This window comes from Diabrotica undecimpunctata, chromosome 5 (genome assembly GCF_040954645.1).
Source record: "Diabrotica undecimpunctata isolate CICGRU chromosome 5, icDiaUnde3, whole genome shotgun sequence".
Lineage (NCBI taxonomy): Eukaryota > Metazoa > Arthropoda > Insecta > Coleoptera > Chrysomelidae > Diabrotica > Diabrotica undecimpunctata.
The window spans coordinates 4,621,756-4,765,934 of NC_092807.1; the positions used below are offsets into that span (position 1 = coordinate 4,621,756).

General features: G+C 33.9%; 6 protein-coding genes across 9 annotated transcripts in view; 4 read left to right on the plus strand and 2 right to left on the minus strand.

The window, feature by feature from the left end:
• Positions 1-650: 650 nt before the first annotated feature.
• On the plus strand, positions 651-1,199 carry LOC140440943 (uncharacterized). The gene has a single exon (XM_072531293.1). It carries the CDS (start codon positions 651-653, stop codon positions 1,197-1,199), a length of 549 nt encoding a protein of 182 aa, XP_072387394.1.
• A 4,978-nt stretch (positions 1,200-6,177) lies between these two features.
• Positions 6,178-115,386, minus strand: LOC140441012 (cationic amino acid transporter 2-like). Of its 2 annotated transcripts, none has more exons than XM_072531403.1 (12): positions 115,229-115,386; positions 73,055-73,283; positions 59,654-59,782; positions 51,469-51,624; positions 34,543-34,647; positions 32,848-33,134; positions 24,910-25,147; positions 18,029-18,131; positions 15,267-15,436; positions 12,495-12,658; positions 10,689-10,797; positions 6,178-6,906 (listed from the first exon to the last, which is right to left on the minus strand). In XM_072531403.1, the coding sequence occupies exons 2-12, from the start codon at positions 73,281-73,283 to the stop codon at positions 6,800-6,802; spliced, it is 1,797 nt and encodes a 598-aa protein (XP_072387504.1). In that variant the 5' UTR covers positions 115,229-115,386; the 3' UTR covers positions 6,178-6,799. The 2 variants fall into 2 exon arrangements, with proteins under 2 accessions (XP_072387504.1, XP_072387503.1); XM_072531402.1 differs by lacking the exon at positions 115,229-115,386 and adding an exon at positions 79,410-79,569.
• Positions 115,387-125,629: 10,243 nt separating this feature from the next.
• Positions 125,630-127,031, plus strand: RpL27 (ribosomal protein L27). Its single transcript, XM_072531404.1, has 3 exons — positions 125,630-125,779; positions 125,989-126,213; positions 126,780-127,031. The coding sequence occupies exons 2-3, from the start codon at positions 125,995-125,997 to the stop codon at positions 126,966-126,968; spliced, it is 408 nt and encodes a 135-aa protein (XP_072387505.1). The 5' UTR covers positions 125,630-125,779; positions 125,989-125,994; the 3' UTR covers positions 126,969-127,031.
• Positions 127,032-133,736: 6,705 nt separating this feature from the next.
• On the plus strand, positions 133,737-134,601 carry ND-B17 (NADH dehydrogenase (ubiquinone) B17 subunit). Its single transcript, XM_072531405.1, has 3 exons — positions 133,737-133,872; positions 133,926-134,162; positions 134,220-134,601. Exons 2-3 carry the CDS (start codon positions 133,934-133,936, stop codon positions 134,489-134,491), a joined length of 501 nt encoding a protein of 166 aa, XP_072387506.1. The 5' UTR covers positions 133,737-133,872; positions 133,926-133,933; the 3' UTR covers positions 134,492-134,601.
• A 3,198-nt stretch (positions 134,602-137,799) lies between these two features.
• Positions 137,800-138,681, minus strand: Bet1 (blocked early in transport 1). Its single transcript, XM_072530891.1, has one exon. It carries the CDS (start codon positions 138,547-138,549, stop codon positions 138,217-138,219), a length of 333 nt encoding a protein of 110 aa, XP_072386992.1. The 5' UTR covers positions 138,550-138,681; the 3' UTR covers positions 137,800-138,216.
• Positions 138,682-139,186: 505 nt separating this feature from the next.
• Positions 139,187-144,179, plus strand: part of LOC140441015 (high affinity cationic amino acid transporter 1-like) — a 57,993-nt gene continuing 53,000 nt past the window's right edge. For 2 of the 3 annotated variants that reach the window (XM_072531406.1, XM_072531408.1), the window contains exons 1-2: positions 139,187-139,406; positions 139,590-139,872. In XM_072531406.1, coding sequence (XP_072387507.1) covers positions 139,647-139,872 — 226 coding nt within the window. In that variant the 5' untranslated portion in view covers positions 139,187-139,406; positions 139,590-139,646. Of the gene's footprint in view, positions 139,407-139,481; positions 139,873-144,179 lie in introns of all 3 variants that reach the window. The other variant, XM_072531407.1, reaches the window with a different exon arrangement.

Consider the following 144,179-nt stretch of genomic DNA (forward strand, 5'->3'; position numbering starts at 1 on the left):
ATAATAAATAAAAATAAAAATAAAAAAAAAGAAAAATTGAAATTAAAACTTACATTTAGTACTAACTCGAACTCTGATTGTTGTTCTGTGCAGGCCCGACCAGTGGGGGGGGGGGCAGGGGGGGCAAAATTCCCGGGGCCCGGGGCCCAAGGGGGCCCGGGCCCGGCCGTTAGCAAATTTAAAAAAATTCCTTTTATTAAAATATTTTACAACAGATTGAATTTGCTTGCGGTTTTAATTATGAAATTATTATAAGGAATATTATGCATTTGGAAAAGGCAATATGCAAGAAATTATTTCTTTGTATAAGTTACAATTAATAAAAATATATCGGGAATACATTGCGCGTGGGAGCCCCTGATCGGAAGCTCGCTCTATCGGCCACTGCTACACGATTCGCAGAAGCGCTGACAATTTTTTGACAATTTTTTGGGCGTGCTAGAACTTTTAGGTCATTATGACCCTATTTTATCGAAGCATCTAGATCAGGTTAAGCAATCTCAAGAATCGAATAAGAGAATGCAAGTGCATTATTTGTCTTGGAGAACTCAAAACGAGTTCATAGCAAGTTGTGCTGATTATGTAAGGAAAGTTATTGTGGACGAACTCAAGCGATCTAAATACTATTCTATTATGGTTGACGCTACCTCATGGCGTCAATTTGGGTGAAAGTGTTGGTACCCATCAACTACAGAAGTCAACTACTTCAAACTATGGACGCTACTTTGGATGTTGAGAGTAGTAATATAGAGAGCCTAATTGATGATTTAAGTGCCTTAAGAAATAACTGGGACAAGATATTGTCTGACTGCAAACATGTTGCAAATGCTTATGGTATCGAACCGGAACTCTCCACTTGCCGTGCGAGAAAGAGGAAGACTTTTCACGATGAAACAGCTACAGAAGATGTAATGTTAAATTTATCCCCGGAAGAACGCTTCAAAACAGAAGTTTTTTACACAATAATTGATGTTTTGGTGGCCAACCTGAAAACGAGGTTCACAGCACTGAGAGAAATCGAAATGAAATTTTCATTTTTATGGAAGTATAACGAAATGGACGAGAATACGATCTCAGAAAGTTGTGTAAGATTCGCCGAAGAGTACAATTCAGATATACGCAGGGATCTAGTTAATGAAATGATTTACTTGAAAACTTTTGAAACCAGCAAAACTTTTGAACAAGCTCGTGTCCCTTAATGTGACAAATCTTTTCCCCAATGTGTGCATTGCTCTTCGCATATTCTGTTGCCTACCAGTATCCGTTGCTCAGGCCGAGAGATCATTTAGTGCTTTGAGCCGAATTAAGAATTGTTTAAGATCTACTATGGGTCAACAACGATTATCTGATTTGGGACTGTTAAGCATAGAGTCGAAACTTGCAAAAACTCTTGATTTCGACCACGTGATCCAAAACTTTGCGGATATGAAAGCAAGAAAAGTTATGTTGTAACTAACAGTTCTATTGTAAATAATTAAAAACAAAGTTTAATTGTTAAAACTGTTTTAATTTTTTTCCTTCCTGTGTCAATAGCATGAGTGTTCACTATTACATATCCCAGTTTATGAGTATCAGATACTGGGTTTGGGGGGGGGCGGCCGGGTCTCATCCCCGGGGCCCGGCCTGGCTCTGGGCGGCCCTGGTTCTGTGAATACAAATTACAAAATAGTCTGGTCAATTGGCTATGCCAAGGCCATTAAAAAAAAAGTATGATGTTAAATTTTTCATATCAGTTCCGTCACTTAATATTGCCTGTAAGGTATTTTGTAATTTATATTGAAGTCTCTCCATGCAATATAAAGGACACTCCAGTAAAATATGGCGAACACTGAGCACAATATCACATACGTAGCACTGTGGTTTTAATTCACTCTCCAGTAGATTTTTTTAGTTTTAGTTTTTCCAAAACAATTTTTATTTTTGTTACAGCAAAATTTGTTTTTTTTTTTATTTAGAAACCTACAATCCACATCAACCACGTAGAGTTTTAGTGTAGTAAGTACACAAGAATTCGATTTATTTATATTAAATATATGTATAGAAACTTAAATCTTTTAAATAATCTAGCACTTGTCGATGTTTTTAGTCAAGTTAGTTTTTTTTTATTTAGTTTATTAGTCTCAACTACTAGTTTTTTGACACTGGGTCAATTTTGTTACTATACATTCATAACTATAGAAATCATCATAGCTATTTTAATTTTTGAGGCAGTAGCTCTAAAAAGTTGTTTTGAGCTGCATCCAAACCATTCTCTCAGGTTCTTGAGCCATGAAATTCGTCTTCTTCCGATGCTTCTTCTACCATCTATCTTTCCTTGCATTATGAGTCGCAGGATGCCATACTTCTCGCCCCGCATCACATGTCCGAGATACTGTAGTTTTCTTTCTTTAATTGTTAGTTCAACTTCCTTCTCTTTACCTATTCTTCTCAGTACTTCATTGTTCGTAACTCTATCTACTCAGGAAACCCTCATAATTCGTCTATAGGTCCACATTTCAAAGGCGTTAAGTCGTCTCATTGTGTCTAGATTTAACGTCCATGATTCCACTCCATAGTATAGTACACTGTATACGTAACATTTTGTTAGGCGTACTTTCAGAGCTAATGTTAAATCTTTGCCACATAGGAACTTTTTCATTTTCATAAAATTAGAACGAGCTTTTTCGATTCTGACTTTGATTTCTGCAGTGTAGTCATTATTTTCTGTTATAAGTGTTCCTAGGTAAATGTACTTTAAGTATAATTTACAATAAAGGGAATATGTGAAAGAGAAAGTAATAAAAAAAAATACACTAAATTTTGTAATACAAGTTTGTTTCTCGAAGCAAATCTAGTACATTCTAAACAAGTTCTAATTGGCTGTTGATAACATTTGTAAGGCCTTGTATAGAGTTTTTTATTTGTTCTTGCTCGTATTTGACACACTGTGTAAGAATAGGTTGAACGATTAATGATTCACTACCTTTTTCACAAACAGGTGATCTCTCAGAAGCCATCAGGTGTCCATGTGTCAGCCGTGTGTTGCCGATTTTTAGCCTGAGATCTATTGTCTCTTCTACTTAAGTTAGGTAGCTGAAAGGTTTCGATGACAGGTTGTATTTTGTGTAATTTCGAGGTTAAATTCTTCCATTGGTCTTGCAGAACTTTTTGACTTGAGACTTGAAAAATGTTATGTTTGTGTTAAAGAAGTGAGAAAGTTTGTTGCTTCATGTATGGCATTAACTAATGGATTTTCGGAATATGTATTTTTAATTTAGTCGATGGAGGACATCGAATATATACATATTGCAGTGTTCTTGGCTTAAGTTTGGTTACATAAGCCTTTTAATGCTTCTAGGATGGCGTAAAGCTCTCCTGTATGGATAGAGGTGGTTATCAATAAAAACCATGGTTATCAGTAAAAGGGGAAAAGTCATTACAGGGATCCAGATAAAAAATTAAGATATTGAGCAAGTAGACAAAATGAAATACTTAGGACTCTGGATTACGGAAGATCGGAATCCGAAATCAGAAATGCGCTCAAGAATAGAGCAATCAAGAGCAGCCTTTTTGAAAATGAGGAAATTTCTAAGTAACCAAAGAATCAATCTGCAAATCCGATATCGGATGGTAAAATGTTATATCCACTCTATTCTTCTTTATGGTGTCGAAAAGCCTGGACTGTTAATGTTGACTTAATGAGAACACTGGAAGCTTTTGAGATGTGACTTTTTAGGAGAATTTTAAAGATACCATGGACCAATCATATTACGAACGAAATGGTGTTGCACATAATAGGAAGAAACAGAGAACTTTTCTTCTTCTTTAAGTGCCATCTCCGCGGCGGAGGTCGGCAATCATCATAGCTATTCGGATTTTTGAGACGGCTGCTCTGAAAAGGTCATTTGATGTACATCCGTACCACTCACTCAGGTTGCGCAGCCATGACATTCTACTCCTCCCTATGCTTCTGCTTCCTTGGATATTTTGCTTCATAATCAGTTGGTACAAGATGTATTTCTCTCCACGTGCCCGAGATATTCCAATTTTCTTGTTTTAATTATATTTAAAATTTCGATTTCTTTATTCACCCTTCTCAGAATCTCTTTGTTTGTGACGTGTTCTGCTCACGATATTTTCAGAATTCTTCTATACACCAACAGCTCGAATGATTCTAGTTTTTTCATTGATGTCGCATTCAAGGTCCAAGATTCCATTCCATAAAATAAAGTCGAAAAAACATAGCATCTCGCCAACCTAACTCTTAGTTCCAATTTTAAATCCCTTTTACGTAGCACTCTTCTCATTTTGTTGAAATTTGCTCTAGCCTTTTCTATTCTGATTTTGATCTCTTGAATGTAATCGTTTGTGGAGTTAATCATTGTTCCCAGATATGCATATTTGTCCACTTGTTCGATGTTGGTTTCGTTTATTAGAAGATTCTCGTTATTTCTTTGAGTTTTGAAACATTCATTGACATTTATTGTTAGACCATACTCTTTTCCATACTCTCTGAAGATCTTCAATATTTTCGGCTAAGAGAACTTTTGACCACCATAAAAGGCAAAAGACAGCATATTTAGGGCACATACTTAGAAATGATAAGATAAGAGTTATTGTAGCTCATTATGAAGGGCAAAATCGAAGTAAAAAGGGGTAGACGACAAATATCCTGGCTGAAAAACATTCGCGACTGGACTGAGTTAAACACACAGACGCTATTAAGAAAAGCAGAAAATAGAGACGAATTTGCAATGGTTATAGCAAACCTTTATTAGTGGAGACTGCACTAGAAGAAGAAGTAGAAGCAGAGGTCTCTCAAATAATAAAGTCTCTTAGTAATTGTAGGGACGTTCACAAAATTAATAGCAAAATTTAACCAGACACTTAGGTACCAAATAGTTTTAACACCCTTCACTCATTCTATTAACTTAATTTATCAACTGCAGTATTTCCAGAAGTACTAAAATACTGAAAAGTTCTACCAATTTACAGAAAAGGTGATTCCTCAAAAACTGACAATTACAGACCCATAAGCATTGTTTCTACTTTTGGGAAAGTGATTGAAATGGTTATCAAACAACAATTTTATTCCTATTTTGAGTCAAATAATTACTTTAGCAACTTGCAATATCCATTCAAAAGTGCTCGTTCTACTACGAATGCGGTATTTAATGTTGTGAGCGAGGTGATTGAGGGGTTTGAACGCGGCAATCGCATAGCAATTTCTCTTTGCGACTTGTCGAAGGCTTTTGATTGCGTTTCACACGACATTTTGCTCCACAAATTAAATTACTATGGAATCAGAGGTATCCCTCCTAAACGTCTTATCTATGTGCCGATAGTGTCTAAAGGTCATCTCTCCAATTTTCTATCCGTAAAACATGGAGTCCTACAAGGTTCGGTCTTGGGACCTCCTTTGTTTATTATTTATGTCAACGATTTGCCTAATTTCATATTTAGTACAAACCATACAATTCGCAGATAATACGACATACGTTATATCAGGAAAAATAATGATGATTTAAAAATGTCTCATGAGGAAGTTTCTACTAAATCTAGCTCATGGTTTGCTGCAAACAAACTAAAACTTAACTCTGATAAAATGTAAAATTTGGTTATATCTGCAAGTAATTTACACAATGATCCAGTTAACAAAGAGACTGTTAAACTATTGGGAATAACCATACATAATCGACTCAACTGGTCGGCTAATATCTCACAACTTAATAAAAAGCTATTTGTTATAGCAGTCCGATGTCCATGTTCACAATACGCGAAACTGTCTCCACCTATGAACAAATCGTTGTAGATTAAGTCGTTCAGAAAAAAAATGTCTTATAATAATATAATATAACTATTATAATATTTTACCAAAAAATATTAAACAGCTAAGCTGTAATAGTTGCGATAAACTTATAAAAAAATATCTTCTAAAACATTGTTTTTACTGCTCAGTACAATATATGACTCATTGCAGAACATCCACTGAACTGCTTACCGTATCTTTGCCATAAATATTTTTCTGTTTAATATGTGTTCGTGTTTATATATATTTAAGTTAAGTTTTACATTCCTTTTTTTATATACTATGTATTGTTTTTTTGACTTGCTACAAATAATATTTGTATCTGTTATGTAGTTAAATAAATAGTCTACTCTACTCTACAGAGAGGGGATATTAAATAAAGAAAACAATTTATATTTAAATATTTTCTTTATCTTTTATTGTCATTACTTAAAAAAACTTTTATATACACAATAATTGTTTAATAAATAATATATATTGCTATACGGTACAATGCTACCAGAAAATAGCGCTGAAGACATAGATTTTTTCTTTATTGTCTTATTTTAAGTCACAGTGAGATTATCAAGATATATTTTTTGGATTTATTGCAGTGCTATTATAAATGTCGGGTTTTATTCTAGAATATCATTTTTTCTTAATATCAACAATAGTAAGTATAATGCGAGGATTGATTTAAAAGTTATTTACTAGTATTTGACAAAAATATTGACATAAATCAATCAAACGTACTTAAAAGAATATATCAAACATTTGACAATTTTTTAACTAATTTGTATTAAAAATGTTTCCAAACATTCAAGATTTTTGTCAAACCTAGAAACCTTTACTCTTCTATCTTCTATCTTCTAGCACAGGTAACTCATTTTTTACAACCTAAAAGTCAAAAAATACTAACTGTTGGAATACTAAAATGCTAGGCACTCTTTATCACAGATTCTAGAGTAGCACGAATAAAACAACAACTTTTATTTCGCTGAGTTTTCTTCTAATTTCTGACAGTAGACGTTCTCAGAACGAGGTGACTTCTTTTGCTGGCTCTGCAATTTCTCGTAGCTTTTTGTCTTTTGCTCCTTCTGCGCTATGTCGTATTCCGTAGGAGAAGTAGATAACGAAGCCTGAAAATAGAAATAAAAACATGTTAATTAATGGATCTAACATTATAACTAAAAATGAGAACTATCTTACTAAGATTAGAACTAAAATGCAACAATCAGATATTAAATTTTATTAGTCTATACGTTTAGTAGTCGATGATTTTTGCCCAACAATAAAGTATCATCATTCGTTTTGCTTTTATCTTCTTGCGGAGTCTCTATTTACTTTGATTGGAATCTTTCTGTCACACAACACAACAAACGTTTTCTTCTAGTTATTATCTCTTACACAAAAAACTCCCTCTCATATTTTCATGGTGTGACCAAGTCATTTTATTGACCCTGTAGTTTGTGCATTGTTGTATATCTCTCTTGTTTTGGCAAATAGGTACTAATACACTATTGCTTCATTCGTCTGGTATTTCCCCCACTTCCATAATTCTATTAAATAAACCTGTTAGCCAACTTATCCAACTTTCTGTCTCTCTTAAATCTGTTCACACTTCCACAGTAATATTATCTGGCTCAACGTCATTAACTTTCTTTCTATTTTAATGAGCATAAACAATTTTCTATCTATCTATCTATATAAAGATTTTTACAGCTGTCGCCGCTTTTCTTCTTTTGGCCAACGTCTCCAGTCCTTTCTGTTCTGCTGTTCTCCATCTCTAAGGTCTCGTCTTTCCATAGCCTCGTCCACTCCATCCCTCCATGATCTTCGGGGTCTACCTGTTTTCCTCCTTCCTATTGGGCTCCAATCCGAAATCTTTGCTATCCACCTTGTATGATCTGTTCTTCTCACACGTCCATACCAAATTAAACGTTTTTCTTCGATGTAGCTGAGTATGTCTTGTTCTACTGCCATTCTTCGTTTTATCTCCTCATTTCTGATGCGATCCATTTTTGTCACTCTGCACCCTTTTCTCATGAACTCCATTTCAGTTGCTGTGATTTTGGACCTGTTTCGTTTATTTATTACCCAATTCTCTGCTCCATAGGACATTATACTGCGTACCAAGGTGTTATAAATTCTCTTCTTTGTATTTCTGGTAATCTGTCTATCACACAGTACCCCGTTCATTTGTTTAATACATGTTCTTGTCTGTACTAATCTGCTGGTTATCTCTTGCTCGGTGGTTCCATGTTTTGAGAGTATGAATCCTAAATATTTGAATTTGTCAGTGCCGTTAATTTCCCTATTATCGTCCATTTCCAAGTTTCTCACTGGTTTTTGCTCTGTTGTTAAATATTCGGTCTTTTCTAGATTTATTTCCAGTCCATTTTTTGTGTATTCCTTTTCTAATTTTCGGAGCATATAGCACAGATCTTCTTCATCTTGAGCCGTTACCACTTGGTCATCTGCAAAGCTTAATGTGTACAAGAAGTTGTCCCGGATTGGTATTCCCATCCCTTCACATTTCCTTTTCCATGGTTTTAATATTTGTTAGAGGAATATCTTGAACAGTGTCAGAGATGTAGAGCATCCCTGCAATAAGCCTTTTGTAGTCTTAAATTCGTTGGAGTATTTATTGCCGGTTTTAACTCTTACCTTGTTGTTGTTGTAAAGTTCTATTAACCTCTGAGTTATTCCGATTTCCTTCATCGTGTTCCATAGTTGTTTTCTGGGGACCGTGTCATATGCCTTTTTTAAATCTATGAATGCCATGTGTACTGGTCTATTTTTTGCCATTTTTTTCAATTAATTGTTGGAGTGTATATATGTGGTCTATGCAAGATCTTCCTGTCGTGAACCCCGCCTAATCTTCTCCGATTTTATTTGAGATAGATTTTTCCAGTTTTTCTTTCAGTATTTTTCCATATAACCTGCTTATATATGCTATCACACTGATGCCTCTGTAGTTCCCGCATTTCTTCTTATCTCAACAATTTTCTCGTTTGTTATTTTGGTGAACATTGCTGTTATTTGTTAGATCAACTAGTTTTCTGTCAAATTTTTCATTCAATGAATGTCAAAGTACTATTTCCATTTGGTTTGACGATGATGAAAGATGAATGATGACGATGATGAGTAAGTTGCCTTTATTTTGGACATAATTACTATTTTAATGGGAATAAGCCACAATTGAAAGTTGAAATATTCAATTGTCGCTTATCCCCATTAAAATAGTAATTACTTTAAAATGCCACAACAAAATAGCTTCAGAACAATATTATTTTTGACAATATTGAAAATTACTCTAAAGAAAAGATGTTTAGAAATAAAAATTACTTTCAAATACTCAATATCGTTTATTTATAAAAAAAAATATTTTGTTTAAATTTTTTTTCCGATAACGTTAAAAATTTAAGTTTGGTCATCATGAGCAAACGTGTAGGGTGTGAACTATATTTTTTTTCTATTATTCAAAGTGCCAACTAGTGATCTAACGATTTCAAAGAAGCTTCAATAAAATAATTTTTATTTATATTAATAAAAAGGTTTATTTCTTTATTTATATAATATTCTTCCAAAGATATTAATAGTTTTTCCTTCTTCTTTAAGTTCAATCTTATATTGAAGGTTGGAAATCATCATGGCATACTGCATTCAAACCACTCCCTAAACTTCTTAGGCCACGATATTCTTGGTCTTCAAAATTTCGCTTTCCTCGAATTTTGCCTTGCATAATAAGTTGAATAATGAGTATTTTGGTCCTCTCATGACATGCCCTGAGTACTTAAGTTTTCTTCTTCTGATAATCAACAAAATTTCAGCTTCATTTTCTATTCTTCTAGTAACTTCTGCGTTAACATTCTTTGAGTCCATGATATTCGTAGGATTTTCCTGTAACACCAAAATTTAAAGGCGGCCAACTTATTCAGTTGGACTTGTTTTAGTGTCCACGCTTCCAAGCCATAAAGAAGAGTAGTGAATACGTAACACCAAAACATTCTTAGGCGTAGTCCTAATGTTATATCCCGACAACTTTTTAAGGTTAACGAAAGATGCACGTGCTATTTCAATAGGCGTCTTAATTTCTTTGGTTTGGTTTCCATTTAATGTTATTCATGTTCCTAAGTATTTTTAGGTATCCACACTCTCACTTACAGTATCTTCTACAATCAATTGGATGTTTGCATCTGCTGATTTAATCCTACTTTTTTTTAGACTTTTTGGGTATTGCCACAAAGGTTGATTTCAGCCATTGTCTGGGGATTTTGGTAGCCTGAGATATTGTTTCACCAATTGTTTCTTTTTTTTTTATATATTTTTGGTTTTTCTCTCTTCGTGTGTATTTATTTTCTCTTCGTCCGTCCGTAATTTCTATTATATCCTGTGTGTTATTCCTGTCTTTTCCTACTTTTGATTTTTTTGTCTCAATGCATTCTTACACTTTTCATTAACTCAATTTTGTTTATTGTTGTTTATTTGCTTGTATTCTTTCTTTGCCTGATTGTTTTGCTTTTGTCATAGTTGCCTCTATATTATTCCATTCTTCACTTTTATCTTTCATAATTGGGATCTCTAGTGTTTTTTATCTTTTCCTTATGTCTGTTTATTACCTCTTTCTCTTGAAGGTGCTTTATGTAGAATGTTTGTCTCTTTTTTGACGTACTTATAATTTATTATCGCCGTTAACATATGCCCTTCAGTAGCTTTTGGAATCGGTAATTTCCTAGGCATATTTATTTTCTATTAGTCTGGGTTTTTTGTTTTTTTTTTCTTTTCCTTTTGAACAGTTTTCTGTTACTTTGTGGTGAAAACTTTTGCCAGCGATTTTTATTTTGTTTTCTGTACAAATTCAACTTGTTTTTTTAGTTTTATTTGACTCTACAATATAATTTGTTTAATTAATACTCACCAACGGCCAGCCATACTAGAAATCTGATCCATGTGTGTAGATCTAGCTCAAACATCAAATATAAATTGAAGACAACACTGATACATGGTATATAGGGAACCAAAGGTACCTAAAACAAATATAAATTATGCACTGGAGTATACTAAATTTTTATAAACTCTATTAGTAAATTCACGCTTAAAATAGGTTCCCAGGGTTTGGTTGTGTACCATACTAGTTAAAAAAAACTTACAATGAAGTAAAAACTTTCAGTGTGATAACTTACGATAACAAGTAATAAAACAATAAAACTAAATATCTAAATGAGGAAAGATTTACTTTCCGGCAACACTATGGCCCCTCATCATTCAATCTTCGCTTATCCACTGCTGGACATAGATCTCCCTCATAATTTTCCATCTATTTCGATCTTGTGCCTATTGCATCCAATTCCTATGACAACGTTTTAGATCGTCAGTCCAACGTGTTGGTGGACGACCTCTGCTTCGGTAGGCATAATCTCTTGGTCTCCATTCCAGTATCCGCTTTGTCCATCTATTATCTATCATTCGAGCCACGTGACCTACCCAGTTTCATTTTAGTGTTACTACTCTCTCTACTGCATCAGCCACTCCTGTTCTTTGTCGTAGCTGGCGATTTGGGATCTTATCTCGTAGTGAAACACCCAACATAGCACGCTCCATCGCCCTTTGACACACACGGATCTTTTGAACTGTTCTCCTTGTCATGGTCAACGTTTCCTCACCGCAAGTTAACACTATGGCCCCTACTCGAAACTAAACCCGCATGTGGGTTGTTCAGAAGACACCAGCCAAAAACTTGTTTAGTTAGTTGGTATTGTATTAACTTATAAATGGTGGTATATTCTTATTGCTGACTTCTTCGTTCAGTATTAATAATCCAGAATATAGAAGACTCTGGCAAGCATTACCGCTAGAATAAACCAGGAGAAATCAAAAGAAAATTGTATAGGGGTGTTTACAATCAATGCCCAATGTAATGTGTTAGGTATTGCCCTACAGAGGTGTTTTCTAATGCAACGTTTGACCAGTGGCCATATTTTTCAATTGCTACATAGACTCTCAAAAAATTCGATAGGAGTAAGATCGACTATGGAAATATGGATAGTAAAAGGAAAGGTAGAAGTCAGAAGACCAAAAGAAAGATCTCCAACACGTTGGGCAGACCAAATAAAGACTCTAATGGGAAACTCCCTACATGAAACCGTCTATATGGAACATAATCGCAGCCAATGGAGACAGCAACCTAATTATATTTAGAGTATCATCACACCCCGACAAGGGCTCAAGGAATGAGGAAGAGGTTTCCAATATAAATGGGTCACACTGTATAAAGTACGTTACTACAGTTATAGAAATTTTTGTTTACAACAGTTACATTTTTTAACTCAATTAAACAGCAGAGTTAAACAGGAGAATAGGACTAACATGGGCAGCTTACGGAAAACCTAGGGAAGTCTTTAGATCAGATATTCCCATGTGCTTGAAAAGAAAGAAATGGAACTGGACAGAACATGTTGCCAGAGTCAGAGATGGAAGATCGACCAAGAAAATTTTAGAATGGAGACCTAGACACGAGGCTTATCGTAATCGAAGACGTCCTCTAATAAGGTGATCAGACGACATCAAACGCATCCAGCACAACTGGATTCAGGGTGCTCAAAATCGGATGGAATGGAATTAATTATGGAAGGCCTATGTTCAGCAGTGGACGCAAAACCGCTAATGATGATAACATTTTTATTGAACACACCGATGACATTTTCTAAAAATTAAACATACACACCTTAAATGATAGTTTTTCGTCAGTCGTTGGTTGTCGTACCATAATAACCATCAATACCGCCATGCCAATTATTGTAACGATAAATGCTAGTATGTAGAATGGTTGAGTAAATACAAGATTCCTTCCATTGGCTACAGTTGCACAGAATAGAGCACAAAAGATACCTGAAAATAATAATTATTAAAAAAAAATTAAAGCAAAAATTATTAAAGAAAATAATTTAAAAAAAAATTATTTACGGAAATGATCGAGAGCTCCTAGCGCATCCGCCAAAATTTTCAATTGTTTCGTAATTTTAACACATATTTTATAGATTACTAAAATTCTTTTTATTCTGTCAACAAACGATATCTTTCTCTCATTTTTTTCTCTTTTGCTGTTTATTTTAAATACTGAAAGAAAATTACCCTACCTAGACCAATAACGGAATGGACTCGGTTAATTTTAGACAGGAATTAGTGATGATAAATTTATATAAAAATCAGTACAAAATAATACTAAATAAATTATAAGAAAAACCAAAGGCCTAAATTATTCAAAAAAAAAACAGAAAAACCAGGAAAACATGGCAAAATAAACAAAACTGCAGAAAATAGAAATGAATTAAACAACTTCACCCAAGAGTTGAAAGGAAAAATAGATATATAATCAAAAATGAATCCATAAAACAATACCTAAACGATCTGACAGATGATGAGATTTCTCACTCCTTAATGTACGCTCTACAATTATTAATCCACGACTATCTGATCATGAAGCAGTATAATACCAAGTTTAACACTCTTAAGAAACCATCTTCTAAAATCCAATGTTTAGGTAAGATTTGTTCCGCTCAGAACTTTCGTAAATTCCAAAATTTGTGCTTCTGGGTGGCACTTTCTATGGACGTGGACTATAATTTTAGTGACTTTTAGATAGGCTTATCTGTATTTTCAATAAGACATTTTCTTTAATAACAATTAAGTCAAAACATCACAAACCCTGGACTACCAAAGGATCCGCATATCAGCCAAGAATATGCGTTCACTACTGTACATCAAGAAATTTACTACCAACGTCTTTGTCACTGAATATATCTCCAAGTACAGAGAAACCTATCTAAAACTTATCAAATCAGTTAATCAAAATCATCTGGGAAGTTCTAAAAAAGTTGCAAAAGGGACTTGGTCCATAATAAACGATCTTCGAAATAAAACTAACACAGCTCAAACATTTTCTCTTCAAAACTCTGAAAATCTAAATAAATACTTCGTTAATGTGAGTAAAAGATAACATCAACTATTTTGCCACAACAAGATCCTATTTCTTATCTTCCCAATTCAAAGAAGGCCTCGAATTCATTCTTTATAAGACCAGTTGATAAATCTGAACTGATCCAAACAATCAGTAGTATTAAAAGAAAATCTTCCTGTAGTACTGATGGACTATCAGACACATATATAAGGGGGTGAAAGAAAATATGGCATATGACGCATGACTATGGTTCGTGCCCCTCCAATTATAAAATTGGCAGGTCCTTGGTCTACCTGGCCTTTCGGCATACGACCGCAAGCGCCTCCACTACCCCTATAAGTCCGTCACCAAAATGAGGGTGGCGCGATGCATAAAGCACCGCGGAGCTCCACCCTCCCGTTCCTCCCACGGACGGCGGCGCAGGCAGAGGAATTTCCACCTCGCACGTAGACAGGTCGCCGCCGAGGATCTCTCTTCTACTACTCTTAAATCTCCAGGTGGGTACGTGCCGAGACATGGTGGTGTAAGGCCAAAAGAGGTGCGTTCGGGCTCAGCTCGTTCAACCCCATCTGGTTCTTTTAGAATGAGAGTAGAGTGATCCCACGAGAGTCTCGTCTCGGATACGAGGAGTGTAGACCGGTGACCGTGACGCCTAAGCGCCTCGAGTGCGTTTCTACAGACCCGACACCTCAAGCGACGGCTCTCCCGATTCCTACCCATTAGTCGCCTCTTACGACAGGCAGGGCTTTTTGACCTCGGCCGTATTCTTATCTCCGCAAGCACATGGCGCAGAAGATATAATTTTGGCAGCATACAATGAACCCGAGGTCATAACATCCATAAAGATCGGACGTCTGCGCTGGATGGGCCATGTTGAACAGATGTTGGAGACTGAAACACCAAAACATATAATGAGGCAAACACCAGTAGGAAGAAGGTCAAAGGCAAGACCCAAACTTAGATACATGGAACAAGTGGTACAAGATCTGAAAACACTTAAGATTACCAACTGGAAAAACAAAGCAAGGAACAGACCAGAATGGCGGAAAATCCTAGAACAACCCAGTACCCAGAAAGGGTTTCGAGCTACTAATGATGATGATGATAATCATGACTACTCCACCAGAAATTCAACATTTGATGTGTATTTACTGATCCCGTCCACTGAGTTAGTAAGGAAATCTGTATTATATTCGGTAAAAAAATTATACAATCATCTCCTTTTGCAACTTAAATCTGCAATAACCAAAGTAATCAAAAATAATATCAATCCTGAATCAGGTTCAGGGATTTGACTTAATAACAAGAGAAATACTACAACTCGAACCCGAGAACCCCAGCTTGCCGCCTTGTCTAATTAGTTACGTTTGTAAAATGTTCATTTTTTAAACCATAAGTGAAACCAGAGAAAATATACATTGTTTATTATATGTTTTAAGATTTTTTATATTTTTTATTTATGAAAAATATTGCAGGAAAAATAAATGGCTCGACCATATGCTATAATTTCATCTATAAATATAATTAAGCCATACTTACTGAATAAAACAATACACCAGTTAACAATAACGGATGATTCTTTGGAGGGTTCTTTAATATTATGAAGATTAAATAGATTTTTTAAACTGTTGAGCATGTGGTTTTCAACCGATGCCTGTTTTTCACTTTTCATTGCTAGTCCTGGATATTCCGATGTCTTGGGTTCATATCTGCAAAAATAAAATATCTATCTTTATAAAAGGCTAGAACCACAAGTCACACTGTTTGTCCGGTAGGGTAACTACGCCACCTAGGAAAGAAATCTGAACTACTAACATCTGACATTTAAATCATATTTTTGTTTTTGAAACGATATGTTTAATTAATAATACTAATAATATTAATTACATACCAATAATATAAGAGAATACATACCATCGTTAGAAGAAAGATAAGAAAAGCTAAAGAGAAACAAAAAACAAAACAATGTCAAGAAATAGAGGAGTATCAGAGTCCATATGATAATTACAATGTCCATCGAAAGGTGAAGGAAGGAAAGTTCCGAAAATACAACAGCCAAAAAATAACAGATGATGAAGGCAATCTTGCCATAACCAAAGCAGATAAAAAGAAAGTATGGGAAAAATACTTGAAAAAACTTTTTCACGACCTTAGAACAATATAAAAACCCATCATTGAAGAAAATTCAGGTCCCTAAATCCTGCCAGAAGAAATAACGGCAGACGTTAGACAAATAAAGGATGGAAAAGCACCGGGACTTGATAAAATTCCTGCAGAACTGCTGAAGTTATTAGATGCAGAACAAATAAAAAAAAATAACTGAAATATTTAATGAAATATACCGGAATATACCGAAACAGGCAGGAAAACTACCAGTAGGTTGGCTGAAATCGGAGTTCGTACCATTGCCCAAAAAAGCAAAAGCAAAAGTTTGTGAAGACTATAGGACCATAAGCCTAATGAGCCATCTGCTGAAGCTATTTTTAAAAGTCATCCACAAAAGAATTTACCGTAAATGCGAGGAACAAATTGAGCCCAATCAGTTTGGATTTGTGAACGTCGTTGATACGTGCAGGTACCTGAAGAGTGCAGGTATTGTTTCAGAAATGTAGAGATGTCAGCTGTGATGTTTTTGCGTGCCTGATTGACTAGAAGAAGGCTTTCGATAAAGTCAGGCACGAACAATTGATGGATATGCTGAAGAGGATAGGGATTGATGGAAGAGAGCTAAAAATAATAGCTAACCTGTATTGGAATCAATCATCGGTGCTCCGAATAGATGGATAATATACAGATCAGGTCAAAATCTTAATAGGAATGAGATAGGGGTGCATAATTTCACCACTGATACTGATCTGTACTTAGAGCACAATTTTGAAGTGCCTCTAAAAGATATTGATGAAGGCATCCCAAAAACTGGAGTCAAGCTTAATAACTTGCGGTATGCAGATGATACAATAGTGTTTTACAATACCATAGAAGGGATGCAAAACTTAATGAACAAAATAACGGACACAAGTAAAAGATATGGATTGGATATAAACACCAGCAAACAAAGCTAACCATCATTAGCATGAAAAACATACCTGGAGCAAATCTGTATGTAAACCAAATCAGAATTTAACGTGTCTCACAGTACAACTGCTTGGGAACTATAATTAATGAGTCGTGGGACAATACCCAAGAGATTAAATGTCGCATCGGAAAGGCGACATGAGCCATGACCTCACCTTAGAGTCAAAAATAAGGCTCCTTAAATGTTTCGTGTACTCAGTGCTTCTGTACGAAGTAGAAACGTGGACATTGAAGGCGGAAACTATTAAAACTTCAGGCGTTTGAGCTATGGTTATACAGAAGGATCCTGAAGATACCATGGACAGACAAAGTCACAAATGAAGAAGTACTACGGGAGACGAACGCAACCACGGATTTAGTGAACATCGTAAAGGGCCGTAAGCTGTAGTACTTGCGATATATAATGGGAAATCAAGGCATATATGAGCTATTCCAATGCAATTTATAAGGTAAAATTGAACGAAAAAGGGCCCCAGGACGATAAAGAATATCATGGCTTACTAACCTAAGAGCATAGTATAGAAAGACCTCAACACAGCTATTCCGTATAGCAACCAACAAAGTCATCATAGCCAGAATGATCGCCAACGTTCGGAACGGACAGGCACCCTAAGAAGAAGTACATATAAACGTAAAATCCACAAGGAAACTAAGTTCCTGTAGCTGGCTGTATACCATGTATCACAAAATTTTTTTGTTAAAATCCTTTATAAAAGGTATATAAATTAAAAAACCTTCTTCATAACATAGCCCGTTTGGGTTTTTTAATTTATATATCTTTTATAAAGGATTTTCACAAAAATATTAATGTAAATTATAATACGATTAATTTTTTCGTAAAATTGCCAAAAATATTGGTTGCTGAAATTTCAAGATAAGATTTAATAAACAAAAAAAATTAAAGCTTTATGTTAGTTTAGATGCAAAAGAGAAAATATTTAAGGTAAGATATAAAATAGAGAAATGGTTTTGCAGATAAATGGGATATGGATATGGATATAGAATACGGGATAATTATATATATATATACATACATATATATATATATATACATAAATATATATATATACATATATATATATATATATACATATATATATATATATATATATACATATATATATATATATATATATATATATATATATATATATATATATATATATATATATATTATCCTACACTGAAGTGTAGTTGTCAATATTTTTACTTATACTGTCACTTACCTCAAAATTAGTACAGACACTGCTACAATCGTATATGCCATTAAAGTTCCAATGGACATCATATCAATCAATTGATCCAAGTCAAACAATATTGACATAATACCTACAAAAATAACGTAGGTAAATATTGACACAATTTAGTGTGTAATATTTGAATACCACTTAATATTTTCACTGTCAATTTAATGAATGTATTGAAATTAATTCAAAATTGTAAAATTTTTTGCACGCTGTGTTCTATTTTGCAAAGTTCTTAAAAAAATTTAAAAGAATCTTAATCTTAATCTATGAATCCTACACATGACATCCTGCAACAAGCAAAACTTACACTTTACCTTCTACAACGCAGAAAAACAAACTTAAAGTTGGTCTGGTACTATTAAATGCACGAACCACTCGAAACGAAAACGTATGAACTAGCGAACAAAATAATAAATGGTGGACCAACTGAGATGATTAACAGAATTCCATTCCAAAAAGGGGTCTTCAATAACCTATGATCCCATAGCAATTAATAACTATAATCAAAGCTCTAGTGAAAATGAATTTCTCAGGAAAAGGAAAGGCATTACAAGACTTGATAGACAGGGAATGAAGACTAAAGGGAAGACCTGAATGTCTACTAGAAAATATCAAAAAGAAAATAATAGAATATAAAATAAAATGGATGAAAAAATTGTAGGATGCCGCTTGTAGAGAATGTAGAGATTCTAAATCCTGTAATGAAGATATTCGTTCTTTGGTATACTGCGAGTATTTTATTTCTTTCCAAGAATGAACCTGACTCCAATAATTTGTTGGCAACTAAAATAGATGAGAATAATAACAACATGTAATCGTAAAAGAGGCTGGCCTAAAAATCGTGGGTGAAAGTGATTATTTGAACGATAACTACTTTCTTGATGATGATATCAAGTATGGTACTTTCTTGACGTGCTTTTTATATGGGTATCTGATACTAAAATATATCTTATAAATAAAGCTCGGATTATAGGCAAAATGCCTTTTTTGCCTATTTTGTCTATTATAATTGTTTTTTGCACTTTTTGCCTTTTTTCGTAAATTCCGCTTATTTGTGCCTTTTTTAAAATTTCATGGTACTACCCATGATATTATTCTATTACTAAATCATTCTATAATAAAATTTTGGGTCAATAATAAAATATCAATGGTTTGTTTATATAACAGATTTCTAGGAAAATGTACCTGATCGAGACTTGAGGGTTAACTATTTGGAAATCCCAAAGCTTTATTAGTTTATTATCAGTTGTACAGTCGGTTACTGTATCAGAGTTTAGTTACAAATTGCTATATCATATAATAGTTTAGTTTTGTTGCGTATACCGAGAACACGTTTTAAAACGTTTTAGACATTTGTGTCAAAAGATGACATCTAAGTTAAGGCTATGGATTGCACCTTATTCGGAACTTTCTCTAGAAGGAGATGGGGCATTTTGTAAACCATGCGGCAAATCGGTAAGTTTTATTATTTTTCTTTTTTCTCGTCTCACAACATAACTAAATTGTAAAGCGGTTTTAGAATTCTAATTATTTTTTTTTTAATTCTCAGATTTCAAGTAGAAAAAAGTACTTTATTTACCAGCATTGTGGAACCCCACTTCATAAACGTAATTTGGAAAAATTAAATTCCTCTAAGTTAGCCCAAATATCTCTGCGGGATAGTTTAAGCAGTTCAAAAAAAAAAGGAGGAAGACGCATTTAAATTTGATTTATGCTAGATGATGATTGCATCCAACATTCGTTGTATATAATACAATATAAAGTTAATAACCCTAGTTTTAAATGCTTTTTCGAAAAATATCTTAATAAATCCTTACAGGACGAGAGTACATTGAGAAAACATACTGTGGAAAAATGTTATGTGGAATGTATTTCAAAAATTAAGCGGGAGTAAGAGGGCAATTTTTTGTATATTATCGTGGATGAAACGACAGATGTATGCGGCAGGTATATAGCTAATTTAATGATTGGAATTTTGAACGAAAACTTTGCGAGAAAACCTTATTTAGTTGCCGTTAAAGAATTGGAAAAAACAAACAATTTAACAATAAGTCGACTTATACAAGATAGTTTAACAAACCTCTTTTTACCCAACGCTATACCAGTGAATAAAATAGTTTTAATGCTTTCAGATGCTGCGGAATATATGTTAAAAGCTGCTGTTAATTTAAAGATTTTTTATCCTAATTTAATTCATTGCACTTGTGTAGCCCACGGGGTAAATAGAATTGCTGAAGAAATAAGAAATCTGTTTCCGTTGGTAAATAATTTTATAAATTTTATGAAAAAAGTTTTTGTAAAGGCTCTGTTGAGGGTGCAAATATATAAAGAAAGACATCCCGGTGTCCCTTTGCCACCTAAACCAGTAATTACAAGGTGGGGAACCTAGCTCGAAGCAGTTTTTTTTTACTTTGAACACTGCAATGAAATAGAATTAGTTATGTCAGAATTTGATGATGATATTTCCGAAGCCATTCGAGAAGCAAAAAAAATATTAAAAAATCCCAAATTGAAACAAGAACTCGCTTATATCAATGACAATTATAAATTAATAGTTACCACAATTACCTTATTAGAAAAACAAGAGATAAATTTATGTCAGTCGGTAAAATTAATAGATAATTTAAAGACGAAAATTAAATCGGCACCTGGAAGTAACGGTCAATTAATTTAAAAAAAAAATGAAATATGTTTTCGACAAGAATGAAGGTTTTTCGTTTTTATCTAATGTTGCTAAAGTTTTGAATGGGACATTTTCCGAGGAATTTCAAATTATTCCAGATTTATTATCCGCTCTGAAATATGCTCCAATTACATCTGTCGATGTCGAACGTTCGTTTTCAATGTACAAATTAATTTTAAGTGATCGAAGACATAGTTTTAAGACCGAAAATATTGAAAAACATTTAGTTGTTTCTATTAATGATAAAATTTTAAGTGGTTACAATGTTTAATTATTAATTTACAGTTATTTAGTTACTAGTTTATTTATACTAATGTTATGATTATGATGTGTAAATATATCTGCCTTAAGTTAATATTACGTTAATTCACTTTGTACAATAAATAATAAGTTATATTCCTTTATTGCTATATTTTGCCTAAATGTTAATATTCCTGCCTTTTTTAATAAAAATCTTTGCCTATATAGGCGCCTTTTTCTTCAATTTTTGTTGCCTATAAATCCGAGCTTTACTTATAAAGAATAATTAAAAATTGGGAAGCTAAGATGAATTCAAAGAATTTTACTACAGTCAAGTCTTACATGACTGATTTTCCTAGTTATTTTGATTATAATTCTCAAGTAGTTATAATATTTTGTGGTTATTCTACATGCATCCATAGTATATACGGATTGAGTTGTTTTTATATACCTATTTACATTTTAATTTAGTAACAAATAAATATTTGAATATGAATGCTGAATATAAAATTAACCACGAATGGGGATTCCATCGCTGCAGCATCCCCAATGGTAAAATGGAAAATACTTTTTTTAAGTAAAATTTTAACCGAATAATAAGTATTTTTTATATCGAGAAAACTAGTTTTTTCTAGTTTGTTCTGCGGTAAAACTTGTCCCAAAATTTTGTACGAGTCAAGGCTATTTTTAAAGTGGTTCCAAACATATTTAATTTATGGTGTAACGGTTCATGAATACATAAATAATATGTAATTAATTTTTAACACATTAACTGACAAATTGTTCTTTTTATTTAACTGTATAGCTACATTTTTACTTTTTAGAGTTTCTCCATCAAGTTAATTATCAAAGAGAATGGTATTTTATCAACGACAAAAATCTACGTGACACTGTCCAACATTTAACTCCATACTATTCACATTATATCTATCACTGAGTGCAATCAGCCGATTTTGTAGGTACAAACCCTAGTAAAACACGACGTCCAATATGTGTCCACTTTTGGTCCGGGCGTCCCTGGACGTAAAATGGACGTACTTGGGACGTGCGAAGTGGGACGTACTGTGGGTGGACTAAATATGGACGTTCTCTGGACCGTACTCGGACGTTCCCTGGACGTTCGAATTCGGACGTTTTCTGGACGTCCGACATTTACCAATTATGGGATCAAATAGCAAATATTTCAATAAAATAAAAAATTATTTACATTAATAAAATAATTAAAAGCGGAAAGGTTAAATCATGAATTAAAAATTGTTTAGTGTAATATATCCAAAACATGTTTTTTTTTTAGGTAAATTGTAAAAATCTTTTATTTCTGGATAATTCGTTACAATTGTTTTATTATTCTAGTTATCACGATGATATATGTTTGCTAATTCTAATAAGTAAAAATATGATTTTTATTAACAAGATGAATCTTGAAGATATCTTTTCAAAGATGAACAAGTAAGCATCAGACACTGAAATGAATTCTAGAAAATATCTTAAAATTATCTGCAATATAAATGCGAGGTACCGCAGTCATTCGAATATAATAAGGCAATCGTATAATAAGGTCTTTGTAAAGACAATGAAGCCGACTTTACCGAGTAATAAGGCAATTACTCAACACATACAGTACACATACACAATGTCATATATATATATATATATATATATATATATATATATATATATATATATATATATATATATATATATATATATATATATTCAGGGATTCTACAGTATTCACTGCCTTCCCTCGCTCAACCGTTTCCATCTCTCTCTGTTGTTCCATTCTCCATCGTTTAGGCCTCTCTTACTTATGGCGTCATCTACTTCGTTTCTCCAGGATCTTCGGGTTCGTCCTCTTTTCCTGCTTCCTATGGGGCTCCATTCGGTTATTCTTTTTATCCATCTACTGTCGCTAGTTCTTCTTACATGTTCATACCACTTTAGTCTTTTTTGTTCTATATATGTTAGTATGTCTGTTTGTATTGATGTTCTTTGCTTTATTTCGTCATTACTTCTTCTATCCATTCTTGTTACTCTGCAGCATCTTCGCAGGCATTCCATCTCTATTGCTACTATCTTACTGCTGTTTTTCTTGTCTATGATCCAATTTTCATTCCCATATGTTATAATACTTCGCACTAATGTTTTATAAATATGTGTTTTTGTCTTCATATTTAGGTGTCTATCCCACCATACTGAATTAAGTTGTCGGATTGCTGTTCTTGTTTGTCCTAATCTTTGTGTAATTTGTTCCTCTGTTGTTGCCTTTTTCGTGATTATAAACCCCAAGTATTTGAATTTATCCGTTCCTTTGATTGTTACGTTGTCATCAATCTGTAGATCTTGTATGTCTTCTTCACTTGTAGATATATACTCTGTTGTCGCGAGGTTAATATCTAGGCCAGCCTTGGTATATTCTTCTTGTAATTTTATCATCATGTAGCTGAGGTCGTCTTGGTCTTGTGCAATCACTACTTGATCGTCTGCAAAGCTTAACGTATATAGGTATTCGTTCCGTACCGGTACTCTCATGCCTTCGCATTTTCTTTTCCATGTAGTCAAGGCTTTCTCTAAGTATATTTTGAATAGGGTTGGAGATGTGGAACAACCCTGCAGGAGCCCTTTTGTTGTGGTGAAGTCTCCTATGATGCTTGTTCCCAATTTAATGGACACTTTATTATCTTTAGACAGAGCTTTTGTAGCTTCTATGAGTTCCGTCTGTATTTCTAATTTGTACATTGCCTCCCATAGTTCTGACCTTGGTACAGAGTCATACGCCTTTCTTAGGTCCACAAATGCTAAATGTATATCTCTATTTTTTGCTTTTTTTTAAGAGTTGTTCCAGTGTGTATAGGTGGTCTATGCATGATCTTCCTTCCGTGTAGCCTGCCTGATCCTCCCCGATCTTGCCTTTTATCGCTTGCTTTATCTTTTCTCGCAGTATCTTCCCATATAATCTTTCTATTGATGATATTACGTTTATTACTCTGTAGTTTTCGCATTGTTTTCTATCTCCTTTCTTAAATATAGATGTCATATATGCCTCCGTCCATTCTTTTGGGAGCTGTTCTTCATTTATGGCTTTCTGAAATATCCATTGTATCATTCGGTGTAATTTGTTTGATCCGTATTTTATAAGCTCAGATGAAATGCCTCCAGGTCCCGGTGCTTTCTTATTTTTGATTGCTTTTATGGCCGTTCTCATTTCCCTATCTGTTATTTCTATTTCTTGTTGTGGGAATCTGCCTCGTCTTCGCCTGTTATCTTTTCCAATGAATTGTGGTCTTTGTTCTGTGTACATACACAATGTCAAATAATCCAATTAGCTGTATTATGACCACTTTTTACTAAAACATATTACATAACCTAAAAAAAATCATCTACAAATAGACCATGACAATAAATTGAAGTCATAATATCTATATTCTTATTTAACTTCTATCAGCAATCGGATTAGACATTGAAATTTTAAAGTTATTTTTTATTTTAACTATTCGGTGTCGGTCTTTCAGATAGGATCTGAACCAACTATGGGCTCTAGAATATTTATTGAATAAAATATCAATCGTTTTGCTTAATACTGTATAGACTTCAAATTGGAATGTTGAAGGGATCTAGACTGGTCCATGTACATTTTTTTTTACTAGAATGTACTAATACAAATAATTGTTTGATGTTTTGTGTACGCTCAATAGTTCACTAGTTCTTGAGATCTGCAATAAGAATCCCACCACCACGTTTATCCATAGGAACTGGTTTCAAGAAAATGATCTTTTTGAATATGTTATAATTTGAGCAGCTCAATTTAGCTGTCATTATTTCTTTATCGTTTCATTCTTTTGCTATACCATGGTTTATTTTTTGAAAAACTAGTTTTTTAAATAAAGGTTGAGTCAATTAATTGACTGCAAAATACTTCAACTATATTTATATTTACCTGATAACAATCCCGACAGCAACGTGGCAAAAATCGGTGTTTTCGTCTTTTTACTAACTTTGGATAGTGATTTGTAGACAATACCATCATTGGCCATGGCATAAATAACCCTAGGTAACGGAAACATCGCACCCAAGAGACTCGTGCAGAGAGCAAAGACCGCACCGATCGTAACTATCCATTTTATCGATTCCCAACCGTAGTAATGGAATAGGTAAGGAAATGGGGCGTCTTTGTCCTAAAATATAAAATAGCAGCTTCTTAATGTATAAATATAGATTCATCAATACTATTGGAAAACATTGTACTCGTACATTGTATCTGGACCAATTTTCCTTTCTGCTGAAAAATTCTGCTACTTTAACACTTTCGCTGCCAATTAAACATATACGTCCACAAATAAAGTCAACTCCCGTTTATCCGCGATCGGAATATAGCGAAATATTAATGAAAATCTATTATTTTATAAATTAGATCTATGTATTAGATCTATCTATCAATACTAATATAAATATAATATAAAATATATGATTTTAAAGAAAATTGTAGTTTGTTATCAACAGTGCCGGATTTAGTTCATGGACCGCCGGGGGCTAAGTCATACTATACCGCCACTCTCTAGTAGATATAGATGCGCCTTAGGTTAACAATTCATTAAAACTATTTTATTATTATTAGGTAATTTATTATAAATACAAAAAAGCCACAAAGACACAAACTGTGTCTTTGTGGTTAGACATGTTATTCGCATTGTCATACGATGGTCCCCTGCAGTCATCGATATTATTATTCAGGTTGGACAAAATTTTTACAATGCAGGCTTCCATATCTTCGGCTATGCGACCAGTGTTGTCTAAAAACTGTATAAACCTCTCGACAGGTGTTCCAGTGTCCGAGCAATAACTAATAATGAATTTCAGTTGATCTGTACGTGTTATATCAGGCGTAGAGCCAACACTTATTGAATAGTATTTACCACAATGAATTTATTTTACAATTTCTTGTAATATGTGGTCCGAAAGCACTTGCAAAAATTCAAAACAAATCGTTTTTGATAAATAAGATACTGAACCACAGCCTTTTGAAGCATATTTTTCAATATGTTCTTTAAAAAAAGGGGATCATATTCCGCCAACAACTCTAGTAATCCAAGATAGTTGCCATTGCTAGTAGAACCAAATTTTTTCGTCGGTTCCTCTAAAAGGTAGTCCTCTACTAGCAGAGAATCATCAATGTTTCTCATACTCAATGAATTTCTTGAAATAAAATTTTTAAGCTGTTCTAAATGAACGACTGACCTTTCATGACTGTCACATTTTTCTTTAGCCTTTTTCCAGTTGTCAAATCCAGTAAAAAAGGAAAAAGTGCAATTTTCACTTAAAAAGAGTCGACAATATAAGCAAAATAAAGAGCCTGTGCTTTTGGAATAAACTAACCAGTCACGCCGATTTTTTCACCATTCTTTGAAACTTTATAGAATAGTGGTTTAGTGCAGTACCTGTTTTGTTTTCCTATTTTTCTTTTTAAAGATTCAAAGTCTAAATAATTAAGATCCTGTGTTTTGAATTCTTTCAGCACTTCATCTACACAATTCCTTGGCCAGAATTGTGGATCTTGTAAATCAACTCGATTAACACCTCCTTCGACTAGAATTTGACGTTCAGGAGAACTCTTTTCGGGATGTAACTCCATATCACAAAGTGGGTCTGAATTTGCTGTGGATGAATTATCTCGACGTGATGAAGACCCTGCTGCAAATTTTATTTTATTAAAAAAGTAACTAAAACAGTCAAATAAACCTACCTTCTAAAACATCTGAAACTGTTGCAATTGGATCGTCTTGAAAAGAAGTGCTCGTTGGTATACTATCTTGCCTCATTGTACTCAAGTACTCATTGAAAATTATAAATTAAAGTTTTGGGTGAAACTAAATTTTTCAGTTACGGCTTATCCGCGATTTTCGTTATCCGCGATAGAAATTGCTAGTGAGAAAATAACCTAAAATAACTGTTTGAAATCAGCACAATATCGCCAGCAAAGCGATAAGTTATTTAATTTTTTACCATCGATGTTAATTTCCATTCAAATTTTTTTAAAAATATATTCCAGCAACAGTGAAAAAAGTTTGGGTGACATATTATCACCTTGTCGTACTCCGCGGTGTATTTTAACTAAATGTTAATGTATAAGTGTGAAGTTTCACGCTTTTTATTGCGCTATTATATATATTCTTAATTTTTCTAGTCCACAACAAACAGGGTTCAGACCCGGAAAGGCCTGCTCTAGTCAAACCCTTAACCTCATTCAATACATTGAAGACGGTTTTAAGTAGAAAGAAATGACAGGTGTAGCGTTCATGCACCTAACTGCCGTCTATGAAACAATTATTCATCCACAGCTGCTGGTAAAACTCTAAGAAACTACAATGGCTAGAACAGACTCTTCTACGTAACACTCCAGCCCAAGAACAATCGATGGAAGGACCAATAAAATGTTTTCCTAAAGGAAACTGTCCTTGAGCCGATTGTATACAACATATACACCAACGACCAACCTATAAAACAACAATCAATATTATTTGTTTACACTGATGCTACAGCGGTGTCAGCTCAGGAAATATCCTTCAATGAAGTCGAAGAAAAACTGGCAAATGCTCTAGAACACTTAGCAATATACTCGAGCATGCTCGAAGGACTCTAGAGCTGGCCAGACACTGGAACACAACGAGACGCCAAAATACCTTGGCATACGTCTAAATAAAACTCTGTCTTACATATACGATTGTCAAGATGTCAAGAAAAAAGTAAGGGCAAGAAATAACATCATCCGCAATCTAACTAATACAAAAATGGGGAGCACAAATACACACCCTCTATTTCGGGTATATTTCAGAGCACTCATTGCAAAATATTGCAAATCGCTACTCGTTTATATTATGCAGTGTATGCTGTATTCATCTATATTTTATTTTGTTTACTACAAGATCTTTTCACAGCGTCTCTTGGAGCACTTTTTATTTGATGAGTTATTTCCTTCAAGTCTATGCTCTCTATACTTTAAAGGCCGTTTTCCACATATTCTACACATTAAAAGAGTTTTTTGATGACGTCCATTAAGTTATTACAATTTTGTTTGTTACCATCTCTACTATTAATGATTTATCACTACTTTTCCTCTCACAGCTTGGCCTATTGAAAATTTATTCAAAAACACTCACGACTTGTACCGTTTTTTTGATCATATAATATGTAAGTATTTCATTTCTAGTGACACTAGTGACTAGTATCCATTGTGTGAAAGTTATGTTCCAATGCGAACTGCAGCAGTCGTGTGCCTCTTTCGTTTCTTCTACCTATTCCGTGGCAATCTAATGATAATTCTTCTTCATCTACTTTTAGTTCTACTTTTGTGTTGGAATCACCGATTATTATTGCATAGATAGCTTTTAAATTATTAATTTACATTGCAATATCTTGGTAGGTGCTTCAAAAGTCATAAAAATTATTCTTTAGTATAAGTCTTTCAAAAGTAAGTATCCTATTTTTTTCGGAAAAACCTTGTATGTCACTCTCATACTTTTATAAGAACGTATAACCTTCAATTTTTAATAAAACACCAATTTTTGTTTGTAAAATTATTTAGGGAATCACTAATGATACCAAAAATACGGACACTTCTATTTCGTTCCAACTAAGTGACGTATACACTAGTCAAAATACCTAATTAATACACTGGATTGCAAAATTATCAAAACACTTAAATTTTTATATATTTTTCGTTTTTAAATAAAAACTTATTAATTTTTTTTTGACTATTATTTTATGCCTTATTAACGATAATGTTTTTTCTTGTTTGAACCTGTTTAGATGATTTTTGCCAACAAGAGTCTCCACAAACTTTTTGTTCTTAATGTGAAATCGTGTCTTAAATTAAACAGTAATATTTTAAGTTTATTTTGGTATTTTAAGTTTTTACAAGTTTGGCTTTAGTTTTTTTTTTGTTTTATCCATTTCAAAAATTGTTATAAAAAATTATGATACCAGAAGAAGTAGCCCAAGCTGTTGCTTTACAGAATAATGGGAGGAGCATTCGTTACATCGCAAATGCATTAGGAAATACAGTATTCGATGTAGTACAAAGAACTATAAGTCAAATTAAAGATCGCCTTATTAAAGTAAAGCTTTGAGCGATCGCACATTATCAGCACCAGTACTTGTTCAACGATTAAATATGATGTACTTACAAACACAGTTTCCATTTATGAACACGCTTAAATGAATATGGATTAAGGTCCAGAATAACTGTCACCTTTAATAATAAACTTTAATAGTAAACTTTTACTAATAGAAGATCATCTGAGGCAACATTTACACTTCGCTCTTGGGGTGCTGAAGAATGAAGTAGCGTACTCTTAAAGGATGACTCAAGATTTAACAGATTCTCATCAGATGGGTGGCCTAGGATTGGGAAAAGAGCTGGTGGACATTATTATCAATGTTGTTTTACTCCCAGAGTTTAATTTGGTATAATGGTGTGGGCAGATATTCACTTAGAGGCTTATTCAGAACTGTTACAATTCGAGGGGGCAATTTCAATGTTGAAAGGTATATTGAGCGATGTTTGGTAGATTACGTAGTGCTATTTGGCCCATTTGTTGGAAAAAACTTTCGATTGACGCAAGATAATGATCATCCGCACATTACAAGAGGACATCCAAGAAGTCCAGACTTAAATCCAATAGAGCATGAATTGAGTTTCAATCAAAATGACACTTCGTGACGAATGGGAGCAAATGCCGCCCAGAAGGAATTTGCTGCCTTTATCCAAAGTATGACTGATCGAATGGATGCTGTAATTAGGGCTCATGGAGTGTCCTCCGGAGGCGTGACAGCCGTGCCGGAGGCATCAAGGAATTTGGATATCGGTCAAAATACTTGGGAATTCCAAGGTTGGCCAAATCCAAATTTCTAATTGATTCGATGCAGGGAAATTCCACTTTCGCTACGTAAAACAAAGGATTTGTTTTACATAAAAGCAGGTAGATTTTCTCTTATCGATCAGTCGAGCTTGCCTCTTCTACTGTAGACCTAGTCGGTGCTATTATTGTTCCAACTAAGTTATTGTTTTATTTCTGATTTTCTGTATACCTTTTTATTTTAGCATTATTGTATATTCAGACCTTTTCAGGTTAGGATATTACATTGATCTATATTTGTTCATGTACTGATTGTTTATTTTTCTTGTATTTTATGTCTAAGTTGTTCTTCCGTAAGTTTAGAACACTTAGAAATATTTATCTTGCTTTTTTTCTATTTTATATTTTGATTTGTACTTTGTCTAAGTAGTTCTTTCCGGTAAGTCAAAGAACTCTTAGAAATATTTTCATAATCATTGTTGCATTATTATTTCCGATATTTTATCTAAGATATTTTCTGTCTTAAGTTAAGAAAATACTTAATACATTTGTTTCTTTCATTTTCTATTTTATGCTAAGTTGTTTCTTCCGTAAGTCAAGAAACACTTATAAATATTTGTGCATTTATTTTACTATATTTGATTCTCTTGTTTATTTTCTGTTGTAAGTTGTTTCTTCCGTAAGTCAAGAAACACTTAGACATATTTCTATAATCAGTTTCATTTTTGCATTTCTCGTTTTATATTTTGAGTATTTTATTTTTCCACTCTAAGTCGTTTTTTCCGTAAGTCAAGAAACACTTAGAAATATTTCCATATTTTACTCTCACATTTACATATTTCATTTATCTATATTTCTGTCCTAAGTTGTTTCTTCCGTAAGTCAAGGAACACTTAGAAACATTTTTCTTTGCATTATATTTTTATACCATTTAATTTACTCGTTTACTAAGTTATTCCTTCCGTAAGTCAAGGAATACTTAGATCATTTTTACCTATCTGTTTTCCATTTTTGCTCTGTTACTTTGTAACTGTTCCTTGGAACCGTTACCTATAACAGGTATTTGTCACTGGAACTGTTATTTATAACAGCGGTGGTATTTAACCTTTCTACCAGCGACAAACCAAAGATGGTGAATACCCGATCCAATTCCGGGGATAGGAAGAAGCCCGAAGAGCCGGCGATGGGTCCTACAGGCCCAAATGCCCCCTCTCGGCAACAGGAGATAATACACCCTACTAAATCTCGCTTTTCAATAAAAAATGTTTTAAATTAAAAAAATTAATTTTTGTTTCTTTGCAGATTTTAAATTTTTTATTTTTTTGTTAAATTTTTGATAAGTAAATAATTTTACTTTTAAATTTTGTTTGTGTATGGTTAATTTTGCAATGCAGTATATGTGATTCGATATTTAGCCGTTTCAGTTTATATTCTCTTTGTATGTAGCTCTGATTTACCATCAAATTATTTCTTTATTGTCCTAAATCAATGCAGAAAGCCAAATTCTTCAGCTATCATTGAATGACCTTGTTAAGTATCTCAGTAAAACTGCTAATAAATTCTTATTTACAAAAAAAAATACTCATTAACGCCAAGCAGCAAAGAACAAGAAGATTTTTAGAATTTGTATAAAATATCACATGCAATGCATTATACATTCATGGACAAAAATCTCGAATATTTTGGAATTTTCTAATTTTTTTTTGAAAATAAAAAAGTCTATTTAATCAAGTTGTTTATTGTAAATAAGAGTTTATTTTAACAATGTTTAATGAACACTTTTTAGTTTTTATGCAGAGAAAATGCCAAAATTAATGTTAGGTAAATAAGTTTATTTAACTATAAACTTAAATGTTAAATTAAATTGCTTAAACAAGTCGTTTTAACTGAAATAAGTGCATGATCAGTAACGAGTATTCCCCCTCTAGCTCTTACTGTTTGCATCCTTCTCGGCATGCTTGCAAGTAAATTTTTGACATATCTTTGAAAAATTGCATTCCATTCATCTGGTGTACCAAGCCAAAGCTGATCTATCGTATTTCAAACGGATTTTCTTTGTTCTATGCATTTTAGCTGATCCACATGTGCTCTATTGTATTTAAATCTGGACTAAATGGTGGCCAATCCAGTCTGCGAATTTGGACCTCTTTCTTTCTCCCCTTCCTTTTACCCTAACAGGGTGTCGGATTTGGGCTAGCTATTTTAATTTCCTTTTACCCACCTCTTCCATTCTTTTCTGTTTCCTGCCATTATTTTCAATTCCTCGAGTGATTTTTGTTTAAGTTTTCCCGCCTCTACTACTTGCTGTATCCATTTTTTTATTGGTCTGCCTCTTTTTCTTTTTCCGATGTTTTCTGCTTCATAAATTTTTCTTGTTATTCTATTGGATTGCATCCTCATCAGATGCCCATACCAGTTCATTTGTCTCTTTGCTATTTTGTTCATTATCGGTTTCTGGTTGGCCATTCTCCTAATAGTCTCGTTGCTTAATCTATTTCATTTTGTCTTTCCAACTATCCTTCTTAGATGTCTCATCTCCATTGCGTTTATCCTGCTCTTATGTTTTTCCAGAATTGTCCAGTTTTCACTTGCATAGAGCATAGAATTTGGACCTCATCGAGATAATTACTCGCTGAGGCAGCGGCATCTGCTCGAGAATTATCGTACATTAACATGAATCTCATATCGAATGTAACCAACATTTCGCAAAACATGATCATGCAAGATGTTTTGAACGTAGGAGTAATTTATTATTAGTATTCGCATTTATATTGTCTCTAGCATCCTTTTTGATTTGAATGTATCAGATCTCGTTTCCTCCGTATATATCACTATTCATCTTATAGCCGCTTTGTAAATTTTTATCTTAGTTTCCATCCTAATATGTTTGTTCCTCCATATTGTATTGTTTAGACATCCTGCGGCTCTATTTACTTTTTATATTTGATTTTTAATCTATTATCGATGACCTCTATTTAATATTACTTATTTAATAATCTTAATAATTTACGAAAAATACTAACCTGTTGATAGTAAGGCAAAGCCATCGTCAAAACAGTAGAAATAGAAAAGTAGGCGGCAAAAATAATGAACAACGATATGACGATAGCCAGAGGAATGTCTTTTTGAGGATTTTTGGCTTCTTCCCCTGTGGTTGCGACAGCGTCAAAACCTACGAAACCGTAGAAACATTTTGCTGCACCTGCCATAATACCAGCTACACCAAATGGCATGAATCCGCCTTCTCCTGCAACTGCTCTTTCTGTCTCGTTTAACTTTGCTGGATCAATTTTCCAGTTTCCAACGTCGGCTGTAATAGAAATTGATATGTAAATAAATATACAGACAAGGATATTACATATTGATATAAATTCTTTAATTTATTATTATACTAATTCAGATTTGTCAGCCTTCCATTTCTCTAAAGGGAAAATTTACCCATCACAGATACTTACGGAGACGCCCGGGATGTTTGATGAGTGGATGGATGGATGACTATTCAGAGATGCTGTAGACTAACGTCCAATGAAGCTATGGTATTATAAGAATAAGAACTAAGGAAAAAAGTGGGATATTTTTTGACATATACATGGTATACAGTAAACTACATAAATTTAGTTTCCTTGTGGATTTATACAATAACCCATTAAGATTGACTTTATTACCTAGTTGGTAAACAATGCATAAAAGTATTATATGTTTAGAGAAAGTACCCAGATCCAACTATCTGAGACGTGAGCTAAGTGAACAATGGGGCAGGGCATCGAGATGACCAGAAACGCTTTTAATAAGATGAAAGCAGTAGGTTGTAATGGAAACTAGAAAGTAGAACTAGAGTATTGAGATGCTACATAAATTCTGCCTTGCTGTGTGGAGTTGAAGCCTGGATAATTAAGGATGCAACTGAAATAGGACTTGCTAGCTTTAAGATATGGTGTTATCGAAGAATGTGAAAAATATTATAGTCAGAACACATAACAAATACTTTAAGAAAGACTAAAAAAGGAAAATAAATACTCTTCTTCTTCTTTAGGTGCCGTCTTCTTAGCGAAGATTGGCGATGACCTCAGCAAAGTCTTCCCTATTTTGGGCTTTCCTTATTAAACTTTGAAAATCTAATCCTGTCCAATCGTTGATGTCGCGCAGCCAGGTCATTTGTCGTCTACCCGGGCCGCGTCTGCCTTCTATTTTCCCTTCTATAATAAGCTGAAGGAAGTTATACCTATCGTGTCTAAATATGTGTCCAAGATAAGACGTTTTACGCTTCTTGACAATTTCTGTGAGTTCACGTTCTCTATTCACACGCCTTAAAACTTCTTCATTTCTAACGCGGTCGGTCCATGGAATTTTCAGCATACGACGAAATACCCACATCTCAAAGCTCTCTAAACGTCAACAAACTAAAAGAAATACTCAACACAAGGAAAATGAGACATTTTTGACACATACCAAGAAATGATTAATATGAGTTGATGCGATTGGTTGGATGCGAGTTGGCAAGGGAAGGTGAAAGGAAAAAGAAAACCAGGAAGACGAAGCATATCCTGGTTGAAAAATTTAAAGCAATAGACTGGAAAAACAACAATAGAACTTTCCACAATTGCTGAAGACAGAGTGAAATGAGCGAAATTAAAGATGAATGCACAACAAAAAAAACGGATGGTGTAATATTTAAACGCTGAAGAAGCAGAATTATAAATGCAGAAACCTGTACTTACCCTTTATGGATCCTGCAACGATCGCAATAAAAATGGTAACCATATTTACTGCGGTAAAAACGTTGTTGAGCTTTGAGGATTCTTTTACTCCAAAGGCAAGAAGAACTGAAAATAAGTTAAGTAATCATGGTAATTGGTTTTGTATAATGTTTTAATAAAAAAAAGTTATTTGCTAGTCAGTATCAGTCAATTCCTAATAAAATCCTACATTATTTGCATATAAAATTATTTGAAAAACATAAAATTATGAAAAATAAATTAAATTCTTTGGCTCTTGTATTAAATTGGTGGAATAGCCTTTGTATACCATCTTCAAGTTATGTTATATTGTATCCTTTGCGTAATAATAACAATTTAGACATTATTATATATTTTAAAGGGGAGCACTTTAAAATGATATTGCTAATATTTTTGAGGTGCGTTCCTGAGACGACTTTTTGAAGGGACACACTTTAGCCTTTTTCGCTTCACATTATTAACCCTAATAAATCTGAACACACAAAATATGCCCTTTTCTGTTGGAAGCATAATAGTTAGACCAATAAGAATTGAATATTTACGCGGTTTAATTGATTTACGACCAACATAACAAAGATAGTCCATAACCTAAATAACAACAATGTAACCAAAGTTAGAGCAGGAGACCAATTCACTGAAAGTATTCCAACACCGGTAGCAATTAGACTAGGCGACAGTTTAAGCCCCTTCTTGGTTAACCTACTCATGGGCAAAAGTATAACCAAAGTAACATCTCTTAACCTCGGACACAGAATGGGCAACAAAAGAATTGGTATGGTGTGTTACGCAGATCATGCAGCAATTATTGCCGAATCAGATGATCTTCAGATACAGCTCTTTCAGTTCTTTCAAATAAGCCGCCAACTAAATATGACCATTTCTACCAACAAAACTAAATGTCTAATAGCAAAAGATCCGCTCAGATGTAAGGTAGTGGTTGAGAACAACCCCATAGAACAGGTGATGCAATTCAGATATCTGGGCATAGATATATCAAGCACACACGACTCAGTAAAGGACCTAAGGAGTCAGATAAACAAAGCATCCGTATATGCGCACAGATAGTAAAATCAGAATCTATAAGACTTGCATACGATCAAGACATATGACATAGAAGTGCGCGAAGATACCAACAAAACGAAACAGATGCTAAGGGTTGCCGAAATGAAAACCCTAAGAACAATAGTGGGCAAAACAAGAAGAGACAGGGTGAGAAATACATACGTCAGAGAGCAGTGCAAAATTCAAGATATTGTAAGATGGGGAAGGCAGCGTAAGAGGATGTGGTACAATCATGTAAGACGAATGGATGAGAATAGACTCCCAAAAATTGCCCTAGAAAACAACCCGCCCGGTTCAAGACCTCCCGGAAGACCACCTAAAAGATGGAGGGATAGTTGGCAATCTATCTCCCAGGAAATTAACCCGACGCAGCTTCAGAATTAAACAGATCGAAAGATCTCCAAGAAGTAGTAGAAGAAGAAGAAGAATTTATTTACCATAAACAAGCAACCATAGACATAATATGGCAACCATAGACATAATATGCAATATTTTATGTCGTACTTTTAGTTGAAGAATAGATTCAATTATTTCAAATTTACTAAATTATTAAAATCCACAAGGAAACTAAGTTCCTGTATAAAGGATTTTATTAAAAACTTTTAAATTATTAAACTCTTAAAATTAAAATTACGGTTCTGTCGTAGCTTGTCACAAATTTCTCAATCCGATCCTGTGGTTTCTGTTTTAAATATGGCGATCGCGTGATGACACACTTCAAAGGCGGCATCTGAGAGTGGGCATTCTGATTGTTATTTATTATGTGCCTGTCTCATAGATATTATTGAAGATTTTACATAGTATTTTGAAAGATTCATCATCAAGAAGTTTAAGAAAATTCAAACTGTACCCCGTCTGGTCCTGGAGCTTGATTCTATTTAAGCGATATTATCGCTGCTTATATTTCTCCCACTAGTACAGGTGGTCCGGTTTTCGTAGGAATTGAGGACTGGTTGTCCCTCTCATCAAAAAATAAATTTCGTATATAATTTTTTCAGATATTATCACTATTCACTTTGTCCATGATTACCTCTCCATTATAATAAATAACAACTTTACTTACTCTTTTTACATTTGCCTCTTATTTCTCTTATGTACCACATATGCACATTGGAACAACTGTTGGAAAAGAAAAAAGCAAAAAAAAAGGGATATAAATTTGGCATTTGTGGACCTGAGAAAGGCGTATGACTCTGTACCAAGGTCAGACTATGTAAAAATTAGAAATACATCGGAACTCATAGAAGCTACAAAAGCTCTGTATAAAGAAAATAAAGTGTCCATTAAAATGGGAACAAGAATCATAGGAGACTTCACCACAACAAAAGGGCTCCTGCAGGGTTGTTCCACATCTCCAACCCTATTCAAAATATACTTAGAGAAAGCCTTGACTACATGGAAAAGAAAATGCGAAGGCATGGGAGTACCGGTACGGAACGAATACCTATATACGTTAAGCTTTGCAGACGATCAAGTAGTGATTGCACAAAACCAAGACGACCTCAGCTACATAATGAAAAAACTACAAGAAGAATATACCAAGGCTGGCCTAGATATTAACCTCGCGAAAACAGAGTACCTATCTACAAGTGAAGAAAACATAGAAAATCTACAGATTGATGACAACGTAACAATCAATGGAAAGGATAAATTCAAATACTTGGTGTTTATAATTACGAAAAAGGCAACAACAGAGGAAGAAATTACACAAAGATTAGGACAAACAAGACCAGCAATCCGACAACTTAACTCAGTATGGTGGGATAGACACCTAAATATGAAGACAAAAACACAAATTTATAAAACATTAGTGCGAAGTATTATGACATATAGCGCTGAAAATTGGATCATAAACAAGAAAAACAGCAGTAGAATGGTAGCAACAGAGATGGAATGCCTGCGAAGATGCTGCAGAGTAACAAGAATGGATAGGAGAAGTAATGACGAAATAAAGCAAAGGACATCAATAGAAACACACATACTAACATATATAGAACAAAAAAGACTAAAGTGGTCTGGACATGTAAGAAGAACTAGCGACAGCAGATGGATAAAGAGAATAACCGAATGGAGCCCCATAGGAAAGAGTAAAAGAGGACGACCCTGAAAATCCTGGAGGAACGAAGTAGACGCCATGAGTAAGAGAGGCCTTAACGATGGAGAATGCGACAACAGAGAGAGATGGAAACGGTTGAGCGAGGGAAGGTAGTGAATACTGTAGAATCCCTGAATATATATATATATATATATATATATATATATATATATATATATATATATATATATATATATATATATATATGTATATATATATATATATATATATATATATATATATATATATTGTTATGATGTATTGTTTGTTTGAATGATGAGCAATGAGTATTTTTAATAATATAGGGTTTTTATCGCGGTTCTCAAAGAATTAGTTTGTAAGTACTTTTTTAAATTATCTTTATTATAACTATTATGAAACACACATATATATATCTAACCTAGCCAATGTAAATTTAAAATAAACTATCTTGAAATTGATATTCTTATAAAACTAATTAAATTCTATAGACAATGTAAAATTTAAACAAACTATCTTCAAAATTGAAACTGTTATGACACTAACTAAATTATATTAACAAAATTTTGTACCTTTCTTTCACTGAATGCCTAAATGAACTGTTTTCCACTATATAGATTCTAATCACCACTGAATGTCTTCGTACTTCGGTTGTCCTTGTTTTTGTGAAATTACTTTTTCCAATTATCAGCTTCTACCAATTTAAGATATATTTTTCTTCACCAGCATTTATAAACCACCAAGCAAACCAGCAAAACAGCATTTATATTTATTCTTCTTTTCAATATACCAATATCCAATTATTATAAGTTGATTTATACTAATCTCCAATCATAATATAATTTTAATTTCTTCCAATATTCTTCTAATATACTTTTTTAATCTTCAATAATTATTTGTGTATAATTATAAATTGACTTCACTAACTAAATGAGTCTATCTTCTACTAACTTTCATAATAAACTGGCCATCTTGAATCCAAATCACGGGTATTTATATCTTTTCGGATGTTCCAGAACCATCTGGTAAGAAATCATGTTCTATTTAGTTCTATTTCTTCTATATGGATGTTCTCGAAAAAAGTATCTGTTCGATCCACCGACATAATCATTATTCCAGAATGTTCCAACATAAACAAAGGTCAAATTCTGCATTCTGGAGAATTCGTTAATGTTCTATTGATAATTTTGTTGACATTTAGGCTTTTCAGATCAGAATAAACATTTAAATTAGTAACTATATATAAATTAAACATTTTAAACTAACATTATTATTATAACCCCACTTTATATTCCTAATTATTTAAAATGTCACTTGGAGAGTATGTATATCTGTCTATCACTCACATGTATAGTTGGTTGCCTATGCACATGGCTCACTTAAATATATTTACAACATTAAACTACAACTTTTTACAATTATTATATGCTAATTTCTTAAAAATGCCCTTATATAAATAATTTTTATTAAATTCTCTAGTATTTAACTTATTAAAATAACCAAATACTTGTTATATCTAAAATTATCTAGTATATAACTTATAAATTATTTTCTTTAAACATTTTTATTTCTCCCATATCATATCAATATATATATATATATATATATATATATATATATATATATATATATATATATATATATATATATATATTTACGTTGAAATCGTCGTATTTACTTTGTAGAATTTCGATTTATTGGCATTTGTTTACAGTTCTTTCTGTTGGCTCCTCTGATCTTTCTCTGTATCTCTGTTTGTAATCTTTTATACATGGAATTATCGGCCTTGTTTTTCCTTCTTTATTCCATCAGCTACAGAACCTCTGTAGTCATCCATGTTTTCATGCTTCATAAAATTGTCTTAAATGGCCTATATCGTTTTATTGATGATATAACAGAAGATTCTTTTTGAATTTTCTATTTAATGTTTTGCTGACTATTCATATAAGTTCACTATATTTCAGTTGTCTAATGTCATATTTTTTACAGTTTTTTTCGTGTACTTTCTTTTTTAATTGAGCCATTTTTCGGTACTTTTTAATTTTTTCTGTATTTTAAATCACAAATAAACCGATTGTGCTTTGTCATAGAATAGATAATAATTCTACGTACTTGGTATCACATGCTCGAATTAAATTCCACCTGTTGCAATTTTACTACTCACAATAAAATTATTGCCTTATTGAATTGCCTCTCATAAAACCGATTGAATCTTAGAAAAATTACCGTACCGTGAGCAAATATCTGACATGCAAGGTTGCAAAAGATTAAATGTTTTGAAAAAACAACTTGGTATGAAAAATATAATACACACGCATACAATTCAAGTCAATGTTTCCTGTTTGCTTTAATTTTATGCGTAATCTATCATTTAATCTACGATTTTTGTTATGTAAGAGTTAAAAATGCGGATATAATAGATTTAAAAGTAGTTTGTATTAAAACCTTGAATTCATTCAAAGGATATCTTCTTTTTTTATGGAAAAAATGGATACTAAAATTGTAAAACAGTTCTGACTTCCGGAATGCAGTTATTAGTTCGTAAATGGACTGTTGTGACTCGGCATAATTCTTTGTAGACGATTTCCTTCCTGATTTTTCAAAAACTGTTTTTAAAGCAGTTCAGTTTGTTCAGGTAGCTTTTCACTTTTTACAATTAAAGTACAAATTGTTAAATACATTATTTATTTGACTTTATTATTACAAAATTGAATTAAATACTCCTCGTCTTTCTATTTAATATTTTATTTTTTTCCTGCGTTTTCTGTTTTTAGCGTCTTTTGTTTGGTTATCCGATACACGGACCATATTGTTGCTACCATTGGCGCTCCATTGTCAGAATGTGCTAGAATGGCAGAAGATAGAAAAACGTGGAGGAACATTGGGAAATTTAGTTAATAGCTTCATGATATCATGATACCTGCATCAGGTTAACGACTAAGAAGAAGAAGAAGAAGTTTGGTTATCCCTCTTTACTTAATAGCTTCTGCGTTGCTCTCACGTCTTACATACCAAGTTTCTATCTTGTGTTTTTTTAAGTTTTGCTTTGTTTTACCTTTTCCATTTCTTCTTCTTAAAGTTCCATCTCCTATCGGAGGTTGGATATCATAACGGCTATGGTCACTTTGTTGGCTGCTGCTCTGAAAAGTTGTAGTGAACTACAGTTAAACCATTCTCTAAGGTTCCTTAGCTAGGAGATGCGTCTTCTTCCTATGCTTCTTCTTCCTTGGATCCTTCCTTGCTTAATCATTCTCAGCAGCTCATATTTTTCTCCTCTGGTTATGTGACCCAAATACTCTAGTTTTCTTCTTTTTATGCTGTTCATAATTTCTAACTCCTTATTTAGACGTCGTAGTACCTCAGCATTGGTAATCCTTTGAACCCACTGAATTTTTAATATTCTTCTGTAACACCACATTTCGAACGCATCTATTTTTCTTATGCATTGTTTCTTCAATGTCCAAGCTTCTATTCCGTATAGTAAGATAGAAAATATGTAACATCTTAGAGCCCTCAATCTGAGATGCAACTGAAGGTCTCTGTTGGTAAGCATTGTCCTCATTTTCACAAATGCTTGCCTTGCAGTTTCAATTCGGACTTTGATTTCTTTGCTTTGGTCATTTTTGTCATCAACCCAGGTTCCCAGATATTTGTATGTCTCTACTTTTTCTATTTGGGTTTGCTCTATCATTAATCTTTCATTTCCATGTTGCGTTTTTGAGACAATCATAAATTTAGTTTTTCTCTTATTTATTTTTAGTCCGTATCTTATGCAATAATCGTTAATTCTATTTACCAATTCTTGTAGCGATTCCAGGGTGTCTGCCATTATAAAGGTGTCATCAGCGAATCTTATGTTATTTACTATTCTTCCGTTTACAGAGATTCCATCACCCAGACCCACTATCGCTTCCTGGAATATGGCTTCACTGTACACGTTAAACAGTAATGGTGACAGAACACTTTTACTCTTACTCCTCTCTTTATATCTATATTTTCGGACTTTTATTCTTCTATCTTTATATTGGCTTTATAATTCCAATACAGATTGATAATGATTCATAAGTCTCGTCTGTCTATATCTTTGTTTCTCAGTACTTTTATTAGTTTTTCATGTCGGACCCTGTCGAATGCCTTCTCGAAGTCGATGAAACAGGAATAAATATCTAGGTTCATATCTAAGCATCTTTGAGAGAGGACATTAAAATTAAACAATGCCTCTCCCGTTCCCAGTCCCTTGCGGAACTCAAACTGAGTATCATCCATATCATCTTCTAGTTTTCTATATAATCTTCCATGAATCACCTTTAGAAATATTTTGAGGGTATGGCTTATTAGTGATATTGTCCTATAGTCTGAACAATCTTTGGCATATACTGTTTTTGGTATTGCTACAAAGGTGGACACCAACCATTCCTGTGGGACTTCTCCAGTTTTATATACTTCATTAAATAGGTCTAGAAGTACAGGTAGAGTTTCATCGTCTAGACATTTCAGTAGTTCTGCAGGTATTTAGTCTGGACCTACAGTTTTTCCGTTTTTTGCGTTTCGTATTGCTTGTTCGATTTCCTCTATTCCTGATCTCTGGTCCCGTTTCGTTGTCGATTTCTTCCGGTTCTTGCCAATTATCCTCAAACAGATCTGTTATGTATGTCTTCCATTTTTTTAATTTCTCTTTAATTTCTATAATGATTTTTCCATTTGCGTCTTTCAGAAGGGCATCTTTCTTTTTTCTCAGTGTATTTGTCATTTCCTTTATTTTCTTATGCATGTTAAAGCTATCATACTGTTTAGCATATGCCTCTATTTCACTGCATTGATTAGCAAGTCAGGTGGATTTGGCCTCTTTTATTTTCTTTCCTATCAATCTCTGTAGTTCCTTGTATTTTGCCTTACTCCTGCCTTTATGTTTCCTTCTTTCCTCCATTAGATCTAAGATTTCTGAAGTCATCCATCTCTGTTTTTTTCTTAGTTTTGTCTGCAGTAGCTTTTTTTCTGCCTTTATTAAAGTTTCTTGTACCATGTTCCATTTGTTATTAACATCTGTTGTTTTTATCACGTCTTGTTTGATTTTCTTTAAGTTTTCATTTATTTCTTATTTTAAGCTCTGACGTATAGGTTCTTCTTTTATCTTTGAGACATCAAACCGTGGTATATTTGTTTGTTTTTGGATCTTCTTCAATTTTATCTGCATTATGCCTACTAATGGATTATGGTCTGAATTTATGTCAGCTTCGGGGTATGTTCTCAGAGACTTTATAGCGTTTTTATATCTAGATTTTATTAAAATGTAATCTATCTGGTTTCGAACAATGTTGTCTTCTGAATCCACAGGTGATTTCCAAGTATAAAGTCTTCTTTTAGGTAATTTAAAATTTGTATTCATTATTACCATCTCCTCGCTTTGGCAGACTTCGACAACCTTTTCCATTACCGAGTCTAATTTCTTAAGACATCCACTTTTTCCGTTTTGTCTTAAATGGCTCCTAGCGTTTGTTTGCTTTTTCTTAGACCTTTTTTATCCACTGAAAGTTTTCTGAGGCCCATTTTAACCTCTTTTTCTTTTGGTGTTTCCTCTTTTGCTATTCTTCTTGTATTTGTGTTTCCTGCTCTTATTCGGTTAAATCATTATTGATGAAGATTATTTAATTCTGTGTGTCTTTTAATTTACATGTACCGAACATGCTTATTTCGACGTAGCCCATATAACGGTTGTATCTCGAGACGACAATGATCTGTGTTTGGGAACCTTCCGGATGAATCGACCGAGATGGAGATCGAGGCGCTAATGCAAGTGAATAGAGGTAGAATATTCCAGAATATTCTAGTACATAATAACTTGTATGAGGAATTCTACAAAAAGTCGCACCTTAACTGGAGCCAAATATGGTGATATTGCAATTTGCTGCCCGTACCACGCAGTAACAATTTTTTTTCTGTAGGTTGATACCAAAAAACATGTTTTCAGGTGCGAGCCTCAAAAAAAAGGCAAATTTAAGTTTTTTCCAACAAAAAACTGATGATTTGTTCGCTAAAGCTATTTCATTCTTCTAGCGATCTGCCTCGAAAAACGAGTGAAAGAGACTTCTATACTTAGAGCACACGTACATATCAGGTACCAATCGCTTCGTCTTGGTCTCCAGAAGGAACTCTGACCCTTTGAAGAGCCAAGAAACACCTGCTTAAAGCGTGGCAATGGGTTATACAGTCACTAAAATCGACGTTTTTTTTTCGCGATTTTACCCGAAAATAGATTAAAAGATACCTCTATAGTTGGAGCACACATACATATTAGGTACCAATCGCTTCATCTTGGTCCCCAGAATAAACTCTGACTCTTTGAAGAACCAAAAAAAAGCTCAAGGGTGGCAAACGGTTATTCAGTCCCTAAAATCGACGTTTTTTTCATTTTTTCGCGATTTTATCCGAAAATAGATTAAAAGATACCTTGGATAGTTGGAGCACACATACATATTAGGTACCAATCGCTTCGTCTTGATCCCCAGAATGAATTCTGACCATTTGAAGAACCAAGAAACACCTGCTCAAAGCATGGCAAGCGGTTATTCAGTCCCTAAAATCGACGTTTTTTTTTCATTTTTTCGCGATTTTACCGGAAAATCAAGTTAAAATGACTTCCGTAAGTGAAGTTCATCTACCTATCGGAAGCTGGTGACTTGATCCTCAGTATGTAGCCTGATCCGTCATCAAATTATAGATAGTAAATTGTAATATAGCTGAAAACCTTCACATATTAATTTATCGTGTTTTAAGTAAGAAAATACGATTCAATTTTTTTTCTTCTTTTTTTTATAACAAACTTTCTATATTATATCTATATATTTGCCACGCTTTGAGCAGGTGTTTCTTGGTTCTTCAAAGGGTTAGAGTTCCTTTTGGGGACCAAGACAAAGCGATTGGTACCGGATATGTACGTGTGCTCCAACTATACAGGTCTCTTTTAATCTATTTTCGGATAAAATCGCGAAAACATGAAAAAAACGTCGATTTTAGTGACTGAATAACCGCTTGCCACGCTTTGAGCAGGTGTTTCTTGGCTCTTCAAAGGGTCAGAGTTCCTTCTGGGGACCAAGACGAAGCGATTGGTACCTAATATGTATGTGTGCTCCAACTATAGAGGTATCTTTTAATCTATTTTCGGGTAAAATCGCGAAAAAATGAAAAAAACGTCGATTTTAGTGACTGAATAACCGCTTGCCACGCTTTGAGCAGGTGTTTGTTGGCTTTTCAAAGGGTCAGAGTTCCTTCTGGGGACCAAGACGAAGCGATTGGTACCTAATATGTATGTGTGCTCCAACTATAGAGGTATCTTTTAATCTATTTTCGGGTAAAATCGCGAAAAAATGAAAAAAACGTCGATTTTAGTGACTGAATAACCGCTTGCCACGCTTTGAGCAGGTGTTTCTTGGCTCTTCAAAGGGTCAGAGTTCCTTCTGGGGACCAAGACGAAGCGATTGGTACCTAATATGTATGTGTGCTCCAACTATAGAGGTATCTTTTAATCTATTTTCGGGTAAAATCGCGAAAAAATGAAAAAAACGTCGATTTTAGTGACTGAATAACCGCTTGCCACGCTTTGAGCAGGTGTTTGTTGGCTTTTCAAAGGATCAGAGTTCCTTCTGGGGACCAAGACGAAGCGATTGGTACCTAATATGTATGTGTGCTCCAACTATAGAGGTATCTTTTAATCTATTTTCGGGTAAAATCGCGAAAAAATGAAAAAAACGTCGATTTTAGTGACTGAATAACCGCTTGCCACGCTTTGAGCAGGTGTTTGTTGGCTTTTCAAAGGGTCAGAGTTCCTTCTGGGGACCAAGACGAAGCGATTGGTACCTAATATGTATGTGTGCTCCAACTATAGAGGTATCTTTTAATCTATTTTCGGGTAAAATCGCGAAAAAATGAAAAAAACGTCGATTTTAGTGACTGAATAACCGCTTGCCACGCTTTGAGCAGGTGTTTCTTGGCTCTTCAAAGGGTCAGAGTTCCTTCTGGGGACCAAGACGAAGCGATTGGTACCTAATATGTATGTGTGCTCCAACTATAGAGGTATCTTTTAATCTATTTTCGGGTAAAATCGCGAAAAAATGAAAAAAACGTCGATTTTAGTGACTGAATAACCGCTTGCCACGCTTTGAGCAGGTGTTTGTTGGCTTTTCAAAGGGTCAGAGTTCCTTCTGGGGACCAAGACGAAGCGATTGGTACCTAATATGTATGTGTGCTCCAACTATAGAGGTATCTTTTAATCTATTTTCGGGTAAAATCGCGAAAAAATGAAAAAAACGTCGATTTTAGTGACTGAATAACCGCTTGCCACGCTTTGAGCAGGTGTTTCTTGGCTCTTCAAAGGGTCAGAGTTCCTTCTGGGGACCAAGACGAAGCGATTGGTACCTAATATGTATGTGTGCTCCAACTATAGAGGTATCTTTTAATCTATTTTCGGGTAAAATCGCGAAAAAATGAAAAAAACGTCGATTTTAGTGACTGAATAACCGCTTGCCACGCTTTGAGCAGGTGTTTGTTGGCTTTTCAAAGGGTCAGAGTTCCTTCTGGGGACCAAGACGAAGCGATTGGTACCTAATATGTATGTGTGCTCCAACTATAGAGGTATCTTTTAATCTATTTTCGGGTAAAATCGCGAAAAAATGAAAAAAACGTCGATTTTAGTGACTGAATAACCGCTTGCCACGCTTTGAGCAGGTGTTTGTTGGCTTTTCAAAGGGTCAGAGTTCCTTCTGGGGACCAAGACGAAGCGATTGGTACCTAATATGTATGTGTGCTCCAACTATAGAGGTATCTTTTAATCTATTTTCGGGTAAAATCGCGAAAAAATGAAAAAAACGTCGATTTTAGTGACTGAATAACCGCTTGCCACGCTTTGAGCAGGTGTTTCTTGGCTCTTCAAAGGGTCAGAGTTCCTTCTGGGGACCAAGACGAAGCGATTGGTACCTAATATGTATGTGTGCTCCAACTATAGAGGTATCTTTTAATCTATTTTCGGGTAAAATCGCGAAAAAATGAAAAAAACGTCGATTTTAGTGACTGAATAACCGCTTGCCACGCTTTGAGCAGGTGTTTCTTGGCTCTTCAAAGGGTCAGAGTTCCTTCTGGGGACCAAGACGAAGCGATTGGTACCTAATATGTATGTGTGCTCCAACTATAGAGGTATCTTTTAATCTATTTTCGGGTAAAATCGCGAAAAAATGAAAAAAACGTCGATTTTAGTGACTGAATAACCGCTTGCCACGTTTTGAGCAGGTGTTTCTTGGCTCTTCAAAGGGTCAGAGTTTCATTCTGGAGATCAAGACGAAGCGATTGGTACCTGATATGTACGTGTGCTCCAACTATAGAGGTATCTTTTAATCTATTTTCGGGTAAAATCGCGAAAAAATGAAAAAAACGTCGATTTTAGTGACTGAATAACCGCTTGCCACGCTTTGAGCAGGTGTTTGTTGGCTTTTCAAAGGGTCAGAGTTCCTTCTGGGGACCAAGACGAAGCGATTGGTACCTAATATGTATGTGTGCTCCAACTATAGAGGTATCTTTTAATCTATTTTCGGGTAAAATCGCGAAAAAATGAAAAAAACGTCGATTTTAGTGACTGAATAACCGCTTGCCACGCTTTGAGCAGGTGTTTCTTGGCTCTTCAAAGGGTCAGAGTTCCTTCTGGGGACCAAGACGAAGCGATTGGTACCTAATATGTATGTGTGCTCCAACTATAGAGGTATCTTTTAATCTATTTTCGGGTAAAATCGCGAAAAAATGAAAAAAACGTCGATTTTAGTGACTGAATAACCGCTTGCCACGCTTTGAGCAGGTGTTTGTTGGCTTTTCAAAGGGTCAGAGTTCCTTCTGGGGACCAAGACGAAGCGATTGGTACCTAATATGTATGTGTGCTCCAACTATAGAGGTATCTTTTAATCTATTTTCGGGTAAAATCGCGAAAAAATGAAAAAAACGTCGATTTTAGTGACTGAATAACCGCTTGCCACGCTTTGAGCAGGTGTTTGTTGGCTTTTCAAAGGGTCAGAGTTCCTTCTGGGGACCAAGACGAAGCGATTGGTACCTAATATGTATGTGTGCTCCAACTATAGAGGTATCTTTTAATCTATTTTCGGGTAAAATCGCGAAAAAATGAAAAAAACGTCGATTTTAGTGACTGAATAACCGCTTGCCACGCTTTGAGCAGGTGTTTCTTGGCTCTTCAAAGGGTCAGAGTTCCTTCTGGGGACCAAGACGAAGCGATTGGTACCTAATATGTATGTGTGCTCCAACTATAGAGGTATCTTTTAATCTATTTTCGGGTAAAATCGCGAAAAAATGAAAAAAACGTCGATTTTAGTGACTGAATAACCGCTTGCCACGTTTTGAGCAGGTGTTTCTTGGCTCTTCAAAGGGTCAGAGTTTCATTCTGGAGATCAAGACGAAGCGATTGGTACCTGATATGTACGTGTGCTCCAACTATAGAGGTATCTTTTAATCTATTTTCGGGTAAAATCGCGAAAAAATGAAAAAAACGTCGATTTTAGTGACTGAATAACCGCTTGCCACGCTTTGAGCAGGTGTTTCTTGGCTCTTCAAAGGGTCAGAGTTCCTTCTGGGGACCAAGACGAAGCGATTGGTACCTAATATGTATGTGTGCTCCAACTATAGAGGTATCTTTTAATCTATTTTCGGGTAAAATCGCGAAAAAATGAAAAAAACGTCGATTTTAGTGACTGAATAACCGCTTGCCACGTTTTGAGCAGGTGTTTCTTGGCTCTTCAAAGGGTCAGAGTTTCATTCTGGAGATCAAGACGAAGCGATTGGTACCTGATATGTACGTGTGCTCCAACTATAGAGGTATCTTTTAATCTATTTTCGGGTAAAATCGCGAAAAAATGAAAAAAACGTCGATTTTAGTGACTGAATAACCGCTTGCCACGCTTTGAGCAGGTGTTTGTTGGCTTTTCAAAGGGTCAGAGTTCCTTCTGGGGACCAAGACGAAGCGATTGGTACCTAATATGTATGTGTGCTCCAACTATAGAGGTATCTTTTAATCTATTTTCGGGTAAAATCGCGAAAAAATGAAAAAAACGTCGATTTTAGTGACTGAATAACCGCTTGCCACGCTTTGAGCAGGTGTTTCTTGGCTCTTCAAAGGGTCAGAGTTCCTTCTGGGGACCAAGACGAAGCGATTGGTACCTAATATGTATGTGTGCTCCAACTATAGAGGTATCTTTTAATCTATTTTCGGGTAAAATCGCGAAAAAATGAAAAAAACGTCGATTTTAGTGACTGAATAACCGCTTGCCACGCTTTGAGCAGGTGTTTGTTGGCTTTTCAAAGGGTCAGAGTTCCTTCTGGGGACCAAGACGAAGCGATTGGTACCTAATATGTATGTGTGCTCCAACTATAGAGGTATCTTTTAATCTATTTTCGGGTAAAATCGCGAAAAAATGAAAAAAACGTCGATTTTAGTGACTGAATAACCGCTTGCCACGCTTTGAGCAGGTGTTTGTTGGCTTTTCAAAGGGTCAGAGTTCCTTCTGGGGACCAAGACGAAGCGATTGGTACCTAATATGTATGTGTGCTCCAACTATAGAGGTATCTTTTAATCTATTTTCGGGTAAAATCGCGAAAAAATGAAAAAAACGTCGATTTTAGTGACTGAATAACCGCTTGCCACGCTTTGAGCAGGTGTTTGTTGGCTTTTCAAAGGGTCAGAGTTCCTTCTGGGGACCAAGACGAAGCGATTGGTACCTAATATGTATGTGTGCTCCAACTATAGAGGTATCTTTTAATCTATTTTCGGGTAAAATCGCGAAAAAATGAAAAAAACGTCGATTTTAGTGACTGAATAACCGCTTGCCACGCTTTGAGCAGGTGTTTCTTGGCTCTTCAAAGGGTCAGAGTTCCTTCTGGGGACCAAGACGAAGCGATTGGTACCTAATATGTATGTGTGCTCCAACTATAGAGGTATCTTTTAATCTATTTTCGGGTAAAATCGCGAAAAAATGAAAAAAACGTCGATTTTAGTGACTGAATAACCGCTTGCCACGCTTTGAGCAGGTGTTTGTTGGCTTTTCAAAGGGTCAGAGTTCCTTCTGGGGACCAAGACGAAGCGATTGGTACCTAATATGTATGTGTGCTCCAACTATAGAGGTATCTTTTAATCTATTTTCGGGTAAAATCGCGAAAAAATGAAAAAAACGTCGATTTTAGTGACTGAATAACCGCTTGCCACGCTTTGAGCAGGTGTTTGTTGGCTTTTCAAAGGGTCAGAGTTCCTTCTGGGGACCAAGACGAAGCGATTGGTACCTAATATGTATGTGTGCTCCAACTATAGAGGTATCTTTTAATCTATTTTCGGGTAAAATCGCGAAAAAATGAAAAAAACGTCGATTTTAGTGACTGAATAACCGCTTGCCACGCTTTGAGCAGGTGTTTCTTGGCTCTTCAAAGGGTCAGAGTTCCTTCTGGGGACCAAGACGAAGCGATTGGTACCTAATATGTATGTGTGCTCCAACTATAGAGGTATCTTTTAATCTATTTTCGGGTAAAATCGCGAAAAAATGAAAAAAACGTCGATTTTAGTGACTGAATAACCGCTTGCCACGTTTTGAGCAGGTGTTTCTTGGCTCTTCAAAGGGTCAGAGTTTCATTCTGGAGATCAAGACGAAGCGATTGGTACCTGATATGTACGTGTGCTCCAACTATAGAGGTATCTTTCACTCGTTTTTCGATGCAGATCGCTAGAAGAATGAAATAGCTTTAGCGAACAAATCAGTTTTTGTTGGAAAAAACTTAAATTTGCCTTTTCTTTTAGGCTCGCACCTGAAAACATGTTTTTTGGTATTAACCTACAGAAAACAATTGTTACTGCGGGGTACGGGCAGCAAATTGCAATATCACCATATTTGGCTCCAGTTAAGGTGCGAATTTTTGTAGAATTCCTCGTATATATAAGTAGGGCTGATAATAGCTAAGTTTTAGTTGATAAGATATTATCGTGCTGTAAACCTATAAATAAATATATTTATATTAATTAGAACTGCTTGTTTTATTGGTAAAACGCTATATATATTTATTTTGTGTAATCAATTTTTGAACTTTGATAAAATAAAGGCAGATATCGAGCACAGTTTTATTAATTAAATATTGCCCAAGTAATTTCGCTCACTAGAGCATCTTCAGGGGCATTTCGTCAATTTTGGGCTATCCAACAATCGTAGAATCTCATAAACATAAAATTAAACATAACACCACACTAAACAAGGACAAGCAGTTTAAAATTATTTAAAAAGTCGAAGCTACATTCTGGTAGGCAACAGGAGAGAGAGAGAGAGAGAGATTCTCTCGCCTGTTGCCTACCAGAATGCCTTGACGAAATGCCCCAGAAGATGCTCTAGGGAGCGAAAGTACTTGGGCAAGATTTAATTAATAAAACTGTGTTCGATATCTGCCTTTCATTTTATCAAAGTTCATTTATTCGAGCATTCAACCTTATATCAATTTAATCAATTTTTGTCTGCCATATTTTTACGTTCTATTAGACACGTGTTTCTTCTTAGTTTCTTAAATTTTTCCATTTATTTTTTATATCTGATTTCGTAGATTATCGTAAGTGTTTTTTGTAAAGACATGGAAATATGTGTACCAAGTTTGATTTGCAATATTTGTACTTTTAGACTACTTAAATTTTTATTAATAATGAAAAATCAATGTCTTAAGATGAAATATCAGTATCCAGTAGTAAAAAATGAACTTACATGTCAACACCATCACAAAAATGAAAGAAAGAAAGTCTGGATACGGGGACATGAACGAAATATCCATGGGCATCCATCTTCGTAGCGTATCCTTGATTTGGCCACCTATCAGAGCATCGATGTAGTTGCTCATGCCACTAGCAACACTGGCAGTACCTGAAAAAGATCAAATCCCCTTAATTAAGAAATTAGCATGAGTAAAAAATAAAAATTTAAATGTGAATTAAAATTTCGAATTTATTTAACTTTATTTAAAAAATATTTAGTGACGAAGCCACTAAATGGCAACAGGATGTCCATAAGCAATGAATTTCAGCTGACTTGGAAATACTTGTTTTAAATGATGTCATACTTCCATGGTAAAATTTGGTGGTTTTCTTGTATGTAATAATTCTTACTTACTTCTAATACCTCTTAGAAAAGAAACCACCAAGGAGGAAATAATCAGCAAATTATCACAGAAAAGAAGATTTATTACAAAATAAACGGCACACTATGGGATAAACAGTTCATCAAGAATACAAAACGAGAATTTAACATGTTAAGTACCACCATATTGAAAATTTTAATATCTTCATTGGCCGATCACTTTTTTCTATTACTTTCTAATCAAAATCTAACCCTCTAAAATCTAACGTGTCGGCAAATCCAACAAGCGAATTTGTCGCCGTGGCTTGCGTTTTTCTACGATCTTCCATTTTTTGTTTCGTTTTTCTACTAATTTTTGTTCTTTTCTATGTTTAGGGCCAAATTTTTCCCGAGCTTGTGTTAATGTATCTACTACTTCTTCGTTTAGGTTATTTACGTCTTCTCTTGTTGTATTTCTAAGTAAGTTACTGGTGCTATTTTTTTCAAAGTCAAGTTCATTCGTTGGGGGCATCCAAGGTTTGAATTTTTTACTTTTTATCATCTTTAGTCTTTCTTGCTTAATATTGATTTCTACAGTTGCTCGGACCATTCTATGATCGCTTGCAACCGAAAATTATCTTTGACTATATGTTTTTTGTCAGTGATGATGAAGTCGATCTCATTTTTTGTCTTACCATCGGGGCTCTTCCAAGTCCATCTTCTATGGATCTTCTTATAGAAGAAGCTATTCATTAAATATAGATTGTTTTCTAATAGGAAATTTAAGAGTATTTCGCCCCTTTCGTTTCTACCTGGTGTGCCAAAATTTCCGAGGGCATTTTCAGCTGGGTCAGTGCTTATTCCTATTTTGGCATTAAAGTCGCCACATATTACCGTAAAATGTTCTTGGTCTTCTGAAACAGCTGTGTACAAGTCATCATAGAACTATTTCTTCGTCAGCGTGACTTGATGTTGGTGCATAGACTTGAATGATCTTTATGGAGTAACGGGTGTTTAGTTGTAATTTTGCAAGTATAACTCTTGTGGAAACTGCTTTTACTGATACGATATTCTCACGAATAGTAATTGCAAATTGTGCAGGGTGTATCCGATTGGTAGTGTGCGCCATATTCGAGCTTTGGGCGGTTCCTTTGGGATCCTTGAGTCCGCGCACCAGTGTAGTTATTAACCGGTCAGATTTTTCGAACTCCTATAAGGCTACACACCCTACCAGATTTCTGGAAGCCTTACTTTTTAGAGTAACGTAGGTTCCAAATATATAAGTGGTAAGTTTTTATTTCATACTTATCCAGTTGCTCTACAAACCATCGTGCAAGATGGTCAATTGCTTGTAAATGGTATATCCGTTAATAAATAAATAGTCTGAAGAATAAAATCAGTAACTTGATAAATCCGTTTTTTTTTTCGTGAATCACTCTATAAAACTACAAATATTATAAAACTACTACAACATATAAATATACCATTCTCGTGTAAATAATAACACAGTTTAATAACAGACAGATTATTTATATTGTTGTTAGATAAATATTTTCACAAATCAGTTAGTAGGTAAGATCGATAAATCTCATTAAATTCATCTAATACCTATCATCAACATGTTTGTTTTACAATTTTATCTTGAAAAGTAATTCAATGATTACCAATAACAACACATTTTAATAAATTATTATAAATAATTTATATTCAATTAAATTATATTTACAATGACGTTAACACTCTAGTGGTTTCAAAGTTTATAAGACAAACATGAACATTAAAACGTGCCTAACGAATATATACCCCACCGGTGCCGCTCGGAACTATTTAGGTCGTGGCATATTATCATGCACGTTGCGTTTGCAGCACGTAGCGTTTAGTTTCCGAAAAATATAATTTAAATGGTTTTAAATATGAACAACGCACACTGTTACGCAATTTGTTTGATTTTGATACAGAGTATTTAAAAAAATAATTTTCGAGGCTATTTTGTCATTTATGCATGTGTTTTTATTGCTTTGTGACAATTAATCACGGAAGTGATAAACAATTAGGACTTTTGTACGGAAGTGATACCTCTTCTTTTTAAAAATACTTTTTGGTTTGATATGTATGGCTTCGTTAAATGTAGTATTTTGTTTTTTAACTGAAGGTGAAATTAAATTTAAAACATATTTAAACTGAATCCTATTCATTCTAAAATAATTGTTAAACCTATTATTATTAAATTCCTAATAATTGTTTATCACTTCCGTGATTAATTGTCACAAAGCAATAAAAACACATGCATAAATGACAAAATAGCCTCGAAAATTATTTTTTTAAATACTCTGTATCAAAATCAAACAAAGACCTAAATAAACAACAAGGGAAAAACGACGGGTATCTAATTAACATTATCCTTACAAACCGGTTACGACTCGTTACGCAGCCGTCGGCATCAGTAAAATATTGTTTTCGAATATACTGAACGGAAACGTTAAGTGTCTGAAACGCAATGTTCCGGACAGTATGCGTTGTTCATATTTAAAACCATTTAAATTATATTTTTCGGAAACGCTATGTGCTGGAAACGCAACGTGCACGATAATATGCCACGACCTTTTCTCTTACTTCGATCTCTCTTTTCCTTCCCAAGACTTCACCTACTATTTTGGAATGCTGTCTACAGTCGTCTGTACAGAGCAGTGTTATGTCTTTTCCATATGAAAATAAAAAAAAATATACACAAAAAGAACTAATTTTGGAACAAATTTTCTTTTCGGCCTTACAACTTTTTTTTCTGGTAATGTTACAATAAAATAAAATCAAAGCAATATCATAGAGGGTTTTTTATAGAATCATTTTCACTACAAATTTGTTTAATTTCAATAATGTCTCTGGATTTTACAGCGCTCCAAAGTTGGCCGGGTTCTTAAATAGTCGCCATCTTGGAATAAGGAGTGCAAAGGGTTTTCGCGCTGTATCTCGTAAACTAGCAACCCTACAGAAAATTGTATTTAACATTATTTGTAGGAAATTAAATTGTGTACACATTTATTCTTATTACTTTTTATGGTAATATGGAAAATAAAAAGTTATTAATAAAAATAACTAAAAATTTTTAAACAAATTTTCTTTTCTGCCTTAACTTTTTTTCTAATCATTTTATAATAAAATGATGTCAAAGCAATATTACATAGGGTTTTGCAACGAATAATTTTCACTAAAAATTAGTATAATTTCATTAATTTTTCTGGAAGTTGACCGGGTTCTTGATTACTCGTAAGAATACGATAAAAATGAACCTTCAGACTTAGTTTTCTATTATATATTTTTTATCCGTATATCATCATCATCTACCATAATTGATTTTAAACCAATCAACAAGCGCATGTGCTCTCTAAGACTCAAAGGAAAATGGTTTAACCTAACCCTCCTCTCAATCCACACACCAACGGAAGAAGCAAATGAAGACGACAAGGAGGAATTTTATGAAATTTTAGAACAACAGTACACAACGGCACCCAGATACGACGTCAAAATCATACTGAGAGACTTCAATGTCAAACTAGGTAAAGAGGACCATCTTAGAGCAGTGATCGGCACACATAGCTTACATGGTAATACTAATGATAACGGATCAAGACTGGCAGAATTCGCTATTGCCAAAAATATGGTAGTAAAAACTACACAATTCCAAAGAAAAGATGTACATAAAGTAACCTGGGTGTCAAATGATAGAATCACACGAAACCAAATATACCATGTGCTTATCGATGGAAGACATTCTAGCAATATCATCAGCGTACACAGTCTGAGGGGAGCAGAAAATGACTCTGGCCACTTCCTGGTTAGAACAAAAATGTGAACAAGGCTAAAGACGAGACAGCCAAAGCAATGCCAACAAGGAAACAGATGGGACATTTCTAGGCTCGATAGCGCCATAGTGAACGCCAATATCAGGCACTGATCCAAAACAAATTGCAGACACTGGAAGAAGAAGAAACATCAACGCCAGAATTGACCATAGACAAGAAATGGCAAAATATAACAAACGCCATAGAAAGTGCCGCAGCGGAAACTATAGGAAAAGAAAGGAATAACAAGAAGAAAAACCAGTGGTTTGACCATGAGTGCAAACAAAGCTTGCATCAGAAAGCAATCAAGAGGCTAGAGTTACTAACACGCCCTACAGATGAGAACAGTTAAAACTACAACAGAGTAAGGACTCAATCAGAGTAAGGTCAGTCTAGACAGTTTTATAAGGACCTAAAAACAATGAAGGGCAACACGACCAACAGCCCAAGATTTATAAAAGACGATGCAAGACAATTGCTGACAGACGAGGAGATAAGCCGCCAATGGAGAAATTATTTTGAGCAACTACTAAAAAAAGGGGAAGAAAAGCTCCTCCTTGAGATATATCATCTTATAAGAGAAGTCTGGGAAAGAGAAGAAATACCGAAACACTGGCATGAAAACAATATAGTACCCATCCACTAGAAGGGATCAAACAAATATGTCGTTACTATAGAGGAATATCGTTAATCAATACAACGTACAAAATTATATCCATAATACTGTCTAGAAGTCTAACTCCATACGCAGAGGAAATAATAGGCGACTACCAAAGCGGATTCAGACCGGGAAGGTCGACCATAGACCAGATATTCGTCTTAAGCGAGGTTTTGGAAAAAAACTTGGAATTCAACCGCGATGTACAACAAATCTTCGTGGACTTTAAACAAGCTTACGATTCTGTTAGCAGAGAAGCATTGTGGGAGACCATGGTAGAAATAGGATTACGAATTGGCAGCACCACGTCGGAGAAATTCCTCATTGACATCGGGCTTAGACCAGGCTTAGGAGATCCTCTCGCCCCCTGCTATTTAATTTTGCAATGGAACATGCGGTAAGGAAAGCTCAACCACAACTGACAAACGGATTTGCCGCCTAAGGATCAAAAATACTATTAGCGTTTGCGGATGACGTGGACACAATTACACAATCCACCGGAGATGCAAAAGAAGTTTTCACCCTATTCGAAAACAGAGCCAAGAAAGTTGGTCTGAAGATGAACGAGGACAAGACCAAGTACATGGTGGTTACGAAGAACCCAAGACCAAGAGTTAGACAAAACGTAACAACCAATGAATACAACTTTAAAATCGTCAAAGAATTCAAGTACCTGGGAGCGATCATAACATCTGAAAATAAATATGAAAAGGACGTGGCAGTCAGGATCATTGCAGGAAACAGGGCATATTACTAATAAATGACCGTACTTAAATCAAAAATACTCTCAATACCAGCAAAAATAAGAGTGTACAAGACAATAATTCGTCCCACAATAACGTATGGAAGCGAAACATGGACTCTGAACCAGCGGGAAACGACAAAATGACTGGTACTGGAAAGAAAGATACTGCGAACTATTTATGGACCTTGCAGAGAAGAGACAACAGGAGAATGGAGAAGAAGACACAATGATGAACTCCAGACAGTATATGGAGATGAAAACATAATACGCTACATTAAAGCAAACCGAATAAGATGGGCGAGCCACGTACTAAGATCGAGTAACGAAAGACTCCTGAACGCTACATTCTGGGAAAGGCCCAATGGCAGAAGGTCAGTTGGTCGCCCAAGAAAGAGATGGAAGGGCGCACTAGCCATTGATATACGCAAAATGGGAATACAGCAATGGGAAATAGCTGCTCAGGACCGACAACAATGGAGGTAAATAGTAAACGCGGCCAAGACTCACATAGAGTCGTAGAGCCGGTGATGATGATGTATATCATCATCACCGAAAAAGATTGTTAGTCTTTTTTCGTCTCTGAGATTAATAATCTAAACATTTTGGAGTCTGTTTATAATAAAGAGACAACAGGAAATAAACAACGATCTTTCCGCTGATGCGGGCAAGATAATGATTTTTGAGGATGATGTCACTTTGAGATGGAGCGCCTTAAGAAACGGACACTTTTATTGTAGAAGTGCGAGTTTGGCCATCAGTACTTCGATGTTGACAGCCGTAAGAAAGCAATTTAGAGTCTGGGCGGATAAGATTCGTTTTCATAAGGCTTTGAAAAAAACGGCAGTGAGAAGAAGGTAATTCAGCTTAAAATGCAGTATGGTAATCTTTGTGTAATGTTACTTAATCACCGTTTGTCGTAAGCTGTGTTGTGCTTGTGACAGGGGATTTTCAAAGGGGAACAAAATGTTTTCGGACTAATCAGTCCATCTTAAGTGACCTTTGTAGTACTTGCAAAATGACCTCAAAACCAAACAGTGTGAGTTTAAATGGATTAAACCATACCTAAAATTATTAAATTATTTACAGCCAACTCCTGGGACTTATCCCTATTTAAGTTAATATGTAAGAAGTTGAAGTTGTTGTATAAGGTAATTACCTCCCTACTTTAAGAGCTTATTTGCTATTTGATCTACTCCTGGGGATTTCCGATATAATAAGTGATGGTGATAAAGATTTTTTTTACAGCATACAAGATATTGTCAAATATTTTGCACGAGAGATTAAAGCCTTATACTGAAATATTTCTAGGAGAATATCAGGCAGGATTCAGGCGTGGAAGTTTAACCATTAACCAGATCTTTACACTACGACAGATCCTCGAAAAAGCGCAAGAGTTTAACATAGATATGTATCATATTTTTGTCGATTTTAAAGCGGCATATGACAGTGTCTTAAGACCAAGTCTTTACAACTCTATGAATGAGTTAGGAATTCGAAAAAAACTCATATGTTTGATAAAAGTGACAATGGCGAAGATGCTATCAGCAGTAAAAATTCAAAACGACGCGTCAACCCCATTTCAAATACATAGGGGGTTAAGGCATGGAGATGCGCTGGCGTGTCAGCTTTTTAATGTCCCCTTGGAAAAAGTTGTACGAGACGCTAATTTAGATAGCAGGAGAACAATATTTAATAGATCAGTCCAAATTCTAGCATATGCAGACGACGTGGACATTATAACAAGAACTAGGGCGAGACCTGTGGAAATCTTAACCGAGCTAGTAGCAGCAGCAGAACGAATGGGGTTACAGATAAATCAAAATAGAACCAAATTCATGGCGACTAACACAAACACAAGAGCTGGAAATGTTGACACAAATTTAATTATCAATGACCAAAACTTCGAAGCAGTCAAAGAGTTCATATATCTAGGGACATCGGTTAACCCCAATAATAACACATCTGAGGAAATAAAAAGGCGAATAATAATTGCAAACAGGTGTTATCATGGTCTATCAAAGTACTTAGCTAACAAAAGTCTGTCTCAAAAAACTCGTATAAGGCTGTATAAAATACTGATAGTCCCCGTTCTCACATATGGATCAGAGGCATGGACGCTAACGAAAACAGATGAATCCGCTCTATCCATTTTTGAAAGAAAGGTGCTACGCAAGATATTCGGAGCGGTCTGTGAGAACAGAATATGGAGGCGTAGATATAACTTTGAACTGCAGAATATCTACAAGCATACGTTTGGTGGTAAAGATATTACCACTATAATTAAGCGAAACCGCCTGCAGTGGGCAGGACATGTAGCCCGGGCCCCTGAATCGAATATGATAAAAAAGATTCTAACAGCGCAACCCGTGGGAAAGAGAAGCCGGGGTAGACCAAAGCTGAGGTGGATGGATGGGGTAACACAAGATGAGGAGAAGATCGGAGTCGGCAACTGAAAAATGCAAGCAAAGGACAGAACAGAATGGCGTAGAAAGCTTGAGAAGGTCGAGGCCCTCTAATGGCTGTAGCACCACGTTGATGATGATGATGATAAAGATTTTGTGATGTCTGTAAATTAATTATTATAATGTAACTTACCAATAATATATTCTAAAATTAGATTCCATCCAATAACAAACGCCACAAATTCTCCTACACTGACGTAACTGTATATATAGGCAGAACCTGCTTTTGGAACTCTGGCGGCAAATTCGGCATAGCACAAACCTGAAATAGAAAATAAAACGTTAATAAACCCTTAAATATACATTATGTAGTTCATTTTTGCTCCATTCTTCTCGCGGTACTATACAATTGACATTAGCTCGGTCTTCCCCAGTCCTTGAACGCTGTATTTTCTCGGTTATATATTTGTTTCGTACGTGGTTCCTTCTAGTTTTAAGTGTGATAGTTACTAATATATTAATTTTAAAAATGTATAATATATCAAAGAAAAGAAAAATTAATGAGGAAAACCGCAAATTTAATGAAAAGGGAACTTGTGATTATTTCTTTATTTAATAATTATAATACTATTTGCACTGATTTGTAAAGAATCTATAAGCGTATTTATTACATACCAAAGGTTATTAATGTTTTATTACATATACCAAGGTAGGGATTCGTTTGGTATACCTTATGGTCCGCATGCTTTTCGATTTTTTAGATTTCGTATTCCATCTTCAACTTTCTGTACTGTTATTTTATCGTCTTCATCGTATTACACTTTATATGTTCTTGTAATGGTGTTAGTGAATTGCAGTCTTGTTTCAGTCAGAAGTTGTGGGTAATGTTCGATCCAAGATCTTTCTTCTATCAAATCTATTCTACTCACTTCTTTGCTATTTTTTCTCCGGTTTTTCCCGTTTTCTATGCTTCTCTTGAGCTTGCTGACCCTATATATTTGTTGAGCTCTTCTCTACATTTACTTTCCCAGGAAACATTTTTTTCTTTAGTTGTTACTAAATAGATTTTTATCTACAAAGCACGTGGTGTTCGTGTGTATTAAGGTATAAAAAAAATTGCTTATTACAAGCTTAAACTTTTATTTTAAGAAGATCTTTTCGGAATTAAATCATTCCATCATCAGTTAAATAAAAAGTTGTTAAAAAACATTGTATGGCCACTTAAATAAACTTTCGAAGGACATCCGTATTAAAATATAATCCTTATGGTTTTATCAAGGTAAATGCAATAGACTTAACTTATTGATTATTAAAAAACTGAAAATGGGGGCATCTTACTTGACCCCCTGTAGCTGGTGAAGTTTTTTCGACTTACATTACCTCTGATCTGTTCTGGAGTCTTGGGCTAACTGATATAAAGATGGTATGAAAAATCAGTTAGTACCCATCAATGTCAAGTGGAATGATGTAGTAGGAGCAAAAGTCATTGTGCTTAAGTTTGTGAATAGGCAGTTTTTAGTGAAGAATTGTGTTTTGTGTGTAGTAAAATCAATAGCAATTTTTTGCTATAAATTTGCTATAATTAGCCAGTTAGCCCAAGACTCCAGAACAGATCAGAGGTAATGTAAGTCGAAAAAACTTCACCAGCTACAGGGGGTCATGTAAGATGCCCCCATCTTCAGTTTTTTAATAATCAATAAGTTAAGTCTATTGCATTTACCTTGATAAAACCATGAGGATTATATTTTAATACGGATGTCCTTCGAAAGTTTTTTTAAGTGGCCATACAATGTTTTTTAACAACTTTTTATTTAACTGATGATGGAACGATTTAATTCCGAAAAGATCTTCTTAAAATAAAAGTTTAAGCTTGTAATAAGCAATTTTTTATACCTTAATACACATGAACACCACGTGCTTTGTATTCAACAGGTATACTAGCCACTCCTGGATATCTCCACTTCATGGTTTGTTCCAGTTTCACTTTTAATTTTAAGATTTTTATCTCTCTGTTTTCTTTTTGTTCCTTTGGATTTTGCCTTATGAGTGCTTCATAAGCTGCTTCATTAACTTTATTTTTTATCTCTTGGTAGATATTCTGGGTTGAGAAGTCGATCAGGTTTCTTAATTTTTTGTTTATATCAATATATTAACTAATATCTTTAATACATTTAAAGATAATTCTTCACAATTTGCACTAGCACTTGACGAAAGCAACGATATAACTAGCACCGCTCAATTGTTGATTTTTTATCCGTGGAATTAATAAACAATTTTGGTAACAGAAGATGTATAATAAGGACCACTTCATTGAAAACTTTCTTCACTGAAAATTTTTTTAAGACCTTACTCACATTTGATTATATAAAAGTCATAACTGGCCATCTACCAAAATTCGGGACGGGAAAGAAAAGTAATACAGTGGAACCTCGATTATCCGTCAGGGCACCGGACCAAGGGTATGACGGATAATCGAAAAGACGGTTAAAAGAACATTAAAAAAAATTTAATTTGATTTAAAATATTCCGAAATCTTTGTTTGTTTTATTGTTACTTCACATTTTGCAACGGCTGAATTTCTTAATCGACGTAAAATCATCAAATCTACCTTATTTGTTTCTTCTTGTCGAGAATTCCACTCGATGAATTGTTGTATGTGGGATGCAGCTTCTCTAGCTTCTTTATGCAAATCTTTGTGAGTTGCAATCATCAACATCGCCACCCCAGCCATACTTTTTAATTCCTTCAGCATTTTTCTTTAAGATTGTTGTTCTCGGAACATTATACTTTTTGCTCAATACGATAGCAGAAACACCTCTCTTTCGTTATGCAATAATTTCTGTTTTTTTTTTAATTGACAAAAAAACACGTTTTCTTTTTGATGCTCCAGATGTGGAAGGCTCCATTTTTCAAAACTTAATGAATCAAAGGACTAAGTGACACAATCAATGTTCGAATTTGAATCAAACTGAATTATGGTGACACACAGATATTGACTGTAATAATTATTGTGCTGTGGGTTTTTATTTTCGGCTTGAGATTCTAAAAATAGAACTCTAAAAGCACGGTATCATTTATTACTACCTATTTACATTAAAATTTAATCCAGAGCCCTTAATAAGAACAAAAATTATTTACATAAAATAATGTGGTGGTGGCATAACTGCACGTGTATATTTCACCGAATTTCGTTTGGCTGATCGCAATGCTCAAACAAAATGAATTTAGGACAAAATTTTTACTTATGTAGTGAATATAACTTATGTATGAACGCTGACGGTTAACAGAGGTGACGGTTAATAGAGAGACGGATAATCGAGGTTCCACTGTATAGGAAAAATAAAATATGTTAGATAAAATCTAACTGCGTTACTGATCGCGGGTAAATGTCAATTTTTTAAGGAGGTCCAAACAGTAAACCTTTTATCAGCAGCAGAAGTCTTACATTTTCCAGATTTTCGTTCATTCGTTCCAGTTTTTCTAAGGCTTTGCTTGTTTCTTCCTATATTAGACAGGTATTTAATTCTCTTGCTGTAAATTTCTATATTATTATCTCCTACTACAAGATCTAAAGCTTTAATACAATCTTTAATGTTGAAAATTATTTTGAGAATGAATAAAAAGATTTATTTTACCATCGTTTGTGTGAAATTTTGATGATAGAAACAATCTTATTTTGCCGCGTATAACGCGCACAATTGCAGCGTGATATGGAAATCTTGATGATTTGAAATAATTAGCATCATTGTCCTTAGACTCTTCCAAAAAATTATCAAAATTGGACCATAAATAAAAAATTTAGTTAAAATCAAATCGACCGTTTTTTATGAAACTGATTGTATATATGTATGCTTGTAATTAAATAAAAAAGCACCTCATTAGAATCCATTTTATTCTCAGCATGACCAATTCTGTTTAACACTAATATTGAGATAAATTATCCGTGCAAAATATTGTAGCAAAACAATTATTATTTAATGTCCACCTGTTAGCCTTGTACCAATTAAACCATAATACTTTGTTCGTTTCAATATTCACTCTTCCAAAATATTCGTTTTGTGGGTCGTCGACCCACTTATTGACACACCAACAGATGCTGCAAAATTATTTGTGCGTAATTTTTGGCAATCGATTTATCGGACTTGTAGCGAAAGTTACAGTGTTGTACGTCAACGGGGAATTCTTGCATATACAATTTTGTCATCACTTGTTAGTCGCTTCTATTATTACAACTACACAACTATTCAAATTACGAATATACGTACATAAATATGCAAATCAAGCAATATAAACAAATAAATATTTCTTTTGCTCATGATCAACTGATAATCCAAAGTTCACTGAAATACAAAGGGCCATCTACATATTGAAGCTGGATAATAAAGTAAGGACAATATCACTAATAAGCCATACCCTCAAAATATTTCTAAAGGTGATTCATGGAAGATTATATAGAAAACTAGAAGATGATATGGATGATACTCAGTTTGGGTTCCGCAAGGGACTGGGAACGAGAGAGGCATTGTTTGCTTTTAATGTCCTCTCTCAAAGATGCTTAGATATGAACCTAGATATTTATTCCTGTTTCATCGACTTCGAGAAGGCATTCGACAGGGTCCAACATGAAAAACTAATAGAAGTACTGAGAAACAAAGATATGGACAGACGAGACTTACGAATCATTATCAATCTGTATTGGAATCAAAAGGCCAATATAAAGATAGAAGAACAAAAGTCCGAAAATATAGATATAAAGAGAGGAGTAAGACAGGGCTGTGTTCTGTCACCATTACTGTTTAACGTGTACAGTGAAGCCATATTCCAGGAAGCGATAGCGGATCTGGGTGATGGAATCTCTGTAAACGGAAGAATAGTAAATAACATAAGATTCGCTGATGACACCGTTATAATGGCAGACACCCTGGAATCGCTACAAGAATTGGTAAATAGAATTAACGATTATTGCATTAGATACGGACTAAAAATAAATAAGAGAAAAACTAAATTCATGATTGTCTCAAAAACGCAACATGGAAATGAAGGATTAATGTTAGAGCAAACCCAAATAGAAAAAGTAGAGACATATAAATATCTGGGAACCTGGGTTGATGACAAAAATGACCAAAGCAGAGAAATCAAAGTCCGAATTGAAACTGCAAGGCAAGCATTTGTGAAAATGAAGACAATGCTTACCAACAGAGACCTTCAGTTGCATCTCAGATTGAGGGCTCTAAGATGTTACATATTTTCTATCTTACTATACGGAATGGAAGCTTGGACATTGAAGAAACAACACATAAGGAAAATAGAAGCGTTCGAAATGTGGTGTTACAGAAGAATATTAAAAATTCAGTGGGTTCAAAGGATTACCAATGCTGAGGTACTACGACGTCTAAATAAGGAGTTAGAAATTATGAACAGCATAAAAAGAAGAAAACTAGAATATTTGGGTCACATAACCAGAGGAGAAAAATATGAACTGCTGAGAATTATTATGCAAGGAAGGATCCAAGGAAGAAGAAGCATAGGAAGAAGAAGCATAGGAAGAAGACGCATCTCCTGGCTGAAAAACCTTAGAGAATGGTTTAACTGTAGTTCACTACAACTTTTCAGAGCAGCAGCTAACAAAGTGACCATAGCCGTTATGATATCCAACCTCCGATAGGAGATGGGACTTTAAGAAGAAGAAGAATAAAGTAAGGTAAGGTAACTTTAGAATTCGAGATATCGAAATGAGATCTTTCCGAAGAGCAAAAAGGTAGTACAAGACTACATAGGGACAGAGATGAATAGGTAGGACAAGAACTGACGATCTTCTTGGTCAATGAGAAAATAAAACAAGCTTAATGTTCATTGTTCTTTATGAACATTTCTTTGTTTCCGAAGAACTATAAACAGTTTTAGAAAAATATAATATATACAAACATAATCGACTGCTCTCCTTTTTCGCCTCGACTTTGCTCCTGGCGCAACCTGTTGCGTATTAACAAAGAATACGTTGTTTACTTATGACAGACCTGTCAAATTCAAAGTAAACATTAAATAATCTATAATATAAAAATAAATCGCAAAATGTGTTGGTAAGCGCATAACTCAACAACGCATGGACCGATCTTAACAATTTTTTTTTAAAATGTTCCTTGAAGTCTCAGGATGGTTTTCCGTTTTTTCTAATGAAATTCCTATTTAACTATTTATGAGAGACACCCTACTGTTGTTCATTTAGCTGTGCATTTAGAAAATGGACAAAGAGTATATTTTACACCATAGAACGCAGTACAAAGAGCTGCTCAGCCACCACCTAGATCTCCTACATTAACCAGTTTTTCTGAGATATGCCAAAACTATGCTTTTGCTCAAACATTGTCATATTCTGAAATGCCAAAATATTATACTTGGAAGCAATCCTCAAGGAGATTTACGACGGAAACAAGGAAAACCAGTTCCAGGATACCCAGATGTATATTCCACAGAGGTTTTTATTTACGACTGCTATTAGTCAATGTACGTGGCAAAACATCATTCCAACATTTACGAAGTGTTGATGATGATTTGTGTGGATCATACAGAAAGCCTGCCAACGATTGCAATTGCTAGAAAATGACGCTCATTGGGATCAAACTCTCAATGATGCTGTAATATCATCACAAGCTCATCAAATGCGAACATTGTTTTCTATAATCATATCTACATGCTTCCCATCAAACCCAAATGATTTGTGGATCAAGTACAAAGATAATATGTGTGGTGATATTTTGTATCAAATACGGATTAGAAGGGAAAATTCAATTATACAAATAAGCGAAGAAATTTACAATGAAGCATTGATTTCAATTGAGAGCATGTGCTTGATGATGTCAAACAAACTATTATTTCAATTAGGCCTGGCCGCGCCCAATCGTCCAATGCATAATGCTTGTAACCAAGAGTTGCACCAAGAAAAACTGTATGATCTCAACACTTTAAAAGAATTAATTCAAACAAATCGTCCACTATTGAATAAACAACAGAAGTATGTATTTTATACACTTATGAAAGCAACAAATGATAAAACAGGAGGGATTTACTTCTTAGATGCACCTGGTGGTACAGGAAAAATTTTTTTGGTTTCATTGAGATAGGCAACAATTCGCTCACAAAATAAAATTGCACTTGCACTCGCTTCATCGGGGATCGCAGCAACTTTGCTTAAAGGTGGTCGAACAGGCCATTCAGCACTAAAATTTCCATTAAACATGCAAAGCAACGATACTCCAACCTTCAACATTTCGAAAAACTCTGCAATGGCAAAGGTTTTGCAGCAATGTGAATTGATTGTTTGGGATAAATGCACGATGGCACATAAAAAATTAACAGGAGATTTTCGTCAAACATTGCCAGTGATTAAACGATCAACGCCAGCTGATGAACTCAATGCAAGTTTAAAGTCCTCCAATTTATGGAAACAGGTCAAGGTATTGCACTTCAGCAAGAATAAGCGTGTCGAGTTGCCAAATGACCAATCTGGAGACATATTCTCTAAACAACTCATTGACATTGGTAATGGCAAATTTCCTATAGACACCTTGACTGGTTGCATTAACTTTCCTCAAAGTTTTTGTCAGTTAACTCAATCAAAAGATGAACTTATTCAAAAGGTGTTTCCAGATGTTGCTCAAACTTACAGAAACCATGATTGGTTTAGCGAACGGGCATATTGGCTGCAATAAACATAGATGTAAATAAATTAAATTTCAAAATTGAAGGATATATAAATCAGTTGATTCGGCTACTAACCAAGATGATGTCGTTAACTATCCGCCTGAATTTTTAAACTCGCTGGATTTACCAGGATTGCCACCTCACAATCTTCAATTAAAGGTTGGATCCGTAGTTATAATGTTGAGAAATATCAACCAACCGCGTCTTTGCAACGGCACACGGTTAGCGATAAAAAAAATTATTGAACAACGTGATAGAAGCAACTATACTAAAAGGAAAGTGTAAAATAGAAGACGTTCTGATACCACGCATCCAAATGATTCCGACTGATGTACCATTTGAATTTAAACGACTACAGTTTACAATGCCGCTTGCTTTTGCTATGACCATAAATAAGTCCCAGGGCAATCATTAGGTGTTTGTGGTATCAATCTAGAAAACCCATGTTCCTCACATGGTCAATTGTATGTTGCTTGTTCCCGTGTTGGAAAACCATCAAATTTGTTTTTTTATATTCACCAGGTAATCAAATAAAAACATTGTATATCATAAAGCAATACAATAAAAATAAAACAGATTTTTGTTAATAATTATGATTCACTTGATTTACAATAAAGCGATTACTGAAAATACTTATATACGTTTTATTTCATTATTCTTTATTAAATCGGTTATTAACCCTATGCTAATAATAATAATAATAAATAATTAATTATCTCAATGTTTTGTCATTGAAGCACCCACTTTATAAATATTTGTCACCTTTAGATTCCCACTATCCCTTGATTATTTTTCAATCAGGTTTGAACCTTAAGTTCCCCGCTTAGTTTGAAGCCCTCTGGCAGACATCCTAGTCGGGATTTTTAGTGAGTCCAAAAGGGTGGACAAAGTTCGTGGAAGCAAAGATACTTAGGTCACCCGAGCTGACCCTCACATACCGCCCTATCATCATGGTGACGGTTTTGTTCAGAAGAATTAAAGAAATAAATTGCCACATTCCAAATCTATTTGACACAACGAAGTCTGTCGGGTCCGCTAGTGATATAATATAAATAAATGTCATTTGATAGTAAATTTAATTGTTTTATAAACTCAATAATATGTTTAAAAATAATAATGATTATATTTGTAAGCATAAAAGCAGCAATTTTATAGTAACAGTTAATATTATAATAAGATACTGGTACAGAAAGGAAAAGGAGTCTAGAAGAAACATCTAACAAACGTTTGAGAGTGTTTAGATACTAGATAATAAGGGACAAAGTTTAATCTGTTTACATTATCAAAAGCATATTGTTTTTAGAAAGTGATTTCCACTTAAAAATTTCTAAGAACGAAACACTTACAATAGGTTTCGAGTACCAATTTTGCTCTATTTTATCTCCATTTTATTTGCATTATCTTCTTGTATGGATCGATTAACATCCTCAAATGTTCAATCCTTTAAATGCTCTTAAAGTTATGACAAATTTGTAAGAACAGACAAAAGCGTAAGGAACTGCCCACGATAAGATTAACAGTGTATAAAAACCATTATTTTTACCTTCATATCTATGTAGATTATAGATTGTACATTTCAAATGAGCAAATCTCCTAGAAGATCTTTCCAAACTAAGACCAGAAAAAAATTTTGTGCACTTAATTGTTAATCATTGTAGAATGTTAGCTTAAGATAATATAATATGAAAAATGAAGATGTAAGAAGAAAAACCAAATTAGAAGATTATGGATGAAGAAGCATGCTGGAGAAACTCTAGCATGCTCTAACTTGAGAGCATGCTGGAGAAAGACCTCAACACAGCTTTTACGTATAGCAACCAACAAAGTCATCATAGCCAGAATGATCACCAACGTTCGGAACGGACAGGCACCCTAAGAAGAAGAAATTACTGCAAAATTAAGGGTTTTTTGCAACTATCTTGGTGAATTTCTTCATCATCATCATATAACGGGGGTCCTACGGCGATTGCCGCTTCCCGCATTTCAGCCTCCATCTTTTCCTATCTCTGAAATCTCCCTCTTCTAAGCCTCTAGATTGCATTGTTTTTGTAATTTCTCTTCTCCAGGAATTTGGTGGTCTTCCCCTTTTCCTTCTTTCTGGCAGAACATACATTAAGGCTTTCTTTGGCCACCGCTCCTCCTCCATTCTCATCACGTGACCATACCATTGTAATTGCCTTCCTTGTATTCTATCTGAAAGAGTATCTCTAATTCCTGTACGGTTTCGTATTTCCTCATTCCTGATTATTTCCATTCTCGATACTCGACATGACCTTCTAAGATAATCCATTTCCACAACGTCTACTTTATCTCGTTCATTCTTTGTCATCGTCCAACATTCAGCACCGTATGTGGTAATTGGTTCTACAATTGCTCTGTATACGCGAAGTTTGGTATGCATCTTTATTTTATTAGACCACAGTAATGAATTCAGTATTCGGATGCATTTTTTAATAATAGTCTCCCGTTTTATACCGCTGTCGCGGCTTTGGGAGTATAGCAGGGTAGTCTGCTATATCTAGGGCCTACGGTATACAAGGAAGGTAACATGGCCAGTGCTACGCTTCAACCGTCTATTATTACCCCTGGTTTTACCCAAGGTACTCATTTTTATTCAGGCTGAGTCGACCTGGGGCCTATAGACATTTTTAAAATGTCTAGATGTTCTTGCCGGCGGTGGGATTCGAACCCCGGACCACCGGCTTGCGAGTCAAGCATCCTACCGCTTGCGCTACGCAGGCCCCATGCATTTTTTCCCTTGGGTTATTCGGTTTTGTACATCCATCTTAACTCTGCCATCTGCTGATATGATGCTTCCTAGATATTTATACTGGTTGCAGCCTTTTATAACTGCGTTTTCAAGCCTCAGATCTGTGGTATTTCTTATCTGTAAATTTCTTAAGTATTTGAAAAATGAAGATGTAAGAAGAAGAAGATTATAGATGAAGAAGCATGCTGGAGAAACTCTAGCATGCTCTAACTTGAGAGCATGCTGGAGAAAGACCTCAACACAGCTATTATGTATAGCAACCAACAAAGTCATCATAGCCAGAATGATCACCAACGTTCGGAACGGACAGGCACCCTAAGAAGAAGAAATTACTGCAAAATTAAGGGTTTTTTGCAACTATCTTGGTGAATTTCTTAAGTATTTTAATTCAGAAACTCGTGAAGTGCATGAGAAACGTTTTTATAGACAAAAAAATGACTTTTTCATTTTTTAAGATTGTTTGAAATAAAAACAAAGAAAAATCAAGTGTACGTCCTGACGGATTTTTTATCAGCTACCCCTCATATACATTTTAGAACCTTCAAATATCCCTTTAAGACAGCAGTCGGGGAACCGGGGTAAATTACCCCAAGTGGGGTAAAAATCAATTTTTGGGGGTAAAAATGAAACTTTTGTGAGTAAAAAGTATATATTTTTAATTTGCTATTTTATAAACCTGTTGATATTTTTTCAACTTTAAATAATTTAGCGACATAATTATGTAGGCCACGCCATCTCACTCCCCACCACTAGAGTGTTCTCGAGTTATATCTTTGCGCAGTAAAACACAGCCCCTGTCCCCGACTACCTGCTCAGTCTGTGTCATGCCGTCAAGACACAAATACATTGAGTCAGAGAGCGAGTTTTGACTAGTTAGTTGCTAACAAGACCAGCATTTTATCATTAATCATCGATTTATTGATCAAGGTAAGCCGCAATTTGAAAATTTAAATTCAAGTATTTTACAACTATTATTTTCTGTCTCCCTTAAGATGGCAGCAAATAGAAAAAAACATACCAAGACGAATTCCTTAATTACGGTTTTACACAAACAGAAGACAATGGTACAATGAAACCACAGTGTATTGTATGTATGAAGGTACTGACTTCAGAATCTTTTAAAAAAAGTCAATTGAAGAAACATTTAGATAATTTGCATTAACACCTGTCTTCCAAACAGCGAGAATACTTTGCAAATTTAAAAATATCTGTTAAAAGATAAAGATTGAATAGCAACTTGTTTGGTACATTTGATCAGCGTTTAGCATCAAGGGCTAGCTTTAAAGTAGCTTGGTTGATTGCTCGATAAGAAACCATACACTATTGGTGAAGATTTGGTTAAACCAGCTGCTGTAAAAATGGCAGAGATATGTGGTCAAAAAGAAGCGAAGAAACTGAATTCAGTGCCTTTGTCTGCAAGAATTCTAAAAGAACGAATTTCTATATTAGCAGAAAATGTGAAGGAATAGGTTATTTTCGCATTACAAAAGGGGCCAAATATTTTGCTATTCAGCTTGATGGGACAACTGATTTTATTAGCAATTCACAGCTAATGGTAGGTATAGGTTTGCTACAAAGGTGCAGATAATTTTAAAGGGGAATTGCTGTTTGTTCTCTTCCTGAGTTGAGATCTCGTGGAATTGATGTCTACAATAAAGTAAATGAATACTTCAATGCGCAAAGTTTAAAATAGAAAAAACTGTATTTCTTTATCTTTGGATGTAGGTCCAGCTATGCTGGGTTATATTAATGGTTTTTGGGATTTCATAAAAAAATAACAAAGATATTGAAGTTACTTACTGTATGATCCATCGCCAGGCCCTTATGGTCAAATATTTAGAACCTATACTGGAAGCCGTCATGCATGATGTCATCAAGATTGTAAATTTTATCAAGAGACATGCACTCACCACGCGGCTATTTCGTGAATTATACCAGGATCGTGAAGCTGAATATACGGACCTACTTTATTACACAAAAGTAAGGTGGTTGTCTCGCGGAAATGTACTAAATAGAGTATGGACTCCCAACATTGCAGTGGAAATTTTTATGGTTGATCAATACAATATTGTCGCAGTAAAAACTCTTTGGGTTGCATATCTCGCATATTTAGCGGACGCTTTTGAGAGTATAAATATATTAAACAAAGAATTGCAAGGAAAGAATATTAATATTATTTCAGCAAAAGAAATAGGGTCAGCGTTTGGATTAAAGCTGCAATATTGGAGACAGAAAGTAGAATGGAAAAAAATAGGTTCTTTTTCAAAGTTAGCTTTGTTTTTGAAAGATTGCGAAAATATTACTTTTGCTGACATCAAGGATACTATTGTAAGACATCTTATCAAACTCAGAAAGCGGTTTTCAGATTACTTTCCAGATCTTGATACACGTACTGTCAGTTGGATTGTAGATCCTTGTTTTTTTTTTCAAAATTTTCATGGGATCTATAATATGAAAGATGCTAAAACAGGCGATTTCGTTTTTTTTTGCTCTTCGCCATGGGGTAATATCAACTTACAAAAAAATATTTTGGGGTAATGATTAAAAAAGTTCCCCGACCGCTGCTTTAAGATGTTTACGTAAAATCAATGATTTTTTCCCAGATAGACTGGCGTATTATACTAAAAGTTCTTGGAAACGTGCCTCTATCGTCCCATTATAATACTAAACAGATCTTATCTGCTTTATCTAATGAAAATATCTAATCCAAGAAATCTAAGTGGGCAATTAATTCTTTTTATTTATATTTAAGAACAGATTTTAGTACATATTCAAATTTTACATTATAGCAATCGATTTTAAGTACAAAAATTAACAAAAACTGGTATCTCCAAAATTTCTTGTTGTTACCGGCGTTTTGATAATTATTCTAATTAATTACCTATTGACGCCAAGATCGTTGAAAATCCTGTTTGTATTACACTTTATATATGCGTGTGAAGTTGTAAAAACATTTATTCAAATAAACGGAATAAATATTTGATATCTCATATTTGCCCGAGTCTAGGAAAATACAATAAAATTTTTTGCCGGGTTTAATAAAGGTCATTTTGAAAAAAATAAAAAAGCAAGAGTGAAAACAGTAAATTAATTATTGTATACCAGTATTTAAACCAACATTACCTGCAACGGCTGATGCTACGGCAGCCACGAAAAACGACAAACACACAGCAGGTCCAGCTACCTCCTTTGCTACAGAACCGGCTAAAACATATACTCCTAAACCTAATGTGGCTCCTACTCCCAAAGTTGTCAGATCTAGTAATGTCAGAACTCTCGCTAACGGACTCTCACTTTCTGTGTCATCGTTGGATTTCTTACGGCTCAGAGCAGAAAAAAATTTGGAAGCCATCTGAAAAGAAATATAAAGATATCAATAATTAACAAAAACCAGTTTTTCCAACAATTTATTTTACAAATATTAAACATTCTTTCAATTCAATTGAGATTCAATGAGATCAAAATGAGATTCTTGAACGAGACTACCTTAATAATTAAGCACAAAATTGCACAAACATCTTTACCGACGCCTCTAAATCTAATGATGGCATTGGTTGTGCATTTGTTACTCCAACGTCTACTTTCAAATTTAAACTACCGCCCAGCACAAGTGTTTTCACTGCTAAACTGTTTGCTTTGTACCGTGCCCTAAGACATGCAAACCTCTCAAGAATTTCAAAACCTCTGTTTCTCACAGCTCTCTTCTTGCCATACAGCATCTGTATCCTAAACAGCCATTGGAGCAACTAATAAAAACTGAACTACAAATCGCCCAAGAGAATCACATAACTCCTAAATTTATATGGATCCCATCGCATATAGGAATTATCGGCAATGAAGAGGCAGACAGTAGTGCTCGTGATGCAGCAACAAGTGCGGAATCTGAATTAGTGCGTGAGAGTGTATGTAAAGATCTCAAAACGTTTTTTAAACAAAAAGTGCTTGGTCAGTGGCAGCGCGAATGGTTTCTATCGCAATCTAAATTAAGATTGCTAAAACCAGATAGACGACAGTGGAAAATTAGTGCTAGTACATGGTTTATTCAAACGGCTCTAACGCGCCTACGTATAGGACACACTAAGATCACACACTCGTATTTACTTTCGACCAGTGAACGCCCCCTGTGCGACCTATGTGCTACGCCTCTTACCGTCGTCCATTTGTTAATTGAGTGTCCAAAATACCATAGAGAACGTTCAATAAACAATATCCCAAATACTCTACCACATTTATTAGGAGAAAACTGTCACGTAAAAAACTTATTAAATTATTAAGTTAATTAATATTTTGTATCAGATTTAAAGTTTTCTTTACTGAGTAACGCCGCTAATAACCTGTTGGTGGATGCGGCAATGTTTCTTTTTAATAAAAAAAAATCAATTGGTGAGAAATGGAGAACTACTTTTTCCTTTGTATTTTTTTTAGTAATTTTTTCACTTCGGAGAAGCCTTTTTGTAATATTTATTATTTTGTCAACTGAAGTGTGTTATGGGTCATCCATTGTCACCTTTATCTTTGGTTCATCATAATTGGTACGTTTGCAGTTTTGATTATTATGTCTTTAATTTTTTTCATATTTCCTTCACTGTTTCCTTTTTATATTGTTGATCGGTTTATTTTCAGTGTTTTTGTAATTTCGATTCTTGTTTTTCTTGAATAAAAGCTTTGTCATTGTATTTTTTTTCTTCTGTTTAACTTTTTTTCCGATTTTTTCTCTGGCTAAATTCATCTTTATTTTGGACCTAACTAGCATATTATGTGACTTGACTATCTGTTTCTCATGTGTTCCTAATGTCTTGTTTTCCATTTTAACTAGATCAGTAAGTTATTGAATTGGTTTCTATATTTCCTCCCCGATATGTCCTTATTTCTTTATTATCTCTTCTGTCGATAGTAGTGCTGTATCTCTACTGTCGTTTTTTGTCTGTCCGTTCCCATAACTGGTGCATCTCCTTATTTTATTAATGTAATCTGTATATATTCTTTAGATTCTTCTTCAGTTATTCTAAAAATATTTTGGTACCAGTGCATCTCTTATTCTTGATATTCTTCTTCTTCAAGTGCTATCTCCGAGGAGGAGGTCGGCAATCATCATAGCTATTCGGACTTTTGAGACGGCTGCTCTGAAAAGTTCATTTGATGTACATCCGTACCACTCTCTCACGTTGCACAGCCATGACATTCTAAGCCTTCCTATGCTTCTTTTTCCATGGATCTTTCCCTGCATAATTAGTTGGAGCAAGGTGTATTTCTCTCCACGTGTAATATGTCCGAAATATTCCAATTTTCTTGTTTTAATTGTATTTAAAATTTCTATTTCTTTATTCATCCTTCTCAGAACCTCTTTGTTTGTGACGTGTTTTGTCCACGATATTTTCAGGATTCTTCTATACACCCTCTATACAGCTCGAATGATTCCAGTTTTTTCATTGATGTCGCATTCAAGGTCCAAGATTCCATTCCATAAAACAAAGTCGAAAAAATATAGCACCTCGCCAACCTAACTCTTAGTTCCAATTTTAAATCCCTTGTACATAGCACTCTTCTCATTTTGTTGAAATTTGTTCTAGCCTTTTCTATTCTGATTTTGATCTCCTGAATGTAATAATTTGTGGAGTTAATCATTATTCTCAGATATGCATATTTGTTCACTTGTTAGACCTTGGTTCCGTTTATTAGAAGATTCTCGTTATTTCTTTGAGTTTTCGATATTCTCATAAATTTCGTCTTCTTGGCGTTCATTGTTAGACCTTACTCTTTTCCATACTCTGCCATTCTGGTCACCAGTCTCTGAAGATCTTCAATATTTTCGACCAAGATCACAGTGTCGTCCGCATATTTAATGTTTTTAATGGGAACTCCATTTACCTTTTTTCCAGCTGTTTCACTCTCAAGAGCGTTTTTAAATCTCTTCGGAGTAGGAATTAAAAAGAATTGGCGTAAATACGCATCCCTGTCTGACTCCACGTCTAATTTCAATTTCTTCTGACAGCTGTTCGGTAACACGTACTTTTGCTCGCTGTTTATAGTATAAATTTGATATGATCCTGAGGTCGTTGAAGTCAATCTTCTTTGATTTCAGGACATTCATTAATTGTTTATGTCGTACTTTATCGACTGCTTTATTATAGTCAATAAAACATGCGTATATACCTCGATTGACGTCCAGGCATCTTTGTATCAGTATATTAAGTGAAAAAAGAGCTTCACGCGTTCCTAGGCCTTTGCGAAAACCAAATTGTGTATCATTAACGTCTATGTCCAGTTTGTGATATATTCTTGATATGAAGACTTCTTTATCGGCGGAGTTATTTATGCACCAAGAGTGTTATTGAGATGATTACGCCCGAAAAGGAACATAATCCAGCCAGAGGGCCTTTGTCCCGAGGCATGGATGTTGCTCAATGGGCATAATCATCCTGTAACACCAGTGCTGCATACAAAATATGCATATACTCGTATATTTTGTAGGTGCCGTAAAATAAAAAGTAAAAACGTCTCAATTTTAGTTTTTGTATTGTGTGAAGTGAAAAATAAAATCTTGTATGTAACACTGGTGTAACTTGATGATTATGCCCATCGAGCAACATCCATCCCTCGGGCTAGAGGCCCTCTGGGTGAATTATGCTGCTTCCGGGTGTAAGCATCGTAATAACACCCTTGATGCGTAAATAACTATTAAACCATTGTTTTTTAATTAATAATAAAGCGTCTATGGCGCCGAGGACGCTCATTTGTATAATGAAAATTTAAAACAGCAAAAATGTGTGCCCGAGATATTTTCTCTCTCTTATACACGCATGTCCTTCAGCGCTTCATTAACGATTAAAAACTAATGTTTTAAAATTAAATAGGCCCAAAATACTTATCGGAAAATAGTAGAACAAGGTTTGAACTTGTATTTAGGTCCTTGATAAATTCAAAAATAATGTTTCTTACTTGTGTTTTTGAGCTTTGAAAATCGTAATTTTGCGTTTTTCTCAGTTTTAAATTAGTTATATCTCGAAAAGGATCAAGTTTACAAAAAAAACTACAAAAGATTTATTTTGTTCAGAATGATCCAAAAAATTCAAACATTTTACCTGGGAGCCTTCTTGAACCTTATTTTGGGGTATCTCATGAAAGTGATTATGCAAAAAAATCTCATGGGAATATTTTTCCGAACGAACCCGAGCTTTTTGCCTTATCTATAAACGATTTTAGTCGATTTATACAAGCATATAATGCAAATAAGTATCATTTTTGCTTACTGTTGGGATTAACCTTTCAGAGTTAACGTGCGAAATAAAAAAATATTAATGTAATTTATAATTGGGAGTGATCTATTGATTATGTTTTCTCTATAAGCATATCTTGAAAATTTTCATGCGAAATTTCTCTTTGATTCTGAGCCAGAAGTTTGGAATGAGATTTTAAAGAGATACACGACCACGACACCGACATGGAATAAGAAATTAAGAGCCAATCTCAGAAGTCTTGAATGTTCCACAGAGTGACGTATTTCATTGGTAAGGATGGAACAACTAAATGGAAGAAACATGAAGGAAACCGCCGGATACGAACTCGCAGTGACAGTTTAATGAAGGTAAAAATTTCTGGAGTAACTAGGGAAGTACGACATATGAAAAGCGCATCAAACATTTGGAGTTGTTTTTTTACTGAAGAGATTTTGCAAACCATTGTAGATAACACGAATATCTTTATTGAACTGTGTTCTTATAATCTCAGTCATAAGTCTGCAAAAAACAGATATTTTAAAACTTACAGCAATATTGGGTCTTTTATATATAGCTGGGGTAACCAAAAGGAATAACCACATGAATGCAGAAGATCTCTTTAGGACAAACGGTTCATCGCCAGAGATTTTTAGATTGACAATATCCCTTGCACAGGTTAAGTTTTTACTCAGACACACTCGTTTTGATGATAAATTTGCCTCTCTAATCGAACACGATTAGAGAGGCAAAAATATGACAAATTGACAGTTGTGGGAGAATGATTCGTTTAATTCAAATTTACCTAAACATTTTTCATTATCAGCATATACAATGGTAGATGAAAAACTGGAAGTTTTTAGTAATAAATGTGGCTTTATGGTATATATGCCCAATAAACCTAATAAATATGGCATACAAACCTACGCATTAGTAGACGCTAAGTTTCCTTATACCACAAATCTAGAGGTGTACGTTAGACAACAGCCACCGGGCCCAAAATTGATACGAGCAATATTTCCCTCGTTTCTCGCCTCTGCAGCCCTATATCTGATTCTTACATATATGTCACCATTGAAGATAAATTACGAAGATGGAAAAAATATATGTGAGAATTATTCGAAGATGCAGCACGAAGTTCGACTGAAATAAAGAATTCCTACTGCCCAAAAATAACAAACGAAGAAGTAACTATGGCCATTAAGCGGATTAAAGATGGGAAATCACCACGACCAGGAAAAAGCCAGAAGCTCTTTAAACAGCCTTAGGAAGATTCTCTGCAACTTATCTTTAAGTATCAATATATGCATAAGAATTCTTAGATGTTACATCTTTAGTGGCCTCCTCTATGGACACATGACACATCTAAAATAAGACGACTACAAGAAACAACGGAGATGAAAATACTCCGACGAATATCAGGGAAAAGTCTGTTGGATAGGGAGAGAAGCGAAAACATGAGATGAGCATGCAATATAGAAGACATAAATGGATGGGTGACAAAACGGAAACAGCATAAGTCACCAAATGGACGAAGAATTATTAGCACACCAAGAAAAAGATGGTGCGATAATTTAAACAATTTATTAGGCTAATATTAAAGAAGAAATAGGCTTTAAAGCCTACATAAAAGAAGGGAGAAGAAGATAAAAAAGCTAGAAACCTACAGAGGTATCAACTCATTAAACATCACTCTGAAACGTACAACTAAAATTTTGCAAGAACGAGTTAATTACGAAAGAAATGTGATTGTTACTGAAACATCTATCTATATTTCTACACATCTTAAACAAAAGATCAGACAAAGCAACGTTAAGAAAGCGGCGAATGCCCACAGAAGACGGTTAAGATTACTGGATCGGCCGGAAAAGTTGGCGATGTCTATCTTTTGAGATTCTAAATGTGTTAATTACATCAATTAGTTAAATAATGCCTGTCTTGTACTATGAAGATCTAATGGACCGTTTGGACGCCGATTTAAAAAAATGCAGAAGAAAAATTACACTCATTGAAGTAGGAATTGATCAATCACCTACTATAGTGTCCCGATTTAATCACCTGTAATGATTTCCTGTTCGCAAAATAAAAGAATAGATTAGAAATGTAAGGTAAAAAACGTTGGGAAAAATAAATGACGTAAATAATAAAAGTCATGCTTTTTCTTATTTAAAGTTCATTATTGGAAAACCATCCCCCTGCTGTCTAAGTAATAAATCTATGATGTAAAACCTGTTTACTTAACGTTGTCAAATATGTTATCTTACCTGTGAAGAAAATTATTATCACTGATCCACCCGCGCTCAATCAAAAGTGACAATTAACTTTCTATGGTCCGTATTTAATTGTCTGTATTTACAAAATCACGCTGATAAGATAATACCTGATAAACACTTTGTAATAGAGAACGTGGTCCGTGTACAAAAAATGGTATAAATTAGCTACTTTGTATGGATTTTTAATCTTTTTGATTGTTGTATTGGATTGGGGACACTGATTGAGCGATTAATCATTCTGTACCAGATACATACAATAAAATACACGATTAGAAGTGAAAAAAGTTCATTTTGGGTGGTTAATTTTTATTATTTTAACTAAGCAATATGATAATCAAATCTCAACTATACTTAATTTATTTTCTAAGGCAACAATTACACTATTATTGCTTTTTTTAAATAAAAATGAACTCCAGATTTATTTTTATTATTTATTATTATTTATTTATATAAAGTACCCCTACAACTATGGCCATTGGTACAGGAACACTAACGTTAGATATTAAATAACGAACTCAATTAATAATTATATGACTTTAACTAATGTCTGTTAGATATAACTAACTATATTACGTCTTGTGGTAAAGCTAGACGGTTTAAAAACAATTTCGTAATCTCTGTAAGTTGGTGGTCACAACGAGGCGCCGACCCTCGCCCCAACCATAGGATCATACTATTATATTACCAATCGCCAGGTAAAATAAATGCATTATTTTAAATGCGAGCGTTCACTGTTACTGCTATGATCTAGGTGAGGATACAATGCGATGGTCTCCGTTCTGGACGTACCCTTAAGGTTGTAAAGCATTCCTTTAAGAGTAACTTTCAAGATCAATGTTTTTTATAGGTTAGTGAAAAGTTGGACGAGTTCCTAAGAAACTCAAGAAACCATGAGTAAGTTTGGTGTGGTTTATTCTGAGTCTTCTAACAATCTGTGTTTCTCTTCTAGTTAGGAAGTCCAGGGAGAGGTGTGAGAGGTGGCTTTTGGATTTTTGCAGAAATAGTTATCTGATAACTTCACTAATAATGCCCTGGTCTAAAATAAGTTTGAGATCGTTAGCTATGGTATAATTTCACTATTTGAGAGAGTGAGTCATCGTTTAAAGGCCCAGAAATGCGGAAAGCTGTTTGGAAATCCAGTGACGTACACTTACTTTTATTTTAACGTTAATTATATTTTATTTTTCAAATATTAATGTTCGAAATAGGCCACAATATATTTATTTACAAGTTTTTACTGACGTTTCGATCTCTATATCCAAAGACCGCTTTCAAAGATATAAATGGTAGTTATATTTATTTTATTTGTTTATTATTATATATTTTTATAATCTTATATTGTTTATTTTCTTTTTTTTTCTATCTTTAAAAACGGAATAGAGATCGAAACGTCAATGTATTAAACATGTAAATAGATATATTGTGGCTTATGTCCAACCTTCTCCCTAAAAATACAGAATGCCACAAACAAGCAGCTATAGAAAAATAAATATATCTGTCATTTGTATGTTTGAAAACGGTCTCTTTATAGAGATCGAAACGTCCGTAAATTAAACATTTGAATAAATATATTGTGGCTTATTCCCAACATCATTTCTAAAAATACAGAACGACAAGCGAAAAGCCATAGAAAATAAATAGTACTATCATTTGTATAATTGAAAACGGTCTCTGGATATAGAGATTGAAACGTCAATAAATAAACATATGAATAAATATTTTGTGGCTCATTCCCTACATTCCCCTAAAAATACAGAATGCCACAAACAAAAAGCTATAAAAAAGAAGTAATTTTGCAGAAAGTTTACTGATGCCAACCGGCTGTCGCGGAAGTTACGCTAAAACGTCTTTTGACGTGACCCGTCCTTAAACAGTTACACAATGAAATTTTTTTAAAACAAATTTTAAGACAGTTTCCACACCTCCCCAGAGGTATGTCTTGTGGCGCGATACTTTTTTTAAATGGGTGTTCGCCAAGAGCCATATTGTCTTATTAAATAAAATGAACAAAACCCTTAAACAGTATAAAACAAAACAAAATAAAATCCTATAAAACAAAATAAAATTCTATAAAAACAAAATAAAAATAATGTTTGATGTGTTTAAACACAAACACTATACACACTTACTATGTTCTTCTCGTTTTTTTTTTGTTTTTGGTTTTTTTTCTAAACCTGAAGATACAGTGCTGCTATCGCTGTCATTATCTTCACCACCTGGTGTAATTATAATTGGCTCTAGTAAAACTTAGATATGAGTGTCAAGTTCCCACATACGATGTTCTTCTTTAATTATGTGGCCTATACATTTAGCCCATTTCGCTGGAGTTACATGAAGGATTGCTTGAATCAAAAGTTTCTTAATTTCGTTTAATTTGAACGTTTTGTTATTGCGTGCTACATCTCCTTTCACTTGCTCCCAGATAAGTTCAATGGGATTAAGTTCGCAATGATAAGGTGGTAGACGCAGAACTTTGACACCATAATCTTTTGCAGTTTCATCTACAGCATATTTAAGATATTCAATTTTCCTTAACCGTGCAATGTCAAGGAGCTAAATTTTGAGCATTGATTCTTCGTATGCAATCCCCTTTTCTGTAAGCCATTCTTGAATCCTCCCTTTCAATTTCTTTAATAATCACCTGTTTTTTTCGACTCAAATTGAAGAAAACCATCATCAAGAAACCCTGTATCACTTCCTATATGGGTGACGATTAAACGCCGTCCCTTTCCTGATGGAGCTTTTAATCCTGTATATCAGCCTTCTATAAATGCTTCGCGTTTACTTTTGACATTTAAATCTTGCCAAACTTTTCCAACTGTATGACCTTTTCCAACCTTGGTTAATCCAGGTTTCATCCAAATAACATATTTTGCGTCCAGTGCTGCGAATTTTGCGTATTTCTTCTAAATATTTTCTTCTCCGCACAATAATTTTATTTTTTTCTAATAGCATACTTTTTCTGTTGAGTTTTACATATCGAAAGTTCATTTCACGCATGGTCCTGGTTAAGACTCTACGAGATATCTTGGGTAAGGAGTCATCGTTTTCGAGCTCTTGAGAAATATTTTTCAGTGTTGGAATTACATTCCGAAAATAAAATTAATGAATTTTTCGACGTATAATATTCCTTGTCTCGTCATCCAAAACAATGCTTTTCCTACCTCTAGTTTTACCTTTTTCTTGCTTTTTATTTTCCGATGTATTTTTAAGTACACGATAAATACAGCTAACGGATACGTTTGTTAAACTGCTACAAATGTCGACCGCTTGGCTAACATTTAATTCCATTTTTCTGCCGACAATTGCTTCATAAACGTTTCGTATTATTACCTTCTCTTCGGACGTTAACATTTTCCGTCTCTTTTGCGGCATTTCATTTTTGGAATCAACATCAGAATTTTGCAGTCTTCTCTTGGAACAACTCGGTTTTTCGTCCAACTCCAATAAAACTCAAACCAAATAATCACAGAATATAACTAAACATTTACTATAAAACGACAAACTATAACACTCGTATTATCAATAACACGTTTTATCAATAACACAAACTTATCGCATAAAATACCCTACTCTCAGATACGCCAATGTAAATAACCTATTGTTGATGGGCACTCGCTCGACAAAAACTAGTTTGACGGCTTTCTGTGGATCTGAATTGAAACGGAGTTCCGTTGCTAATTCCAAAGTTGCCAAACGATTGAAAAATATTGTTTTAAAATATCGATTTTTATTTTATAAATTTAAATATGTAACGAAACGGAACATATAAATAAAATTTATTTCATTACAATTTTGTGCTTAATTTTTACTATTGAAAAGATCAGGTTTTTTTGTATTTTTATGACGGTAATAATCGCTGCATGGAAGAATACAGGTTTTGTATGACCATAATTACTACTTGTGAACAAGAATTGGCTACACTGTACGACAACTTCTGGTCAAGTCTACTATAGAGAAGCACAAATAAATATACTACTTAATATATTCTGTAATTTCTTATGAGGAAACGCAAATTGCAATCGAGAAAACAGGCAGTTTTCGAGGGCCGCTGTGTACATTTAAATTTGAGGATATTCTGCGTTTAAACTATGATATCACTCTTCTAAATTGAGGGTTTCTACTTTAGTTGAATTATGGTTATCCCAAAACTATAGTTGGTAGCTTCTTTCGCAAAATGGTCTGCTGTTTCATTACCAGTAATTAAATTATAAGAAAGCAGCCATATGTGAGAGACTTTTTTAAAGTGAGCAGAAAGATTTTGGTAAATACTTTAAATCAATTGATGCTCATTGAGAATTGTATTGATTAAATGGATAAATGGAAGGAAATATGTAAACGTTTCATGTTAAGGGTAAGCAAGATGATCTTACAAGTTCATATTTAGTGATAACTGCACAACCAATAACAGTGAGTGATAGTTTTAGAAGCATTGGTAAAGAGAATTAAATTATTTGTTTTTTTTTTGTATAATTTCTAAATATGCTTTTGTTATAAGAACGTTAGGTGATTCGTGATTCATGTTTGTTAACGACGGTGATATGTCTATTGAAGGAAGATTGAGTATAGGTTTCATGATCAGATGTTGTTTATTGTAAGAAGAGGGAATTGTGAGCGCTATTGTAAACAGAGTTTAATAAATCTATGTCAGATGTAGAGACAGAGAAATGGATAAAGATATTGTAGTCGAGCTTAGATCGGATACGAGCTATGTAGACTTTCAATAAAGTTGTTTCATTGGCACCTCATTAAGGATGACTATGGGTTTTAAGAACGTTGAGCCTTCTAAAACAAGATTTTAAGTTCATAGACGTGATTTTTCCAATTTAATCTGGAGTCAAATAATATCATATCGAGAATTTTACATTGATTAACAACAGATAGTGGAGAATTGTTGAATAAAATTTCGGGCAAGGGAGTAGAGGTCTTTCTGGAAAATTTTATAATTTAGTTTTATTCGGAAATAATGATGATCCTAGTTTGTTAGATCTATCTTGAAGAAGATTTACTGCATATTGTAGAAGTTTACATGTAATGGAAACAGATTTACTATGGTAGTAAATGATTAGGTCATCAGCGTATTGGACGTTTTTTATGGAAACAGAAATACCTGCATAACTCGTTAATTGCCAGAATGAATAGAGTTGAACTTAATACAGATCCTTAAGGAACACCATCATTTTAAATAAGATATTGAGAATGTTTACCGTTAGTAAAGGCTTTAAAAGTTCTTCCAGTTATAAAGTTTTTTACAAATGAAAGAATATTACCATCTAAATTATAGTAGGAGAGTGTATCACTGATTGATCACTGATTCTAGAGATTGAATCAAATGCCCCTTCAATGTCAAATATAATTGCTACGACATATTGTTAATTGTTGATTGGATAGGGGAAGCCGTGTTACTTTTATTGAATTTATCTTCGATATAATATGCAAGTGTGTCGGCAATTACTTGGCTGTTACAGATAACTGTATTGTTGAAAATTATTGGACCAGTCTTAAGGTTAGTTTTATTGCCTTGGATTTGTGAATTTTGTTCCATAGTTGAGTGGGATTCTTTTGAGTCTTTTTCATACTGAGATATGAGGTAAATATTTGCGAACAAAAAACCGCGTAAGCAATCGGGCAACATTGTCTATTTTTCAGTTGTGGTGCAACTGCATTTTCCGAGTAAATACTTTTATTTAAAGTTTTTCAACTATGTTCCTGATAAACATTATTAAAGTAAAAATATTTACCTATTTGTTTATCATTTTTGTGTATTTATCATATTCGTCATTGAACTGTTTTTAATATGAACGAACTACGATAACTACCAATGCCAAATATTTTTTAATATTTTCCAAACTAGGTATGCAATAAAAATCACACAAGTAATAGAAATTGATGAATTTGTTTCCAAATATGATAGACACTGAGCGTCACACATTCTTTAGTTATTATAAATTTGTGTGTGTGCTTATTTTTACTGTTTGGTTAAACTACAAACCTAACTAAACACTAAGAATAAATACATCTGAATGTAAAACATGACAAACATGTAAAACAGGATGCAAAGAAAACCAAAGAAAAATTTCTATCAACCAGGAAAACAGTGTCGCAAGGCCTTAATTGAAAAAAGGTTCGAGTATAACAGACCCTTAGAGCTTACTTACTTTCCTAGTCCGGATCACTTCTTTAAACTTAATACTTACAATGTTTCGCCACTTGGATGTCCCTGTCATTAGCTGCCATTAGGTCAAGGTGAATGCTGCCTGGGTCAAGTTTGTGCAAACCAATAGATGTTCAGGATTTCCTATCTTCTGCGTAGTCCCATCTTTTTGTTTAACCTTTACTCATGTAAGGTAATTGATAGTCTGTAGCCATATTTTCTTTTGATGTTAAAACAGGCAGCAGCAACCGACGGTTCTCTCCAAAGATGTAGACCACCTCGTTGAGCGGCCATTTCAATCAGAAGCTGCTACTAGATTTCAACATTGATGGATGCAATTGATGGCCAAACATGGCATGGCGTGGGTCACTATTTTGCTTCTTCTTCACGATCTCAGAAATCACTTTCCTTATAATGTTTGAAGGAGCAATTTCGATCAACGGGTATAAGTCTTAGACTGGAGTAGGTTTCTTAAAACTTTTGGCGAGACTCAGAACACTTGACATTGGAGGGTAAACCATTAGAGAGGGTCGACAAGTATAAATACCTCTGAGCAATAGCTCGAAAAGGATTTATAAAATACAAGTCAATGTTTACAAACAAGAAATTCAATATGCATTCGAAATGTGGGTATATAGGCGTATTCTTAAAATTCCTTGGACTGCAAAAGTCCCAAACGAAGAAGTGTCAAGACAAATTGGACATGGCAGAGACCTTATGAACACAATTAAAATAAGAAAAACATCGTATCTTGACTACATACGTCGAAACGATAAGTACTCTCTTCTATACGTCATCTAACATGACTAACCTCAGTGTTGAATAGATATTTTACGTTGTAAAAGAGAGGGAAGCGTTTAAAGAAGTGATCTTCGTTAGAAGACGGCACAATAAGAAGAAAAAATAATTCCGTATAAATATAATTAGGCATACGGTCATTTAATTTTTGTATGTTAAAGTTTTGCAACCATTTCAAATTTATACGCGAATGTAAGCAGTGCATGGAAAAACATGTTGTGTGTCTCTGATTGTCAAGGAATGGTATTGACAATTAAAGAGTGGCAGAGAAGAGACGAATCATAAGCTGCGATCAAGTTACTTAAGTACTGTATCAACAGAAAAGAATTTGACATGGGTGGAAAGCTTGATTAGAGAACTGGATTACAGAAAAGTTAAATGCGCAATAGATTTCTCACCTTTTGTCAGAGGATCAAAAGAAAAAATGCAACATCTCACAGAATACAGGTAAATGGTAATGGCTTTCTCTCGTCAATATTTTCCAGCGACGAATCTTGGTTTTATTATTTTGAACCATCCAGTAAGCTAAACAACTTAGCTGGAGACTTAGGAATGGCAAGAGAGATGGAACAAGAACTCGTGGCAAACATCTCGGAAACAAACATAATGGCAGGGATAATCAGATCCATGAACTGAAGAGAAGACTCGGTCTTAGGTGGGCAGCATATGGAAAACTGGGAGAAACTTTTAAAAGTGAGCTGCCCACATGCCTAAAGAGAAAAATACTTGATCAATGCGTCCTCCCAGTGTTAACATACGGAGAAGAAACACTTACTCCAACAAAAGCCTCGGCTATCAAACTGAAAGTCACACAGAGAAGAAAAGAGTTAGGACACACCATGTTAGGAATAACTCTGCGGGACAAAATAAAAATTGAAGAGGTCAGAAGCAGAACCAAGGTGACGACATCATCGAAAGGATAGCCAGACTAAAATGAGAATTAAAAGAGAAAAGAGAATATTGGAATAGAGACCAGGGGAAGACAAGAGAAGCCTTGGTCGACCACGATTTAAGAAGAAAAAATAAAAACTGGATAAGAGTGGCGCTAGATAGATGTGGTTGAAAACACGAAGAAGAGGCCTATGTTCAGCAGTGGACTTTTGAGGCTATATGTTGATGAGTAAGTTGTCATTGATGCAATAAAAACAATAAATTATCTGTCACTAAAGAAGTTTACAGTTCAGCCCTTTGCAGGAAAAGGTTATGTTAATAGTTTTTTTTTACCATGAAAGACCCTTTATCGTAGCGTATCGTAGAGTACATATCAACGCAAACCTGTATAATGAAACATTAAACAAGCTCCATCAAGAAAAAAGACGAAAATGTCTAGGGAAGCTCTCACGTGGTAGCATTCTTCCGCACAGCAATGCTCAGCCTCATTTTGCCAAAGTAGTAAAAGAAAATCTACAATGAAAGAATTGGAGATATTAGAGCATAGTTTTCACACCTTTGTGTGAAAAGTAAGAAAAAAGTAGAAAATTCAGTAAAAGAATTCTTCGAGCAAGAGGCACAAGGTTTCTTTAAGTTGGGTATATATCGGTTAGTGAAACAATGGTACCTGTGCCTTAATTATAGTGTTAATTATTTGTAGATATAATTGCAAATAAATTTTTTCTGGACCAAAGAGGTATTTCAATTGGTCAAGCATAGTGCTGGATAATGATCGGAATCATCATCATCATCATCCAGCCTCATTTTCACATCCATTGTTGGATATAGGCCTCCTCCAAACGTCTCCAGTTCTCTCTATCTCTAGCTGCTGCAATCCAGTTTGTTTATATTCTCCTTAGGTCGTCGGTCCATCGGGTAGGTGGTCTGCCTCGACTTCGCTTGTCGGCTCTTGGTCTCCACTCCAATAATCTCTTCGTCCACCTTCCGTCTTCCATTCTAGCAATATTTCCAGCGCACCTCCACTTTTGTTTATTGATTCGCAGTATAATATCGTCTACGCCAGTTCATCAGCGTATCTCCTCATTTCTCACGCGATCTTTCAAGGTCAGGCCCAGCATTGATCTCTCCATTCCCCTTTGTGTTACCCTCAGTTTTTCGGTAGTAGTTTTCGTTAAAGTTAGGGTCTCTGCTCTGTAGGTCAAGACTGGTAAGATGCATTGGTTAAATGCCTTCCTTTTCAGGTGAATTGGGGTATTTGTTTTAAAAATGTCTCTCATCCTTCCATATGCCGCCCATCCCAACGTGATTCGTCTATTTAGCTCGCAGGTTTGGTTGTCTCTGGTTGTTCTAATTTCATGACCCAAGTATGTGTATTTATCGATTAAGTCTACCTTGTTGTTATTGATCTGTATCTCTTCGCTGGGAACCATATTGGTCATCATTTTGGTTCTCTCGAAATTTATCTCCAGCCCAGTTTCTTGTAGTATGTCATTCAGTTCTTGGAGCATGTCTTTGATCTTTCCCAGATTATCTGACAGAAGCACGATATCGTCCGCAAAACGTAGATGGTTTAATCTTTCTTCATCGATGGATATTCCTTTCTGTTGCCATGTTAGTCTTTTAAATGCATACTCAAGAACGGTAATCAACAGCTTTGGTGACATGGTATCACCTTGCCTGACTTTCCTTTTTATCTTTATTTTATTAGTTGCTGAATGTAGACTTATGGTTATTGTGGCGTTTTCATATATATTTTTAACTATATTACAATATCTGTGGTCGACCCTGCAATCTTGTAGTGCCCTTAAGATGGACGGTAGTTCCACTGTATCAAACGCTTTTTTAAAGTCTACAAATATCACTGCCAAGGGACGGTTATATTCGTTAATTTTTTCTATCAGGGTTTTTAGGCACTGCAGGTGATCGTTTGTGCCGTAATTATGGCGGAAACCGGCTTGTTCCCGAGGTTGGTAAAAATCCAGCTTTGTCTCTAATCTGTTCGTTATTATTCGGGTGTATAATTTATAAAGATGGTTAAGGAGACTGATTGGTCTGTATCTTTCCAGGTCTGCTATATCTCCCTTCTTGTGTAAGAGTACAGTTATTGCATTATTCCACTTTGTTGGGATATTTTGATTCCATAGGCATAGATTAAAGAACTTTTGAATTTTGGCTATCAGTACTGAGCCTCCTATCTTTATCGCTTCCGTGACGACACCGTCCTCCCCCGGAGCTTTGTTATTCTTCATCTTTTTTAGAGCCTTGTAAATTTCGTCTAAGGAGATTTCTGGGATATCTTCGGAACCCTGATTTTGAACCTTCCTGAATGATCGGAATATATGATTAAATAAAATATAAGATAGAAATAGTTTGTTTTGTTTCCAACTTACAAAACAAGACAGTTTTTGTAATTAGAAAATGATATTTTGTAAACAACTTTTTGCTTCAATCTGAACGTAGAAATGACAAAAATAAAAAGGGGTTTATCGTTTCAGGGTTATTACATATATTTTATTTTCATGAAAGCATCTAAACACAAACTGAGGAGATGCCTTAAATAAACAATTACGTAACTCGTTTGAGTTTTACAACCACAATTTTTTTTTAATTATGACTGTAATATTACGTAACATCAAAAATTACGTTTATTATCACATATATGCCTTTACATCTATAAAAGTCGATTTTTATATGTTTTCGTAAAGTGCAAACAATAAATATTCACTTTTAATTTCACAAGTTTATTGCACATCTGGTTCTCATTACGAAACCAAAAACAAACTTTAAAAATGCCAGGGAGTTTGTTTTTTAACAATCGATCTGTGGAATATTTTTTTGTTTTTAACATTGTTTGTTCCAGTAATTTAGCAGAATAGTTAATAGACCAGAGAAATAAGAATTTATCAAGACTTTTTTCAAAAATTTTACACGGCTTTATTTATAAATATTACAGTTAAAAAAAATCATTTAATAATTTCAAACATTTCAAATTTTACTAACTTAAATTGCAAATAGATTTATTTTAAGATAAATCCTTGCTAAGCTTTAAACATAAAGGGTTATTGAGCGAGTCTCTTGGAGAATAGCGCCCTTTCTAGCAGTTTATTATAGTGTATTTTTATGTATGAGAGAGTAATAAAACAATAAATTATGTATGCAAATCCCTAAACTGTTGATACGGGTGACTCAATGAAAAACAGATATTTGTCAACAAGTTTACAGAAGTATATAGGAAAACAATTTTAAATTGACTATGACCACCAGGTATAAAGGTTGGAGCAGAATAGAATACAATAGTTGTGAGGGTTACTAATCCCTAAATAAGGTTGCCAGTGTCGGAGTGATGGAGGTTAACAGGTACTAATGAATTTGCAAGAAATGTAAGATGTTTATTTTATTGGTTATATATAACCAATAAAAGTTTAATAAGTACCTACCTATTTGCAAAATAAAGTTTAATTCTTTAGATAAAATAAAACGTTTTATTTTATCTATTTGCAAAATAAAGTTTAATTATTTGCCTATTTGCAAAATAAAGTTTAATCCTTTAGATAAAATAAAACGTTTTATTTTATCTGAAATGAGTGCATTCCACGAAGTAAGGGTTTCAACAATCAAACATTTAATTCTTTATTTCCAGGAATCTACGACAGTAATTGACTAGATAATTACCTTCTAAACTTATTCCACAGAAAATGTGATAGTGGGTTTTTCCATTTTGTATATAGGAAGGTCCAAGTGGCGTATTCAAAATTCTTAACAGTTCACTAAAAGTAGGTACTTCAGTTGCAAGGTGCAGTTTATTGTGTATACTAGTGTTATGGAAAATTTGGAAGTGCCGTGTAAACGCCGAAAAATTGGTCCTCTAACAGTTAATGAAAAAACATTAATATTTAATTGTTTTAAATCATTTACAGACAAACGTTTATGTGAAAGTGTTAATGAGACCGTTGAGTTAGTTAGCAGTACACTTGGTGTTGGGAAATCTACGATTTACAGAGTTATTAAAGAAGAGAAATGTGGTAGTTTTCAAATGCCACGTAATGTTCCAGGGAAACCAAAATTTCAAATAGAATATTATTTTAAAGAAGGACTTCGACGGAAAGTGCATGAATTCTTCTTTAGACAAGAATTTCCAACATTGGATAAAGTTCTTGTCTCAGTTCGAGATGATAAGGATTACCCAGAAATGAGTCGAAGTACGTTATGGAAACTTTTAAAAGAAATAGGCTTCCTCTGGAAAAAGAATCCCAGAAAGTCTATTTTATTAGAAAGAAGCGATATTGTCATATGGAGAAGACATTTTCTAAGAACCATAAAGGAAATGAGAAACCAAAAAAGAAAAATATTTTATCTTGATGAAACATGGATCAACGAGGGTCATACACCAAATAAATTTTGGCAGGATAAAACTGTTACAAGTCAAAGGCACGCTTTTGTAAATAACTTATCTACTGGTTTAAACCCACCATCAGGAAAGGGACGCAGGCTGATAATAGTACACATTGGCAGTTCAGACGGTTTTGTTGAAGGTGGTTTATTAACTTTTGAATCAACTCGTACCGGTGACTACCATGAAGACATGAACGCTGATGTCTTTCAAGAATGGTTCGAACAAATGATAGATTTTCTTCCTAAGAACTGTGTAATAGTAATGGATAATGCAAGTTATCACTCCAGACTTATAGAAGGACTGCCCACAACTAAGTGGTTAAAAAAAGACTTGCAGAATTGGCAAGAGTTCAAAAAATATTACGTACCATCCCGGATCTATAAGAAAGGAACTTTATTCGTTGTGTGCCCTTCATAAAGAAAAATTTAAAAAATAGGAAATTGATGAAATTGCCAAAAATCGTGGAATGACAGTACTTAGATCCCCACCATATCATTGTGAATTAAACCCGATTGAACTGGTATGGGCACAGATAAAGAGTGAAGTTTCAAGAAAAAATACCACTTTTAAAATTCATGATGTTAAACAGTTGTTTTTGGAGGCCGTAAATAATGTAAAACCTAAAAACTGGGAAAAGACAGTAAATCACACTATTAAAAAAGAGGAAAAAATATGGAAGCTGGACAATATTACTGATAAAATGATCGAGCCAGTTATTATAAATCTTGGTTCTGAAAGTTCATCTTCTGAATCTGATTTGGATTTGTAACAAGTAGCTGTAAGTTTTATATTAATATTTTTATTCATCTATTTAACATACCTTAGACGGTTTTAAAAACTCTTTTTCTCTTTTGTAATTTTTAAAAATAAAAAAAAATGTGAATTTTTTAAAACCCTTTTTAATGTAGGCCAGTCAGTTCTAATATAGTGTGTGATAAAAGAGGTCACTTTTGTTTACATACACATAACACTTTATAACACTGAAATAATTCATTTATTTTTTACAATTATTCAAAGTAATTTTTCAATTAATCTTGAGCACGCCCATGGAGTGGTCGGAGCTACCAGTTAAAATTATGCTAATTACTCTCTCGTTCATAAAAATAAACTATAGCAGTTTATTAGCAGTATTTCCAATGGGACACTCAGTAGAGTAGATTCTAATAAATTCATCATTATTTTCAAATAAATAGTTATTTTTAACTCATTGTTTACATAAGTAGCATACATTTTATTAACTTTTTATTTATATTTCAAATTAACGAGTTAATTTATATGCAAATATTTTAATACAGACTTTTTTTGAAGAACATCAATTTTTGACATTTTTTATATGATAAACAAAGCTAACTATTACTCAAATAATATATAATATACATTAAATTTATAAATAATTGCTGGGTTATTAAAAAAAAACATTATTTATGAAAAATTCAGTTCATTTATCATGCGCAGAAAAACATTTTCATAGATTAACTCTTTTTATTTACGAATAATAATTGATGACCTAGAACTGGAAGGTGTTGACACCTCCATATACTTAGGGTCGCTGCTAACCAAAGATAACAACGTCAGTGAAGAAATAAAAAGAAGAATAGTGTTCGCCAATAAGTGTTACTATGGCTTAAGAAGACAGATGGCCTCAAAAATGCCTAGAAAAATTAAACTGACTGTATACAAAACACTAATAAGACCAGTGCTAACATATGGTTCAGAAACTTGGACACTAACACAGAATGACCAAGAATTGCTCAAACGTTTTGAGCGAAAAATACTAAGACGAATATATGGAGGCATAAAAGAACAAGGTTTGTGGCGCAGGTGTTACAATTTTGAGTTGTATAGAAGGTTTGGAGAACCTTCATTAAGTAAAATTCATTAAGGTAGCACGCCTCAGATGGATAGGTCATGTAATCAGACGAGAGGAAGATGCCATAGTCAGAAAAGTTTTTGACCGAAGAGGGCCGATCGGACAACGAAGAAGAGGAAGACCGAGACTTAGGTACCAAGACAACCTAGAAAATGATTTGAAGTCTATCGGAATTAGAGCATGGAGAAGAGTTGCCAGAGACAGGGGCGAATGGAGGATTGTTCTGAAGAAGGCTTTGGCTCATAAAGAGCTGTAACGCCACTGATGATGATGATGATGAACTCTTCTTATTTGATTTAAATGTCGTAGAAACCTTCTAATTTTATTATTTTTTGTCGTACAGCGCTGCAAAAAAAATTTTAATTTTTAAAAATTTGGGATAAACAAAAATATATAAAAATAATTTTTGTGAATTTGCAGTACTTTTGTTATACTATCCATTTAGAATCTAAAACAATTATTGTTTAGATAGTAGTTACAGCAAATCTCAATAAACCCTGAATTTTTGTTTATTTCCCTGTGCTATAAAACAAATTAAAATCAAAATAGCTTATATCTAAGTTATATAATAGAAGATATCTTAGTCAGAATTAAATATAAACTGAAAACAAAGCATAATGTGGTTTTGACAACATATCGGATATTGTAATTAAGAAAATTGCTTTCCACATTTTGGTTCATTTGCCCACTTGGTAAATATTTCTTTCAACACTGATATTTTCCCTAGTATTTTAAAAAATTCTGTCAGTTCACCTATTTTAAAAAAGGTGATCAATGATACTGGATTAATCTCAAATTATTGACCAATATCAATTGTTAAATATGCAGTGTTGAAACAACATTGACATTTTTATTTTAAACATCAATAAAGTGATCAAAAAGATCCATAATCTTCAAATTAAACATTGGAATCTTCTGCGACATCAGTCGTTTGTTTGTGTCCAATATGATGTACTCATAGATAGATTAAACGCATATGGTATTAGTAGAGTTGGGCATATGTAGTTTGGTTCCTATTTTAGCTTTAGGCTTCGTCTTTTCCACATTTAGCTTTTGTCTAATTTTGCCCTGCATGTTCTCTTCAGTAACGCTATAAACCTGAACGAAATACCAGATGAATGGTCCAAAGCATATATAACCTCGATACATAAAAAGGGAGATAAGAAGAAATGCAGGAACTACAGACGCATCAGTGTGATAGCATGCATGGGCAGGTTATATGGAAAATTACTGAAAGAAAAACTGGAAAAATCTATCTCAAATAAAATCGGAGAAGATCAGGCGGGGTCCACGGCAGGAAGATCTTGCATAGACCACATATATACACTCCAACAATTAATTGAAAAAAAAAATGGCAAAAAATAGACCAGCACACATGGCATTCATAGATTTAAAAAAGGCATATTTCACGGTCCCCAGAAAACAACTATGGAACACCATGAAGGAAATCGGAATAACTCAGAGGTTAATAGAAGCCTTAGAAAAGGTTAAAAAAACCTTTACAACAACAACAAGGTAAGAGTTAAAACCGGCAATAAATACTCCAACGAATGTAAGACCACAATGAATACCAATACCAATACCTGAAGGGATGGGAATACCAATCCGGGACAACTTCTTGTACACATTAAGCTTTGCAGATGACCAAGTGGTAACGGTCAATATGAAGAAGATCTGTGCTATATGCTCCGAAAATTAGAAAAGGAATACACAAAAAATGGACTGGAAATAAATCTAGAAAAGACCGAATATTTAACAACAGAGCAAGAACCAGTGAAAAAACTTGGAAATGGACGATAATAGGGAAATTAATGGCACTGACAAATTCAAATGTTTAGGATTCATACTCTCAAAAAATGGAACCACCGAGCAAGAGATAACCAGCAGATTAGCACAGATAAGAACATGTATTAAACAAATGAACGGGGTACTGTGGGATAGACAGATTACCAGAAATACAAAGAAAAGAATTTATAACACCTTGGTACGCAGTATAATGACCTATGGAGCAGAGAATTGGGTAATAAATAAACGAAACAGGTCCAAAATCACAGCAACTGAAATGGAGTTCATGAGAAGAAGTTGCAGAGTGACAAAAATGGATCGCATCAGAAATGAGAAGATAAAACGAAGAATGGCAGTAGAACAAGACATACTCAGCTACATGGAAGAAAAACGTTTAATTTGGTATGGACATGTGAGAAGAACAGATCATACAAGGTGGATTCGGTGTATTTCGGATAACGGTGAAATTCTACATGATAAAAACTCAGTTCACAATATTTCAGTGAACATCTAAATATAAGCGATATTGAAGGAGGTTATAATATAGACAATTAACTTTATTTACAACTTCAACTACACAATGAAGACACAACAAGAGAAGAAGTGCCAAATGTCATCCTAAAACTGAAAGACAATAAGGCCCCAGAAATCCATGAAATATGTTCGGAAATGTATAAAAAAAGGTGGTGATCAACTTTTTGCAGCAATCCATAAACTAATAGTACTTATATGGCAGAATGAATTGGTACCTAAGAGTGGCTAAAGGGAATAATACGTCCGTTGCATAAAAAGGTTGATCAACTGGAGTGTAAGAACTATAGAGGCATTACTCTGTTAGCATCTGCGTATAAAATCTTCGGCAATGTATTGTTTGAAAGACTTAAACATTTGACAAAGGATATTGTTGGTCAATATCAATGCGGATTTACTGCTGGAAAGTCAACTACACATCAAATTCAAGCACATAGGCAGATTCTAGAAAATTCGTTAGAATATATTATAGATACACACCATCTTCTCGTCGACTTCAAAGCAGCTTACGACAGTGTGAAAAGAACTGCATTATATAATGCAATGATAGACTTTGGGATCCCATCTAAGTTAGTTAAGTTGACCCAACTAACAATGCAAAACGTAAGCTCATGCGTTAGAATTGAAGGAAAAAATTCTTTAGCATTAATAATGGTCTAAGACAGGGAGCGTGCTGGCGTGTCTACTCTTTAATATATTAATAAAGAAACTAAGTATGAGAGACATGGTGCACTCTTTTACAAGGTTTGCGGACGCGCCAAGTGAATTAGGACTTGTGGAAAGTGGAAAACGAGGAAAAAACCAAATATATGTTGGTTTCTAAAAACCCCCGAAATATCCAACAGAGAATTCAAATTAACAACCATACCTTCCTAGCAAGTCAGATAATTCACATATTGGCTCGCTAGTAAACGCAACAAACACGACAAGCGACGAAAAAGACGCATAGCAATAGCAAACAGAACTGTTCACGGTCTCCAGAAACATTTAAAAAATAAAAATATAAAACGTGCAGTAAAGCTCAATATAAACAAGACCTTCATAAGACCGGTTTCAATATATGGGGCTGAAACGTGGACCTTATCTCAAAATGATGAAAGACTTCTTGGTATTTTTGAGAGAAAAATTCTTAGATAGATTTTTGGGGATGTAAATGAAAATGGGCTATGGCGTCGAAGATACAACTTTTGAACTATATCAGTTATACACAGATCCAGATATTGTGAAATTCGTTAAAGTGCAGAGACTTAGATGGACTGGACACATTGCTAGGATGTCAGATGACGGATACACAAAGAGATTAACATTTTCAAAACCAGAGGGCACAAGAAGTAGAGGACACGACCACGAAGGAGATGATGTGATAAGAAGACAGATTCTAAGGGTCAGAAGATCAGGTCAGGAATCGACAGGAGTGTCGACTTCTTTGTGAGCAAGCCAAGATCCACAACGGATTGTCGGGCCACTTATGATCCTAGAAGAATTGTTCAAACAGAAGATATAAGGAAGGGGAGGGGGATAATGCTAAAATTTTAAAATTCAAAACCTTCGATCAATTTCGACGTTTATACTACTACATTTAAAAAATGTGTGGTTGGAGTATGACTTGAACCATGCACCCACTACACCAGCTCACAATGAATTAAATCTACCAGCTTGTTGAGCTATTGCACCGTTCATATTATAAGTGTATAGAGTCAAAAATTGTTTCACTAAATACTTGCGTAAAATTAAACCAACACATCAAAGTCTTGTGTACACAATGTGGTATCAATACTAAACCAAACCTAACCTAAATATACCTGCCTGGTAACTGCCACATTGAAAACATCTCTTTAAATGATACATTTTTAGTATCACTTAAACCATATTATTTAATTTTTTCCAAAAAAATATTTAAATTGACTAATAAAGATCTTTTTTAAAGGTTTTAAACCAAATCAAACACCGAGGTCGATTGTTTAACCGAAGTTTTTGGTACAATGTAGTGAAATATAGCTGCGTGTTTGTCTAGACATTTTCTAGAGATAGTAAATTTTATAATATCAAACAAAAGTTTAGTAATGCATGCGGATTAATTGATATTGAAATGTTTTTTAGGAACGGATGACTTTGGATTATTTAAACATCTTCAAACAACAGGCTTCTATAAACTAATAAAGAGACAAAACTCAAGAACAATTATGTGCAAAGACAAAGAACAGGAAGGAAGCATAGCAACACAACACAGTGAACTATTGGAAAGATGGACAAAATTCGTCAAAAAAATGTTTTAAAAAAAAATAAGGAGGATGCATTATATATTGAAATAACACTGGATTAAAACGATAAAACAGAAATGAACCCACCCACGTTCATCATATATTTGTCCACTACTGAAAGTAGGCCTCCCGTAAAATTTTCCACCGATTTTTATCTTGGGCTTCTTACATCCAATTTGTTGTTTCAATTTATATTATCCATCCATCTAGTCGGTGGTCGTCGTCTTCTTATTTCTAGGTTTGGTACTTTATCTCTAATAGTACATTGATCTTACCATAGCGTGTTGGGTACGTCTTATTTTATTTATTGTGCCTTTTGTCAGAGTTAGTGTCTGCATCATATGTAAGGACTGGTAAAACACATTGGACGAACTAGTGTAGAGAATTACCAGACAAAGAGAAGAGAAGAAAAGAGTAATATAAGTGTGGATGATATGTTGAATAAAATAATATCTGTAATTCAGTGGTAGATAATAAACTTAAACCAGAAAACAACATAAAGAAACAGCCGCGGATGAGACAAGAAATATTAGAGCTAGTGGAAGAACGAAGAACATACAGAAATAAGAATGAGGAAAGGTATAAAGAAATAAACAAAATCATTAAAAGAAAGATTAAAGAAGCAAAACAATCATGGCTACAAGATCAATGTATAGAAATAGAATCCCTAGAACAGAAGCATAAAACTTAACAGGAGGAAACGGATCACGAAGTCGTAACTTAATACTAGAAAAGCACAACAATCTGCTCTACGAAATTGAGAGAGTACTTGAGAGATGGAGGCAGTACATGGAAGAATTATTCAAGGAAGAGACAGAAGTCAGTGTTTCTGGATGTTCAGAACCAGAAATAACGCTCAGTGAAGTAACATGCAATAAAAAGACTAAAAACCAACAAAGCACCTGGGCCTGATAACATACAAGCTAAATTATTGAAACTATTTGAAAAGAACCAACTCAAACTCCTAACGAGTCTACTGAACAAAATCTATGAAACTGCAGAATTTCCTACAGATTGGCTAGTTTCCAACTTCATCCCTCTCCCCAAAAAGGCAAATGCCACCAGATGCTCTGATTACAGAATTATAAGCTTAATAAGCCATGCACTCAAAATCCTTCTTTCTGTTATTCACTCTCTCATATATAGAAAACTTGAAGAAAACATTAGCAGTGTTCAGTTTGGGTTTAGAAGCGGACTGGGAACGTGAGAGGCCCTATTTTCCATATAAGTATTGATACAAAGAGCTCGTGACGTAAATTGCGAAGTCTACGCATGCCTTATAGACTTTGAAAAAGCATTTGACAAGGTGCAACATCAAAAATTATTTCAGATACTGAAAGAATCTAATGTTGATGACAAAGATTTACGCCTAATTAAAAATTTATACTTACACCAAAGGGCAACTTTGCTGTAAGTATAAATGACAACGTAGACAACGACACCTTACAAGAATTCACGATAAAACGGGGAGTACGTCAGGGCTGCATTCTATCACCGACGTTGTTCAATACTTACTCGGAAATGCTGTTCAGGGAAGCTATTGATGGTTTAAGAGAAGGTATAAAAATCAATGGTGAAATCATAAACAATTTAAGATATGCGGGCGATTGCGATAATGCGGAGTATCTGCAAACATTAATAGACCGTGTAGTGGAAGCCTGTGAGAGATACGGCATGAAATTAAACGGTAAAAAGACCAAAATTCTTGTAGTCAGTAAAAACGACGTAATTCACAGCTAATAATGAACCCTTGAAAATAATCGACAAAATCACATACCTTGGATGCAGCCTAGATAAGTAATGGGAGCACTCACAAGATGTATAGAAAAGGTGAGAGCTGTCTTCAATCGCCTCAGGAAGATTTTATGTAATATGCACCTGAACATTGATATAAGAACACGAGTCTTGAGATGATATGTATTTTCTACCCTTTTATATGGAGTCGAAGCCTGGACCTTGACGGAGGCGACATCCAAAGTGTTAGAAGCCTTCGAAATGTGGTGCTACCGCCGCATGCTCAGAATTTCCTATATCCATCATGTTACAAACAACACCGTGATCCAACGTATGAATAAAAATTTAGAAATTATGTGTATCGTGAAAATCAGAAAAATGACATACTTAGGACATGTGATGCTGAATGAGTATTAACTAATTCAACTAATTTTACAAGGCAAGATAGAAGGCAAAAGATCTCAAGGGCGCAGAAGGACATCGTGGTTGAAGAACATCAGACAGTGGGCAGGACTGACTACCATACATCTATTTAGAGCAGCTGTCAACAAAGTTGTATGGACCAACGTGATTGCCAACATCCACAGAAGATATCAAAAGAAGAAGAATATACCAGGGATGCCACCACACAATCTTCAGTTGAAAATTGGTTCACCAATTATTATTCCGTTACGCAATTTGAACCCACAAAGAATATGCAGCGGCACACGTTTGGCCTTTAAAAGTATTACCGGAAATATTTTTAAAGTTGAAAATATTTTCAAAAACACTTTTGACTGGGAGATTTGAAGGAGAAATCGTCCTTTTGCCACGTATCCCAATGATGCTCTCATATACCACAATACCATTTAAAAGGCTCAATTCTCCGTTCTATTAGCATTCGCGATGACCAATAACAAATCTCAAGGCCAGACAATGTCCGTTTGCGGCTTGGATTTATGAAATCCATCTTTCTCACATGCTCAATTATATGTTGCATGCTCACGTGTTGGTAAACCATCAAATTTATTTATATTAGCAAAAAACAAATTAACGAAAAATATTTTGCTCCAATTAGCGGTTAATAATAGGTATAATTTTGAAGTAAAAACCAAACTTTTTATACCTCATTTGTGGAACTTAATTCATATAAAAGTTAACCATAACAAATTTTATATATAATCTTAAAAATCAAGAATTTTTGGTGAATTATGTTTTAATTGCTAATATCATAAATTTTTTTTGACGCTAAATTCTGACAGTTCTTAAGAATGGATTTCATTATATTTACCAACTCTGCTAAAAAATAAAACATAATATTAATAGTCGTATAATATACAAGCCACAACAAAGCGTGGCCGGATCAGGTAGATATTCCATAAAACGATAATCACAATAATTAGGGTTTTATTTTGATCGTATTATTCGTGATCTATTTACTAATTGATGTATGTAATTATAGACGTATGCTATGGAATCCTTAATCAAAATACTTACTTAAAATTATTACATTAAAAAATTGAAAAATATTTCCATAATAAATTGCTGACTGAAACGATTACTTTGTTCTCTTTCTTCTTTTATATTTCTATGTTAAATTGGTCTGTTTTTAAATGCCTCTTCGCTTTATTATCCTCGATAAAAAAATAATGAGAGAAATATGTCTATTTTTCTTCTTGTTGTTTATATGTATAATTGGATAATAATCGGCCTGTTTTTTTTAAATTGTCTTCACAATATCTTTTCGTAGTTTTCGTTTAATAGAAACAAAATGTTTTGTCAAAAATGTTCAAAAAACAGTGTATATTAGAAAAAGCACACACTTATCAAACACCACTCTGTATAAAATGTACTTTTTAAATACCATATGGTATAAACCTTCAGAATCCACGTAGAAAAATGTATATTATCTACCTGGAATTATCTAGGTTGAGGTAAAACCTCCTCGTTATTGGTATACAACATGCATTCAGCCTTGTGGATAATAACAAAGTAAATATCTTTGCCGACTCAAATGTCGATCATTTAAACAATTGTAAGTGAGCTAAAATTTTCTAAAAATTGGAAAGTTACAATCGATAAGATTGTAAGTAAAAGAAAAGTGGAGCGAAGTTTTATCTTAAAAGTAGAAGACTCTGGTTCTACAATAAAAATGATCTGGTCCTTCACGAGAATTTAAATTCCTTAATGACAATGTCACTGTCACGAATACTCACTAACTTCTCCTAATTGTCTATTATAACATAAAATGCCAAATAAGTAATAACATTGACACTGCGATTTTTTAAAAATACAAATCACACACTACAAGTGAAGAACAGGGTCATAAGACGTAGGTATGTGATTAATATTTAAAACAGAACAAAGAAGTTTGTCGAAAAATATATTATTTTAGACAATAGTATAGGTACAAAATTAAAGTTGATATGTTTGTAGTAAACAGCTTATTTCCATGAAATCTTTCTTTTTCGTTATTTACACAAGGTAAACAAGGATTCGATTTAATTACATTAAATAGATGTAATAAACATATTATATTTTAACTGATCTAATACATGTTTGGTGTTTGTAGTCAAGGTGATTTTGATGTTATCTGAGGTTACATATTTGCCTCTTATTTCTTCAATCAAAATGTGATTTCACCGTCAAAGGAAGAGAACAGTTTCTGTTGGTTGACAAAGATTATTTTTGTATTAACACGTTCAAGCCGGAGCGACACAGGGGGGGTCGCTAACAGTTTGTCCGTAACAGCGGAGCGACCCACCGGTGGGTCGACAGATCTTTAGCTCCTACAGACGATGCGATCCACCGGTTTGTCGCGAGAATCGTATAATAAAAAAAATAATTATGACGAAAATTTCAAATATACATCTATTTTAAAAATTTAAAGTTGTAATATTATATATCTATCAATATTGATAATGCTAGCATAGTTTTTCAATACAGAATAAATTATTTCACAAAAATACAACAAACCAGTTTGAATGAAATTTTATTACAATTTTATATTAGATGCCATAAAAAATTGAAAATACTTAAAAATTATTATTAATTATGGATAATATTAAAAGAATCTAGACATAAATAAGGTTTATTTTCACAAGTATCACAAAAGGTTGGTACTATTTCTGTTTTTCGATCTGCTTGGAGTTTTTCATCACTTTAAAGAATTCGCTAGGGCGAGAACTGCGGAAATCCTAACCGAGCTTTATGTGGGCTTTCTATGCATAATGAATCCTACTCATCCATTTGAAGTGTCTTCACCTCTAAAATGAAATACTTGTCCTAATTTAAGAGTAATTTAGGCTTCTCGTCTTTACCTTATTTCACTGAAGCCGATGATGTCTTATTTTATGTTTTTCAGATCTTCCTTCAGTTTCATCATCTTCTGGTATAATATAAGAGTTCTAACACTGTATGAAGCGATATGCATTTGTCGCTCTTTGTAGTAGCCTGATTTTTTCTGGGGATTCTTAGCACCCTCTGCTCCAAATCTATTCCAACCATTACCTTGGTTGAGGGTGTTGGAGCCGCCGGAGACTGAGGGCCGTTCAGTAGTTTCGTCTTTCATGGAAAATAACTTTTGGGGTTTTAACCCATTAAACGCCACGCTTTTAGTTGTTGGCCACGCGAGTTGGTTTGGAAGTGGGAGAGGAAAGGGTGGAGATGAGAATGCTTTGGGTTTGGACATGGTTTCTCCGGGGATGGGATGCTGAGGAAATCCATGAACTCGCGTGGGCAGGTGTGCTATTCCTGAAGTAGATCTATCCCCTGCCGGGATGGCAGAGAAGTATCCACCCGCTACCCCTACTCAATAACAAATGCTTAATTATAATCCGCAGAGAAGAAGCTACTCAAAAACAAACATAATAGCGTATAGAGGTCAAAGAGAAGAAATACCTCTTCCTAGACTTTAATAAAGAAACATTTTTTAAATTTGTAAAGCTACTTGATAGGTAGCGAAATAATTTTAAATCTTTTACTGTAAATAATCTGAGAGATATAATCTTTATTATATATACTGTATACTTTATTATATATGTTATATATAGTTAGGGTAATCTTATATATTAAAACAGCTAATATTATAAAAGAAAATTATCTATAGGGGCACACAGCAAATACTTGTAAGTCAAAATATTATCACAAAAAACGTTTTCATTGTAAACATAGATTATTGAATTAAGGGGTAATATATAAAAAATATTCCTCAGATAGTACCAGCGCAATTGCGTTTCAGTTTTCAAGTAACTTTTTACTTTTCACATTTTTTATCTATACATTAAAACCCATTACTTCTATTAGCACTAGCGGTTGCAGAATCTTACCATGAATTTTTGCAATCAAAAACTCCGGTAAAAACAGCATTCCGCTGATATAAATGTTGTTGTGTAATGGATGTAGAAAAAAGATCAATGAGATCATTGCAAGGTTTATTGTACTAGTGCAGTCAACTCTTATGTAACTAAAGAATTTTGTAACCTTCGTCGGTTTTATGTATTTACTTATATTGTTGATGTAAACTTTTCAACTTGACAGTGGAAATAGTTTTTTAGATGTTAGAAAATAGAAAACTTTTATGATGTCGCTATAACTTCTTTTTATTTCTGCTTGCATACTCAAAGTTTTTACAAATTCTAAGAGATCTATGTCCAGCAGTAAAAGAGTTTGGTCTGATGTCGGTGGCAATGGGATCTACAACAATTTCGTCTTTGGTATTAATTTTGATACTTTGACGGAAAATTTTAATTTTTTGAACATTTATAAAAAATAGATTATTAAAAATATTTTTGTTGATTTATATTATTTGTACACTGCTGTAAACATTATTGTATTCAACATTTACATTATGTATAAAATATTTATTAATTCATGAAATTGCTGTACACACGGTAAATTTTTCTATTGGTGAAAAAAGTATCACTTTAGGCACCCATTTCATAAAGTATCATTTTATGTATATTGTTACGATAAGTATATGATTCATATTTACCTGTAAACATTATATTTCTAATTCTCTTCCTTTCAAGTCTTTTCTAGATCATACACCAGCCGGCAGAAACCCCAGGTAGTATCTGACGGGTCTCCTGCGATTCGAAGTTTCCAGAAGCAGTTGGAATGAAAAACCAGTCCGGGTGACCTTCTCGTCTGTTCGAAGGGAATCGCCGGAATTCTAGTCTAACGGTTGTTTAGTATAAATATAGATTCATGGAGAAATCCAGGTACAATTAGGAACTGGAGTAGAAAAGTTCGTCCATACTATTATAGTTGCTGACATCGAAGAGGATGTTATATTGGGAATGGATATAACGAATATGCATAGATTCCAATTGGATTTTAAGAATAAGGTAATAAAAGTTGGTAACGAGGAGATATTTCTTTATCCACATGATGACAACATTGTGCAAGCAGTCGTTAAAGAAGATACAGTCGTGCCTGCGAGAAGTGAAACGATCATAGTAGCGCGGTTACAGGGAATTGTAAACGAAGGTACACCTATTATGATGGAGCCTTGGAACCATGACGACGAGGTTGGCAGAGGAATTATAATTGGAAAGAAATACCTGTGAGACTTATCAATGTCAATGACTACCCAGTGACCATCAAGAAAGAGACAAAAGTAGGAACTTGTGTACCTGTGACATCCATAATCCGTCAGACGACAACATCCGATAATTCCAACGACAAATTCGACCAAATGATTGCAGTTGCTGGACAGTCTCTAAATCAGATGGAGAAAAGGAAATTAAGGGAATTTCTTCGGCAGTATCGTGATATCTTCGTACCGAAAGGAGGAAAGACAGGAAAACTACCGTTGTTAAGCATAAAATTGATACTGGTAATGCTAAGTCAATTCGCCAAACAGCTCGACGATTACCACAGGCGAAAAGAGAGGAAGCTGAAACAATTGTTTAGGAAATGAAGAAAGATGGGGTGATAGAACATTCTACGAGCCCATGGGTCTATCCGGTGGTCCTGGTTAAGAAGAAAGACGGAACGACGAGGTTCTGTGTGGATTACAGTTTGCTGAACAACGTTACCAAGAAAGATAGTTATCCTCTGCCTCGGATCGACGACACATGGGACACATCGGCTGGAAGTAAATTGTTTTCTACTTTGGATTTAAAGTCTGGATACTGGCAGGTAGAAATGGACCCAGTAGATAAAGAAAAGACAGCCTTCACCACAGGATCTGGATTGTGGCAATTTAACGTTATGCCATTTGGACTCTGTAATGCTCCTGCGACATTTGAGAGGCTGATGGAAAATGTGTTGAGAGGGTTATCTTGGAAAACATGCCTGGTTTATCTAGATGACATAATTGTCTTGGGAGAGACATTTGAAGAACATCTGAAGAATTTAGTAAACGTTTTTAATCGACTTAATGCTGCCCAATTGATGTTAAACCCTATGAAGTGCCAGCTATTTCCAGGTAAAGTCAATTATCTGGGTCATATAGTCAGTAAAGAAGGAGTGGCCGTGGATAAGGGGAAAATCGATTCCATTAAGGAATGGCCAGAACCAACGGACAACCATCAAGCAAGAAGTTTTCTTGGACTATATACTTACTACCGGAGGTTTATTAATAAGTTTCCAGATATCGCTAAGCCATTAACGCGACTTACAGAGGAAGCAAAAGATTACCGCTGGGATACAGACTGCCAAAATGCCTTTGAGACCTTAAAAAAGCATTTAATCATAGCACCATTTTAGGATATTCACTGCCAGAAGAAGAGTTCATCTTATGATATAAATTAAAGTAGTTGTGTTCTAGTTCTTAGTGAAAAGTGTAAAACTGTAATAAATATATAAAGATTCTAATAAACTCGTAAGTGTTATAAATGTAGAACCTTTGATAATAAATAAAGAAAATAAATTAGATTAATCAAAATACTGCAGTATTATAATCTATAAATATAATAGCTAAATTGCTAATTTCGGCATCTTGGTCGAAAATAAACATTTTTAAAAAAACATCTCGTACGCATTGTTTAAAATATAATTTCCATATCAGTCCAATTAATTCTGGAATTTTTTATGTTGCTTATCTTACAGTTTTTGTTTGTAAACGCGAAATTAGCATACACTAAAGACATTTATAACATAATTCTACATAATATATAAATATGAGTATAAGTAAACGTAGTCAAAATGTTTAAAATATTTACTGGAGTTTTTATCGCTAAAGTAAAAAGTAAATTTACAGAAAAAAATATAATAAAAGAAAAGACTTTTTAAAATATATCTATAAAGTCTCTTTTTATGCGATTTTAAAGTTGCACGGTTTGTATTTTATCCAAAAATTTATCAAAAAATTTCTATTATTAACTATTATAATTAAATATTAACTATGCACATCAGGATGTCAGTAAAATGAGCGTTTGCAATTCGGGGATTCCCTTGTTACGTGATGTCCTTATTACATGATTGCGAGTTTCGAATTGATAGGTATAACCTGTTATTGTTTTAAAATAATTTCTCTTAAAGGTGCTTCGTTTTATAAGTTTTTTAGTATTTTTCTAATTCTAAGTTGCAATATAATAAGCAGCGCGGTTTTCGGATTGAAACGTTTTAAGTGAGTGTCGTAAAGTTTTATTTTTGATCTAAAGAGGTTTTTGCCATCTCAATATTGTAAGTCTATTTTCTTTATTTCTTTTTTTAAGATTTTATTTGGACCAATGGAGAGAAAAAATATCAAAAACAATCAATTTCGTTGGAAACGAAAATTGCAATTTTAGATCGCTTAGGAAAAGGAAAAGGATCTACGGCAATTGAAAATCATTTTAATTTAGACGAATTAAATGTAAGAGCAATTAAGAAGAATGAAGTTGCTGTAAGAAAACCTATAATTTCTAGTACAAAATTAATCGCTTTTTGGACTGAGGAATCAATTCAAAGAAGAATTCCTGTAAGTGGTTATTTAATTTAGGAAAAAGCTCTTCAGTTTTATGAGTTAATGAAATAGTCAGAGCCACCAACTTCCACTTTCCAAGCTGGTAAAGAATTTTCAGCTAGTAAAGGATAGCTAAATGGGTTTATAAAAAGAAATGCACTTCATAATATCAAGATTACAGGAGAGAGTGCTACAGCAAATGAAGCAGCAGCAAAAATATTTCCACAGGAGCTAGCGAAAATTACTGAAGATGAGGACTATTGTGCCGATCAAGTGTTTAACGCTGATGAAACGATACTGTATTTAGCCCAGTCTGGTTATACAAAAATCATCGATTTCACGACAAAATGTTTCGCAGATATCTGAAGCTTCTAAGACATAGGTGGAGGTTACTAGATGACGAATAGATAAAAAGATACTCCTATTTTCACCTTGCGTTTTTTTTTAGCCAATAATTTATGGTCACAATTTGATTTTTTATCTATAAGTTTTTTCCCTTATAATTTAAATAAACAATATTTATACCATTTTTTTATATCAAAAATATCTTTATTTTTTCTGGTTTTTTGAATTAAAATTGATAAATAATTTACGGAGATATTTGCAAAAAAGCAGTTTTTTTGCACTAATTTATAAATTTATTTAATTTTTTTATTAACAAAACAAAATGTTATTAATACATTTCAACATTGAGGAATTACCGTCCTTTAAATTTTTGCGAAATTTCCCCCCGATCGGTCAAATAGTTTAAAAGTTATTCAATTTGTTTATCCCTGGGACTAATTATTTAAACCATTGAGCTTGCCCTATGAATGATGCTAGACACATTTAACAAATTTCATAGGATTCTCTAAGACTTATACTATCTCAGAAGTTAAATGAATATTGAGTTTTCATCGAAATTATTTACAAAATAAACGTTTGAAAAAGGGGAATGTTTTTTACTTATAAACAATTATAATAACTTCTATATTTTTCAAGCTACAGACTTGTACGTACAACCATTAGATAGCTGGTAAAAAACTCACATTTAACAAAAAAATAAACCTTCTATGAACAATAGGAACGAAGTTAGCGACAATTTTTTTGTTAATTATATCACCATTGTTTATAAACATTAAGAAGTAAAATTTGCACAAATTTTGAATGAAAATCTAAACTTTATATTGAATTTTATAGCTATAAAATTCATCCAATTTTTCGAAACTTAAAACCTTTCGAAACGAAGTTACTTTCGAAAGATCGACATAGGAAAGTGGAGGTGAAAGTGTTTTAGCTCCTCGCTGCAAAATTTAATATTATGGTTACGGATTTATCATTCAAAAGCTTCAACAGTTCTGTAGGAATTTCATCAGGTCCATTTGCTTTTCCATTTTTAGCGTTTCTTATTGCGTATTCTACTTCTTCTTTCAATATGTCTGGCCCAGTTGCATTTTATTCTCTAGATCGACAATAAGATTTCCATCTTTGTCTTTAAGTTTACCTATTTGGAATTTCTTTATGCTTCCTGTTATCTCTTTTACTTTTTTGTGCATATTGAACGCATCGTACTTTTTCTCATAGGTTTCCATTTCTTCACATTGTTCTTTAATCCACTCCTCATTGGCTTCTTTTATTCCCTTTTTTATGCGTTTATTTATTTCTTTGTATATGTCTGGGTAATTCTTCATCTTTCTTCTTTGTTCCATCAAGTCTAGTATATCTTGTGTCATCCACCCCTTATTCTTTGTTGTTGTTTTTGTAAGATGTTTCTTTCCTGCTGTTTGTATAGCTGTATTTATGTACTTTAATTTTTGGTTAACGTTGTTCGTATCGTTAATTTGTTGCTGCACTGAACGAAGGTTTTCATTTATTTCTTCTCCTGTTTCTTGTCGTATATTTTTGTTTCTAAGTTTATTTAAATCTAGTGCCTTTCTGTGTGGTCTTCTAATCTTTTTTGGTCTCGCCTCTATCACAGTAACTACCGGGTTATGATCTGAGCCTATATCAGCTCCTGGGTACGTCTTAGTACATTTAACAGCTTTATGATACCTTCTTGCTATCATAATGTAGTCTATTTGATTTCTCACTATTTTTTCTTTTGTATGTTGTGGAGATGTCCATGTATATAACCGTCGAGGAGGTAATTTGAAAAAGGTATTTGTTATTACGAAGTCTTCACTTTGGCAAAATTGAATCAATCGATCTCCTCTGTCATTTCTGTTTCCAAGCCCATATTTTCCTACTTGTTCTCCTACCTTACCTTGACCCACCTTGGCATTAAGATCGCCCATTAATATGTTAATGTATGGAAAAACTGACTTAATAAGTGAAGACAAACAACCTGCAACAAAAAGGTTCAGACCTGACAGTGAAGTCGAATAAATGATCCAAATTTTAACTTTTAAACCAATGTATGTAAAGAAAATAAAAAAAGTAAAGTTCAATAAACATTGCAAAATTTAATAAGGCCAGTGATGAAAAAATCGACTTATTTTATCAAAGCAGTAAGGCAGATTAGATTAATATTGTATATCATATTTGTAAGAAAAATAGAATAAAAATCAATATTGTTAATTATAAAAATACAAATAATTATAATTAATATAAGGAATATAATAATATAATGTGTAAAAAATTACCTGAAATTTAATTTATAAAATATATAAGTATTATTACATCATTGATATAAAATGAAAAAACATATGTTGATTTTCCGGGATGTTCCGAAATTTATGGGGGGTGAAAATTATGTCATCATTATTAATACTTCGAGAGACTATTCGAGCAAATTAAAAAAAAGTAAGTATTTAGGGTGAATTTCAAATGGACTCAATTTTTCCGAGTTTTCCCATATTTTCCGTCAGTGAAAACTATGTAGTTATTCATATTTCGACGAGCTACCACAGAATAAAAAAAGAGGCTTGCAGCTGCAAAGGAAGCCGAGATAATGTAAATTTTTCCTACGTGTTGCAATTTGAATTTCCGATGCCGAAAAAAAAACGGAGGTGAAACTGATATCCTCTCCACTTTCCTATGTCGATCTTTCGAAAGTACCGTCGTTTCGAAAAATTAGATAAATTTTGTAGCTATAAGTTTCAATATAAAGTTTAGATTTTCATTCAAAATTTGTGCAAATTTTACTTCTTAATGTTTATAAACAATGGAGATATGATATTTTTAAAAATAGTCACTAACTTCGTTCCTTCGTTTTTTATTTTTTAATGTGAGCTTTTTTACCATCTATCCAATGGTTGTACGTACAAGTCTGTAGCTTGAAAAATATAGAAGTTATTACAATTGTTTATAAGTAAAAAACATACCCCTTTTTCAAACGTTTATTTTGTAAATAATTTCGATGAAAACTCAATATGCATTTAACTTCTGAGATAGTCTAAGTCTTAAAGAATCCTATGAAATTTGCTGAATGTGTCTAGCATCATGCATAGGGCAAGCTCAATAGTTTAAATAATTAGCCTCATGGATAAACAAATTAAATAACTCATAAAATATTTGACTGATCGGGGGGAAATTTTGCACAAATCTAAAAGATGATAATTCCTTGATGTTTAAATGTATTAATATCATTTTATTTTGTTAATAAAAAAATTAATAAAATTTATAAATTAGTGCAAAAAAACTGCTTTTTTGCAAATATCTCCGTAAATTATTTATCAATTTTAATTAAAAGAACGGGAAAATAAAGATATTCTTGACGTTAAAAAATGACATAAATATTGTTTATTTAAAATATAAGGGAAAAAATTTATAGACAAAAAATCAAATTGTGACCATAAATTATTGCTTAAAAAAAACGCAAGGTAAAACTAGGAGTATCTTTTCATCTATTCATCATCTAGTATCCCCTACCTATGTCTTAAAAGCTTCAGATATCTGCGAAACATTTTTTCACCTTTTTTTTTAACCAGACTGGGCTAATTGGAAAAAAACTGCCTAAAAGTTCTTACATCGCAAAAGATGAAAAAACTGCAAGTGGACATAGAGTAAGTAAAGATCGAGTAACATTATTACTTTATAGCAATGCATCAGGAGATCGGATGTTGAAACCGCTTTTAGTAAATAAATCTCTTAGACCACGTGCTTTAAAAGGCAAATAATTAAAACAGCTGCCAGTGTATTGTATGGCTAACAAGAAAGCCTGGGTAACAATTGCTATTTTTACAGAATGGTTCAATAATTGCTTCGTGCCAGAAGTAGAAGCCTATATGAAGGAAAAAGCTATCGATTTTAAAGTTTTATTAATTATTGACAATGGAGCAGGCCATCCACACTTAGAACATCCAAACGTTCAAATAGTATTTCTTCCGCCCAATACAACAAGCCATTAAATCAAGGCATAACAGTTTACAACGTTTGAAAAATATTACATAGACACAACTTACAAATTCATCGTGAATAAACTAGAAAATGAGCCCTTAACAGTAAAAGATGTGTGGAAGCAATTTTCTATTTTTGATTGTTTGATTCATGTTATATCCGCTCAAATAAGACCAAGAACTTTAAATGCCTGTTGGAAAAAGGTTTGGCCAGCATGTGTAATAAGCAATGCAACCATTCAAACAAAGACATTATCACATGAAATAATTAATTTTGTTCATAAAATTGGCGGAGATGGTTTTAATACATTCAACCACGATGATACAGATGAATTGCTTGTGGATGATGAATTAAGTGACTATGATATAATTAATCATAGTCATCATCAATCGTCTAGAAGATGATAATCATCATCATCATCATCCAGCCTCAAGAGTCCACTGCTGAACATAAGCCTCTTCCTCATGTTTCCAACCCCGTCTATCTTGCGCCGCTCTCATCCAGTTTTTATTGAGTCTTCTTAAATCGTCAGTCCATCTTGTAGGTGGTCGACCGACGCTTATCTTGTCTTCCCTTGGCCTCCACTCCAATAACCTCTTTGTCCATCGCCCATCTGTCATTCTGGCTATGTGTCCTGCCCATCTCCATCTTAATCTGGCTATCTTCTCGATGATGTCAGTCACTCCGGTTCTTCTCCTGATGTCTTCGTTGGTTATTCTGTCTCGCAGAGTTATTCCTAACATGGACCGCTCCATTATTCTCTGCGTGACTCTCAGTTTGGTAGCTGCTGCTTTTGTTAAGGTAAGTGTTTCTGCTCCGTACGTCAAGACTGGGAGGACGCACTGATCAAATACCTTTCTCTCTAGGCATGTGGGCAGCTCACTTTTAAAAGTTTCTCTCAGTTTTCCAAATGCTGCCCACCCAAGGCCGATTCTTCTCTTCAGTTCATGAGTCTGGTTATCCCTGCCAATCATAATTTCATGTCCCAGGTATTTATATCTATCTACGAGTTCTATTTCTTTCCCACCAATACTGATGTTCTGGTTGGGTACCAAATTGGTCATGATTTTTGTTTTCGAGATATTTATATTTAAACCTACACTTTCTGTGGCCACAACGAGTTCCTGTACCATCTCTCTTGCCATACCTAGATCTTCAGCTATTATAAGTATATCATCGGCGAAACGTAAGTTGCTTAGATATTCTCCATCTATTTTTATTCCCTTTGTCATCCAATCCAAATTCTTAAAAGCATGTTCTAGCACCGTATTAAAAAGTTTAGGTGACATTGGGTCTCCTTGTCTAACCCCCCGTTCTATTTTTATGCGATTACTGTTAGTATGTAATCTGACAGTGGTTGTTGCCTGCAGGTATATTTTGTATAATAATTTAGTATATCTATAATCTAGCCTGTATTCTTTAAGCGCCTGTAATATTTTGCTTAGCTCAACTGTGTCAAAGGCTTTGAGAAAATCGATAAATATTAGAACTAGCGGTTTATTGTATTCCACCGCTTTCTCTATTAGGATTTTTATACTTTGTAGATGGTCATTTGTTCCGTAAATTTTTCGGAATCCTGCCTGTTCCCTTGGTTGATAAGTCTCTAATTTTCTTTCCATTCTCTTAACTAGTATTCGCGTAAACAACTTATATATATATATGGCTGAGGAGGCTAATCGGTCTGTAATTCTCTAAATTTGCTTTGTCTCCTGCTTTGTGTAATAGAATCATAGTAGCGTTGTTCCAGTCTGTTGGAATATTGGCGCTGTGAAGGCAGATATTGAAAAGTTGTTTAATTTTTTCAAGTAATACATCCCCTCCAATTTTTAGTGCTTCTGATACTATTCCATCTTCACCCGGGGTTCGATTATTTTTCATTTTCTTCAGGGTTTCTTTGATTTCTGATCTTGTTATATCGGGCATTAAATCTGATCCTTGGTTTAATACCCCAGTTTTTAGTGTAATTGGAGGTTCCGTATTGTTATCTTTTTTTCTTGATCTATATAACTCTGTGTAGAACTCTTCGACTATTCTTAATATTTCATCTCTGTTCGTTGTTTCTTCTCCAGTGCTGTTTCTCAGTTTGTTAATTTCTATTTTCCCCTTTTGTACGCTCCTCTTCAAAACTTTCATGTTATTTTGCTCTATTGCCTGTTTTGTTTTTTCTACATTGTAGTTTTTTATGTCTTTTCTTATTGCCTTTGTGATCGTCTTATTTATTTGATTTATCGCTTCTTTGCTTGTAGTGTTATCTCCTTTCATTTGTCGCCTTAGTTCTATAAGGGTTTTCGTGGGTTGACCCAGTTTTTCATCTTTTTTGCTTGTCGGGCAATAGATGGAGAAGATGATAATGGTGAGGAAGAAAAAACAACCCCCCTCACTGCCAAATTAATTCGAGAAGGTCTTCAAATTTGTAGTAAATTAGAAAATTATTTTCTTATTACGGATCCTAATTCTGAACGAGCCTTTAATTTACAACTTGGGCTGAAGAACTGAATGTCAGGATATCGTGAGCTACATAAAACATTATTAGCATCATCATCGCAAAGTTTAATTACTGATTACATTGTCAAAAAAGGAAGAGCTACACAGAACGAGACTGAAATTTATGAAAATCCATCATCTTTACCGCAAAATATCTATTGCACAGACAGTTTCTTCTGACGATGAAGATGATTTTAAGCCACTTCGCAAACGGTGCAAACCATTATCAGATAGCGATAATGATTAAAAACGTAAATGTAAAACTATACGTACCTATTACTTTGCCACAAAATAAAATTAATTAAGTTTTGAATACAAGTTTTTTTTAAGCTTTTGTATGAATTTCTTTAAGATATTCAAAGTAATTTATTATGCAGCTTATTTGTTTTAATTTCTGCAAATGTTTTTGTTTTTGTCTTGGTTTTATATAATTTTAGAAGGCACGTATCCCTACTTTTTCAAGGCAAATAATATTTTTTGGAACGTATCCACCGCATAAAACGAGACATTACTGTACAATAAATTTATCAAGGAACAGGGAGGAATGGCTAGAATAATAGCACAAGGCATATTGGGCACAAGATGCTGAAATAATAATTAAAAAACATCTTCGTTATTAAGATCTCCGGTATTAAAAAAAAATCCCCGTTGACTCTTTTTTTTTAGTAAAGAAAAAAAGATGGAGTATACATAATAAATGATAGAAAAAATGGTCCTACCTTGACTTGTCACAAAAATAATATCACCTATTTATCGGTAAACACTCACATTGATCACAACCACTCGTTTCGACCGGTCCTCGTCAATTCGCGGCACCACCAAATTGATTTCACCTGTCGCTAACGTTCAAGCAATAAACTGCCGATTGTTGTTGAATACCTTCCTTTACTTCATTTTCTCGAGGACCCCCACTATCGTGGATATTTAATTTGGTCTAATGTTAATGTGTGTCTGTATAATTCTATTTAGTTCACTCACCTTAATTATTAACTATCTAGTATTCCATAATATTATATAAAACGTAATTCCCAATTTTTTTTCCTAACAAACGGTTGTTTTATTTATTACTAAATAGAATTGTAGATTTTGTACCGGTTGTGCTTCCTTATATAATAAAATGGTGTGTATATTTTTATTTAATTAAGTTTATGCATTAATCGAGCCCTTTTTAAGTTTAGTTCATATAATTCTTCTTTTTTTTTATTTAGTATCCATTGTTTGTTACAATCTGTCTCATGGCTAACAATATCCTCTTCTTTATAATTCTATAGCCCTTGTTGAGCCTTGGCTTCCTTGGCCTTTAAAGAATGGCTACTTTCAGCTTTCTCATTCAAGGCTAGTGCTCTCTAGAGTGGCGTAGATAGCCCCACAGGGGCCCCGTAACAAAGTTTGTCGCGAGGCCCTTCCCCACGACTGACATTGGTTTGTGTTAAAAAATGTTCATCAAAAGAAGCAAAAACGCTTGTATCGAACATAATATTTATTAAATATAGTTATAAAGTATACAAATATAATTACAAATAGGTACAAATGATCCTTCGAGCGAATAATATGTTACCCAAACAATTTAAAAATTAACTTTTCTCGTCTTTTGTTATTATTATTATTATTACTATTATTACACATAAGCAAAGACAGAGGGCCAAGTTCCTATTATGCCGAAAAACAAAGAAATTTCATTAGTAACCTACTAGTAGATTACAACATTAAAAAAAAATACAATGTACAATTTTTGGTTTAAAAGAAAAACAATATTTTAACTATAATATAAAACGGTCAGGTCTGTTTTTGAACGCGTTGGTAGATGGCGCAGAGACAATGTTATCATTAAGGTTATTCCAGCACTCAAAAACTCTATTTGGTAGAAAGTTCTGTCTTGGTCTTGTAGAAAAGTTCTCTTTTTTAAGTTTCAACTGATGACCTCTGAGGCGTTCATCTTGATTTATAGTAAACATTGCATCGAGATTTCCAAAATTAAATTTATATTTTAAATGTTGTAATTAAGTCTTCACGTTATCGGCAAGTTAGGTTAGCCATACTGTTTTTCTGCATAAGAAGGTCTTCTCTGATCCAAAGGAATTCGAGCTGCGCTTAGGTACACGGTCAAAGGCTTTAGAGAAATCTAGATAGACAACGTCGACCGGCTGCGAACTGTTAAGGGATGACGTCCAGTCGTTAACACAATATAGAAGATTGGTTAGAGTAGAGCGACCAGAGACAAATCCATGCTGTTTTGTTGGAATAACATGTTCCTGGAGAAGAAATTTGGTCATTTCCTCGAAAATAATGGCTTTCATGACTTTGCCAACTACTGGCAGCAAGCTAATCGGACGATAACTGTTGGGGTTGAGTTTGTTGCCTTTTTTAAAAATAGGGGTGACGGATGCTAATTTCCAACTAGGGGGTAAGGAGTTCTGGATAAAAATAGATTGCATAATTAACTTAAAGAGTATTGCAAGCGTGTCTGCGCATCTTTTTAACAATTTTGGTGTTAAACCATCTAAACCAGGTGAAGCGGCTGAGAGAGGTTTAATTAAGTGTTGTTTAACATGATCCACTGTGAATTCAACTTGCTGTAGGATGCGCCGACACGATTACAGTTAATAGCAGGTCAATAGATAGTAATCATTTGATTCTTTAGTAAAAACCTGTAAAAATGTTAAAGAGAGAATTTCGGAAGATTCTTTGTCAGATGAGCATAAAGTCTAGTTGGGTTTTTAAAGTAGAGGAATCGAAACTTTAGACGTCAAGGAGAAACGTATGTATTTGTAAACTTTTTTAATGTTACCACTTTTAATAAAATTTGCTTCAAATTTTGTATTAGAGTTTTTAGAGATGTTTGTAAGCTATTTGAAAATCTGCGGTGGCTTTGGCAATCACTGAGAAGCCCGGTGTGTTGAAATTTCCGCCATAGATGTCGTTTGTGATTAAATTGTTTTATTACTGTTCGATTTATCCAGGGTTTAAGGTTGTTTTTATAAATCTTACGGAAGGTGGTGTTTGTAGAAATTATATTGTGGACGGTATCGAGAAATGCAGTCCACATTAATGAGGGGTCGTTTAAATCTGCCAAAAATAAATGCCAGTCGATTTGAGAGAGTTCAGTGTCAACTTCAGAAAAGTGGCTAGTAGCATATGTTCAATATTATTTTTGCGTGGTAGTATTGGATTGAACTGGATGTGAGCCATTATAAGTGCATGATCTGACTTTCCTATAGGAGAACTGACTTCGAGAGATGAAATCAGCTGTTCGTCATTAATAAGCACTAGATCTAAAGTAGAAGGTTGGTTATTAATTTTAAATCTAGTAGGTTCTGTGATGAGTTGTTGTGTCAGGTTCGAATTTACTACAAAGCTTTTAAATAAATTATGAGCATTTGCGGCGTCAGATAATGAAGTTATTGACCAGGTTATCTCTGAGAAATTAAAATCTCCAGTACTGATAAGATTATCAAGAGATGATAGTTCTTCAAGTTTTGTAAAAAAACAATATCGTGTGCAAGTAGTGTGGGGAATTAAACAAACAATGTACTATTACGAATTAATAGTAATTAAATTAACACGAACTATTCCTTTGATAGCTCTGGCAAGATAAATGAACTTTTACTCATAGGTGCAAATATTTCAAAAATTTTCAAAATTTAAATGGTTGCAATAAACAATCAAAAACAATTTATAGGTACAGGTAAAACTAGGTAAAACTTACTGCTTGGTCTAATTACCATGGTTTGCACTACTTTATGAAAACAACGAACAAAACGAATTCAATATGATGGTTCACTGTAGGGTTACACGCTCTTGTGTCTTTAGCTAGATGTATTCCCGAACCTCAGCGGTACTTATAGGGATCGTAGTAATACAGGGAGGACAAATGTATTGATTAGTTCACACAACCATATTTGAATTTAAACAATTAGTGTAACAGGTGGACGATATTATACATACTAAATTAAGGCAAAGAGACTTTTTAGTTACAGATAAGTGAATTGCATCTATTCCAGGAATCTCTAATAGCTTAATGTTAATTTTGAAAGTTGTGGTAATAATATTAGATAAATAAATGTATACACCGCCACCCACATGATCCCACACGATTTCTCTGTCTTAACGATATATTGTATATCCAATTATATTAACAGAGGAGTTAGGAATTGAGGGTTTAAGCAAGGATTCGGCAATACAAATAATGCCCAGTTTAAGAAGTTGCACTGTGCATACAAATTCGTCAAACTTAGCGAAAAGTGGATCTAAATTAGTATATAAAAATAGTCAGTCATTAAATTTGTCAGTAGAAAAATTATAAACGAAATTTCGTGATTATGGGAGCGCCATTAATGTATTTAATAGGTAAATCATGTTCAGTGGCGCACCGAGGGGGGTTTTGAGGGTTAAACCCCCCCCCAGGACCCTATTCCGACACTGTTACTTACACATTTTAAGGACTCAAAATGGAGGTAACCTCATAAAAAAAAATTTGGTGACCAACCAAAACCCCCCCTCCCCCCCAGAGACAAATTCTAGATGCGCTACTGATCATGTTCCGTTGTTTTTGCGAGTTTCTAGTTCGCTTCGGAGTTCTTTTAAACGCATTTGTTGTATGAGCGTCTTATCGTCAATTATTGAGAGTTTTTCCGTGGCTTTGTTCTCCAGAACAAAGCAGTTGTTCGACAAACTTATTTATTAAAGCGTAAATAGCTGAAGAAGATTTAAATATCTAAATTTTTGGTTTCTACAGACAGTAACGATAAGTCTGATAGTTGTTCCTGACCCATAGAAGACCTGAGGTAGTTTTTAATCAATTTTCATTATTTTAGCTACGGCAGTAGTTAGCGAAGTGGCGCACCGAGGGGGGGTTTTGGGGGTTAAACCCCCCCCCCCAGGACCCTATTCCGATACTGTTACTTACACATTTTAAGGACTCAAAATGGAGGTAACCTCATAAAAAAAATTTGGTGACCAACCAAAACCCCCCCTCCCCCCCAGAGACAAATTCTAGATGCGCTACTGATCATGTTCCGTTGTTTTTGCGAGTTTCTAGTTCGTTTCGGAGTTCTTTTAAACGCATTTGTTGTATGAGCGTCTTATCGTCAATTATTGAGAGTTTTTCGGTGGCTTTGTTCTCCAGAACAAAGCAGTTGTTCGACAAACTTATTTATTAAAGCGTAAATAGCTGAAGAAGATTTAAATATCTAGATTTTTGGTTTCTACAGACAGTAACGATAAGTCTGATAGTTGTTCCTGGCCCACAGAAGACCTGAGGTAGTTTTTAATCAATTTTCATTATTTTAGCTACGGCAGTAGTTAGCGGAAGGGTTAAAAACACAAAACTTGATGTTATTACCTCCGAAAAACTGTTTTATAATTAATAATTCTGTAAGTTCTTAAACAGATTGAATTTTTTAAATTTCAGTTTGCAAGAAGATTGTTAAAGCAAAACGATCAAATTCATAAAGATCAAATGAAATCTCTTTATTGTATTTTGCAGTCAGTCTTTCGACTTGTTTTTTATAATTTCATTAGGAAATTATAAAAGTTTCTCGGATTTTAATATTCCAATAATGTATTACTCAAGTCACAGAGATTTGACTTTGACGTTGACTTCCAATATATTTGGTTTGAGAAATCGATAAATAAATAGCAATAATATATATTGAACCTGAAGTAAGATTCATGGTCTGAAATCCTCTCATCTTCTCATAACTCATCGAAAAATCGCTTTATTACTTTTTGTCTTTTATTTTTAAAAATAGTTATTACCCCCCACCTTTTTGCTAGGTTTTTAGGCTCGAAAAAACTATCAAATCATGAAATGAATTTTGATTCCTTGTATCTTTTAGCCTATTTAAAAGATTACTTAGTAGGATACCAGCTCTCTGTAAATCATTGTTTTCACGCTGTAGAGCTTTAGAAACAAGGTTTATTATTTTAAACAATGATAAAAAAGACGACAAGCACTAAAAAATCGTAATTTTACATTCATCACGTTCGTCTTTTTAGTAGAAGTTAAATTTATTTCATACAAACTTTTCACATTATCAGTAAATATTTTTTTTACAACCGATAAAGCATCGTACCTTAAAGACCATCTAGTACAGTTATTCATCGATAAAATTCTGCGAGTGGTCTACGTGGCCGAAAAAAAATTTGGGGTCTATAAAGTAAAAATGGGGGTCAATGACAAGAAATTTCAATCATCAATCATTGTCGTACAAACAAATGCCTGTGTGCCCGTATGCAACGAAGCTTCTAGCAATGACGCTATGAAGGCATCTAAGCTGGAAGATCATCTAAGAATATGTCATCCCGATAAAACAGATAAAGATTTGAAATATTTTCAAACACTTTAAGAAAAACTTCATGGTTTGCGAGGGTCTTACAATATCTCGTTGCTTATAGCCAAATCCAGAAAACGTGTAGTTTATAATTATCTGTCGAGTTATTCAAGTTTGTATTCTACTGGTCAAGTTTTTAACAAAACTGAAGAAGACCTATTAGTTAGTTATGTATTAAAATCTTATTACGGTTTAACATACACCCAAATTAGAATTTTAATTTATGATTATCCAAAAAGACTGAACAAACCTAAATGCACCAGTAAATGGAATGCCAATAAAATTGCTGGTATAGACTGGTTGCAGTGTCTTAAAAACAGGCACCAAAATTTGGCATTGAGAAAACTCGAAAACACCAGCCTTAGTCGAGCTACTAGGTTTACAAAAGAAAATGTTGGGACATGTTTTGACAATTATGAACGTGCTCTTTCAACTCTCGATTTCACACCTGACAAGATCTATAACTTAGACGAAACTGGTATCAGCACTGTCCTGCAAGCTTCAAACATTGTAACGCAAAAGGGAATCAAAGTTGGGCAGATAGTTTCAGCAGAGAGAGGCACCCTGATCACTATGTGTGGGATAATTAATGCAATAGGAAATGCTGTGACTCCGGTGTACATATTTCCAAGAGCCCGTTTTCATGATACAATGTTGAATGAAGCTCCCTTGGGAAGCCTGGGTTTGGCTAATTCATTAAGTTCTAAATGGATGACCAAGGAACTGTTTTTAAAGGTTCTTAATCACATTAAACGTTATACACAGTGTGTGTCTGATTCCCCAATTTTAATATTGATGGACAATCACGAAACTCATTGTTCTCTTGAATCCATAATGTTTGCACGTGAAAATGGTATAGTATTAGTTACTTTTCCACCCCACACCTCACATCGCCTTCAACCGCTAAATTTAGCGGTTTATTCGTCGTTTAAATCAAAACTTGCCTTTGCTATGAACACTGCGTAGACTTTTTCATTTATCATGAAGAATATAGTTGAAGGTTTTAGAAAAACGGGCACTTTCCCCCTAAACCCTCTTGTATTTTCGGATGACGATTTGGACTGTGCTTTTGTTACTGACTGGCCACCACCAGGAAATAATGTAAACAACTCAAGCTCAAGTAGCTGTTCTATCTACATCAACCTCAATAACACCTGAAATTGTACGACTTTCCCAGAGGCTGCCACAAGAAAAAATATTGGAGCACGAAAAAAGGTTAAATTTAGAGTTTTAAAAGAAACACCAGAAAAAAAACAAAATTGAAGAAGAAATTCTAACAAGAGAACAAAAACAACAGAAGTTGCAAGCAAATAAGATGAAAAGAAACATTTGGAAGACATCATTTTTCTTATAATATATCAAGTTATTTTTTTGTATGTTCAGATAATTTCTTGGTAAGTTTGATAGACAATATTACATTATTAGATGTGCTAATGTTGTTTGCGATACCTAAAATAAATAATTTTAGGCAAAGTAAGTCATAATATTATACTAAAAAGAAAAATCGTTTAAAGTGCCCCCTCCACCCCTAAATAAATATAAGAACTAGTTTACGTCAAGTTTGTATTTTATCGCAGAAACAAAATACATCATCTAAAGATAAAAACTATCTAATTTATTATCATTATTGTCGTACTGAGTTCTGCTTCATTTAAATAATTACCTAATCAAATAATTGTTTCTAAATACTAGTTGTTACATTTGACATGTCCGGAAGTGGTAAAAATTATAAAAAACTTATACATATTATATGGAGCTGGTTTTTCTCATACCAACAATTTTATTGTCTACAAGTGACCACCTTGAAGTTGTTTGAAATTATGGTAAATAACAGAATAGTACTAATATAATAAAGCTGGACCAAACATATGCGCCGCAGCAGGTTGAATTGAATAATAATAACCGGAAAAATCAAATCACTCTTCAGTAAAGATGAAATTTTCACAATCAGCGTTGGAATTTTGAACTGTTTCTGCTTACAATATTGAAAATTTGTGAATACCTCCAAAACGAAAGATTTTTCTCAATGTCGGCCCCACAAACGCAAGACGTTGGTACTTCTATGGCGCCACATGTTATTATTTGTTGTGTAATTAAAACCAGTTATTTAACATGTGGTTTTGGTATGAAATTTATCAAATAAACATAATTAGCATTCCACAAACTCTCACAGCTACCTTTTTTTCAAATTCTGAAGTTATCCTTCGTATTTCTTACAACTATGGACTGCAGAAGTATACGATGAAGACTGCATATGATATCATGATAATTGTAAGAGCTCCAAAAGTTTTCACACGTATCAAAAACGCCGCAGAAAACATCTTACTTTTGATTAACATCCAGAAAACTAAATACATTCTGGCTATATCAAGACTGCAACAAAATAACTTATAAACTTCTGCTACTTCTGGGTTACTGGTAGACAGCAAAATAAGAAAGATAATATACATGATTGAGAGCTGTTATTTTGGCCTTAGACCCTCAACTAAGAGCGAGAAGTGTGTCAAGAGCAACAAAGAGCAATTACGAATCTTTTTCGAACTCTATAGACTTTTTGCTGATACAGATATCATTCTTCTTCTTCCTTCTTCCTTCTTCCTTCTTCCTTCTTCCTTCTTCCTTCTTCCTTCTTCCTTCTTCCTTCTTCCTTCTTCCTTCTTTCTTCTTCCTTCTTCCTCCTTCCTTCTTCCTTCTTCCTTCTTCCTTCTTCCTTCTTCCTTCTTCCTTCTTCCTTCTTCCTTCTTCCTTCTTCCTTCTTCCTTCTTCATTCTTCCTTCTTCCTTCTTCTTTCTTCCTTCTTCCTTCTTCCTTCTTCCTTCTTCCTTCCGGATCTGAATCCTTGTTGTTTATCTGAAAAAGTTGTTAGTTTATTTATTTTGTTGGTTAGGACTTTTGTGGTACCTACACTTAAGTGGGGTGTTTAGTAGATTTATACCTCTATAATTGTTGGGGTCTTCTTTATCTCCTTTCTTGAACATTGGTATCATTATGCTGTTTCTCTATGCGTCTGGTATCTTGCAGTTCAATATTAGTTTTTATATAAGTTTTTTCATCTCTAGGGTTATACTTTCTCCTCCGTATTTTAGAAGCTCGTTGGTTATTCCGTCTGGTCCTGGTGACTTTCTATATTTGAGTGAATATCTTGCTCTACTTCCTGAAAACTGATTTCTATTTCGTGTCTTAATTCAGCTACATTATTGTGTTGATTATTATTTTCCTTTCCTTTAAACAGTTCCGTCAGGTACCTTTCCCATTTGCTTGCTGGTATGTTATTGTATTCCTTCAATTTTGCCAATTCTTTCCGTTGGTTTCTTATGAATCTTCATATTTGTTTTTGTGTACCGTAGGAGTCCATTGTTCCCAGTGTTCATTTTTTCTTCTTCTTATCAACTGCTTTGTTTCATTTCGCATTTTTCTATAGGTGTCTCGGGATTCTGGAGTATTTGATGTTTTGTACTTTGTTTAGGCCTCTCGTGTTCCTTTACACTTCTGTTTTATTTCTTTTCTGAACCATGGTTTTTTGTTGTTGTTTCTTTTCTTCAGTATGACTTTACGTTTTCCTAGAGCTTCTGTTGCTGCTTCTTCAATGTTGTTTTTAATTTTCTCCCAGCTCGCGTTTATATCTTCGATGTCGTCTATTTGTTTCAGCTGTATCTTCTGTGCTAGCCTCCTTTGGTATATTTCTCTTGTAGAGTCGTTCCACAGTAATTCTAGATTGAATTTTTCGTCGGTGATTTCCTGTAGAAAATGTTTTGGTGTTTTTTTCATTCTTATTTCTGCTAGTACTAGTTTGTGTTCGCTACCTGCGTCTACTGAGTTTAAAGTTCGGATATCTAGAATTTGCTTGGGGTGAATTTCTCTATTAGTGACTATAAAATCAATCTTGAAAACCATTAAAATAAATCGTCTAAGATGAGTAGGTCATATTATGCGGATAGATAAAGTATTTGCATTCTACATGACACGAATGTGGCCGAAAAAGACATTCCGATTATTAAATCAGTCTATGACCGAACTTAAAATCAATAAATTATTAATCACGGTTAAGAGTAGAAGAGGTCCGGGAAGAAAATTATATTCCTGGCTTAGAAATAAACTTACAACATACTGATATGATGTCGAAGATTCTATGTCAATGTCCCGCCTAGCTGAGGAGAATCGTTGAACCTTAGAATAGTTTATTAAGACAGTAACTAAAGCGCCTACAAGCTGCTAAGCGTATATACAATAACACATCAAGAAGATTAGAAGAAGATAGCATTTCTGTCATTGTCTTAAATGAACACAAGATCCACGGGATTCATTCTCATTTCTAGCGTGGTTATATGCCAATATTATTGTTTTAATCTTTTTTAGTTAGTTTATTATAGTAACGTACGTGTAAGATTCAGCATAAAACATATCAGAGCAGTTTGGTGATCACGTATTCATTTTCTCAGTATCTCATTATAGTTGTATTTGTTAATGAGTTTAAAGTGGAAAAATCACTTACATATACCTAATCAATATTAACTTATTATTCATAGATTAACAATAGGTCCATTCATAATAAAAAACAAGAATATCAATGGCAATAAATATACTAGAGATATACTTTAGATAGGAACATATTCATGAAAATATTTTATACTTTTTTGGGGGCTTTTTTCCAGTACAATTATGATCATTTCAATATTAAAATCATTCAAACTAATTAATTAATACAAATTATGAAATGGAATTTTTTATGTATATTTTAATTTATAAATAATTATTATTGGTTTTAGTAATGGAATGGTATTATATTTATTGAAAAATGATTTGCTCCATCTACAGGTTAATAGCATAAGCAGATAAAAAATATTTCTGCTGTCTACTTGTTAAAATAAAGTCGATAAGGTAGGTAACCGCCTGTCAAATAACCTTCCATAAGTCTTTTTCAGCAGTTGTCAAAGCACTGTAAGTAAATTTTTACAAATCTTTTATCATCTTTCGAAAATAATTACTTTTTATTAATTTTATATAAAGTAGACGATAACATTTAACAGTAATAATATTCCTTCATACATATTTTTGTAATAAATACACAATATCACTATTAAATAACTAATGTTTTTAGGGTATAGGTTATGTTATACCATTTATTAATAAAAGTCTATTATTTTTAGGCCACAATGGGTAAAATAATGAAATCAGGAAAAGTCGTATTGGTCCTCGGGGGCCGATACGCCGGCAGAAAAGCCGTAGTCATTAAAACCTACGACGAAGGTACCTCAGATAAACAATACGGGCATGCCTTAGTAGCTGGAATTGATAGGTACCCAAGGAAAATCCACAAACGTATGGGTAAAGGCAAAATGCACAAGAGGTCCAAGATAAAGCCTTTTATCAAAGTAAGTAAAAATGTTTAAATACAATGAGAATACCTTACTAGAGTTTAGCTTGATATGTGTGTTGGTGTGTGTGGCTCTGTGACAAAATCGTATTTTGAATGTTTTTAGTATTCCTTCCATTCGCTAAAAATTTTACATTTAGGCATACAATGTTATACATTCCTTGACATTGCTTTCTTATGTTCTGGTATTTTGCCTGGTGTATTATTATTTTCTAAGAGATTTTATTTTGTGATATATTTGTTTTTGCTGTTTTTGTTTATATATAATTCAATCTGATCTTTAGTGACATCTTTTACATACAAATGTTTGGTTTAACATTAAATTTTACAAAGTTTATAAGATACTTCTTCCATAATACTTAATATAATGATCAGATGTGTATTTTTTTGTATTGTGGTGTTATTTTTTGTATAAATCATCTCTCCCTTTGAATTGTTTAATTTATTTTTGTTAATTTTTCGTTATGAACAAATATCAAGTTGTTCTATACTATTGTTAAAACCCTCACACTATACTTAAGTCAGAAGGTTACACGAACTTTACTTTTTATACCTTTCTTTCAGGTATTGAACTACAACCACCTTATGCCCACTAGATACTCTGTAGATTTGGCATCAGACTTGAAAGTTGTACCCAAGGACCTCAAAGACGCCATGAAGAGGAAGAAGGCTAGATTCCAGACCCGTGTCAAATTCGAGGAAAGGTATAAGCAAGGAAAGAACAAATGGTTCTTCCAAAAATTGAGGTTCTAGGCTATAGATTTAATTTTATAATTGTACACTTTTTATTTTGAGAATAAAATGTGGATAAATGTTTGTGTCTGTTTTTTGTGGTATTTATTCCAATTTTAGATGTGTATAATATGAAGAATTGTGGTTTTTGTGAATATCTGGCCACTGTTTATATTTTTATGTGCATATTAAAAAGAGAGATCAATGTTTAAACCTGTCAAGGAGTAAAGTCAGTAGTCGAAGTTCCTGCTATAAGTCTGGTGATTTTATAATTGGCTAGGGTGACCTAACTTTTAGATTAATTGTATTACCTAACAAATAAAAATGTTGAAAGATTCTTTTGATTTGGTAATGCATTTAAGATTATGGTTTATTTTTACCAAGCAGTGATAGGAAATATGAACTGGTTATTAAGCACACTAAAGAAAAAAAATAATATTTTCACCAAATCAAAACATACTGAATACAAAAGTGGAATTATTCAGCAATGTTAATGTGCTGTATTTTCATCATCATTGGCCTGTTCAAGAATTCTCTATTTTGGTCTAGTTTATGTTTTACTTTTCTAATTTTGTAGCTTAAAAACTATGATATCTTGTTCCTTACATCTAAAACTTCAGTCTTCCCCTTGCCCTATATCCTACTGACATATATTTGCTTACTTTTGTTAGTATTGCATCTTCCATCCTTTCTATATGTCATATCAAATTTTTATGAAAGTTATATCTGGGTCCTGGTCTTCTTCTTAACATGTCATACACCAAAGTGCATAGGCGACTATCTCATTACTAGAATTCTGTTCTTGGCGGCGTGACACAGCTCGCCTGTATTGTGTATTCCTGTCCATTCCTTAATATTTCCTAACCAGGATAATTGTTTGCGGCCGGCTCCTCTCCTACCTTCGATCTTCCCTTGTAGGATTAACTGTGGTATTTCATATTTTGCTCCTCTCAATATGTGCCCAAGGTAACCAATCTTGCGTTTTTTAATTAATTTAAAGAGTTCTCTTTCCACGCCGGCTCTCTTAAGGACGTCATCGTTTCGAACTCTATCCACCCAAGGTATGCGCATCATTCTTCTTAATGGCCACATTTCAAATGCTTCAAGTTTGTTGATAGATGTTTTTTTCAAAGTCCACGTTTCCATGCCATAAAGTAAGATGGACCATATGTAGCACTTGACCATTCTGTAGCGTATTTCGAAATGTAGGTTTTGATTACATAGAAGCGGTCTGAATTTCACAAAAGCTTGTCTTGCCATTTGTATTCGGGTTTTTATGGTATGTAATTATTTATACACCAGATCCCATTTTGTTTTAAACCTTCGTAAATTAATAATTTTTCTTTCAAAGGCAACTAATTGTCAAAAAAAAATTGCAGTAGTTATCTGTTTATCATCATTTTAAACATTGAAAGGCAGTAAAAAAGTTTTTACTGGTTTTTTGTAATTGGTACATTTAAATTTATAATAAAATTATCCAAAAGGATTAGTGCATAGACAAAATTTAAAGATACCAATTACAAAAAAGAAGTTTTTATACTGCCTTCAATGTAGCTAATTGTTATTCTTCACTCTAAATTACTGTGTTCAGGTTTCAGTTCCATGTATGGAACTGTTACATACGTGTTTAAAGAAAATGCCGTAAGAATGCAGTGTCTACCTATCTCATGCTGCATTTTTCATAAACTCTATGTAGATACTGCAGTTTTATTTTATTAAGTACAATATTAAAATCAGCTGTTCTGTTTGTGGTATCTACTATGATGATGAACAAGAAATGCTTGTTACTGGAGGGATGAAGGCTTTATGTTAGAAAAAGAAGATAAGGGTGGTCCACGAAAAAAACGAAATATTCAGTTTTACCTCCAGGGAATGATGGCAAGAAATGTAAAGTATTGGCTTGTAGCGACAATTTTCCAGAAGAAAGAAGATTATAAATAAATGATCAATTTTGGAATTTATTGTAAAATGAAAGAATAGCATTTGTTTTTTCGTTGTGTAGGAGAACAGATGTTAAAAGAAGAACAACAGCTTCAGAAATAAAAGATTATTCTGTTTTGTGTACTTTTTCTAGGAGTAATGGAGAAAATATGAAGGTGTGTAAAAAAATTCATGATCATATATTTAGCTTCCATCCTGAAATTGCTCACTATCGTAGGGAACATGCTCATAATCGATTGTACCTTCCGAGCGACATTAAAGATTTTATAGAAAAGTATCCTCGCATTTTAGTATCAGAATGTATATATCGTTGTGAAATAAAGCTAAAAATTTTCTTTTGATAATCTTGGAAATACAGAATGCGAAACGTGTGAGGGTTTTAAACTACACGAACATTCCGAGAAGACTACAAAAACTGTTGTACATGGAAAAAACATATAAATGCTGCAGAAGAGTCCAGACAACTTTACCAAAATCAGAGCTCGAATCTTGAAAAACACACAGTATACGTTTCTACAGACTTGCAGAAGATAATAATGTTACCACGTTTGCCGTTGTATGGCATGAGCACCCTCAACTACTTTTATAAATGAATTGATTATACCTAACAAATTAAATTGAAAATAGATCCCAATCCCTCATACTTGTGCGCCTTAAAAAAATGTGCTTGTATTACAAGCCATCTTATTACAGCTCAAAAATGAGAGAACTTGATTTCTTAAAAAACAAAAGGATAAAAAGTATTTTGGAACGTAAAAACATGAAAATCCCTCCAAAAAATGTAAATTATTGTAGACAGACAGACAGCTACATAGCGAAAATGCTGGAACTATTTTTTATATAATTTTTTCTAAGCAATCCACTTAAGGGCAAGTCTCAAATTGTTAGCACTAACAGAGTATCTGCTTTTTTTATTGATAAATATGAAATATTTACCCAAAACTAAGTTTTTCATAAATTCAAACTTAATAAAACAAAAAACCTTCACATATAAGTAACTTTTAAAATCAGGACAGCTTTGCAAAATCAACCTAATTTTTCTCTGTTTCATATTTTGAGTAGATACCAGTAGCGCACCTAGAATTTGTCACTGGGGGGGTTTTGGTTGGTCACCGAATTTTTTTTATGATGTTGTCATCCTGGTGCCTTTAGTAGCAAACTAATACGCACCTTGATGCGCATCGCCCGCCTTCTTGCATTTTATTCAATTTTCTATTGGCCAAGAGGTCCGAAAATCTCATATAAATATTAAAATGTTTTTAAATATGGGATTATTCGAATCTCAAGGCAGTCGAAGTCGGTCCTTCACGGACTCTCCTAGAGCACTTCGCTCTAGGGGCTCTGCTTGTTTTTTTTTTCTTTTAGACTCTGTGGCTGAGTCTTTTCTACCTACAAACCTGAGTTTTATTTAACCTTAACAGTTATAAAACAAATAGATCTCGTCTTTTTCAAGACGATATCGAAACATAGAGCGTCCGGAGTGGTAATTTTGATGCTATTTTTCCAAAGTATTACCCGTCCGGTACGACAATGTTACCTCCATTTTGTGTCCTTAAAATGGGTGAGTAACAGTGTCGAAGTAGGGCCCTGGGGAGGGGGGTTTAACCCCCCAAACCCCCCACCCCCTGGGTGCGCCACTGGTAGATACTGTGTTTTCCTTATAAGGGAAGAATTTGATTAAATGTTTTGTATATTTGGCACTTCTTGTCATGTCTGATTTTAGTTGCTTAATTAATCTCCTGGCAAATGTTAAAATAGAGATCTTAAGTTTGATGTTTAATAATATGCATGAAAGGTATATTCCTGTTGTCGTCCCTTTTAACATTCATTGTTTGTATCCACAAGTATACTGTCTGAAAACATAACATCAAAGACTCAAAGAGTACAAATCCTGAAGTCTCTTGGTTTTCTTTAAGTTGAACTTGACTTCCCTCTTGCTTCTTTTGTCTGCCGTTCAGTTGAACGGGTTTCCATTGTGTTTTCTAAGTATCTGAGTACAATATCATCTGCATATCTAATATTACTTATAATTGTACTGGTAAGAGTAATACCTTTTTATCTTTAATATAATTCTGGTAAATTTTATCAGAATACAAGCTGAACAGGAGGGGTGCGAACTCGCGCCTTGTTGCACGCTACGCGTGATTAAGATGCTCTCTGTTTACTGTTAACTTTCTGATGCTATTATTCTCATTTAGAGTTTGTTTTTTTAGTACTTCGATAATTTTTCAGTAAGTAGTGGACGTTATCGAAAACCTTTTACTAATCTATAAAATAGGCGAGCAAGTCTATAGCTACATCCCGCTAAAACGTCCAAGTATCAAACAGTCTTTGAAAGATAATTTCAAGAAATAACACTGTAGTTTATAATACTACAGTAAAAGAAAAACGGCAATGCTGAAAAAAAAAAAAACGAAAGACTAAGAATTAATATCAGAAACGAAGACTATGAAAACGTCTCGTGCACAATGAGATAAAACAGTAGAAAGAAATGTTGATAAAATCTCGAAAGGTAAAAAACAAAGATCTAAAAAGAAATGAATGGATTAGAAAAGCCAATAAATTGGTAAATGTAACTGAGCAAGTGAGAAAAGTGTATAAAATAGAAATTTGTACGCTACACCACAGAACACATACGACTGAAGAGATTAGGAAGGCCCATATCTCTGGGAAGGCCTCAGATATGGCCCCTATCCCCTAGAGATTAAGGGACCTTGCCTCAGATAAACTGAAATGGCGATCTTAAAAATGTGGATGGAAACAGCACTATATAGAGACCACTTGTGAAGACAAGGAAAGTTCTATATTTTTTATAAATTGAATAAGACACGTTAGAGGAGGATAATCATTAATCAAATTATTTTATGTTCTCAATGTTTGAACTATTCCTAAACATAGGCCATAGTACATATCATCGAGTTAGAAGTACATATACTATGAACATAGGGCCATGGACGTATAAACATAGATGGACACAGCAATAAGATAGCTTAAACATACACTGTTTTGAAGCTTCGATATTCCTGGACAAGAGGGTAAAGGGGAGTAAAACGGGTATCGATAGACTGTGATACTTCCTCAATGAGCATAAGCGTGCTTGAATTTTTACTCGCGGGGATAATTATTAAGACATTAATAATTGGAAGTAGTAATGATGTATAAAAACACGTTTTTATAGAAAAATAAAATACAATTTTATTTGCTTTAAAATTATTACAATAAAATATAGTTGAGCTCAAGTTAATTTTTTAATAGGTATCAAATAATCCTACGATAAAAAAAAACAATTAAAAAATATACATTTGTCAAATTTAAGTACATACCTATATGTATTGATAATGTATTAAAACATATTTTTTCAAATTGTGACAAATTTGTTTTAATACAATATGAATAGATTCCTCGTAGTAAGGGTTTCTGCTACAAAAATATTTATTGATCGTTCCAAAGCTCTTGCTGGCATTTGACATAAAATTATTTGCAAATATACCTACTTATTAAAAAGTAGGCGTGAAAATGTATAAATTATTGGAAAGCTATTTAGCGAACAGAAATATTAAAGTAAAAATGGTAAATAGACATAATAGAAGACGTCGGTCAGAAATAAATTTTTATTGATTGCGAAATAAAACAGTCTTAGTAAGAACGCTTCTTATGCGCACGGTGTTAACATCTAAAGTAGTCTTCGTTTCATGATGAATTCCAATTTTAAAATATTTCTCAAGAACCAATTTTAAAAGTTGCATAAAGTGACCATCGATTGCATCTTCATCATACATATGGTCACCAAAATGCTCATAAATTGATTTTGGGACATTTTGTATGGTTTTATTAATCAAAATATTCATAAGGTTTTTAACTCGTCTGTTGTAGATATTTATAGTTTTATTAAAAAATCTGAAATATTTTTCAGCTTCCTTACAAGTTTTAATAACCAAAAAGGACGCTTTTGAAAGGTTTTTCTACTGTTTTCTCTGTTGAAGTTTAGAGTAAGTTTCATCATTAATCAGTATTATTTGGAAACCTACATAGAAAAATAAATGAGTTTTACATTTGTATTTACATTTCACTAATTTATTTGAATTCATGAGAAATATTAAATTAAAAAGCTACTAAACAGATCTTTTTAATCAGATGATGTCTACTTACAATTTAAAAATGTCTATACTAATTTCATGAACTAATATCTTGTTCAATACATTAATGAATATAAATAAACCCAATGGTACGCCTATGAAAGACATATTTTAAAATGTAAACAAACAGGCTTTCTCAGTTCCTCATCTTAAATAATGTAAACAAACAGTACTTACAAATTAAATGAGACATTGGGATGTAAATATTTCGTTTTCTTGCAAATGCAATACTGTAGCACCATTATTATAATATCTTTATTTCACTATTTACAAATATCACTTAAAATACAGCGAAAATATCGAAAAACAACTTTTCCTCATATTGGGTAAAAAGTAAACAAACATGGACATGACATGGAACAGCATTTGAAGTTTGACGTAGAGCCATAAGACAGAGAAATGTAAACACCGTTGCCATTAATAAATAGTTTTCAGTGCTTCTACATATAAAATAACTGGTTGATATCTTTTATACGCTATTATTAAATGATACGCACACTATGTGCACACTTGATGTTTTAATTACAATTAAATATATTAATATAAGTAATAAATTATTATTTTGGTTTGATAGCACCTGTAGAGTATAAAATAAATATAGTAATATTTTCAGCGATACGTGAATAAGATATTTTAATAAAAAAACGTGACAACATTTGAAGGTGCTGAGAATGTGACCTAGTCAAATAATTTTGGCTTCACATTTTTATGTAAATAACTGAGTCCATCTGTGTTTATAGGTCCATGCATAGGGCGAACAACTACTGTCAGCTGTTACTCGACGTCAAAAATACAACTGTCAATATATTTCAATTCCCAACATAACCTGTAAGATCTTGACCAAAAAAGTAAAATTACGTAATAAACAATAGTTTTTATTTATTAAACAGTAATTTTTTAGATATAAAAATGGTCAAGGCTTCCGAGACAGGGGGCGTGAAGCCCATGTCGATAGCAGGTCGCTTTATAACCGATAGAGAACGTTTACTTGGAATGACAGCTGCAGAAAGAGACTTTCGCAAACAGTGGCTAAAAGACCAAGAATTGGCTCCTTCCGAACCGAAACCTGTTCCCGAAATTTATAAAGCTACCCATAATCCAATTAGGAGATTCTACAGATATCCTCTAGATACATTAGGTTAGTTTCTAATTTGTGTATTCTAATAGATTGTTAAATATCTCTCTGTATTTTTAGGTAAAATGTTGGAGCCTACTTTGGGATTACAGAGTGCTGCTAGAGTGAGATATTTCACCGGAAAAATTCTTTTGGGCATTGCAGGTGCTTATATCTTAACCTATTATGTTAAATATAATAGCAATGACTGGACTCGTAAAACCGGAATGAGAATACTCAAGTCTAATGTATCGGTACATGAAGGAGATCCAGGCTATCCTAAAATATCTCAAAGGAGTAAACCATCTGATTATGGCGATCGAGGATTCAATGATAACACATTAAACTTGTAGTATATTTATATGAAAATATTTAGTGTTCGTTTTAGGATCAATTATTTGTTGCTCGCAAATTTTAACCATAACATCTTTGTAAAATAAAGTGCAAGGGCTATTATGTACAATATTGTTTTTGCTTTTACACATACAAAAAAATTTCATTTCTAGATGGTTCGGGCAGGTATTTCTAAAGACCAATTACTACTTTAGCTACAAGTGTTATTCCTTTAGTATCTTCAGTATCATTTGGTTTTTTTCCACAATAAATGTCAAAACCATAACAATATCCAGTGGAACTAGTTATCATCCAATTCTTATATCCAAATTTTATGAAAACATCCCCATTGGCAGATTTTTTCTATAATTTTATCTGCTAAGAGTGTAATTTTGTACATATGACCTTTACAATTGCCTATTTTGTACTCTGTCTCTGTTCACAGCGTTGTAAACACAAGAAACTCCTAGGTCCTTATCTAATGACCAGTATAACCTTTCTCTTGGTAATCTGTTATCTTCTTCTTCTTTTGGCATCATAACCCTGAATGGGTCTTTGCCTGTCTGGCTATGTCCTTCCATTCAGATCTCTCTTGTGCCCTTCTTCTCCATTGTCTTATGTTCATTGTTTTCAGGTCGTCTTCCACGTCATCCAACCATCTCGTTCTGGGCCTTCCTTTTTTTCGCCTTCCTATGGGCTTCCATTGTAACATTTTCTTTGTTGTTTTTGCATCGTTTTGTCTCTGCACATGTCCCAGCCATGACAGTCTTTGACTTTTCACAAATCTTACAATGTCATAACCTTCATTTAACTCATTAACCTCGTCGTTTCTCCTGATTCTCCATGTGCCATCTTCCTCTTGTAACGGGCCATATACTTTCCTCAGTATTTTTCTCTCGAATGTCCTGAGTTGGGCTTCATCTTTTTTAGTCATTACCCAAGTTTCACATCCATAGGTTACTACGGGTCTAATCAGTGTTCTGTAGATAGTCATTTTGGTTCTTTTTAGTCTAATAATTTCGATGTCATCAATCTTTTATTAGCATAGTATGTACGATTCCCGCTGGAAATACATGCATTAATTTCGCTACTTACGGAGTTATTCTGATTGATTTCTGTGCCGAGATATGTAAAGGCATCCACTCGTTCGATAGTATAGTTGTCTATTGTGATATTATTTTCATTGTCAGTTATTCTTTTGACTGTCATATACTTCGTTTATTTTGAGACCTCTTTTTCTTGCTTCAGGATCAATTTGTTTGAACACTTCCATTAGTCGTGGCTTATTCCTACTAATGATGGCTACATCGTCTGCATATGCAGTAATTTGTAATGATTTGGTGTTTATATGGCCGGTTATATTGGTTTTTCTGATGACTGCCTCAAGAACTAGTTTGAATAGCATGGTTGATAGGGCATCTCCCTGTCTTACTCCCATGTTGATGTTAAACAAGTCAGTTCTCCATCTACTCTGACTGCGGCTTTTGAACCCTGCAATGTCATTTTTATGAGGCTGATGTATTTCTTAGGTATACCTAGATTACAAAGGTCTTCCAGCATTTTGTCTCTTTTCACACTATCAAAAGCTTGTTTAAAGTCTATATATATATATTATATAAGTCTATGTCGTATTCATAAGCTTTTTCTTGAATCATTCTTAGTATGAATATGTTATCTGTAGTGGCTCTATTTGGTCTGAATCCATTTTGATAATCACCAATTATATTTTCGGTGTATTCTAATAATCTATTGTAGATTATACCAGAAAGAATTTTGTATATTACATTTAGCAATATAATTGGCCTATAACTCTGGCATTCTCTCTTATCTCCTTTTTTATATATTGGCTGTATGAGGCCAACTGTCCATTCCTCTGGCATTTGCTCCTTTGTCCATATTAATGTTAATGTGGTAATCTGTTATACCCAGTTAAATGTAATATTGCAAAAAAAGTTTGCATTTCGTTTGGAGATATTGTAAAAGACTGATCATGAGGACGGTAAAATATAATCGCCCTTAAATACTACCAAATATAAAATAAGTTTTTTATGGTGAATACTTAGGTGGACTTAATTTCTGGTATAAAACCTTTAAAATATATTTTTTTTCTTGATCTTAATCTGTAACTATACCTCTTCGGAAACACATGTACTATGAAACACTATGTAATCACAACTGATTGTATTTAAAGCAAACTGAAGCCAGTTACTAACTACACCATTTATCTTGATAAGAGAAAATGTGACAAATATTCAACAGAATGTTGTAGTAGGTCTGTGGGCGAGGTTCTGTCTAGTCTTCTTGAGAATAAGACATTGTAGATGGTAATAATGAATACTACATAAAAAAAAATGATTTGAAAGTGTCTGTACTATTAAGTTTGCTATTATACAGCATCGTTTGTATTGCAACCAATTGGCTTATTGCACATCAAAAGGGTACATTGGCTTTTTTGTTTTAGAAGCTATTTGTTGGAAACTGGTCATACTGTAGCCAGTTGACATATTATGTTCACATTCACTATTGATATTCATTCCAGGATTCTGGTAGTCTGTACAGGTCTAGATGATGGGTACCATATATTTTTAAAGTTACTATATTAGTGATGGGAAGACCTGGTTCGTTTCTGTGACCCTGGTCTTCCAGGTCATTTGTTAAAATGATCCGTTCATATGAACTACTAATTAAATGTTGTGTAAAGGTCAAGTGTGTAGAGTTTAATATTGATATGTTTATGAATCTTTCTGAGAGTATATGAATTAATGATAATGCAGGACCCGTTCATAGAGATTTGTTCATTAGAACGATTTACATTGTTGTTTACATGTAGAATTCGATATTATTACTATAAATTTAAGAATGAAATATAGTTTAAGGCTGACATTAAGATTTGTATTTCTCAAATCATCTTCAGAAATCACTAAAATATAAAAAAAAAATATTTGAAAAAGTTAAGTAAAATTACAAATTCCATATTGTTATGTTCATGAATGAATGATAATGCAACAATTAAAATGGATTTTATTTCCTAAATTTATAAACAGAACAGACTACGGGACTATTGACTTGACAATTCGAATATATTTAGAGTTTTGCAGCGTAAGGGTTTCGCCGTTCTGGGAAACTTAAATCAGCTTTTAAACAATCCTTTGCGGTTCACGGTTCATGCATTAATTTGACCAAGCAACGTGTCGCGATCACACAGTTCGTTTCGTAAACACGAGACAGCGTCATTCATAGGGTCATTTGAGATCACTCCTCTGCTTTAAGATTATTACAACCTTAGGGCAGTAAAAAGTAATGATCAGGAATAATTGAAAAATAATACTTCTAAAAAACTAATTTTTTATTTTAGTAATACATAAATATAACAATATTACATAATCCAATTGGTAAATATTGATGGGAAAACAACATACAAAAACTGTACACATTAAACAGTTTTTTGATGGTTTAAAAAATGTTTTGTTGAAGGCAATAAAAACTAATACACCACATAACAAATCAAGAGAATATAAAAAGAAAAAAATCACCAAAAATATACATAAAGTAAACCTATACAGATCATAAAATTATTTATATCAAAGTGGTCATTAGAGACAAATACATTCAACAAATGGTCTATTATAATTATAGTTACCTCTTGAAATTATATAAATCCAATAGATTTTTATACAAACATGTCCCATAATACATACATTACAGCCCAATACATAATTATACAGTGATAGAAACTATACAACATCTACCTAAACTTAATAACCAGGTACAGAACAAAAAATACAATTACAGAAAACACAAATAAATATAGGATGAGGTAATTATGGGATCCTTTGGATAATCTCAGTACTCTTGACATAGTTGTGCCCAAGAAACCTCCTGTCTTATCTATATCGTCATCGACATCTCTGAGAAGTCTGTCCTGGTATTTAACTTCGTTTCCAATGTCTATAGTCAACGATTTTAGGACACCAATCTTTTCTTGCAGATCATTAGTCATTCTATCATTTTCATCTTCGATTTCGTTGGAAGTTTGTGGTAATGGTTCGTAGTAGTTACCTGCGTGGGCCCTCCTCATCTTATACGCTGCCACGGTTAAATATGCCTTTATAACTTTGAAAAAATAGAAAATATGTATTTACAAAACTTGGTATTTTGTATCAAGATTGACGTGTACTATAAACGTCAAAATATATAAAAGTGGGGTTATATGCTTATTCTCCAGAATGGATCACATATTCGATTATTTTTATTCGATTAATAAATACCCCTTTGCTCTGTGCTGATCACGGTGATAAAAAAAATAGTGTGTCAAATAAAACTCAGAATAAATAATAAATTGACTTTATCTTACATCGTTTACTACAGTTATATTATCAAAATAGAATCAATTAGCGATATTATCTTTTTTGCTCTAAGTTTCTTTTGTGTTGAAAGACTAGCTTAAATCTTAAAATATAAAACAGAAAACAAAACGGTGGTTTTATATTATATTTTTAGAATGAAATTAATATCCTTAGTAAAAAATTTTTAAACAAATTGTACAAAAGTCTGTTAATTCAAATAATCGTTTATTTTGTGTATTTTCGATTAATCAAAGTTGCGATTAATCGAATTTATATGCTATCTCGACCTTTCCGTAAGATAAACAAAGATACATACTGATAATCTTCAATAGTAAGAATGATATTTAAAATTCAAAAGATTTATTTGTCTCATTATTTACCTAACAGGTGGCAGGTGGCATTGTCAATGACCGAAACTTCAATTTAAGTTGAAATCATAAGATCAAATAAATCTAAGTTTTATTGAGATAAAACAGATTTATTTTTGATTGATTAACAATTAAACGAAAATTTTATAAATTTAAAACGTATGTCGATCAATTTAATAGTTCACATTGATGACAAATGTATCTTGAAAATTAATAATCAGGTAATTAGTACAGAAAGTGAATCTTTTATTATCTCACAGATATGTAATTGTTTACTTTGTTCTTGCGTTCACCAGAATGTATTAAACTCTCGAGATGAGTAATTTTATATGGTGTTATCCAGTGTTATCTCATTAATAAATACTTTTTATCTGCATAAATTTTATTGTGTATCATCTTTCCAGTTGAAACAATGAAATGATTAGGGAGGTATCAGTATAAAGTGCTTTAGGATTTAAAAAATGTCAACGGTTTGGAAAGTGTTAACGAGGAAAAAAGAAATCGATACTGAATCTGTAGAAGAAACAAGACTCTCCAGAGTTTTGGGCACTTTTGATTTAACAGCCTTAGGTGTAGGCAGTACTTTGGGTGTTGGCATATATGTTTTGGCAGGAAAAGTTGCTGTCACTGCTGGCCCCTCAGTTATTCTGTCGTTTTTGATAGCTGCTATAGCATCTGTTTTTGCAGGTAAGGGTCAAAAATATGTTTTATATATAATTAAGTATTGAGTGCATGTGAAAAATTAAAATCCTTTCCTTGTTTTGACATGATTTTAGAAGAAAATAAATAAATAGATAATTTTACTTCGTATTTAACTCTACTGATCAATTTAATAGTGAAAGAAGAACTAAAATAATACATTGATGAGATAGTGAAAATATGATGTATAATTTTCTGTTATAAATTATTAGAAAAAGTTGCTAGTAATCTTTAATTTTCATATTAAAAAAGGTATACTTAAACCATATAGAACAGTATTTGTAGTGTATATTATGTGGACAATGTTTGATGAATCTTTTAATAGTTTCTTGTGTGTGTATGATATAATTTAACAAATTACTAAACATTTATTCTTTGAGATACTTATTCCCGAACATCAAAAACCTAATTTTGTCGTTAGGTTAAATTGAAGATCCTGTATTTTTGCCTTCCATAACATAGTAAATTTGATATAATTTTAGAAATATGTAATAAAAGTCTGTTGTATATAAATTACATAGTTTAAAAGTTATTGTCAATCACTTAAAGTATACTTAAAAAAAATGACTTGTGAAAAGAATCTAATTGCACACTCTCTCTCACTTTACTCTGTCAAGTTTATATTATGGCCCAAATAAAAATACAAGTGTTGAGACGAAAGTAAATAAATAATATGCTGTTAACCAGTCTACTAGGTCATCTCTTTATGCATATTGTAGGATTAGAAGATTCCATCCATCCTATAGCACTACCACCCAATTCAAGATCTGGCCCCCCTTATCAAATCTCTCCATCTGTTACAGTCAGTAGCCATTCTACTCCATAATCGAATGCCAAAGAGATTTCTAGCATCCTCGTCCACATCATCCTTCCATTGCTTTCTTAGTTGTCTAATAGGTTTCTTTCTCCTGCATTCTTGTGTTCAAGTTTTTTTGCAAGCCTGTTTTCTTTCATCCTAAATACATGGCCTTGCCCATACTGGGATAAAGGTGGTTCTTTATATATATTATATATTTCATAATAATTGTATCTGATTTGAAAATTAAAATCATCAAATAGGAAACTTATTTATTATTGGAAAGTATTCTTAAAAAACGAGCCCTTGAGTAAGCGAGATTATGTTAATACTAACAACTTACAATTCTTGGTCTCAAGGTATCAGAACATTTTCCATGGCATTTATCCTAAATTGTGTTCATTCAACAGTTGTTGTTCTTCCTAACCTAAGTCTACTTTGACAATTCCCCATTAAGAGATTCTTACATAATTATTACTTATTTGAAAATTTGTTATAAACATAGTATATTGGTGTATTACTCCATTGCTCTAACATTTTTCATTTTGCTATACTTTTAAAAAAGTCAAGCTATTCTTTTCTATAACCTTTATCCTTTCTTTAAATATATCCGCTTTTTAAATATTTTAAAAGCCAATCCATTGCTGATTTGTTAAATTGTTTTTATCAGTAATGACCCAGTTTAAATAACATCAATATTACATAAAAGGTTAAAGGGTTCTGTAATAATCAAATAAACATTAACTTGAAAAACAATTTATATAATATTATTGTTACTTTACCCATGAGGAACCACATAACTTAGGTTTATCTAACCGTAAATATTATTGTTGTTGTTAGTTGGTTTAGCGTGGTGGTACTTACCAGACAGAAATGCAATTTATATTAATAAAACAAAAGCTAATAGTCTAAAAATGTATAAATATGGTCTTTAATTAAACACTTAACACCATCACTTCTGGTTTCAGATGTTTTTGATTTTTTCGGGAATTTTTTTAGCAATGCTGAATCCTCATTTCCTGAATAATTTTCAAATGCTTACTCTATCCAGTCTTTTGCTCGGAGTTTCATTAAGAGAATCTTGTAAGTCAAGGAGAATAGATAATTTATTTGTGATGTGGAACTTTTTTGTCCATAAGTGGATATTTTTTTTAAGATTGGTATAGGGATAGGGGATATTGCAAAAGGTGATACAAATCTTGGAGAAGTCTTTCTGGAGCAGGACGTCGATGGTTCTATGGACTCTTTGCCAATGAATTTGCAGCAAGTAGGTTTTGGTTTTATCAGCTTCTGTTGCTGAGAACCAGAAGCAGCTCCTTTGGGGAAAGATTTGTTGATTTCCTGATCGGAGCTTGCTAAATCCGCTTCATTTTCGGTTACAATGAAGTTTAGCGATGTCATGTTACACACTTTTTTTAGCTTCATATTTTTCAGCTATAAAATCTGTCAGAAAAAATGTTACGGTAGAAGTGATAGATTCCTGTTACCATTAATTCATTTATGGCAATGTCTCCCGGCTGTGACTTTAAAAATACCTTGTCTAACAAGTCAAATTGTGTGACGAATCCAATTTCTTATTTCCTTGCTGTAGTACACCTAAAAGCTGCCCATGTAGATTTTATCAAGAGATTGAGGTATAAGGTAGGAAAATTATAGAAACAAAGTTTTCTGTAGCCAAATGAATCACTTCTAAATTGTGCATTTGGCTGTAATGGCTATCAAGTACTAGGAGAACAGGATACTCTTTTGTTGGTTTCATAAAATTTATAAAAAGTTTTATTCATTCTGTAAACAAATTCTGTTGTCTCTAACCGCTTGGATGAACCGCATATATTGATTCAGGTGAATCACCATGCAGTAATTGGTCATTTTGATTTTTTCTGGTAAAACTCAACATAGTGTCGCCAAGGTAACCAATCACGACAAAGATTGTTACTTTTGCCGGCCAACCACAGCGCTCGTTATTAACTGCGCCGTCATTGGCCTTTCGGCGGAAGTGTGCTGAAAATTCTTAAACACGATGTGTATAAAAGAGCAGCACATCTTCCGATCGGGATCCAGTCGTCATACACTACTAGCCCCGTAAGATCTTGTTGGTTCGGTGTGCTACCAAGCTACCTTTGAGTTTTATTAATTAACCAATATCCTGCTATCGTCGAAGACGTCAAAATTGAAGAATAGTTATCCAATGATGGTGATCCAATTTAGAAGTTAAATCATCAAGTGTACAAGAACCGGCGTGTCGACTACAAACGCTTCCTGACAGTAGAACACGACTTTCTGAGATAGAAAAGACATTGGTCTTAGAACTATTTCAAATCGTGTCAAACTGACCACAGTTTGGGCCTGTCACGGTAAAGAGCGAATGAAAGCCCCGACGGGGACTTGTAAATGCGTTTCCGATCAGGTTGAGCTGCAATAACACTTCGTCTCCAAAACCTTATGTAAATAGTAACTATAAGAATTACTGTTAACAAAAAGGTAGATATACGAAGCGACTGGCAGCAGGAAGAGCCGACATCGCTGGCATTCTTGTACCTCTCTCGAGGAGAGGGAACGCGGCTACACGAAGTGAGAAGGCCGACATCTCTGTGGAACTTGAGGTATACACCACGCATCAGAATTCTAGCACATATTAAGTCATTGTAAGAATATTTTGTCTGTACGAAAGCTCGAACTGTTAGAGAATTCTGATTGCCGGTGTCCCTTCACCTACCACAAAGGCTCGGCGGAACTTCTTGCCCGTAGAGGCCGGTATCTCAATTTAACTCCTTAAAACGAAGATGGACTCTCGAAACTTGAGATCCTCTTCGAGAGCGGCGGTCGTAGATCGTCCAGAAACCCCTGAAAACCAGGAGGACGCTATGGCCGTACGACAATAGGAGGAATGAATTGACCAGCAGCACTCATTGCTACAATTATGGTTACAAGGGAGCCACGTTCAGTACATATTAGTGACGGAATTAGTCGTTTTCCTTTTCTCTCTACGACTTGTGTAACTTTGCTCCACTCATTGACAATTGACAATCCAGTTTCATCCACTCTCAAAAAGCTTGAAAGCGTCCAGCCAGATTCTTCCTGCAATGTTATTTTTAAATTGATGCCCTAATTCATTTTTCTTAGCTAACGTGTATGCTATTCTGCGAAGTTTTTTCGTGTTAAACCATAATATCCAACTTCCATTGCTAAAATCTTGTAGCGTGTTTAAAATAAAACGAGCGGTTCTTATTTATTTATAACTTTACATTATCTTATCAACTAACTCCTAATAACAGCGCATATATATATATATATATATATATATATATATATATATATATATATATATATATATATATATATATATATATATATATATATCATCATCATCATCATCATCATCAGTGGTGCTACAGCTCTAGTTGAGCCTTGACCTTCCCCAGTCTATTTCGCCAGTCGTTTTTGTTCATCGACAACCGTTGCCAATTTGCCGCGCCGATTTTCCTTGCGTCCTCGTCCA

Coding starts and splice junctions, on each gene's coding strand:
- LOC140440943 (XM_072531293.1), top strand. CDS start 651: ATGGCGTCAATTTGGGTGAAAGTGTTGGTACCCATCAACTACAGAAGT.
- LOC140441012 (XM_072531403.1), bottom strand. CDS start 73,283: ATGGCTTCCAAATTTTTTTCTGCTCTGAGCCGTAAGAAATCCAACGAT. Junction 33,135..34,542: donor CGTTGCAGGATCCATAAAGG/GTAAGTACAGGT, acceptor TTTCTATTACAG/CCGACGTTGGAAACTGGAAA. Junction 18,132..24,909: donor GCTGTCGGGATTGTTATCAG/GTAAATATAAAT, acceptor TTATTTTTGTAG/GTATTATGTCAATATTGTTT.
- RpL27 (XM_072531404.1), top strand. CDS start 125,995: ATGGGTAAAATAATGAAATCAGGAAAAGTCGTATTGGTCCTCGGGGGC. Junction 126,214..126,779: donor AGATAAAGCCTTTTATCAAA/GTAAGTAAAAAT, acceptor CCTTTCTTTCAG/GTATTGAACTACAACCACCT.
- ND-B17 (XM_072531405.1), top strand. CDS start 133,934: ATGGTCAAGGCTTCCGAGACAGGGGGCGTGAAGCCCATGTCGATAGCA. Junction 134,163..134,219: donor ATATCCTCTAGATACATTAG/GTTAGTTTCTAA, acceptor CTGTATTTTTAG/GTAAAATGTTGGAGCCTACT.
- Bet1 (XM_072530891.1), bottom strand. CDS start 138,549: ATGAGGAGGGCCCACGCAGGTAACTACTACGAACCATTACCACAAACT.